The sequence below is a fragment of the Ranitomeya imitator genome, chromosome 8, assembly GCF_032444005.1.
Source record: "Ranitomeya imitator isolate aRanImi1 chromosome 8, aRanImi1.pri, whole genome shotgun sequence".
NCBI lineage: Eukaryota > Metazoa > Chordata > Amphibia > Anura > Dendrobatidae > Ranitomeya > Ranitomeya imitator.
The window spans coordinates 178,842,674-178,962,517 of record NC_091289.1 but is presented as its reverse complement, the minus strand read 5'-3'; the positions used below and the strand labels follow the sequence as shown (position 1 = coordinate 178,962,517).

The following is a 119,844-nucleotide window of genomic DNA, read 5'->3' as shown; positions in this document are numbered from 1 at the left end:
TATAGCAGTGTATAGTGCCTGCACCAGCCTTATAGCAGTGTATAGTGCCTGCACCAGCCTTATACCAGTGTATAGTGCCTGCACCCGCCTTATAGCAGTGTATAGTGCCTGTACCAGCCTTATAGCAGTGTATAGTGCCTGTACCAGCCTTATAGCAGTGTATAGTGCCTGTACCAGCCTTATAGCAGTGTATAGTGCCTGCACCAGCCTTATAGCAGTGTATAGTGCCTGCACCAGCCTTATACCAGTGTATAGTGCCTGCACCGGCCTTATACCAGTGTATAGTGCCTGCACCGGCCTTATAGCAGTGTATAGTGCCTGCACCAGCCTTATAGCAGTGTATAGTACCTGTACCAGCCTTATAGCAGTGTATAGTGCCTGCACCAGCCTTATAGCAGTGTATAGTGCCTGTACCAGCCTTATACCAGTGTATAGTGCCTGCACCGGCCTTATAGCAGTGTATAGTGCCTGTACCAGCCTTATAGCAGTGTATAGTGCCTGCACCCGCCTTATAGCAGTGTATAGTGCCTGTACCAGCCTTATAGCAGTGTATAGTGCCTGTACCAGCCTTATAGCAGTGTATAGTGCCTGCACCAGCCTTATAGCAGTGTATAGTGCCTGCACCAGCCTTATACCAGTGTATAGTGCCTGCACCCGCCTTATAGCAGTGTATAGTGCCTGTACCAGCCTTATAGCAGTGTATAGTGCCTGTACCAGCCTTATACCAGTGTATAGTGCCTGCACCCGCCTTATAGCAGTGTAGAGTGCCTGCACCCGCCTTATAGCAGTGTATAGTGCCTGTACCAGCCTTATAGCAGTGTATAGTGCCTGCACCCGCCTTATAGCAGTGTATAGTGCCTGTACCAGCCTTATAGCAGTGTATAGTGCCTGTACCAGCCTTATAGCAGTGTATAGTGCCTGCACCAGCCTTATAGCAGTGTATAGTGCCTGCACCAGCCTTATAGCAGTATATAGTGCCTGCACCAGCCTTATAGCAGTGTATAGTGCCTGCACCAGCCTTATAGCAGTGTATAGTACCTGTACCAGCCTTATAGCAGTGTATAGTGCCTGCACCAGCCTTATAGCAGTGTATAGTGCCTGCACCAGCCTTATAGCAGTGTATAGTGCCTGCACCAGCCTTATAGCAGTGTATAGTGCCTGCACCAGCCTTATAGCAGTGTATAGTGCCTGCACCAGCCTTATAGCAGTGTATAGTGCCTGCACCAGCCTTATAGCAGTATATAGAGCCTGCACCAGCCTTATAGCAGTATATACAGCCTGCACCAGCCTTATAGCAGTGTATACTGTGCCTGCACCAGCCTTATAGCAGTGTATAGTGCCTGCACCAGCCTTATAGCAGTGTATAGTGCCTGCACCAGCCTTATAGCAGTGTATACTGTGCCTGCACCAGCCTTATAGCAGTGTATAGTGCCTGTACCAGCCTTATAGCAGTGTATAGTGCCTGCACCAGCCTTATAGCAGTGTATAGTGCCTGCACCAGCCTTATAGCAGTGTATAGTGCCTGCACCAGCCTTATAGCAGTGTATACTGTGCCTGCACCAGCCTTATAGCAGTGTATAGTGCCTGTACCAGCCTTATAGCACTGTATAGTGCCTGCACCAGCCTTATAGCAGTGTATAGTGCCTGCACCAGCCTTATAGCAGTGTATACTGTGCCTGCACCAGCCTTATAGCAGTGTATAGTGCCTGTACCAGCCTTATAGCACTGTATAGTGCCTGCACCAGCCTTATAGCAGTATATAGTGCCTGCACCAGCCTTATAGCAGTGTATAGTGCCTGCACCAGCCTTATAGCAGTGTATAGTGCCTGCACCAGCCTTATAGCAGTATATAGAGCCTGCACCAGCCTTATAGCAGTATATACAGCCTGCACCAGCCTTATAGCAGTGTATACTGTGCCTGCACCAGCCTTATAGCAGTGTATAGTGCCTGCACCAGCCTTATAGCAGTGTATAGTGCCTGCACCAGCCTTATAGCAGTGTATACTGTGCCTGCACCAGCCTTATAGCAGTGTATAGTGCCTGTACCAGCCTTATAGCAGTGTATAGTGCCTGCACCAGCCTTATAGCAGTGTATAGTGCCTGCACCAGCCTTATAGCAGTGTATAGTGCCTGCACCAGCCTTATAGCAGTGTATACTGTGCCTGCACCAGCCTTATAGCAGTGTATAGTGCCTGTACCAGCCTTATAGCACTGTATAGTGCCTGCACCAGCCTTATAGCAGTGTATAGTGCCTGCACCAGCCTTATAGCAGTGTATACTGTGCCTGCACCAGCCTTATAGCAGTGTATAGTGCCTGTACCAGCCTTATAGCACTGTATAGTGCCTGCACCAGCCTTATAGCAGTATATAGTGCCTGCACCAGCCTTATAGCAGTGTATAGTGCCTGCACCAGCCTTATAGCAGTGTATAGTGCCTGCACCAGCCTTATAGCAGTGTATACTGTGCCTGCACCAGCCTTATAGCAGTGTATAGTGCCTGTACCAGCCTTATAGCAGTGTATAGTGCCTGCACCAGCCTTATAGCAGTGTATAGTGCCTGCACCAGCCTTATAGCAGTGTATAGTGCCTGCACCAGCCTTATAGCAGTGTATACTGTGCCTGCACCAGCCTTATAGCAGTGTATAGTGCCTGTACCAGCCTTATAGCACTGTATAGTGCCTGCACCAGCCTTATAGCAGTATATAGTGCCTGCACCAGCCTTATAGCAGTGTATACTGTGCCTGCACCAGCCTTATAGCAGTGTATAGTGCCTGCACCAGCCTTATAGCAGTGTATACTGTGCCTGCACCAGCCTTATAGCAGTGTATACTGTGCCTGCACCAGCCTTATAGCAGTGTATACTGTGCCTGCACCCGCCTTATAGCAGTGTATAGTGCCTGCACCAGCCTTATAGCAGTGTATACTGTGCCTGCACCAGCCTTATAGCAGTGTATAGTGCCTGCACCAGCCTTATAGCAGTGTATACTGTGCCTGCATCAGCCTTACAGCAGTGTATAGTGCCTGCACCAGCCTTATAGCAGTGTATACTGTGCCTGCACCAGCCTTATAGCAGTGTATAGTGCCTGCACCAGCCTTATAGCAGTGTATAGTGCCTGCACCGGCCTTATAGCAGTGTATAGTGCCTGCACCAGCCTTATAGCAGTGTATAGTGCCTGCACCAGCCTTATAGCAGTGTATAGTGCCTGCATCAGCCTTATAGCAGTGTATAGTGCCTGCACCAGCCTTATAGCAGTGTATAGTGCCTGCATCAGCCTTATAGCAGTGTATAGTGCCTGCACCAGCCTTATAGCAGTGTATACTGTGCCTGCACCAGCCTTATAGCAGTGTATAGTGCCTGCACCAGCCTTATAGCAGTGTATACTGTGCCTGCATCAGCCTTATAGCAGTGTATAGTGCCTGCACCAGCCTTATAGCAGTGTATACTGTGCCTGCACCAGCCTTATAGCAGTGTATAGTGCCTGCACCAGCCTTATAGCAGTGTATACTGTGCCTGCACCAGCCTTATAGCAGTGTATAGTGCCTGCACCAGCCTTATAGCAGTGTATAGTGCCTGCACCAGCCTTATAGCAGTGTATAGTGCCTGCACTAGCCTTATAGCAGTGTATAGTGCCTGTACCAGCCTTATAGCAGTGTATAGTGCCTGCACCAGCCTTATAGCAGTGTATAGTGCCTGCACCAGCCTTATACCAGTGTATAGTGCCTGCACCCGCCTTATAGCAGTGTATAGTGCCTGTACCAGCCTTATAGCAGTGTATAGTGCCTGTACCAGCCTTATACCAGTGTATAGTGCCTGCACCCGCCTTATAGCAGTGTATAGTGCCTGCACCCGCCTTATAGCAGTGTATAGTGCCTGTACCAGCCTTATAGCAGTGTATAGTGCCTGCACCCGCCTTATAGCAGTGTATAGTGCCTGTACCAGCCTTATAGCAGTGTATAGTGCCTGTACCAGCCTTATAGCAGTGTATTGTGCCTGCACCAGCCTTATAGCAGTGTATACTGTGCCTGCACCAGCCTTATAGCAGTGTATAGTGCCTGCACCAGCCTTATAGCAGTGTATAGTGCCTGCACCGGCCTTATAGCAGTGTATAGTGCCTGCACCAGCCTTATAGCAGTGTATAGTGCCTGCACCAGCCTTATAGCAGTGTATAGTGCCTGCATCAGCCTTATAGCAGTGTATAGTGCCTGCACCAGCCTTATAGCAGTGTATAGTGCCTGCATCAGCCTTATAGCAGTGTATAGTGCCTGCACCAGCCTTATAGCAGTGTATACTGTGCCTGCACCAGCCTTATAGCAGTGTATAGTGCCTGCACCAGCCTTATAGCAGTGTATACTGTGCCTGCATCAGCCTTATAGCAGTGTATAGTGCCTGCACCAGCCTTATAGCAGTGTATACTGTGCCTGCATCAGCCTTATAGCAGTGTATAGTGCCTGCACCAGCCTTATAGCAGTGTATACTGTGCCTGCACCAGCCTTATAGCAGTGTATAGTGCCTGCACCAGCCTTATAGCAGTGTATACTGTGCCTGCACCAGCCTTATAGCAGTGTATAGTGCCTGCACCAGCCTTATAGCAGTGTATAGTGCCTGCACCAGCCTTATAGCAGTGTATAGTGCCTGCACTAGCCTTATAGCAGTGTATAGTGCCTGCACCAGCCTTATAGCAGTGTATAGTGCCTGCACTAGCCTTATAGCAGTGTATAGTGCCTGCACCAGCCTTATAGCAGTGTATACTGTGCCTGCATCAGCCTTATAGCAGTGTATAGTGCCTGCACCAGCCTTATAGCAGTGTATAGTGCCTGCACCCGCCTTATAGCAGTGTATAGTGCCTGCACCAGCCTTATAGCAGTGTATAGTGCCTGCACCAGCCTTATAGCAGTGTATAGTGCCTGCACCAGCCTTATAGCAGTGTATAGTGCCTGCACTAGCCTTATAGCAGTGTATAGTGCCTGCACCAGCCTTATAGCAGTGTATAGTGCCTGCACTAGCCTTATAGCAGTGTATAGTGCCTGCACCAGCCTTATAGCAGTGTATACTGTGCCTGCATCAGCCTTATAGCAGTGTATAGTGCCTGCACCAGCCTTATAGCAGTGTATACTGTGCCTGCACCAGCCTTATAGCAGTGTATAGTGCCTGCACCAGCCTTATAGCAGTGTATACTGTGCCTGCACCAGCCTTATAGCAGTGTATAGTGCCTGCACCAGCCTTATAGCAGTGTATAGTGCCTGCACCAGCCTTATAGCAGTGTATAGTGCCTGCACTAGCCTTATAGCAGTGTATAGTGCCTGCACCAGCCTTATAGCAGTGTATAGTGCCTGCACTAGCCTTATAGCAGTGTATAGTGCCTGCACCAGCCTTATAGCAGTGTATACTGTGCCTGCATCAGCCTTATAGCAGTGTATAGTGCCTGCACCAGCCTTATAGCAGTGTATAGTGCCTGCACCCGCCTTATAGCAGTGTATAGTGCCTGCACCAGCCTTATAGCAGTGTATAGTGCCTGCACCAGCCTTATAGCAGTGTATAGTGCCTGCACCAGCCTTATAGCAGTGTATAGTGCCTGCACCAGCCTTATAGCAGTGTATACTGTGCCTGCACCAGCCTTATAGCAGTGTATAGTGCCTGCACCAGCCTTATAGCAGTGTATAGTGCCTGCACCAGCCTTATAGCAGTGTATAGTGCCTGCACCAGCCTTATAGCAGTGTATAGTGCCTGCACCAGCCTTATAGCAGTGTATAGTGCCTGCACCAGCCTTATAGCAGTGTATACTGTGCCTGCACCAGCCTTATAGCAGTGTATACTGTGCCTGCATCAGCCTTATAGCAGTGTATAGTGCCTGCACCAGCCTTATAGCAGTGTATAGTGCCTGCACCGGCCTTAGGCTACTTTCACACTTGCGTCGGTACGGGGCCGTCGCAAACCGTCAGCCCGACGGACAGTGTGTTAAATGTAGCACAACTTGGGCAGCGGATGCAGTTTTACAGCGCATCCGCTGCCCATTATGAGTTCTGGGGAGGAGTGGGTGGAGTTTCGGCCGCGCATGCGCGGTCGAAAGTGGCGGACTCGACGCACAAAAAAAGTTACATTGAACTTTTTTTGTGCGTCGCGGCCGCCAAAACACGACGCATCCGTAGCACGATGGATGAGACGTGTGGCCATACGTGGCAATGCGTCGCTAATGCAAGTCTATGGAGAAAAAAACGCATCCTGCGGGAAACGTTTTTTCTCCAAGACGACACATTACGACGGAGCCCAAACGACGCAAGGGTGAAAGTAGCCTTAATGTCCGGATGACATTTCTTGCGGTGGTGTGAAGCAGTTGACATGTCGAATCACGAAGAGGCGCACTCCTTACTCCAGCACACATTTAAAGGGTTGGCAATTACTTTTTTATTTATAGGCCATCAGTATCAGATAAGTGGGAGTGCGACACCCGGCGCCCCTGCCGATCAGCTGGATCCAGCACTGGCAGTGGTCGGAAGTTCTCAGATGCTCCCCTGACCACAGCAGCTCCATCATTTCTATTGTGGCCGCGGCCGGTTAACACAGATTCACCCCCTGCTCAAATGAATAGGGGTGAATCTGCAGTAACGGGCCACAGCCAATATAGTTTTGATTGCGCTGTTGTGTTTCGGGAGTATTATTATTATTATACATTTTTATAGCACCATTTATTCCATGGCGCTTTACATGTGAACGGGGCAAATATAGACAAGTACAATAAACATGAGTAATACAAGGCACACACAAGTACAGAAGGAGGGAGGACCCTGCCCATGAAGGCTCACAGTCTGCAGGGGATGGGTGATGAAACACTAGGAGAGGGTAGAGCTCATCATGCGGCGGTTTGGTCGATCGGTGGTTACTGCAGGTTGTAGGCTTCTCGGAAGAGGTAGGTCTTCAGGTTCCTTTTGAAGGTTTCCGTGATAGGCGAGAGTCTGATGTGTTGGGGTAGAGAGTTCCAGAGTATGGGGGAAGCACGGGAGAAGTCTTGGATGTGGTTGTGGGAAGAGGAGATGAGAGAGGAGTAGAGTAGGAGATCATGAGATGATCGGAGGTTGCATGTAGGTAAGTACCGGGAGACGAGGTCACAGATGTATGGAGGAGACAGGTTGTGGATGGCTTTGTATGTCATTGTTAGTGTTTTGAACTGGAGTCTCTGGGCAATAGGAAGCCAGTAAAGGGCCTGGCAGAGAGGACAGGCTGGGAAATAGCGGGGGGACAGGTGGATTAGTCGGGCAGCAGAGTGTAGGATGGATTGGAGTGGTGCCAGAGTGCTGGAGGGGAGGCCAGAGAGTAGGAGGTTGCAGTAGTCGAGGTGGGAGATGATAAGGGCGTGCACTAGCGTTTTTGTGGTTTCATGGTCAAGGAATGAGCGGATCCGGGAAATGTTTTTGAGTTGGAATCGGCAAGAGGAAGCAAGGGCTTGGATATGTGGCTTGAAAGAGAGGGTAGAGTAGAAGATCACCCCGAGGCACCGGGTGTGTGGGACTGGGGAAAGTGAGCAGCCATTGACATTGATGGATAGGTCTGGTGGAGGGGTAGAGTAAGATGGGGGAAAAGATGATGAATTATGTTTTGTCCATGTTCAGTTTTAGAAAACGAGCAGAAAACAAGGCTGAGATAGCAGACAGACATTGTGGGATTTTGGTCAGTAAGGAAGTGAGGTCGGGTCCAGATAGGTAGATCTGTGTGTCATCAGCGTAGAGATGGTATTGTAAACCGTCCTGAAAACTTTCGGCCACCACTGGTAACAGCTAATTAGTGGGGGTACCGGGTGTTGCACTCCCACCGATCAGACATTGATGGCCTATCCTAGAAGTGGCAAATACCTTTAATTAGGACTGGTATAGAAAACACTAATCTTCATCAACAAATTTTTGTCAAATGGATCAAAATGGCACGTGATTCCTTCGTTTTACTCAAAGTTAAAAATTGCCTTTTTTCTTTCTTTAACTTTTTTTTTCGTGACCTTTTCACACAAAAAGGTTCATTTTTCATCCAAAAAATGAGCAAAAATTTCTGTAATGTATGAAATCACTCCAAGGGGAGCTAGAGAATATTTGCAAGTACTTTCTGATGAATTTGGTGAAAATATCTGGACTACCCACAGTGGCAAACTTAAAAAAAAACAAAAAACAAGGCACAGATGTCGTTCAATATGCAATAATTATTTGTTGACGTTGCATGCTGCAACTAATCTTCGATAGATCAGTAGGAACGGGTGAAAAAGAGAAATGCATGACGCAGAATTGGGTTACACAAGGAGGTTTATGGGGGGGGGAGGAGTCTAAAACTATGGACTAAAATAAGTCTGCATTGAAGATGTAATCCCCAAACGCTAGGTAATACACAAAACTGAAAGGGGGGTCCATAAAGGTCATTTGTTAGGGCTCATTCACGTCAGTGTTTTTGCACGCGAGTGTTGTCCGTGTTTTTCACAGGTAGCACTCGGACCCATGATAGTGAATAGGGTTAATCGATGTCCATGATTTGTGGGGAACCAAGCGTTCTGCGCAAAATCACAGAGACATGTCCGATATTGATCCAAGAATCTGCAATGCAAGTCTATAGATCCGTGGGTCCGACTCCGGTCCAATATTTAAGGACTGTTAGATAGGGGAAGGTGGAGAAACTTTTTTTTTTACTTACAAGAAAAAAAAAAGTGATGAAACTTTGACCAAACTTTGATAAAACTCTGACCAAAATCACTGATGAAACTCGGTCAGTTTTTCTTTTACGTGAGAAAAATCTAATGGGGAATGAATCCTGAGGTTGTTTCATTCTCATTCTTGTATTAATAAGAAAACTTGGTTGCAAAAATCTGCACTCCCTTAAAGGGTATGTAACAAGATTGCAAGTTATCACTTACCTATAAAGGAGGTGATAACTTCCAGGTCCTTGGGGCTCGAGCCCACCAATCTTGAGAAAGGGGACTCTGAATGGAGTGGAGGTCGAGCATGCACATATCCGCAACATTCATCTGAGCGTAGAGCTGTGCCCATCCCGGGGCCGAGAAAGGCATGCTAGGCATGGTTCAGGCCACTGGTGGCCCCTTTTGCAGTCCAAAAACTCATCATAATGCACAATTCCACATATTTTGGAGGTGGAATTGAGCCCCCTTACCTCCTGGGCCCTTGTGCAGTGCGCGTATTCACTCTGTTGGCACCATTATAGTCTATGGTCCAGTCAGCACATACACCCGAATCCCATTTTGTGGGGAGTTTGGACATAAGCCCTGACAAGCCCAACTTATGGGTTGTCTAAACGCAGTATGAAAGCACCCTAAGGTGTATATCTTCTGCATTGGGGCATTTATGGGTCAATATTGTCCGCCTGTGCTGCCGCATTAACCCTTCTGGGGTAATCAATCTGTCAGAGACCTTAGAAAATAGCAGAAGAATGTGACCAGTAAATCACTACAGATCCCATAACGTCATTCTGCAAACATCCTGTGAAATCTCGATGGACTCCAGTCCTTACTGTATCTCCGTCAGCCTCGCCCGCCCTCCACTGCTGAGATATCAGGACTTTGCTCTTGGGTGATAGATCTTTTTCTCAACAGGAAAGTGTACAAAGCTGCGGGTGAAAGTCCCACCATTATAATAATTGTCTGGGGAGACGTCTAAATTAATCATTATGACTGCGACTACCCCTCTAAACATTTTTCAAATTTTTATGGTGAATTATTAAAAAATTTAAAATATGTTATTTTCCAAAATTAATTCCTTAATCAGGAAGAAAAATAACAAATAAGATAATGGAGGTATCTGCAATACTTAGTATGGCCACTAGGTGGAGTGTAAATTTATGTAATGTAATTTGTAGACTATTCTGGGCGGTAATAGTATATACCATTCTGTGTGATAAGTGTCTGATACATATTTTAGGAGTATGATGTAGTATTGTACACTACCAATTGGTGGAGGACTGGGTAAAACCATATACCAGTATATTGCACTTTTATTTGGTTGGCTGTGTTACCCTCTCTTCTTGTGTTCCCATTGGGTTTCAGTGGAAATACAAGTACCGGTATATTTAAAAGCAGTGACATTTCGGATGAGTAGGTGAGGGTTGATGGTGGACATTGGGGGCATTGCCCCTACAACGGTGACATTAGGATAATGAAGTTCTATGAACTTCACCTTGTGACCGTCTCTTGCCGGCCGCAGATTTATCGGAATCACAGACCAATGGTCACAGATCTGGTTCCTAAACCTGTTATTTCAGTACAAGACTTTTTTTTTCTTAACTTTTTATGCATAAACGTTTTGTTTTGTTTTTCTTTGAAGATCACGTTTTTCTTTTTTTGTTAAAAGCCCGAGGGGTCGATTTATCTATTTCCAGTAGACAACAGTCTTAAGACACGTAAAAAAAAAATTGCGACTTTGTTTTTAGCAAATTTTTTGTGATTTTTGGCATTTTGAAGGCATCACCAAAGAAAAGGATTCTAGCAAGATGCATGGAGGTGCACACCACTAAGAAGATGCGCCAAATTAATTAAATGGTGTGCGCAGAGTCTGATTTAGGTTATGTGAACACGCGGATTTCCTTCGGATCCGCAGCGTTTTTTTCCGTGCAGAAACGCTGCAGAAGCGCAAGTGATTTACAGTACAATGTAAGTCAATGGAAAAATAAAAATGCTGTGCTGATGGTGCGGAAAATTCCACACGGAATCCGCAGCGGATAAAAAAAAAAGGACCATGTCAATTCTTTTTGCGGATCTGCAGCGTTTCTGCACCTATTCTATTATAGGAAAACGCAGGGGTAAACGCCTGAAATCCACACAGAATCCACAGTAAAAATGCACAAAATCCGCATAAAAAATGCGCAGATTTTGACCTGCGTTTTCTGCCAAGAGATGCAGAATCCACACAGAAAATTCCACAGTCAAATCCGCAAAGTGTGCACATAGCCTTATTCTAGCCTTCATCTGACTGCCATAGATGTATGACCAGGAGTGGAGAACAGCCGAGGAGTCAGGAGTTTACTCCAGGCAAATAATGAGGCCTGATAAACGGTATACAAGACATTTGGGGCTCTTTAAATTATTTGCTCCCGAGGGCAGACACAATGGGAGAATGATAGTTAGAGCGCGGTCAGACGGCCATATAACACGGACAACTATCGCATCGCTCGGACTGGCCGGCGGTTCTGTGTAGCTGTCACATTTGGGTCAGAAGAGCCCGAGTATTACGAGTCTGCAATGTGATCATCGTCTGTGTTATGCGGCCCTTCAGCTGCTCGTTCTGTCCCCATAGAGCGTGCATATTGTCGGCAGCATTCCCCTTGGCAATGTGCTGCCGACAATGTTTTTTACATCGGTATAAACGATCCAATCGACTTACAAACGAGCTGATTGGCGCCATGTTTTACACAAGCCTGATCCATCCGCTCACTGATCTGATCATCGACTCATTACTTCTCCCTGCTGGACACTAGTAGACTAGTCTGTGAATCATTTGCTGATCCATTGATTACAAGGATCTGTAGGCTTCCATACAAATTAGATAAACGTTATGCGCATGGGAACCTCCAAAATTCTTCATATGGCTTTTGGTGAATTTTTGCTGTTGCAGATATTCTGCGCCCATGAAGTAAAATGGGTTACTTGCATTTATTAAAAAATTTGCAGCTTAAAAAAATCACCAAAAACTCACTGTGGGAACGTAGCATAAAACATGAGATCCTTTACGCTTTCAGGGAGGAATTTGCACTGCAAACTTATCTCATAAGATTTTCCAATAAGTCACATTGGCAACAGCATGATTTCTGCAGAGATCCCAGACAAGGAATTTGCTTCAATATCCAGTTACTTAATCTCCTGCTCCCCTATTACTACATAACAAGGATTCAGCATTCGGAACTTAAAGGGTTACCATTCCCCGCTTCATTGACGGATTTTGTCAGATAGAGCTTCTGAAAACAAGCACTTTTGCAATTTACTGCTTATTAAAATTTGCAGCTGTTCTTGAGATATTACCATTTTTTTTTAAATTTCGTTTACAGCTCGTTACCTAGGAGACCGACCACCACTGCTGTCTAGCTTGTAAGAAATTATCTGAAGTTGGCCGAAATTAGGGGGTAATCGTGTGCTCAAGTGATCCTGGTCAATTGGTCATTTTCAAAACAGTGCTTACAAGCTCAATAGAAAACGGCTTGTAAGCACTGCGCATGTTTTGCAGCGGTGATCGGTCTCCCAGGCAACAAGTTTAATAAGCAGTAAATTGCAAAATTACTTTTATTTACAAGCACTATCTGACAATACCCATTAATGAAGATGGGCATAAACTGTTGGGTCACAATCCTTGAGGAAACATCACAGCTACAATGCTGGAATGTAGGTGGTCGCCAAACTTTCCCAGAGCTAGAAAATGTGTCTGAATTCAGTCCTATTTGTAGTATCATTGTAGTTGTTACAATGTAATCAGTTTCAGATAAATTTCCATTTTTTTTTATGACATTTGGAAATATTGAGTCGGGAGATTTCAGCCAGCGGAGCTCGAGTCTGTTATGTCTGAAACAATAGGAAAGGAAGTGAAAGAGAGAAATGAGACTAGTGACAGATTACACGACAATCTGTACCGGGATTTTGGAAGTTTTCTTTAAACAAGGCTGGATTTCCAATGTGGGCGATAAAAAGGACATCTTAGGTCATATACAGCTGGAGCAACAGAAGTTATATACAGTGCTCAAAAAAAATAAAGGGAACACTAAAATCCCACATCCTAGATATCTCTGAATGAAATATTCCAGTTGCAAATTTTTATTCATTGCATAGTGGAATGTGTTCAGAACAATAAAACATAATAATTATCAATGTATGGCTGCCGTCACACTAGCAGTATTTGGTCAGTATTTTACATCAGTATTTGTAAGCCAAATCCAGGAGTGGAACAAATAGAGGAAAAGTGTAATAGAAACATATGCACCTCTTCTGGATTTATCACCCACTCCTGGTTTTGGCTTACAAATACTGATGTAAAATACTGACCAAATCCTGATAGTGTGACGGCAGCCTAAATCAAAATGAATATCCCATGGAGGTCTGGATTTGGAATGATACTCAAAATCAAAGTGGAAAAACAAATTACAGGCTGATCCAACTTCAGTGGAAATGCCTCAAGACAAGGAAAAGATGATCAGTATTGTGTGTGGCCTCCACGTGCCTGTATGACCTCCCTAATGTACAACGCCTGGGAATGCTCCTGATGAGGCGGCGGATGGTCTCCTGAGGGATCTCCTACCAGACATGGCCTAAACCGCACCAGCATATGGTCTCACAAGGGGTCTGAGGATCTCCTCTCGGTAGCTAATGGCAGTCAGGCTACCTCTGGCGAGCACATGGAGGGCTGTGCGGCCCTCCAAAGAAATTCCACCCCACACCATTACTGACCCACTGCCAAACCGGTCATGCTGAAGGATGTTGCAGGCAGCAGATCACTCTCCACGGCGTCTCCAACCTCTGTCACGTCTGTCACATGTGCTCAGTGTGAACCTGCTTTCATCTGTGAAGAGCACAGGGCGCCAGTGGTGAATATGCCAATCCTGGTGTTCTGTGGCAAATGCCAAGCATCCTGCACGGTGTTGGGCTGTGAGCACAACCCCCATCTGTGGACGTCAGGCCCTCAGACCATCCTCATGGAGTCGGTCTCTAACCATTTGTGCAGACACATGCACATTTGTGGCCTGCTGGAGGTAATTTTGCAGGGCTCTGGCAGTGCTCCTCCTGTTCCTCCTTGCACAAAGGCGGAGGTAGCGGTCCTGCTGCTGGGTTGTTACCCTCCTACGGCCCCCTCCACGTCTCTTGGTGTACTGACCTGTCTCCTGGTAGTGTCTCCAGCCTCTGGACACTACGCTGACAGACACAGCAAACCTTCTTGCCACAGCTCGCATTGATGTGCCATCCTGGATGAGCTGCTCTACCTGAGCCACTTGTGTGGGTTGTAGAGTCCGTCTCATGCTACCATGAGTGTGAAAGCACAACCAACATTTAAAAGTGACCAAAACATCAGCCAGAAAGCATTGATACTGAGATGTGGTCTGTGGTCCCCACCTGCAGAACCACTCCTTTATTCAGTGTGTCTTGATAATTGCCAATAATTTCCATCTGTTGTCTATTCCATTTGCACAACAGGATGTGAAATTGATTGTCAATCAGTGTTGCTTCCTAAGTGGACAGTTTGATTTAACAGCAGTTCGATTTACTTGGAGTTACATTCTGTTGTTTTAAGTGTTCCCTTTATTTTTTGAGCAGTGTATAAAGCACCGCAGCAGATGCTACATATACATAGTTACATAGTTATTATTAAGGTTGAAGGAAGACTATATGTCCATCTACTTCAACCCACAGCCTAACCTAACATGCCCTAACATGTTGATCCAGAGGAAGGCAAAAAAAACCCATGTGGCAAAGAGTAAACTCCACCTTGGGGAAAAAAATTCCTTCCCGACTCCACATACGGCAATCAGACTAGTTCCCTGGATCAACGCCCTATCAAGGAATCTAGTGTATATACCCTGTAACATTATACTTTTCCAGAAATGTATCCAGTCCCCTCTTAAATTTAAGTAATGAATCACTCATTACAACATTATACGGCAGAGAGTTCCATAGTCTCACTGCTCTTAAGGTACCTTCACACATAACGATATCGTTAAGGATATTGTTGCTACGTCACGCTTTTTGTGACGTAGCAACGATCCCGCTAACGATCTCGTTATGTGTGACAGCGACCAACAATCAGGCCCCTGCTGGGAGATCGTTGGTCGCTGGGGAATGATCAGGACCTTTTTTTGGTCGCTGATCACCCGCTGTCATCGCTGGATCGGCGTGTGTGACGCCGATCCAGCGATGTGTTCACTTGTAACCAGGGTAAGTATCGGGTTACTAAGCACAGGGCCGCGCTTAGTAACCCGATATTTACCCTGGTTACCATTGTAAAAGTAAAAAAAAACAAAAACAGTACATACTCACATTCCGATGTCTGTCACGTCCCCTGGCGTCCACAGGGTTAAAACTGCTTTCGGCAGGTGCGCTGCTAATGCACGCGCTCCGGCCGACAGCTTCCTTGCACTGACTGTGTCAGCGCCGGCAGTAACAGCGGTGACGTCACCGCTGTGCTCTGCTTTACGGCCGGCACTGACACAGTCAGTGTAGGGAAGCTGTCGGCCGGAGCGTGTGCATTAGCAGCGCTCCCGCCGAAAGCAGTTTTAACCCTGTGGACGCCGGGGGACGTGACAGACATCAGAATGTGAGTATGTAGTGTTTTTTTTTTTTTACTTTTACAATGGTAACCAGTAGGGTTGAGCGAAACGGATCGTTTATTTTCAAAAGTCGCCGACTTTTGGCAAAGTCGGGTTTCATGAAACCCGACCCGATCCCTGTGTGGGGTCGGCCATGCGGTACGCGACTTTCGCACCAAAGTCGCGTTTCGTATGACGCGCTTGGGGCCATTTTTTCAGCCAATGAAGGAGCGTGGGCAGAGTGATGACATAGGTCTTAGGGGCCATAATCGGCCGATTTCACTCGACTCGACTTTAGAGATAGTCGGGTTTCGCGAAACCTGACTCGACCCTAAAAAAGTAAAAGTCGCTCAACCCTAGTAACCAGGGTAAATATCGGGTTACTAAGCGCGGCCCTGCACTTAGTAACCCGATGTTTACTCTGGTTACCCGAAGACAGTTTCAACGATGCCGAAGTCTTTCCCCTGATCGTTGGTCGCTGGAGAGCTGTCTGTGTGACAGCTCCCCAGCGACCACACAACAACTTACCAACGATCACGGCCAGGTCGTATCGCTGGTCGTGATAGTTGGTAAATCGTTTAGTGTAACGGTACTTTTACAGTAAAGAATCCGCGTCTGTTATTACGCTTAAACCTTTTTTCCTCCAAATGTAGAGGATGCCCCCTTGTCCCTGTTTCAGGTCTATGATTAAAAAGATCATCAGAAAGGTCTATAAAGCACCGCAGCAGCAGATGTTACATATAAAGCACTGCGGCAGAAGATCTTACGTATAAAGCACCGCAGCAGAAGATCTTACATATAGAGCAGTGCAGCAGCAGATCTTAGACTATGTGGACAGGATGCGGATTTGTTGCGGATCCGCAATGGATTTTTCCGCACTGTGATTTACAGTACCATGTAAATCAATGGGTAAAAAAAAAATTGTGCAGATGGTGCGGGAAAATCAGTGCGGAATTGTTGCGGATTTCAAAGAAGTGTGTCACTTCTTTTGTGCAGATCTGCAGCGTTTCTGCACCCCTCCATGATAGAAATCTGCAGTGGCAAAATCTGCATAAAATTCGCACAAAATCCACATCAATTGTGCAGCAAATCCGCACAAAATCCGCACAAAAATCGCGGCAAATCCGCAGCTGCGGATTCTGCCAGGAGATGGGGATTTTGTGCAGAAAATTCTGCACCACCTTTCCTACGTGTGCACATAGCCTTAAGCCCTGCAGCAGCAGATCTTAAATATAAAGCGCTACAGCTGCAGATCTTAAATATAAGGCACTTAAACAGCAGGTATTACATGTAAAGTTCAGCAGTGGATGTTACATATAAAGCACTGCAGCAGCGGATGTTACATATAAAGCACCGCAGCAGCAGATCTTAAATATAAAGCACTGTAGCAGCAGATCTTACATATAAGGCACTTAAACAGCCGGTATTACATGTAAAGTTCAGCAGCGGATGTTACATATAAAGGACTGCAGCAGCAGATGTTACATATAAAGCACCGCAGCAGCAGATGTTACATATAAAGCATTGCAGCAGCAGATGTTACATATAAAGCACTGCAGCAGCAGATGTTACATATAAAGCACTGCAGTAGCAGATGTTACATATAAAGCACCGCAGCAGCAGATGTTACATATAAAGAACCGCAGCAGCAGATGTTACATATAAAGCATTGCAGCAGCAGATGTTACATATAAAGCACTGCAGCAGCAGATGTTACATATAAAGCACCGCAGCAGCAGATGTTACATATAAAGCACCGCAGCAGCAGATGTTACATATAAAGCATTGCAGCAGCAGATGTTACATATAAAGCACCGCAGCAGCAGATGTTACATATAAAGTTCAGCAGCAGATCTTAGATATAAACCACTGCAGTAGCAGATGTTACATATAAAGTTCAGCAGTGGATGTTACATATAAACCACTGCAGTAGCAGATGTTACATATAAAGCTCAGCAGCAGAAGATGTTATGTCCACTTGGAGTCAATGCTATATGTAAAATAATAGAGCTGATACTATAACTTGTCACACACCGTTCTCTTGTTGTGAACTTCCCATTCACGTCGGTGGTCACCCAGCTTTCCTATGAACAGATAGGATTTATATAAATTGCTGTCAGTCACTTTATGTGAACAACCTGAGAAGTGCTATAGATGAGAGTATCTGTCAGTGTTTACCCCCATTGTTGGGATCAGTCAGGACATTGAGCCTCATATCAGGAAGGGTTGGATACAAAGTGTTCAGGTGGATTATCTAATCCTCATTATCAGGTGTGAGGGCAGGGGGCATTATAGGTGACCTGTCAGTGTTTATTACAGGCCCAGTGAAGGTGTAGGGCCTGTAAATGAGGGCGACACAAAGACTGATCCTGGTCTCCCAGCAGGGATGGGGTAGAAGAGGCACAATCTTGTTTGCTCTAGTGAGTGAAAGTCACACAGTGATTGCACCAACAATGGACGCATTGTTTCTATGTAATGGACCCCCGGGATGAGGCAGGGAGCCTGGGGCCCCTGGAGTCTGTAGATGGGGTTTATAACTGCCCATATACAGATAACAATAGATAATATTGCACCGAACTTTATATAAAATGTAGCTGCTTTATATAAAAAAAAAAAAAAATCTAAAAAACAGCTGTGGAATTGCGCTTTTTGGGGAATTTTTTCCCGTTTTTGAGTACACAACATGGTAAAACCGATGGTGTCATTCAAAAGTACAACTCGTCCTGCAAAAAGCAAGCCCTTCCATATTGCCATATTGATGGAAAAATAAAAAGGTCATGGCTCTGGGAAGAAGGTGAGCGAAAAACAGAAACGCAAAAACGAAAAAAGGCTGCGGCGTGAAAGAGTTTTTTTTGCACAGAAAAAACTACATTTTACAGTAGCAGCAAAATAAATGAGATTTCTAAAATCCCATTCACTCGGTGCGTTTTTTTTTTCCTTCCGTTTTTTGAGCTGGTGCTTTTTTAAAACCGCAATATGTCAATTCTTTCATCGTTGTTGCTGCATTTTTTTTTTTTACCCATTTAGTTGAATACATAAAAAAAAACTAATCAAAAACGCATAAAAAAGCAAAAGAAGCGTACGTAATGTATTTGGGTTTTTCCTGCCAAGACTCTGTGGTTTTTAATGATGAAAAAAAATGTTTACTGTGTGAAGTTAAGTAAAGAATCCTCCACAAACACTCCCCCCCAAAAATGAATGTTTTACACTTGAAAAACCCTTTGTTCTTGAATGTTTAAAAAACTCTGTGTGAACATGGCCTAAGAAATTTGCATGATTCCATTTTGGGTAATGTTTTAGCAGCCATATCGCTTTTCCCCGAGTCCGGATCTACAAATTCTGCAGTGATGGAGGATACTCCACGACTATATTGGTGCATAATAATTAGGTTGAGTCATCTTTCATGATTTTGTGTTTTCAGTGGCGGCCATTTTGTTTGTGCTGGAATGTGATTTATACCAATGTGACAGACGTGACTGTGATACCTGTGGGATTTTGGCAGGATAGGTCTAATGTGCCACCTGTGATGAGTCCACACAAATCAATCACATGGTAATCGGTGCAGCGTTATAACATCCTGTGTGTTCAGGGATCTGACAGGTCATGGAGACCCTGTGAAAATGGCCTTTCATCCGCATGACAATAACGGCCATTCATCCGTATGACATCACATCCACATTTAGGAAAGGTGGACCCTCCGGCCTCATGTCCCTAATTATTTCCTCATTACCTCATTCTGTCGCAGACGTAAACATGGTCACCTAGCAACAACCCATCCATCATATGCATAATGTAAATTATTTCTGTTTTTGCCCTAAACTGCACCCATATTTTTTGTTAAAGGGGATGTGTGACATATTTGCAAAAAAAACCTTTAATTCTCACTTTTGAAATATGAAAAATTATGAGAAAACGGAGTGTGGTCTCCGATCACAGAAGATACCAGGGGGTCCTACTATAACGTTAACCCTATTTTGTTTTCTCGCTGCTTATCAACCGTATCCTAAGCCACAAGTTATACTAGAAGCGTGACGTGAAACATTAAGATATTTAGGAGATGCCGGGATAATTTCACAGGATGCGCTTTGGCCCGGCAAGCCCCTCATGACTCGTTGTGGGGGAAAGCACAGCAGGGGGGCTTTATTGGCGTTCCTTGTCGCTTGAACTGCTTAATTCAGGGGCTTTATTTTTGTCATTTATATCAGCTGCAGTTTCACACTGTAGGGTCAGAGAATCGTTTATGTCCCCCAAGAAGCCCCCCAGGAGCATTGCTGCAGCTAAGTCCATTATATGCGTGTCACTGTAATGATTAGAGATTTTCATGCGGCCTAGGCTGTAATCCTTACTGACAACGCTTATCCGCTGTACTAATGAATTTGTCAGCTGCACAGAGGTTTCTATATGTCATGTTCAGCCATAGGCCTAATGGCGATATATTATGGCAGCCATGTTGTAGAGACGTTGTCCGTAGCAACTGAAATTCTGGTAGACCAATCAGATTCTGAGTTTAATTTCGTCACCGTAGATTAGAGCAGTGATCTCATTGAATGTAGACTGGTTGCTATAGGCAACGCTGCTCACTGAATCTCACTTTGCAGAGCTAAGTAGCCAATTAAAATGGCTGACCCTGCGGCCCATCTCCTCTGCATATATATATATATATAGATCCATGCAAAGGTCTTTTTCAAGTGTATCCCACACTCAAACACTCCAGGTGTCTAGAGGGGATCGGGTAGGATGATTCACACTGCCATAACTAAGTGCATTATGGATCACAGCGGCTCCTGCATATTTGGAAACACGGGGACTAGTCCAAGAGGCCGGTCCCCGTAGACCTCTCCCTGCCCGCTCAACTAGACTGACAGGTGTCTTACTATACACACACATAAGGAAAGGCCTATTAATCTGAGCCGGCAGGGAGAATCCTGTGGAAACCTAAGGGTATGTGCACACGTATCCTGGAGGACTGCGGATTTTTCCACAGCAGATTTTGAAAAACCACAGTTCAAAACCACTGCGTTTTTTACTGCGGATTTATCGCGGTTTCTACTGCGGGTTTACACCTGCAGTTTTCTATTGGAGCAGATGTAAACCCGCAGCGGAATCCGCACAAAGTATTGACATCCTGCGGAATGAAAACCGCTGCGTTTCCACGTGTTTTTCCCCGCAGCATGTGCACTGCGGTTTTCATTTCCCATAGGTTTACATTGTACTGTAAACTCATGGGAAACCGCTGCAGACCCGCAGCTGTGGAAATGCTGCGGATCCGCAGCAAAATCCGCATCGTGTGCACATAGACTAAATCTAAGACAAGTCGCCTCCTCCCGAGCCGCACTTCCAACTGTGTTTTTCCTCTGAAAAGCCATAGAGCCTGATTCCTTACTGTATTTTTCACCTTTTCTTTGCTAGTTTTTGGGGTATTTTTGCCTATTTTTAATTTGCACCTAATTCTTCTATTAATTTGTGTTTTTTTTAAAAGTGTATTTCATGTGTTCGCTGTGTTTTTTTTGTTGCTTTTACTTTTATCAGTGGAGTTTTGGGTTTCTGGATGATTCCTCATTTTGAACTTCCCTAAAAGTTTCAGGAAAGATACATATCTTTGTACCGTGTTAGCCAGTAGATAGATAATTATTGAGACGTGAGAGTCCTCAGTGATTGATACCTTTTAATGGCTAAAGGTACCGTCACACATAACGATATCGTTTACGATATCGTTGCTTTTTGTGACGTAGCAACGATATCGTTAATGAAATCGTTATGCGTGACAGCGGTCACCTTTATACTGCAGTTTTGTAGAAATATGTTGATCTCAAATATGAATAGGGTTTTTTAAGGATAAGTTCATATGAGTGTATGGAGAATTGGCTGTTTTTCATCTATAAAAATATATTTTTAATTCCAGATATCTGGGTTTAACATCCATTTCTTACATCCACAATGAAATAAAGAAATTAATAAAATAAAAGGCCTAATAATCTTTTTAATAGATTCATTTAAAATAGGTGCCATATGGACAGTTGAAATTGGCCTCTATGGAGACGTCTCATCTATCTCATGCTGCACTTTTCTCCACACAGACTGTGTGAACTTGCAGTGTGTGTGAACTTTGCCTTAGTATTACAGTTTTTATGTATTGCTATCTCAGTATTAGGGTTCATACTCATAACCGCTGAACTCCGGTCATCTTACTTATGTCACCGCTTGTCACTGCAGGCACGTTCTCACGCTACTGTGTGTTCTGGCTGGCATGATGAGTGGTCGCATCATGTCACCGCTCAAGACACCACCCGAATGTAGCAGAGCTAGGGTTCATCGTGAGACATCATCTTTATTGATTATCTGCGGACAGGTAAGGATTACTTTGTTTTTTTATATTTATTTAGATTTTAATGAATGCTTAAAAACTTACAAGGTTGGTAATGGGGGGTGTCTTATAGACCCCTCTCCATTACTAACATCTGGGCTGGATGTCAGCGGACCTAAAACTGCTGACATCAAACCCAAAACTCCACTTGAAAATGTATGAGTGCAAATGGGAAGAGCTGTGGCGAAAGGCTCATACTCATCTGCGAGAAACTAGGACGAGTCTCGCACGTCAATACCCGGCACTCAGGAGCGGAGTGTGCGGCTGCATGTATTCCTATGTGGCCGCACGATCTGATCTGAGTGCCGGGTATTGACGTGCGAGACTCATCTGAGTTTCTCGCAGGAGAGTATGAGCCCTAAGCGCCAGAATGGCACGTATAAAGGATGTGCCATTTCTAGGGTAACTGGGGGCCTTCCCAGCCTATTAATATCAGCGAGCAGCTGTCTGCTTAACCTTTGCTGGTTATTAAAAATTTTGGACCCTACGTGAACACTTTATCCAGCAGTGTCATGCTTTACTATTGAAAATAGGGAAGACCTCATGTCATTTTTTGGGAGGGTCCCCCTTTTTCATAACCAGTAAAAGCTACACAGACAGCTGAGAACCGTTATTAATAATTTGGGAAGATAAATAGATAATGGCCCCTTCGCAAAATAATAACACCAGCCCACAGCTGTCTGGTTTCCCTCAGCTAGGTAATACAAATAAGGGGGATCCTACGCCATTTTTTGTAAAAAAAAAAAATATATTTTAAAAGGTTAAACATCCTTTAGTGCCGCATGAAAGGCAATAACTAGCACCCTTTATTATATGTAGGGTTTGTCACATTAAATATCTACAGGACATCTATCTTCTTCTATCTATTTCTATATATAAGATTGCTTTATCAGTTGGAAAACTAGCTTTAAATGACAGAGAATGACAGTATGTCAAATCTAATGTTAAAAATGCATTGTCTATGGATGTCATACGGATGCTATTTGATAGTACAATCCGATTTTTTTTTTCTGACCCGAAACTCGTCCTACTTTTCAGGAACAACATCGGTGCGATTCATTTTTACGCTGATGAGTGCGAGCCGTTAAGAGTAGCTTCAGACAACGAGTGTATAAAAAATGGTTCAGAGTTTCATCCAGAAAAGTGGGACGACTTTTTTCTCACTGGTCATTAATGTACAACCTTTTTACAGCATCAGCCATTAATCATTTAGTTTCCTATATTACAGAATTGCAATGCAGCTCTAAATATTGGACGCTATCCTGCAGCTCCATATGGCATCCGATTTCTTTTTCACAACCATAGACTTATACGGGCGAGTCTCATCCACTTTACGAAGGGAACTAGTGCATGCTGCAATGTTTTTTTTTTTTCACAAGCAGATTCCATTGTGTTGATGTGGCTTGCATGTAAATAAAAAAATAGTCCGTGTATTTTTCTTTCTGGATGAAAAGTAGACGATTTTGCATACGCTTGTCTAAACTGCGTCTGTTATCGGTGTACAGCCATAGTTTGAGACAAAAGATTCATGTACCAAAAAGCCACGTGGATGTGGTTCCACCGAAAGCCTCCAGAGTCCTGAAGGTCACGGGGTTTCCATATGGATTGTTAAAAATGACATGGAAAATACTTGCTGATTCTTAATGTTAAAACCACAAGCCATTTGTAAAACCGCGTTGACTTATAGGAGCATGAAGATTTTTGGCTGCTTTGTAGGACCTCACTCTAAATTTGTGGGAAGCGAACGCCCCCTAGTGGTGACTACAGGATGGTGGAATTAACATGCTCAGTACACAATTCACTGGTGATGAAGGCACGGCTCATACATAGTTTGGTCTCATCCAGGCACGGACTGGGGCTGAAATTCAGCCCTGGCATTTGAAATCACACAGACCCATGGTGTCCCCGCCCCAGAGCACCAGATGGAGATATACAGGTCCTTCTCAAAAAATTAGCATATAGTGTTAAATTTCATTATTTACCATAATGTAATGATTACAATTAAACTTTCATATATTATAGATTCATTATCCACCAACTGAAATTTGTCACGTCTTTTATTGTTTTAATACTGATGATTTTGGCATACAACTCCTGATAACCCAAAAAACCTGTCTCAATAAATTACCATATTTCACCCATCCAATCAAATAAAAGTGTTTTTTAATAACAAACAAAAAAACCATCAAATAATAATGTTCAGTTATGCACTCAATACTTGGTCGGGAATCCTTTGGCAGAAATGACTGCTTCAATGCGGCGTGGCATGGAGGCAATCAGCCTGTGACACTGCTGAGATGTTATGGAGGCCCAGGATGCTTCAATAGCGGCCTTAAGCTCATCCAGAGTGTTGGGTCTTGCGTCTCTCAACTTTCTCTTCACAATATCCCACAGATTCTCTATGGGGTTCAGGTCAGGAGAGTTGGCAGGCCAATTGAGCACAGTAATACCATGGTCAGTAAACCATTTACCAGTGGTTTTGGCACTGTGAGCAGGTGCCAGGTCGTGCTGAAAAATGAAATCTTCATCTCCATAAAGCATTTCAGCCGATGGAAGCATGAAGTGCTCCAAAATCTCCTGATAGCTAGCTGCATTGACCCTGCCCTTGATGAAACACAGTGGACCAACACCAGCAGCTGACATGGCACCCCACACCATCACTGACTGTGGGTACTTGACACTGGACTTCAGGCATTTTGGCATTTCCTTCTCCCCAGTCTTCCTCCAGACTCTGGCACCTTGATTTCCGAATGACATGCAAAATTTGCTTTCATCAGAAAAAAGTACTTGGGACCACTTAGCAACAGTCCAGTGCTGCTTCTCTGTAGCCCAGGTCAGGCGCCTCTGCCGCTGTTTATGGTTCAAAAGTGGCTTTACCTGGGGAATGCGGCACCTGTAGCCCATTTCCTGCACACGCCTGTGCACGGTGGCTCTGGATGTTTCCACACCAGACTCAGTCCACTGCTTCCTCAGGTTCCCCAAGGTCTGGAATCGGTCCTTCTCCACAATCTTCCTCAGGGTCCGGTCTCCTCTTCTCGTTGTACAGCGTTTTCTGCCACATTGTTTCCTTCCAACAGACTTACCATTGAGGTGCCTTGATACAGCACTCTGGGAACAGCCTATTTGTTGAGAAATTTCTTTCTGGGTCTTACCCTCTTGCTTGAGGGTGTCAATGATGGCCTTCTTGACATCTGTCAGGTCGCTAGTCTTACCCATGATGGGGGTTTTGAGTAATGAACCAGGCAGGGAGTTTATAAAAGCCTCAGGTATCTTTTGCATGTGTTTAGAGTTAATTAGTTGATTCAGAAGATTAGGGTAATAGGTCGTTTAGAGAACCTTTTCTTGATATGATAATTTATTGAGACAGGTTTTTTGGGTTATCAGGAGTTGTATGCCAAAATCATCAGTATTAAAACAATAAAAGACCTGACAAATTTCAGTTGGTGGATAATGAATCTATAATATATGAAAGTTTAATTGTAATCATTACATTATGGTAAATAATGAAATTTAACACTATATGCTAATTTTTTGAGAAGGACCTGTATTACTAATATTACCCTGGATGGAGGAAAGCAAGACTTACTACAAGACCAATATTTCACATGATACCCGTGGCCTGCTGGGGTAAGTGACGGAGTCAGCAACTTTGTGCTTCTTCACAACTCTTAACAGTATGGGTGTCTTGAGAACACCGATTCTGGTATCAAAGTAACAGACAAGGCAGCCCATGAGCAGACAGGCCCTTCTGGCATTTGCCAGAATTGCCAGATGGACAGTCCGGCCCTGGTCTCATCGGTGGTAACATATGGATGCAAAACCTGGACGATAAAAAAATGACACAAAAAGAATCGACGCCTTCAAAATGTGGTGCTGGAGAAGGATGTCATCAATACTATGGATGGCAAGAAGAACAAACAGATCAAGCTAGACATGTCCCCCAAAGCAAAGATCACCAAGCTATGACTTGCCTACTTTGGACACATCATATGAAGAGTGCAATCACTGTAGAAGGACATCAAGGCGAAGAGAACTGCGGAGAAGACCCTGGTGGACCTATCTGGCCTTGCACAAGATCGATCTTCCGACAGATCGTTCATCTATCAAGTGGCCATGATTCGAGGTTGAGCCGAAGGCCGTTAAATATAAACCACACAAATGTCAGATATCGAACCTACACAATGTGTGTGAAAATAACATTAGCAATTGCTTACATTGCCCCATATTAGGCCTAATTCAGACGTCCAAGAAATTGGACTGATTATTCTGATCAGAGTGTGGTTCGATTGTTATCCGATTTTCTTGCATGTGGAGAAAATGTCTCCATTCTGACAGTATGTGAAAAATCAGACAGCCCTTGGATGTCATGCGAATGTGGTCCGATTCTTTTCGTGGACCCATTGACTTGCCAATTTTGATTCAGCCTTCCGATCAAAATTGGAATGGTCCCATAGAATGTCCCTCATACGCAAAAATCAGACATCTGAATGAGGCCTTAGATGTAGAAAAAAGAAATGGATATTGGCAAATAAAGCAATATAAATTTTCAAATCAATTTTCTCATTTTGCAGTCGTTAACTTTTTTGGCTGTGTGAAGGAAAGCAAGGGATTTAGGCCTGGAGTCATTACTCAAATTTTTTTAAGTCACTTTTTCTATTTTTTTTTTTAATTTGTGCTGTAGAATATTTAATTTTTTGGTAAATTCATCAAAACAGACTAAACTAGTGCATGCTTTGGAAATCATGGGTCAGTGACGCCCATGGACAGCATATGGACCAATTAGACACTCGTCGTCTGAACGAGCCCTGATTTTGATTTGGGGGACCAGGGGCAAGTCTGGAAATCAGGGACAGGTAGATGGGACAGTGCTGTCGAGCTGATATCAAGGGGGGCCCCTCTGTCGGCAGCCATGTCAGCTGTTTTGCAAGGGAGGTTGGGGGTGTTGCTATTCCTAAAGCATCATACGGCACCCACAAACATCTGTCTACCATAGAGCGATATACTCGTCCTTAAATGCCTTAAAGGGGGCTATCCACTAAAAACTTTTGAGGTCTTGATAAGTTTGGTTGGCTAACAGCAGTCAGCACTAAGTAGTAGGGTGCCCCTTACTTTTTTTTGGTATGTGAGCCTCATTTTAAGTCTAGGAAAAAAAAAGTCCATTTGTAATCAGAGGCTCGGTCCGGTAATGCTGACGAGGGTGTGGGTTTTCCAGTTTTGAAAACCCACTTTCTTACACCCAATTTGTGAATTCTTAACTAACAGTGAGGGGTCCTTAGTTTCTGATTCTCATCTTTGGCCATAGTGTAGCATCTCTTGTTCTGGAGGACTGGTCCTGTCCTGGCAACCTATAAATATGAACTGGTTTCATGTAACGCCCAATTTCCCCTGTGGGGGTGCTGCATGGAAATTGAACAGTTCCACACACAACAGTAAATCACTGGTTAGTCCTAGTATCGGAAGAGAAGGGAGCTCTTCATGATCTTTTTTACTGTCAAGGGAAAGCGGAGAACCCCTGTAACTAAACCTTAGGGAATGTCTGTAATTTCAGACTACCTATTGCCAATATTTTGCAGTTTGGTTCTAATTAAGTAACATAGTAACATAGTTAGTAAGGCCGAAAAAAGACATTTGTCCATCCAGTTCAGCCTATATTCCATCATAATAAATCCCCAGATCTACGTCCTTCTACAGAACCTAATTGTATGATACAATATTGTTCTGCTCCAGGAAGACATCCAGGCCTCTCTTGAACCCCTCGACTGAGTTCGCCATCACCACCTCCTCAGGCAAGCAATTCCAGATTCTCACTGCCCTAACAGTAAAGAATCCTCTTCTATGTTGGTGGAAAAACCTTCTCTCCTCCAGACGCAAAGAATGCCCCCTTGTGCCCGTCACCTTCCTTGGTATAAACAGATCCTCAGCGAGATATTTGTATTGTCCCCTTATATACTTATACATGGTTATTAGATCGCCCCTCAGTCGTCTGTTTTCTAGACTAAATAATCCTAATTTCGCTAATCTATCTGGGTATTGTAGTTCTCTCATCCCCTTTATTAATTTAGTTGCCCTCCTTTGTACTCTCTCTAGTTCCATTATATCCTTCCTGAGCACCGGTGCCCAAAACTGGACACAGTACTCCATGTGCGGTCTAACTAGGGATTTGTACAGAGGCAGTATAATGCTCTCATCATGTGTATCCAGACCCCTTTTAATGCACCCCATAATCCTGTTTGCCTTGGCAGCTGCTGCCTGGCACTGGCGGCTCCAGGTAAGTTTATCATTAACTAGGATCCCCAAGTCCTTCTCCCTGTCAGATTTACCCAGTGGTTTCCCGTTCAGTGTGTAATGGTGACATTGATTCCTTCTTCCCATGTGTATAACCTTACATTTATCATTGTTAAACCTCATCTGCCACCTTTCAGCCCAAGTTTCCAACTTATCCAGATCCATCTGTAGCAGAATACTATCTTCTCCTGTATTAACTGCTTTACATAGTTTTGTATCATCTGCAAATATCGATATTTTACTGTGTAAACCTTCTACCAGATCATTAATGAATATGTTGAAGAGAACAGGTCCCAATACTGACCCCTGCGGTACCCCACTGGTCACAGCGACCCAGTTAGAGACTATACCATTTATAACCACCCTCTGCTTTCTATCACTAAGCCAGTTACTAACCCATTTACACACATTTTCCCCCAGACCAAGCATTCTCATTTTGTGTACCAACCTCTTGTGCGGCACGGTATCAAACGCTTTGGAAAAATGAGTGAATGGGTCTAGGCTGTAATAAAATGATACAACCTGTGAACCGGCGTGCGGCTGTTTTTGGGAAAGAGCAGCCACTTTTTTTTATTTTTTTTAGGGAATTTTTTTCTTCTGTTTTTCCTTCAACTCACGGAGGTTGATTCATCGCGGCTATGGAGAAGAACGCTCCAAAAATTCACTAAGAGGTATGCGCTTTTTTAAAATGAATTTGGCGCATCTTTCAGCTACCTTGCACCAATGTAAAAAAAAAAAGTACTATAGCCACAGATTATTGTACATGTCTATCATAAGACCGCGATCCTCCTGGATCTGCCATGCACAGTCTTGTGCGCAGAGTACGTATCACTCATGTGGCTACAACCTATACGCGGGATACCTAAACACTTTTACTAAGCAGAAAGCATGTAAAAAAAACTCCAAAAAACCAAAAACTTAAAAGTCATGCGCCAAATTTAATATGTGCTTTTTGACGTGTTACACCGACCTCAACGGTTTTGAAAACTTTCAAGAGAAACTTGTATAATTACAGGATACACCATACTTCTTACGGAAATTATCGGCATAGACAGATGTACATGAGGCGGTATAAGTGCGTCTAACATGACCGATGAGTTGCATCATTGAGATAAATTTGGTGCCATTTGTGCCACGTTTGTCCACCTTGACTTGGCATCACTACTAATAAAGATCCCCATTATTCTGAATTTCTCAATAAGAGACACAGGCAGAAAATGGAGGATCGTGTGACAGGTATTGCCGAGGACTCCACCTTAGAAGAGTTTATGCCGCCATACTGTACACACGCCACACAATCCCATTTGATCCTCGGACAGGAAACAGCGCATACACAACAGATAGCAACAATGCCCATTGGAAACGGTGCGCTGAGACCAGGGACACCAAACTTAAGAGTCTATTTGTTGTGCAGTTGAATACAAGCTATCATTCTCTGGTATCAGCCATTTCAGGTTTCTCAGAGACTGACTGTAGCATCCTTCAATGGGACAATGATGGATAAGGAAATCTGGAAAAATCCCTGGAAGTCCCCTGCCTCCACTTTATGTCCCAAATCTTCTGTTCTGAGAAAGTTGTAGCAGCTCCTCTCATTAGGACGCACTTCGGGGTTAAAAGTTCCCTTTAATAGATTTTTCAGAGCTTGTATCTAGAGATATCCTACAGATGGAGGTGGAAAAAAATCTTCATCTTCGGAATTATTACTACCTGCACAGATAAAGCAAAAAGAAAAAAAAGATAGACAGGTGTTATATTAAGGGTTTGTCTGGGAATCAGAATCAAAGAGATCTACTTTATTTTCAGGCAAAGCGCCAATCCTTCCTATACCAAATATGTATATATTTATATTATTTAAAAAAAAGGGAGAAATGGGGATGCTTCAAACTTTTTTTGATTTTTTATCTTAATATTTGTTAATTGATTTCTATAGATTGTAGCTCCTTTCAGGGACTTGAACTTGTGTTGTCTGCTTGCTTTGTATGAGAGATATATATATATATATATATAAATAAATAATTGTATAAGGTCCACTTCCTTCTGTTTGTCTGTCTGTCACGGAAATCCCGCGTCGCTGATTGGGCGCGCCCAGCCGGCCGCGACCAATCAGCGACAGGCACAGTCCGGCCGCGAATTGGCCCCTCCCTACTCCCCTCCAGTCAGCGCCCACATAGCGTTTTAGCAGTCCGTTAAACAGACTGCGTTACACTGCGGCATAACGCAATCCTTTAACGCTGCCATTAACCCTATAAGTGTGACCAACATTTTACTATTGATGCTGCCTATGCAGCATCAATAGTAAAAACATATAATGTTAAAAATAATAATAATAATAATAATAAAAAATCATTATATTCTCACCTTCCGGCGTCCACGGCAGCCTTTCCCGCTCCTCTTTTACTCCTTAAGGGCGTAAGGGTAGCACCCCCAGGTGTGATAATTAATCTGTACTAGTGGTGCCCGCTTTCTTGTCTATCTAAGGCTGTGCTATACGCTGCGTGGGCCGTGCTATACGCTGCGTGGGCCGTGCTATACGCTGCGTGGGCCGTGCTATACGCTGCGTGGGCCGTGCTATACGCTGCGTGGGCCGTGCTATACGCTGCGTGGGCCGTGCTATACGCTGCGTGGGCCGTGCTATACGCTGCGTGGGCCGTGCTATACGCTGCGTGGGCCGTGCTATACGCTGCGTGGGCCGTGCTATACGCTGCGTGGGCCGTGCTATACGCTGCGTGGGCCGTGCTATACGCTGCGTGGGCCGTGCTATACGCTGCGTGGGCCGTGCTATACGCTGCGTGAGCCGTGCTATACGCTGCGTGGGCCGTGCTATACGCTGCGTGGGCCGTGTTATATACTACGTGGCTGCTATACTACGTGGCTGTCTGTTACGTGGCCCGTTCTATATACTGTGTGGGCCGTGCTATATACTGTGTGGGCCGTGCTATATACTACGTGGCCCGTGTTATATACTACGTGGCCCGTGTTATATACTACGTGGCTGCTATATACTACGTGGCTGTCATACTACGTGGCTGTCTGTTACGTGGGCTGTGCTATACACTGCGTGGGCTGTGCTATACACTGCGTGGGCTGTGCTATACACTGCGTGGGCTGTGCTATACACTGCGTGGGCAGTCTTATATACTGTGTGGGCAGTGTTATATACTACGTGGCCCGTGTTATATACTACGTGGCTGCTATACTACGTGGCTATCTGTTACGTGGGCTGTGCTATATACTGCGTAGGCTGTGCTATATATTACGTGGGCTGTGCTATATACTACGTGGCTGTGCTATATGCTACGTGGGCTGTGTTATATACTGCGTGGGCTGTGTTATATACTACGTGGCTGTGCTAAGCGCGACGTACATACATACATACTCTAGAATGCCCGATGCGTTAGAATCATATATATATATAATCTATATCGATGTTCTCTTATGAAGCTCGGAGAGAGAAGGCAGGATGACAGCCATGGAAGCCTACAGTAGTTCCCATGGGGTGGCCATTATTTTCCAACCGCAAATAATTACTGTGGCATTTACACGGTTAAGCAGCAAACAGGGTCTGTTCCAGTTATTGCTGTAACGGGCAGATGACGGCTGTATAACCCAGCCAGTATCCGCCAGGTATGCTGCAGGCTCAGCTCACCCCCCCTTGCAATAAATCTAATGGACCCTCACCGTTCACAGCAACACAGCAGCGACGCAGACATGTCCTCCACTTCTCTGTAACGTCCGGAAGTTGGTAAATCCTTACATTCCGACACAAAAGCGTGAAGCTCTGACTGCGGAAAGCCATCTTTTTGGTAATTCTAAGGAACATCAAAATGAAAATCTCATTATGTAATGGATTTTATGTGAAAAGATGAAAGTTCCAAATAGATAGACACAAATTTTACAGATCTACACTGTACATTTGGTTGTGGATCCCTATAGATCTGTCATGGAAATAATCATTTTAGGATATGTTCATATTATGGTTCTTTTCTGGCAGTCAAAAGTGACTTTTTTTTTTTTTTTTTTAAATAAGCAGAAAGTGCTTCATTGAACACCGCCACTCTATCTTTTATGTATCCTTAACAAAAACAATTAACTTTTTTTTAGCACTTTCTGGGCAATTTTTTGGTGGAAAAAAAAAAAAAAAAAGCTTACAAAGCACCCTAAAGAACGCCCGGGCATCTTTCATGTGTTTTTTTTTGTAGCCTTTCCATTGTAAAGCTATAGCAGCTTTGCCTGGAGAATGGTTTGGTTATTTATTTTAACCGTTTTGGGGGGAAAATCTGAAGTGGTTTAAATTTAATTAAAATTAAATATATACACACACATACATACTGTACATACATACATACATACACACACGACAATGTATGAACAACGAGTCGTTTTATATAGAAATGAATAAAACGAACCTTTACAGAACTTTTTAAAGTAGTTTATGGAGGAGGTCTGCTTCAAAAACTCAGCCTGAACATACCCCAAGGATGATGATTGGTTTATTTCCTTGGGCGTATTTAAATGGAAAACTGAGCGACTGTCAATAGTTTCCTACAGATCGCCTGTGTGTAGCAGAAATGCTCACTTGCAGTGAGCGGCGCTGACTGCTCTGCAGACCCCGGCTTGTCATGCCAACCCATTGCCGACCCGCGGTCATGTGACACGGGTGCCGATGGGCGGAATTAGTGACACTTCCGGCGCGATCACATTAAATGCCGCAGTCAGAGATTGACAGCGGCATTTAATGGGTTAACAGCTGCGGGTGGATCCCGATTCCACCAGTGGCTGTTAGGTGCACATGTCAGCTGTTCAAAACAGCTGACATGTGCCGGGAAAGATGCGGGCTCAGTGCCGGAGCCCACATCTAAAGGGAGGGACACGACATGCGCAGTACATGTACAGCACATGTTATGAAGGGGTTAAAAAACTTTTACTCTTGGAGAATATATATATATATATATATATATATATATATATATATATATATATATATATATATATATATATATATATATATATATATATATATATATATATATATATATATATATATATATTACCAGCTATGCATTAAGGTCCTATCAGCATGAACTACAAGCTATGGATTCTGATGTTACACCCTATTGGCTGCACATTTTCTAGAAGGAAAGGTCTTTAGCTAACGTCTTCATTTTATGACTTACGGAGTTGGAGTGTGATCCGAATAACAAAGTATTCAGTTTAGAAAAGCTATTGTCATAACCATATCCTCTATTCAGGATCCTCATCTGTTCTGAAAATCTATCTGACCTGCTTTGCTAATATATCCATTTTATCTTAAAATCAGAAAATGGCAATAAATGGTAACTAGAACAATAAAAGGAGAATGATGGAGCAAATGAAAAAGGTCAGGTAATGCTTTTATACTTTTATACAATGGGCAGTGAGCAGGGGTCGGCATAGTGCCCATTGCGGTCCCTAATATCGTTCAGTCACCAAAGCAACCCCTTCTAAGCCTGTCAGAGTGGTTGGTTGTGACTGGCTTTTTCTTATAGAGATCAGCTATGTCTGGGATCTTATTGGTAAAGCTCTACAGGAAAAAAGTATTCAAATTATCTCAAGAGACCATTCTAACAAGTGGGAATTGCCTAAAGGTCATTATATAAATTGAACACCGAATGCCACCCACCTTAATGGTTTCGTAGGTGTCAGTAATGAGGGCAATAAACAGACTGAGGACCATGTAGATGAAAAGACTGATGAAGGAGTAAAGATAAACCCGGCTGAATAACCAGACCAAGTAACTTTTCTGCTGCATGATGGAAAAAGTGGTGAACATGTCATCTCCATTAATGAGGGAGAACAGACACTCGGAGACCATGTTCAGGGACCTAAACTGAAGGAGAAGCATACAGGTCACCGACATGCAGTGTAAAGGATGGACGAGGGCTGACTTGCAGGAAAATTACCTTAGTGTGATACGGCCCCAGTACAATCCAACCACAGAAGCAGTAACCCAGATAGATCATGGCTGCGCAGCAACAGAACCGGATCACATTGGGAAGAGCCGCCCCCAGCGTCAGGATCAAGATCTGTACAAAATGGAGGAAATCTACGGCTTTATGAATATATAATCTGACAGCCAAATACTAGAATGGAGAGGTTTTACGAAGAGCCTAAATTCTGGTTTTGAAAAATAAAAAATTACATATACATATATGTTACAGCTTATCAATCACCAGATTTCACAATACAAGCTACATATTTTATTAAATAGACCTCAGAGATCTGATGAGGCTGCTTTGCTTACATTATATATTTATGTTAGAATGGTTGTTTAATCCATTGCAAAAGTTTTTCTTCCTAAAATAAAAATTAGCATTTTATGAATCCTTTAACTGGACTAAAATTAGCACTTTTATTTCAGTATTATGAACCCATTCTGACGTGAATTTTCAAAGTAAGTGCACCAGCCCCATCAGATGTCTGGACTTCGGTGACTTCTCACCAGAATTCACAATACAAACTGCATACCTTATGAAATATACAGTGGGGCAAAAAAGTATTTAGTCAGTCAGCAATAGTGCAAGTTCCACCACTTAAAAAGATGAGAGGCGTCTGTAATTTACATCATAGGTAGACCTCAACTATGGGAGACAAACTGAGAAAAAAAATCCAGAAAATCACATTGTCTGTTTTTTTAACATTTTATTTGCATATTATGGTGGAAAATAAGTATTTGGTCAGAAACAAAATTTCATCTCAATACTTTGTAATATATCCTTTGTTGGCAATGACAGAGGTAAAAACGTTTTCTGTAAGTCTTCACAAGGTTGCCACACACTGTTGTTGGTATGTTGGCCCATTCCTCCATGCAGATCTCCTCTAGAGCAGTGATGTTTTTGGCTTTTCGCTTGGCAACACGGACTTTCAACTCCCTGCAAAGGTTTTCTATAGGGTTGAGATCTGGAGACTGGCTAGGCCACTCCAGGACCTTGAAATGTTTCTTACGAAGCCACTCCTTCGTTGCCCTGGCGGTGTGCTTTGGATCATTGTCATGTTGAAAGACCCAGCCACGTTTCATCTTCAATGCCCTTGCTGATTGGAGAAGGTTTGCACTCAAAATCTCACGATACATGGCCCCATTCATTCTTTCATGTACCCGGATCAGTCGTCCTGGCCCCTTTGCAGAGAAACAGCCCCAAAGCATGATGTTTCCACCACCATGCTTTACAGTAGGTATGGTGTTTGATGGATGCAACTCCGTGTTCTTTTTCCTCCAAACACGACAAGTTGTGTTTCTACCAAACAGTTCCAGTTTGGTTTCATCAGACCATAGGACATTCTCCCAAAACTCCTCTGGATCATCCAAATGCTCTCTAGCAAACTTCAGACGGGCCCGGACATGTACTGGCTTAAGCAGTGGGATACGTCTGGCACTGCAGGATCTGAGTCCATGGTGGCGTAGTGTGTTACTTATGGTAGGCCTTGTTACATTGGTCCCAGCTCTCTGCAGTTCACTCATTAGGTCCCCCCGCGTGGTTCTGGGATTTTTGCTCACCGTTCTTGTGATCATTCTGACCCCACGGGGTGGGATTTTGCGTGGAGCCCCAGATCGAGGGAGATTATCAGTGGTCTTGTATGTCTTCCATTTTCTAATTATTGCTCCCACTGTTGATTTCTTCACTCCAAGCTGGTTGGCTATTGCAGATTCAGTCTTCCCAGCCTGGTGCAGGGCTACAATTTTGTTTCTGGTGTCCTTTGACAGCTCTTTGGTCTTCACCATAGAGGAGTTTGGAGTCAGACTGTTTGAGGGTGTGCACAGGTGTCTTTTTATACTGATAACAAGTTTAAACAGGTGCCATTACTACAGGTAATGAGTGGAGGAAAGAGGAGACTCTTAAAGAAGAAGTTACAGGTCTGTGAGAGCCAGAAATCTTGATTGTTTGTTTCTGACCAAATACTTATTTTCCACCATAATATGCAAATAAATTGTTAAAAAAACAGACAATGTGATTTTCTGGATTTTTTTTTCTCAGTTTGTCTCCCATAGTTGAGGTCTACCTATGATGTAAATTACAGACGCCTCTCATCTTTTTAAGTGGTGGAACTTGCACTATTGCTGACTGACTAAATACTTTTTTGCCCCACTGTATCTGGTAGACCTGATGAGGCTGTTGCATTTACTATGAAAAAAATGCAATTTCAAAATAGCTGTACAATTAGTGCTTTATGAGAAATGTTCTCACTTGAAATTACCATTTTGAAATGTCCAGCTAGAGCTCATCATGATTATTCAGCTGATCTGACGAGGATTTTCAAGCCAAGTGCACCAGCCTCATCAGGTCTATAATGTATTTAATAATATAGGCAGTTTGTATTGTGAAGTATGCAAATAAAAAGGATCTTGGCGATTCATTTTAGAAATATTGCTGTTTGCATAGATTTTTTATTTTTTTTGGGAGGGCGAAGTCCCCTTCACCATGTTTTGTATTGGACAGAAAATGAAAGCTGTCCAATCTAAGTTTGTTGCAGTCATCAGACTTCGGTAAGGGGCTGCCAGCCCCCATAGATAGGAGATTGTTAAATTTGCAAAATTTGTCAAAACCGCACAAAAATGTAAATCTGGTAGAACAGTCGTCTTACATTGTATTTCTGGAAAAACCCTAAATAGCGAATAACGCCGAGCCAGACCAGCATGGTCGATGTTCCCAGAAGAATACTGCACACGTCATAACTTGTCAGACTCTGTTGGAGAGAAATATACTCATTATTAAGGTACAGACTATATACCTTGACAAGCAATATGAATATTGATCATTTTAATATATGCGGTAGATGGTGTGTAGGTTAGCAGAGTAAAGAAGCAGAGGGAGTGCAGTGTTGCTCTGCCTCGTGTCTTCGGAGATATGGGAACACATGAACAGATGGTCATTAATAAACAGCGCTGCTAGAAACTGAAATGACAAAATGTCTAAAAAAAAACAAACATAAAATTGGGTCAGGGAACAACAGAGGGAAATGAATCTAATGGTGAGACAGGATGAGCTTATAGAGCAGGTGGCAGGAGGAGGCGATTCTGGTAATGGGCACTATGGACAGATATTAGAGTCGCTGATGCAGGGAGATGGGTAGAATAATGGATAACAACATCTAATAGAACAAGTCATGCAGCGAGTGGTGGTGGTAATGTCAGTGATTAACAGTCTCATCGTACAACGTGTACAAAATCCGCTGCTTTCCTGATACGGCGAGATCATGGTTTTACAGATAAAAAGGAAAAAAGACGTTCTTCAATTTTAAATGGGACATTTCTGTGAAAATACTTTTTTTGTGTTTGTGGAATAAGTGCAGAACAACTGGACTAAATGCATAATGGCGGAAATTCATTGCTGTAAACTTTTCCCAAACCTGAACAGAAATCTGGCCACAGGAGGCCGGGCATTATCGTGCACCAGAAGGAACCCAGTGCCCAATGCACCAGGAGGAACCCAGTGCCCATTGCACCAGGAGGCCGGGCATTATCCTGCACCAGGAGGAACCCAGTGCCCACTGCACCAGGAGGCTGGGCATTATCCTGCACCAGAAGGAACCCAGTGCCCACTGCACCAGGAGGCTGGGCATTATCCTGCACCAGGAGGAACCCAGTGTCCACTGAACCAGAGGCTGGGCATTATCCTGCACCAGAAGGAACCCAGTGCCCACTGCACCAGGAGGCTGGGCATTATCCTGCACCAGGAGGAACCTGGTGCACCAGGAGGAACCTGGTGCCCACTGCACCTGGAGGCCGGGTATTATCCTGCACCAGAAGGAACCCGGTGCCCACTGCACCAGGATGCTGGGCATTAACCTGCATCAGGAGGAACCCGATACCCACTGTACCAGGAGGGCGGGCATTATCCTGCACCAGAAGGAACCCGGTGTCCACTGCACCAGGATGCTGGGCATTAACCTGCATCAGGAGGAACCCGATACCCACTGTACCAGGAGGCCGGGTATTATCCTGCACCAGAAGGAACCCGGTGCCCACTGCACCAGGATGCTGGGCATTAACCTGCATCAGGAGGAACCCGATACCCACTGTACCAGGAGGCCGGGCATTATCCTGCACCAGGAGGAACCCAGTGTCCACTGAACCAGAGGCTGGGCATTATCCTGCACCAGAAGGAACCCAGTGCCCACTGCACCAGGAGGCTGGGCATTATCCTGCACCAGGAGGAACCTGGTGCACCAGGAGGAACCTGGTGCCCACTGCACCTGGAGGCTGGGTATTATCCTGCACCAGAAGGAACCCGGTGCCCACTGCACCAGGATGCTGGGCATTAACCTGCATCAGGAGGAACCCGATACCCACTGTACCAGGAGGGCGGGCATTATCCTGCACCAGAAGGAACCCGGTGTCCACTGCTCTGTTCCTCTTCAGTGCTCCTACATGGACAGTGAGATCTCTGTTCATATTAGATGATCTTATATGGCAGAATTATGTAAGCGGTATATGATGGGATGTTATGGGCAGTATGCCGTTATACGGCAGTAGTATCTATATGGCATAAGGCAGTATTACCTTGAACTAAAAATGGCAGTATTATGTGTGCAGCACATGGTAGTATTATCTAATATGGCAGCATTATGTAAACAGTATAAGGCATTTTTATCTAGGCACTATATGTTGGGATATTATGGGCAGTATGCTGTTATACAGCAGTAGAATCTATACGGTATAAGGCAGTATTACATTGAACTAAATGGCAGTAGGTGTCCAGTGCATGGTAATATTATCTAATATGGCAGCATTATGGAAACAGTGTAAGGCATTATTATCTTGGCACTATGCAGCAGTATTATGAAGTCTGAATTTGAACGTTTTTCCTATAATTTTAAGCCTAAAAAATGGTTAAATGCCTGCAGAATTGTTGCGGGTTGCAGCAGAAGGGTCCAAACCAATCAGAATTTATAAAAATTAGTATTTGGGAACTATTTAAGTCATAAAAAAATTAAAGCCATTCTTCCATAGTAGATCCTTCACCCCGCACACATCTCTCTCTATGTACAGTGTGCGCTGACACTCACCTTTGCCTGGATTTCCATCTTGAGAATGGAGCCCACGATGGACAGGATATCGCTCACAATGATTAGGATGTACCAGCCATTGACAAACTCCATCTGGTCTGATAAGGGCACCGACTTGGAGAAACGTTGATGGACAAAGCCTACATATTCCTTAGGGTGATAAAGAAGGATATAAACAGGTTTTGCTACACACTGGATGGGATGTGTAATGATGCATCATAAAAAAATTAAAAAAAAAAAAAATCAAATCATGTTTCCCATCTACATGCTGATAAAAAAAAGTGATATACTGATAAGTTCTGGCATCTTCTTACATAGCGTAGCACCAACTAGTGTTCATAGTGCATAGCAATGAGCACGTCCGCCTAATGACCCGAGCGCCGGGGGACACACATGCTCAGTCGCTCTCCCCACACCCTGTTCCCTGCAGAGTAGCCAATAAAAATAGCTTTCTGCTTTGCTTCTCATTTCTATTGGCTCATCTGAAATTATCCCACAGTCTCAGATAAGGGATCTAGATGGCGATTTCTCACAAAGGACAGGGACTCGTAACTAAGTGCTACAGAAAATAAAGTTATTTATATACCCAAAATGAAATAAACAAACACTTTGGGATCTTTGGCAAAATTTAGCAGAAAAAGATTTAATTTTCTGGAGGTACATAACCTTTACGAACATGTAATTTTTTTCACATTTACAATTTTTTTTTTTTTTTTTTTTTAATTCAAAGATTGAAATCTTGCTATTTTTAGGTTTTTTAAAAATACATTTAACATAAAAATCGGATTTTAAGCAGCAAGTCTTACGGAATTCCCTTTAAGCTACTTGCAGTTCCACTCTTAACCACATCCATGGAGAGTTTTTTTCCCCATAGAGAACAATGCAACAGCGCCACCACTACTGTATCTATCAAACTAAACAAGGCAACCTTTGTATTTTAATGCAGGGTGACCATTGTTTTATTCAATAGGATATAACCTGAAATGGAAAATGATTGACATTATCATAAAGACCTACCCTCTGAAGGTGAATACCTCGAACCACTGATCGTATGCAGAGACTTATGGAAGATACACAAGTTACGATTATGACTGCATCAAAAATCATCATGTAGTGAGTATTCTTCTGTACTAAAAAGGGCCAACAAAACACAAAATTATTATTTGCATGGAGAGAAAAAAAAAAATACACTGGAATGTGACTGAATCATAGAAATTGTGTTTAGGGAAATGGCTAGATTACAGAAGTATGTTCAATGCCGACAATGTCTGCGCACTGACACTGGATGATCACGGCGTCACGCTCGTAGCGTCAGTGCAGGCGTGCTCGGACATCTGGCTCCTACCTGCCTGTGGCCGCCGCTCGCTACATCTGGAAGTTTGTACACCCACAACCGTTGTGTGTGTGCGCCAACACCGACACTATGAGCGCGCCAACACCGGAACTGAGCGTGCCGACACAATCATCCAGTGTCAGTGCGCACAGGAGAGGCAGCAGTCGCTCTGGGCCTTGGAGAGGAGTCAACCAATGTGAGGTTCCAGCTTTATTTTATTACATGGGGTTGAGCTTTGGGATGTCTAAGGGATATTATATGTCTTATAAAATAGACGTGTACTTACTGGACCCGGACACGTGCCAGTCTCTGCATTCCTGGATGCCAACGTCATTATCTAGGCGTATTTTAATACGGCCACTGTGTGCTTTATTGTCGAAGGTGATCTGCATAGAACAAAGCAAAGCAGGGGCCTGATTACACCTTCTTATATATGTACGTATAGGGATATAGGGATACACGTACCCTGGAGGAAAAGAACAATCTTGGATTTTTCAGTCCTGGGGAACTGAGTTTTATAATAGCTAATAGATCCGATAAGAGTTGTCTGTACCCTAAAGCGCTGGCATACCCATAAGATATACCTGCATTGTGTGATAGGTGTTAGTCCAACAGGGGATATAAATCCCTTTGTCTGCAATGTAAGTGACTATGAGAACAGCATCAGAATTTTCTGTAAAAAAACAAAACAACAACAGCGCTACTTCTGGCTGTGACTGGTATTGCAGCTCAATCCCATTCACGTAAATACAGAAGAGCTACAATACCAAACAACCATGCGCAAGAGCGACAGTTTTTGGAATATAGCAGACGTGTCTTTCTTACAATATACAAGAACTTAAAAGTTATGCACACTGTCGCAAATTTTTGTACTGATCATTTGCTTTCCAAGAGCCAAAATTAAGCAAAGGCTCATCGCTGAAAAATTTCTATCATTCTGCTACTGCTCTTGGTGGCTCTCTGCACCAACCTCCCTTCTCTCAGTATTAGGCCAATCAGTATTCAGTATAGAGAAAAAAAAAAAAAAAAAAACGGTACCGGCGTCACCAGCGTTTCGGATCGGTGTGTGTCATTAGCGTTTTTCCAGTATAGCAAAAGAAATAGAAATGACAAAGCTTCTCCTATACTTTGCAACGTTAAACAAGTACAGCACACCGATGGCACGTGGATGCGCTTTAAGTGTTTTATGCGGACCCACCAATTTGTATCGGCCCTTGTCATCTGCGCTGCTGGACATGCGCATAGCAAATTAGGTTATAATAAGTACGTGTGGCTTCTGTGACGAAAACGGATGCCACAAGTGCTGAAAACATGGACATGTGAAGGGAGCCTTAGAGATAGCAGAAAGAAAGGAGTTGAACACAGGTCTCCACAGAATGCAAAAGGGAAACAGAATCTCATGGAGAGGCAGAGAAAATAGGATATAGAGGAGGAAAGAAAACAGAGGAAATAAGTGCAGGATAGAAGCTGTGCTAATAATCCAATGATCTGAGCACAGCAGCACCCTGGTTAGACTCAGACATCACATCCAGCCTATAGTACTGAGAGAGACACTCCCAGAAGAGAAACTTGTAATCAGACTGCAAATGGCATATCAAGGAATGAATATTGCAGACTGAAATTTTTATTAACTAAAAGAAACCACTAACAATGTAAAAAACATATTTTTCCTAGTCAAAGGTGTCCATAGCCTCAGAGTGGATTCACACACACAAAGTCCCTCTGCAGCTTCTGCAAAAAGCTTTAGCTGGGAGTCAATTGAGAAAGATGAAACGCAATATTATATATATATATATATATATATATATATATATATATATATATATATATATATATATATATATATATATATATATATATATATATATAAGAAAAAAAAAAGTATAGCTTTTTTTCTTTTGTTACCAGCTGCTTGCTCGTCAAAATATGTATAGCATTCTTGACACCACAAATCATGTGATGCTACAGAGGAAGAAATGGAATCACACGAGCTGTGAATCATGACTTGTAATGTTAAAAAAAAAAAAGATTGAAAAATACAGGTCTAAAAAGAGTTTGGGGCAAATTAAACATTAATTGTCTAAAAGAAAAAAAACTGTTCTTGTTGCCCATAGCAACTACAGTGAAGATTCCATTCTACAAGAGCAGTTTGAAAACATTAAAGCTGGGCTGAGAGTGGTTGCTACGGGCAACAAAAACAGTTATTCCTATGAGACAGTAATTAAAAAAAATAATAATAGTAACCATATAACCAGCTGAAACAAATATCAGAAAACCTTGGCATAACACAAATGCAAGAAAAACGTTGTGTATGAATGTGACCCAAGTGATCGCCTTCCCAGGATACAAGCACGGCCTGCCGGTGTACAGACGCAGCGTAAATGTGGGTTTCCAGGTGACTAGAGGGCGGCACATCACACGTACTCACTGTGACGGTGAAGTCGTAGCAGTCAGGGAGCTCATGGTGACGGATGGTCTGTAGATTGATCGCCTTCAGTTTGAACATGATCTCCACCGAGATGAGCCTGGAGGAGTAAATTATTCACATTAGCAGCTACGTGAACTGGGGAAACTGGGACGCTACCTGTGAAACCGGGACTCACCGATAGAAGTCCAGTGTCATGTTCCAGAACTTGTCGTCCAGGGAGAGATCACTTATCGGGGTCATTGGTTCCACAGTGAAGCATTCTGGAAGGAGAAAGGCTCTCACCAGATGTACAGAACTTTCCGTCTCTCATGACCCCCTAATCTTCCCATTATATCAGGTTATTCCGTCCTCCCCACGTGTTTATAGGAGAATTTACAGCAACGATCACTCTATATAGATACTACTACTATATAGGAGACCCCAATGTCCCACAAGGGTCCCGGGAAGATGACAGAGGGCGAGCTGTTTGGGAAGTTTTCCAGTGACGGATTTAGGGAGCAAAGCAGACACCAAAATGAGGAGCCATAAAGGGGTCTCTGTTAATAGTAGAGGTGGGAAGCATAGGAACAGGTCGGAATATAAGCATAATGGTCAGTATATTAATAGGAGAGACGGGCGTATAGTACCGTAATTAGTGTCCATGTGTTTAGGGACGAGAGAGGAGCATTTTCAGCAGAAAAAAAAAACCAACAGGATGGTTTTGGGGAGTCATTAATGTTATGTATGGTAAGGCAATTTGATCCATCATGCAGAAGTCATGACTGTTGCGGGAAGCCATGCGTTAATTTATTGCCCCATTAAACAGCATTGATCTACGTGCAGGTCGGTGGTTGTGCAAACTACAAATCTGGTCTCTTTAAAGTCAGCAGCAGATTTTTCACTTTCAGGTTACATTACCTGTCTCAATTTTAGGATCAATATCAAAGGTTTCATTTCCAGGAAAGATGCTCCCCTGTTTATAGAAGTACTTGCAGACAGTCATCCCGTGCTGCCCCCCTGCCATCCTCTCATAGGCGTGGTTCCCGACTGATATATTTCTGAGCGCCAGGTACTGTGAAAAACAAGAATAAAAAGTCAGCACAACCTTAAAAGAGTTGTACCAAATTAATAAAGGGATCACTTAATGATCACTGGGGATCAGACCGCTGGGACCCGGTCTGAATGGAGATCCGACTGAAGAGCCAATGTGAATGCAGCGGAGGTCAAAAATGTGACTGCAGGGGATGGCGAAGCACGGTACTCTAATCTCCAGTCTGGCACCTTTATCACAAGCCATAAAGAAAAATATTTGGTCATCGAAAGATCTTGTCCTAATCTGAGGCATAAAATCATCCTAAATCATAACGAGGCACCGTCATCATCCACAACAGGCAACATGATGAAACCCCCCCAAAATTTAAAAATTGCCAGATCTTGCAGTGTGAACATAAAAATGGATATTTTGAGTCCATATTGAAATATACAGAATGCATTCAGACCATGACAGAGCAGCATTGCTGGTCATACATTTAGGCTGTGTGCACACGTTCCGGATTTTTTGCGTTTTTTTTCGCTATAAAAACGCGATAAAACTGTGCAAAAAAACGCATCCATTAAGCATCCTATTAATAGAATGCAATCTGCAATTTCTGCGCACATGTTGCACAAATGCATCGCGTTAAAAAACGCAGTATGTTCATTAATTTTGCGGATTTTTCGCTGATTTTAGCTATTTGAGGAAGCTCCGGGAGAAAAAAACGTGGAAAAATCCGCACAAAAACGCGAGAAAAACACATGCGGATTTCCTGCGGAAAAAGTCCGGTTTTGCTCAAGAAATTTCTGCAAAGAATCCTGACATGTGCACATAGCCTAACAGACAGAATGTTCATAGTGACACAATCCTGAGAACAGTTTACTTATTGTCTGAAAGTTTTTACCTCACAAATAGTTCTATGTTTGTTATTGTAAAACATGGAGGTTTATTTAACCTCTGTCTGTAGTGGACTTATTTAATCCTTGGGAGCTTTTATATTCTATGGGTTTATTGCCCCATTGTCTGATGTTTGCCTGGTATCTCTGATTCATCTTATCCCAAAAGCTGGTCAGTAGAGGACGAGGCTGAAGCAGAGTTACACAGTGTAAATCACTATGTAAAGGTACCTTCACACATAACGATTTCGTTAACGATATCGTTGCAACGTCACGCTTTTTGTGACGTAGCAACGATGCCGCTAACGATCTCGTTATGTGTGACAGCGACCAACGATCAGGCCCCTGCTGGGAGATCGTTGGTCGCTGGGGAATGATCAGGACCTTTTTTTGGTCGCTGATCACCCGCTGTATCGGTGTGTGTGACGCCGATCCAGCGATGTGTTCACTTGTAACCAGGGTAAATATCGGGTTACTAAGCACAGGGCCGCACTTAGTAACCCGATATTTACCATGGTTACCATTGTAAAAGTAAAAAAAAAAACAACAACAAAAAACAAAAAAAACAGTACATACTCACATTCCGATGTCTGTCACGTCCCCCCGCTGTCAGCTTCCCTGCACTGACTGTCAGCACCGGCGGTAAAGCAGAGCACAGCGGTGACGTCACCGCTGTGCTCTGCTTTACGGCCGGCGCTGACACAGTCAGTGCAGGGAAGCTGACAGCAGGGGACGTGACAGACATCGGAATGTGAGTATGTACTGTTTTTTTTGTTTTTTTTTTTTTTTTTTTTACTTTTACAATGGTAACCATGGTAAATATCGGGTTACAAAGTGCGGCCCTGTGCTTAGTAACCCGATATTTACCCTGGTTACCAGGGGGCTTCGGCATCGTTGAAGACAGTTTCAACGATGTCGAAGTTGTTCTCCTGATCGTTGGTCGCTGGAGAGCTGTCCGTGTGACAGCTCTCCAGCGACCACACAACGACTTACCAACGATCACGGCCAGGTCGTATCGCTGGTCGTTTAGTGTAACGGTACCTTAAGGCTAAAGAAACATGGCTAAGCCAGAAGCAGAAAGTTGTACACCTGTACGTATATGTGTACAGTGTTGCGATACCTGCATAAGTTTGGACGCCTATGCAGTGTTGTAAATTTTCCAGAAGGTTCTCTGTCTTTGTGTTGCTTCTCTGATATTCCAGACGGATGATGTTTAAGGCTATGTGCACACATTGCGGATTAGGCTTAGGAATTTCTGGTGCGGATTCTGCCTCTCCTGGCAGAAAACGCACCTGCGGATTTGTCATGTTTTTTGTGTGGTTCCGCAGTGTTTTTCGTGCGTTCTGCTGCAGTTTTCTTGCGGATTTGCTGCGTTTTTTACCCCTGCGGATTTCTATAATGGAATGGGTACAAAAACGCTGCAGATCTGCAAAAAAGAAGGGACATGCTACTTCTTTTAAACCGCAGCGTTTCCGTTTCCGCAGTGGATTTTGTGCAAAGTGTGCACAGCTTTTTTTTTTCTCATTGATTTACATTGTACTTTAAATCAATTGCGGATCTGCAGCGTTTCTGCACCGCAAAAAACGCTGCGAATCTGCAGAGAATCCGCAATGTGTGCATATACCCTAAAAGCTCCTTGGTGATGATGTGAGTATATACGGTACTTTATATGTGTATTTAATCTTTATATCTCCTTAACGTTTGTATGTTAAAATACACAAAAGCGTACACAATCATACTATTCCTTTAATTTTGTACTTTGAAATAAAATTGCATAATTTGCAAGTAGTAGCCTTCTATAGCTGTATCCGAACCTTAGTGTTACAAACTTGGCAATACAGATCTTTAATACGTTCAAGGGGGTTTTGTCATGAAAGAGAAATTCTAGCTGCCGAAACTCAAAAGCTGTGAAATGACCATATGAACTCACCCGCTGGATTGTAAAAGCGATGTGATCGTAGACGTCCTCCTGCCGATAGACGGCGTACGTATCATCTCTTGCATCCTTGTAGTCCTTTAGAAACAAGTGCTTGAAGGCCACCGTGTTCTCCTCCTTGAAACTGACGACCAACTCATTGCTGAGCCCAAATAACACCAGCTACGGGAGAGACGACGGGCACACAATGCCGCCATTCACCAGGACAGCAGCTCATTACAATTACGGCTTTGTTATACAGAGGTGAAATAAACATTACTTAATTCCCTGAATGTGCACTTTTGTTCGGTAATGCTCAGGACATACGGTACCTGCCTTTCTAAATGCCCCGCTGAAGCGGAGATTTACTTAAAGTAGATTTTGGGGATTGTCTGAAACATTAAGAAATGTTCCGTAATTATCTGCTGCTAATAAATCCACTGCAGCACCGATATCTGGTGGTCCCTGGTGGGCTTTGTTTAATTTTCTGGAGCATTGACGTGCTATAGCAGCATGCAACCGCTGCAGCCAATGAGTGACCCCGGTGGATATGCTATCAGGTACGTGACATCGAAAATAACCAATACAGTCCGGGACCACCAAAGCATCGGCGCAGAAGTCGAGCATTTATTAGGTGAATAAGTTATCTTTTTCATAGTTTTCATACAACTAGTTTTAGTTCTTAAACTATCGGGCAGCTACTTTAAAGCACCCTTATATTTCTCCGACAAAACTCTTGCCTATAGGTATCCGGGATTGCAGCTCATCCCCACTCACGTGAACTGTACATTGAGCTGCAATATCAAACACCTCCCAAGGACAAGAGAGGCGCTATTTCAGGAAAAGTCAATTTTTCCTATTGGGCAACCCATTTAGCCACATGTTGTATTTAAAGGGTTGTTTGTTCCGGCACTGCTTACTTCTGCATCGGGAGGCGAGTGGCACTGATGATGTCCTGTTGGACAGGTGCCAGCCAGTAGGTACACATGGCCGGCAGGTATTGTGCATCCTATTGGTGCAGCCTCCCAAGAGTTAAGGGGGCCAATTTGCACCTTTAAAATCAGCACACAGCCTGTCCCAGACACAAAGAGGGGCCCATATACTGTTCTTGCACAGGGGCCCTCTTGTCTGTGTTCACCACTGTCCTATTCTAATGGATAGGACAGGTGCACAATACCTGGCAGCCAAGCACACGTCCTGGCAGGTGTCGGTCAAAAAGGACATGGTCAGTGCCACTCTCCTGATGAAGAAGCAACCCTTTAAGTCCTGCTTTTTGGATTTATTTCAAAGCTGTGCAGAAAAACTGAAATTAGACTGCACGGTTTGATTAAAGGGGTTGTGTCATTATTGACCTTCAGCAGCGCACCACTGCACTCCCATGGGGAAGTGTTCTCCTGATTGACAGTTCAGCCAGCAGCACGAGTGCACAGGTGGCAAGAACTCTGCGCTCTCTGATGATGCATGATCTCATCTGCATCACCAAAGGAGCACAGTGATACTGAAAGAGTGGATTAATCGATATGGCCAACTTCAGAGCAGCGCTCACAACCTTTATAGCAAATAGCTTGGAAGACCTGAGCTTCGTGCCTAGTAGTTGGACCACTGCTTATAAACTGCAGAGGTGGCCGGTACCCTAGGCAACAAACAGTAAATTATAAATAAACTGGAAAGTTGCCTGACTTTACACGCACTTTGCAACTTTATCCACTAAAGAACTTTGGAAAAGCCCTTAAAGGTCCAACATCCTGCACAAAAAAAAACACAGGCCCTTCCCCATCTCATTTGTGAGCTCACCTGGATTGTCACCAACGCGATCTTTAAGATCTGGATGCAAAGTTTCCACGGCTTGCGACCACGAGCTCGAAATTTTTCACAGGGATTCATAAAATAAAATTTTAGTTTCCTCTTCAGCATGTCTTCTAGGAGGAGCTCCTCTGTGATGGAGCAGGTCTTACTGAGGTAAGGACTTTCACGTTCATCCAGGGAAGGGGACGGCTTCACCGCTATATCTGGGGTCTCCATTACTTTAATAGAACAGATCGCAGTGTTACAATGCGTGACAAATATGTAGCCCATTTTATTAACAGAAGGTTTGATGGGAATCTCATTTTTAACAAGAAAATATAACAGAACGGGAGATTTCTAACTACATCTGAAGGTCCCATTGGTGGTTAGCCCACTGCTCAGGGGCGGAGTCCAAATGCTCAGGGGCGGGGCTTAAATATTAGGAGGTATGCAGTAGGACCTTCAAACGTATAAATTGCACCTCATTAGTTACTAAAATTGAAATATCGAGAACCGTCACTACTTATTCACACTTATGAAATCAACATTTATATACTGTTCTAGAAGATCAATTTCCCAATGGTTGTAGTACCAGGCATAGAATAATAGTAAGAAAAATAATCTTTATTTATATAGCACCAACATATTCCGCAGCCCTTAAGAATTCAGAGGTTCACATACAACAGTCATATGTATGAAGAGAAGAGGCTCGCCCCACCAGACCAGGATTCTCTCTAAAACTTTTTTTTTTTAACGTAGGTGGGGATGCAAAAAATTTGCAATCACCCCAAAAGTTGTTTTTTTTTCCTAGAAACAACTTTAATCAACTTCTATTACTTTAAATATGTGAGGTGCTAAATGAAAAAAAGGAAAAAAAGACAAAAACCTTTTTTTTTTAAATTTATGCTTACCATAATATTAAATATATATGTGATGGTGCAATAGGGTGTGTGGGGTATCAATTTGTCTATGTTCATATTTTTACTGATTTTAGGAGTGTTGTCTTGATGCTCTGTATATTATCTATCTTCTCTAGAGTCTTAATTATCGTATAATACGGCCAATAATTGAATTAGCTTAGTTACCATCTGGAGCCTGAATGTGCCCATGCCTCTTGATGAACCCATGGGGACGTTTCCCCGACTGTTCATTCATGACCCCTCTGCTCCCAAATACCACAATCACCCCCTGTAGTGCCTTGATCGCACACCTTCCATGTCTGGGGGCCAGAAAACCATCCAACCTATCTGCCTACCCCTGAATATAAGGAGGGGGCTTGAGGAGGATATGTGGACCAGTAGGGTAGATCCTTCATTTTATACTGATGCTATGGCCAGCACCCCAATAACCTGGAAACTACTGCTGGAGAAGGATCTGGAGCCGCACTGCCTTATCGATCTCTAAGCAGAGGACTGTGACATCTCCCGGGGAATTTATCCCGCTACTGGACCGCATCCGTGTTCCTGGAAACGCATCCGTGTTCCTGGAACCGCATCCCTGTTCCTGGAACCGCATCCGTGTTCCTGGAACCGCATCCGTGTTCCTGGAACCGCATCCGTGTTCCTGGACTATTTCATCCTCCGTGTGGTGGATTATTTTATGGACCTTTTCAGTTTGCATGTAATAAAGGTTCTTGGGACCATTCACTCATTTCTTGCTCTGTTGATTGTATGATACGGGGGTAGGACCCCGTCCCGTGACCATACATATATTTTTCATTGAAAAAAAAAAAAGTTTTAAAACGTAATTTTTTTTTTTTAATAAATCACTTAAACTAAAAATGGGTTGTCTCATGTTCATTAATGGTTCATATTGCAAAGTGCTGGTAAAAACAAGCACCTTGGCAGTTTATTACTCAGTAAAGATCCCCTCCATTCTGAAGATTTTTAATTCTATAGAGTTTGCTATAGTTCGATGCCAAGGTTACGGTCTACCTCAGAGGTGGCTGGTTTCCTAGGCAAGGAGCACACGCTCTTCAGAATGGTGGGGGCCCAACTTTTGAACCCTCAGCAATCGGATAATTATCCTTTACCCTATGGATAAGGATAATGTCTGACCTGCCGTTCCAGATAAAAGTTCCCCATGCTAATGGGTACAGGTCCTAGCGGTCGGACTCCACTGATCAGGAAGTCATCACCTGTCCACAGAATAAGTACAACTCCTTTAAGGAACATCTGAACAAATCACAGAAGTAACATCCTTATGATATATATATATATATATATCATAAGGATGTTACTTCTGTAACAGAAAGTATATATATATATATAGTAGTCTTGACGGCACAGCCCCTTAAAGGGTTAACATTTTCCCCACTGTCCATCCATCTTCAGTCATTGGGCTGAGAAAACGATCATTTTCTTTTAATGAAGCCGGCAGACGAGGACAATGAAGCTCTTGTACTTATGTCTAAGAAACGTCCAGTCTCCTGCTGGTGACTCCAGTGTCCTAATGATAATATATCTCTCGGTTATGGGAAGATATCACATGAAACTTTGACAACTTTGTGTAACTTTTTGCTATTTTAAAATCGGTAACGATCACAGAAACTTTATCACTAAAAATTAAAGGGTGGGTTCTGATCGTGACCTGAACTTGTATATCTCTGACCTCCATAAGGGGCATCTCCTTAGTATATTCGTATCCCTGGAATGGTGCCCCCTATAGGGCGAGCAGTATGATGATAGAGAAGAGTCACAATTAGTGTTGAGCATTCCGATACCGCAAGTATCGGGTATCGGCCGATACTTGCGGTATCAGAATTCCGATACCGAGATCCGATACTTTTGTGGTATCAGGTATCGGATCAATAGGGATGTGTAAAATAAAGAATTAAAATAAAAAATATTGATATGCTCACCTCTCCGGCGGCCCCTGGACATCACGCTGGTAACCGGCCGGCTTCTTTGTTTAAAATGAGCGCCTTCAGGACCTGCGAATGACGTCGCGGCTTCTGATTGGTCGCGTGCCGCCCATGTGACCGGCACGCGACCAATCAGAAGCCGCGACGTCATTCTCATTCACAAAACTCCTAATTCTAGGAATTAAGGACCTGCGAATGACGTCGCGGCTTCTGATTGGTCGCGTGCCGGTCACATGGGCAGCACGCGACCAATCAGAAGCCGCGACGTCATTCGCAGGTCCTGAAGGCGCTCATTTTAAACAAAGAAGCCGGCCGGTTACCAGCGTGATGTCCAGGGGCCGCCGGAGAGGTGAGCATATCAATATTTTTTATTTTAATTCTTTATTTTACACATCCCTATGGATCCCAGGGCCTGAAGGAGAGTTTCCTCTCCTTCAGACCCTGGGAACCATGAGAATACCTTCCGATACTTGATGTCCCATTGACTTGTATTGGTATCGGATATCGGTATCGGCGATATCCGATATTTTTCGGGTATCGGCCGATACTATCCGATACCGATACTTTCAAGTATCGGACTGTATCGCTCAACACTAGTCACAATCCAATGCTGGGTTTCTGCCACCATGTACCTATGCTGGCTGGTTACAGTGTATTCCTGGCATAAAGCTGCATTATGCCATTCTATTAACTATGCGATACCGACATTTCTTAAAGGGAATGTATCTGCAGGGTTTTACTATGGATTCTGAGAGCAGCACAATGTAGAGGCAGAGACCCTGATTCCAGCAATGTGTCACTTACTTGGCTGCTTGGTGCAGTTTTGATAAAATCCCGGATTCCTCCACTGTAGATATCGCAGAGCTCGGAATGCTGTGCTGTGTATAGCCCCGCCCACACCTCTGATTGGCAGCTTCCTGTAAAGCTGCCAATCAGTGGTGGGGGGCGGAGTTACACAGAGGGGACTACCTGTCACATGACAACTAGTCCGACAGTGGTACTCTGCTGAAAAAAAAACTGATTGTATTGAAACTACAGCACACAGTCTAATAAGTGACACATCTCTGGAAGATCTGAGCAAAGTGCCAGAATTGGAGCATCTTATGTATTGTACCACTTCTAGGGTGGCTGCAGGCTGGTATTTTTAGGCTGGGAAGGACCAAATAATCTATGGACCTTCCCAGCCTGATATCAGCTCGCAGCTGTCGGCTTTACCTTGGCTGGTTATCATAAATAGAAGGGACCCCTCATTGTTTATTAGATTACGGTAAATATGGCGAAACACCCTTTAGTGCCACATGAAAGGCACTAAAGGGTGCCTGTGTATTATATGTAGGGGGCTTTTGACAATATATACAGGCTATTCTATCTAAATCTTTATATAAGACGGCATTATTACATTTGACTTTAGAAATACCCTGGTTTAGGGAAAGGGGGAAAAAAGAGACAAGTGCGGCGCTTCCTCTGAGCGTAATACGTTTTTACCGATAAGTTAAAAACATTTCTTTTATTTGTAGTTATGCTCACCTTCTATCGGTAAGAAATGCACGTTGAGATTCTCAAGAAATCCATTCTTTAGGCAACTCTTCTCCGTATATTATATAATGCAATAAAGTGTGCAGCTCACTTTGGAGAACTAGGTGTTGATCCTGCTTCCGATCCACATAGGTGGCGATTTCAAAGGAAAAAAAAAACAAACAAAAACTCCAAGTAAATGTGGCGCTAAACACCTACGGATTTTTTTGAATGCATCCACTTCAAGCAAAAAATGTTAATAAAAATTCATTTATTTTCTCAAAATGAAAAAATAAAATATATTTGTAAAATATTTTAAAAAACAGCACAACGCGTTTCGGCTGCTATTTTTACAGTGCAGCCTTCATCAGGTGGCAAAAAAAAAACAAAAAACAAAAAGAACAAATATACAATAAGCACTATAAAAAAAATATTTATAGTGCTTAGTGTAGGTTTGTTCTTTTTGTTTTTTGTTTTTTTTTTGCTACCTGATGAAGGCTGCACTGTAAAAAATAGCAGCCGAAACGCGTTGTACTGTTTTTTAAAATATTTTACAAATATATTCTATTTTGAGAAAATAAATGAGTTTTTATTAACATTTTTTCACTTGAAGTGGATGCATTCAAAAAAATCCGTAGGTGTTTGGCGCCACATTTACTTGGGAGTTTTTTTTTTCCTTTGAAATTATTACATTTGTACACTAGCTTTAAATTGCATAGAGAATTACAGTACGTAAAAGCCGATGTTAAAAACGCTTTACATAAGGATGGTAAGAGAAGAAAAAAATAAAGAAAAATTACACACTCGCATAACGTAAGAATAAGAATCGGGAAGAAGTTCCTGCAAACATTTGTGGTCCACGTAAAAAACGGTAATTGCACGGATACAGAGATTATCCAGGATGGTCGTACAGCCGCCTCGGTCAACTATCATTACATTCGTAAGAATATATATATATATATATATATATATATATATATATATATATATATATATATATATATATATATATATATATATATATATAATCCATATATGTATATACATAATCCATATATATATACGCTCTTGATGCATGAGTTGCAAATTTGCACCAGTCTCCAAAGCAATAAAAAAAAATTATAGAAAAAAGCAAACATAAAAAAATTGTAATAAAAAATAAATAATAAGACAAAAAAAATAGAACATTGTATATATAAAATTAAAATAAAAAAATGGAATAAAATTAAAGTAAAAAAAATATAAAATATACTAAAAATAGCGAAACAAATATAAATAAAAATAAACATTAAAAGACGCAATAGTGAATAACATGTGACGGCCGCTCACCTGGAATCCCAGGCGCCTTTGTTCCCGGCTCTTCCTAGTCTAGCCTCTCTCCAGCCTCATCGTTGCGGCAGGTGGCAGCCTCCGTGTGGCCGGTCCGTACCCTGCGGGCGGGCAGTGCGCTCTCCCCGGTCGCCGCTCGCCGGCTTCACCCTCTATCAGTCTCCCCCTCTCTCGCTCTCTGCGCATCTCCCGTCAAATTCTCCATCACGTGACCCGCACTGCTGCAGTCAGAGGGCGTGTCCAGTAAAAGAAGTAAAAAAAAAGCCGCCGGGTAAAAGTCATTGGTTCCTACCGCTGTCAATCAAGCAGGAGTGAACGCTATTGGTCGGGGAGGGTTATCGTCTTCCTCACGTGGCTTAGTAACAATTACTAGGGACGCGGGAGGAGGACACGACCGGACCCAGTTTCTGTCCGAGGACCCCCTGAAGCCCCCACAATAAGACGGAGGTATTTATGTTCAGTTGTTATTCCCGGCAGGTCTGGGAGTTGTGAGGGATAAATAGAGAAAAGGAGAGAATTGTCCCTCAAAATTAAAAGCGTAGATTTAAACATAAGTTATGAGGGAGGGTCTCCTATTTAAAGGGATTGTTCACTACTCGACATCCTTTCGTGCCTGAAACAATAAGAAAAATCATATTTTTACCCCTCCTCCCTGAACCAGCGGCTGTGATTTCCAGTGACTGTTATATCACATGACCGCTGCAGCCAATCTGTCGAAGCCTTCATTGTTCCTTAAGAGCCGCTGATTGGCTGCAGCAGTCGCATGACATTGATGAATCACAGCACCCACATAGCCGGAGCGGTGCCGGAAGGTAAGTATATGGTTTTTATACTTTATGTACTGGTTTTTATACTTTATGTGAGGCAGTCAAGAAGGTGGACCATCCCTTTAAGAGCACACTCACATGGCGGAGACGTCCCGGGCTCTTTATCCAGATTCGAATAGAACAGCGGCGTATTATGACCGTGCGGAGGGTTCATGCACCTCCTGAAAAATCCGGCCCAAACTGTGTGAACCCGCTGCAGATTAAAGGATGAAATCTGCAGAAAAAATTAACATGTTGCAGATCTGGAATGAACATGCGTATGTATCTGGCCACGCCCACTTGTCCATTTATTTGTACTAAAGTTGAGCGGAAAGATTTGCAGAGGAACAACGAGTTCTAATAAAAGAAGTTCCTGATCTGTTTTATTATGGGAAAATCAAGTATTTACTAAAACAGACATGTCAGCAGTGGCTTAACTAGAGTCCAATGGGCCTTGGCACAAAATTTGGATCTGGGCGCTCACATGCATGTTGGCCAGATGTATGGGCCCTTGTAGTGTTTTAGATCCTATAAAGACATGTGTTCGCCCACCATGTAATAATGTGCCCTATCCTGACCCCTTTCTGTTATAATGTCCCTGATTCTGGCCCCTTCCTTTAATAATGTACTTTTCCCGTAATAATGTCCTTTCCTGTTATAATGTCCCCAAACTGGTATGATATCTGCTATCCTGGGTCCCTCCCTGCTATAATGTCCCCCATTCTGTGCGCTTTCCTAGTATAATATCCTCATCATGGTATAATGTCTCCCATTCTACACCCTTTCCTGGTTTAGTGTCCCCCATCCTGGGCCCCTTCCTGATAAAATATCCTCATACTGGTCCCCTTCCTATTGTAATGTCCTCCATCCTGAGCCCCTTCATGGTTTAATGTCCCCCATCCTGAACCCCTTCCTGATATAATGCCCCCATCCTAGTATCCTGCGCCAATTCCAGGTATAATGTCCCCATCCTGACCCTCCTCGTGGTATAATGCCCCCATTCTAGAATAATATCTCACATCCTGCATCATTCCTGGTATATGTCCCCCATTCTGTGAACCTTCCTAATATAATGTCCACATCCTGGGCCCCTTCCTGGTGTAATGTCCCCCATCCTGGGCCTCTCCCTATTATAATGCCCCATGTCCTGGGCCCCTTCCTATTATAATGTCCTCCATCCTGGGCCCCTTCCTGGTATAATGTCCTCCATCCTGGGCCCCTTCCTGGTGTAATGTCCTCCATCCTGGGCCCTTCCCTATTATAATGCCCCCTGTCCTGGGCCCCTTCCTATTATAGCGTCCTCCATCCTGGGCCCCTTCCTGGTATAATGTCTCCCATTCTGCACCCTATCCTAGCTTAATGCCCCCATTCTGGGCCCCTTCCTATTATAATGTCCCCCATCCTGGGCCCCTTCCTATTATAATGTCCTCCATCCTGGGCCCCTTCCTGTTATAATATCCCCCATTCTCCCGTTCTTCTCCAGCACATTTAAAAAAAAAAAAGAAAGAAATAATTCTTACCTTCCTACTCTCCGACTGCGTGCGGCATCCTCTTCCTTAGCCTCCACAGGGGCCAGCAGCTGACTTCAGCGTGCCTGTCATGGGCAATGCATTATGTCAGCTGGGGCCTCTGATTGGTCTGCGTCGTGTATTACACTGGAGGGACCCAGTAGATCTCTGGGCCACAATATATTTCAATTGGATGTGCTGTGGTAGACACATGAACTGAATATGTCCTCCATACTGTGTTTCCAGCAGGTCCCCAGTAAGGGGCATCACATGACCGCTGCAGCCAATAAGCAGATACTGATCAGCTGCAGCGGTCAAGTGATGTCAGGGGACCAGTATAGGACGCAGTGCAGAGAAGAGTTTTTCATTCTCCACCACCCTGGGCTCATTGATATTAACTTTTATATTAGTAGAGCATCCGTATATTCGTAGGGTTCCCGTTTATGGCGCCCTTGTAGCCCTGCTCTTACACAACCCTGATTTATTATTCAGTGACATTTCTTCTTGTATCAAACATTGCATAATTTCTGATTCAATAAACAAACCGTCCATACAAAAGTCACGGATCTGCAGCGCCCGCCGCCCCGGCCAGTGTGTGCCAGTGTGTGTCTTGGCTAAAGATAAATGGTGGCCTCTCATATGACCTGGAGGATACAAGAGAAAGGGAAATTTCCAGGAAAAAAACCCTATAACACAGCACTGAACCGCGTTATAGCCTTAGGTCTGTAATTATGGCCAGGAACAGAGGCATGGTGTTCCAAGGGAAGTCATCACATGATGGTCAGACTTCTGATCTATTCTCATAATATAACATGTAATTTATGAAAAGTATGTCCTAATAATGCACACAGTCACAGCTTAAAGTACAACTACAAACAGCTGATTAGTGAGAGCACCGAGAGTCGGACCCCCACTGATCTAATATGTGCAGGTTAACGCGTTATAAAAGTGACACATATATACACTGCTCAAAACAATAAAGGGAACACTTAGAATCTAACTCCAAGTAAATCAAACCTCTGTGAAATCAAACTGTCCACTTAGGAAGCAACACTGACTGACAATCAATTTCACATGCTGTTCTGCAAATGGAATAGACAACAGATGGAAATTATTGGCAATTATCAAGACACCCTCAATCAAGGAGTGGTTCTGCAGGTGGGGACCACAGACCACATCTCAGTAACAATGCTTTCTGGCTGATATTTTGGTCACTTTTGAATGTTGGTTGTGCTTTCACACTCGTGGTAGTATGAGACAGACTCTACAACTCACACAAGTGGCTCAGGTAGTGAAGCTCATCCAGGATGGCACATCAATGCGAGCTGTGGCAAGAAGGTTTGCTGTGTCTGTCAACATAGTGTCGAGAGGCTGGAGGCGCTACCAGGAGACAGGACAGTACACCAGGAGATGTGGAGGGGGCCGTAGGAGGGCACCATCCCAGGAGCAGGACCGCTACCTCCACCTTTGTGCAAGGAGGAACAGGAGGAGCACTGCCAGAGCCCTGCAAAATGACCTCCAGCAGGTCACAAATGTGCATGTGTCTGCACAAATGGTTAGAAACCGACTCCATGAGGATGGTCTGAGGGCCCAACGTCCACAGATGGGGGTTGTGCTCACAGCCCAACACCGTGCAGGACGCTTGGCATTTGCCACAGAACATCAGGACTGGCAAATTCGCCACTGGCTCCCTGTGCTCTTCACAGATGAAAGCAAGTTCACACTGAGCACATGTGACAGACGTGGAGAGCGATCTTCTGCCTGCAACATCCTTCAGCATGACCGGTTTGGCAGTGGGTCAGTAATGGTGTGGGGTGGCATTTCTTTGGAGGACGGCACAGCCCTCCATGTGCTTGCCAGAGGTAGCCTGACTGCCATTAGGTAACGAGAGGAGATCCTCAGACCCCTTGTGAGACCATATGCAGGTGCGGTTGGCCCTGGGTTCCTCCTAATGCAGGACAATGCCAGACCTCGTGGGTGCAGTGTGTCAGCAGTTCCTGCATGATGAAGGCATTGAAGCTATGGACTGGCCCGCCCGTTCCCCAGACCCGAATCTGATTGAACACATCTGGGACATCATGTCTCGCTCCATCCACCAACGTAACATTGCACCACAGACTGTCCAGGAGTTGGCAGATGCTTTAGTCCAGGTCTGGGAGGAGATCCCTCAGGAGACCATCTGCCACGTCATCCGAAGCATGCCCAGGCATTGTAGGGAGGTCATACAGGCACGTGGAGGCCACACAATACTGAGCATCTTTTCCTTGTCTTGAGGCATTTCCACTGAAGTTGGATCATCCTGTAATTTGATTTTCCACTTTGATTTTGAGTATCATTCCAAATCCAGGCCTCCATGGGATATTCATTTTGATGTGCATTGATAATTGTTAGGTTTTATTGTTCTGAACACATTCCACTATGCAATGAATAAAAACTTGCAACTGGAATATTTCACTCAGAGATATCTAGGATGTGGGATTTTTGTGTTCTCTTTATTTTTTTTGAGGTGTGTATATATATTTGTATATATATATTTATAGGACTCATCACTGGAGCCAATAAAGTTGGCCAAGGAGAACGTTTTTGCAACCTAGACTCAAGAACATAGTTGGGGAAAGTTTAGTTGATCCCACCAAGGTTCTCCTGCCACCACACATCTAGCTTGGACTGATGAAGCAGTGTGCGAAAGCTCTACCGAAAGGAGAGAGTTTTAAGTACCCGTGTACAACGTTTCAGGGACTGTCCTAACCAAAACTGAAGGAAGGCATTTTTGTGGGTCCGGATATTCGGAAACTCATAAAGGACGAGGTGTTCAAAAAAAAAAAATAAAGCTGTTGAGAAAAGGGCTTGGGATTCTTTTAAAGAAGTCAAAATTTCTAGGTAACAGAAAAGATCCAAAGTCCATCATGATGAACGTGCTGAAGCGTTTCAAAGCCTTGGGTTGTCTGATGAATTTGACTTAACATTTTTTACAAATAAGAAAGATTTCTTCCAGCTCCTTAGATAAAAATGCATACTCCTTTATTTAGAAAATCATTAAAATTTCCATGTGAAAATCCATTTTTTACATTCTCATTTGGACTACTTTCCTTAAAACCTTGGTGCTGCTAGCGAAGAGCAAGGAGAAAGATTTCATCAGGATATCAAAGAGATGGAACAATGATACCAAGGTAGATGGAACGTGAACATGATGGCGGACTACTGCTGGATGCTTCACAAAGAAGATCTGCCGGCCTTCTATAAGAAAAAAGGTATCAAGAGAAGCTTAAGAGTAAATGAAAAGACTCAAGAATGAATTTCCAATAAAGTTGTAGAATGAATGTTCAGTAATTTTTTATATATAATATTGTGTACATTTTTGCTACAATAAAGGTTTTTTTTTGTTCTCTCACTTGTATGTAATTTCACACTCGTTTTGTGCAAAATCCATACTTGATTGTTAAAAATAAAAGTGTTTTTTATTTAGGGCAAAAAAAAATAAGAATTAGTCATTTGATTTGAAAAAAAGTTTCATAAACCCAAATTTTTCATTCTTGTGTATTTACCCAAAATTACACTAATGGTATTACATCTCCCGTCATGAGTGAGATGGACGCTCAAAGCCTCGGGTCTGGATGACACAGCCATGTATCAGAGGTGACTCGGCAATGAGGACCCACTGTGGAAGTGGCAAGCCAGCCTCTGAGTTTAATTCAGCAGAGCTGGCACAGTGATGTAGCAGAGTTGACTCAGCTATGAGAAACCAATGTGGCAGAGTTGTCAACAACTCTGTTCAATTTATCATAACAGCATGTAACATGGTACAGAGTAACAGCTTAGGCACCTAGTACCTGAATACTCAGGTGGCGTCCCACCACCTGAGCCGAGCTATAAAGTTGGGTGCCCATAATCCGGACCTAGCAGAGCTTTGGACGCAGCATATGTTCTCTGCATCCAAAGCGATGTCTTCTATTGAATGCAGGTAAATCTGTATGTGATAACTGAACCGTGTGGCTTTACCGCATCCAATACATTCTATTGATGTAGTTTTTTTATGGAGACTAGTGTGTCCGCAAGAGAAAGTGACATGCTGCGGTCTGGAAAGACGCGCATTATGTCAGTCTCTGCGGGTGATCTGCGAGCAAAAATGCCCAATGGGCCATGACTTGAAAAACAAGATGTGCCCGTTGCAAAAAATGCCCAGGAGAGTTGGGCTTTAAGTTGTGCAAGCCTTTCGCAATAAGCGGCACTACATATATATATGGTTGCCAATTATCACCTTTTTTAGGTTACACACTTGGGTGAGCCAAACTTGCAAATTAATTGACAAGTTGTAATAAATTTGTTTCTTGGTGTAATTCGAACCTTGTAGCCTCAATGCAGATCCCTGATGTGATGGTGTGATATGCTATGTGCGTATCATTTTTTTGTATATTTCTATTTTACTTATTTTCATGGTGTTCTCTTGTAGAAGGAGTTATTTGCTAATTGATGAATGGTTTTTGCTGCCATCTGATATCAGCCCCCACAGTTCTGTATTGTTTGCTAATATGCTAATGACATGTTGACCTAGCTTGTTGAAACAATGAACCCCTGAGACCTTCCCCCTCCTGACCTGTGAATGAGGAGGGAGACTTAAAATATCAGGGAGGTGAGACACAGATCAGTCCTGTGTGGAATGATGATGTGTTCACAGCATCTTAGAGAGAAAGAAGAGTATATGGACTATGTGATCCTCTGTCTGCTGGATTGTTGGACTTTTATCCTGTTACTGAACTGCATTCGTGTTCTGGACTATTTTATCCTTTGTGTGGTGGATCGTATATGGACCTTTTGTACTTTTGCCCAAATAAAAGTCTTGGGATTGTTCACTCTTCGCTGGCTCTGTTGATAGTGTGTACCGGAGAAGGACCCCGTAACAACTGGTGGCAAGCAGTGGGATCAACAGAGTGTAACCAAATGGAGAACCACCCACAGAGTGAGTACAGAGATTGGACTGTATCCAGTTTACAGGAGAGAGTCAGAGACCTGGGCCTGAACTACCAGGGACTGACTAAAGAGGCCTTAATTGACCTACTGGTGGGTGCCAGCCCGGCCACCTCCTCCCATATGTCTGAAGGACGAGCACTGGAGACGAGGACCCCCACCCCAAAAAAACAGTTGGTGGTGTGGTACGAAGAAGAGATGGCGGTTCTGGGCCCAGGCGTCTCTCAGGAGTACAAGGAGGAGGCTGCCCGCCGGGCACAGCGGAGACAAGAATCAATGGAGCTGGAAAGAGGGAGTAATGTGATGTGGAATGTAAACCCAACGATCCGAGAGCCTGTACAGATCACCAGGACAGAGTTTAAGCCATTTGATGAGGCTTCCGGAGATGTGGACGGGTTCTTCAAGGACTTTGAGCAGGAGTGTGCTGTGATGGAGGTGCCCCACTCTGGCTGGATGCGTTTGTTAGTGGGACTCCTGAACGGTAGCCTGGTGGAGGCTTACCGAACCATTGACGCACAGCAGAATCGGGATTATAACATTGTAAAGCAGACTATCCTGGATTACCATGCTATCACCCCAGACTCATATAGGGCCAAGTTCCGAGACCTCCCATGCATTACGGAGGGATCGTTTAGGATGTATGCACATAAGATGTCCCAGGCATGTCGGAGATGGCTGGAAGCAGAAAGCGCCTTTACTGTGGAAGATGTTATACAGGCTTTCCTTATAGAACAATTTCTTGCCAAGTGCCCCGCAGAGGTACGGGAATGGGTCCGGGAGCGCACGCTGTCTACCGTGGATAGAGCTGCAGCCCTGGCCGATGAAGCCCCCTTTGTGTATGGACCTTTCATATTTTTGCCTAAATAAAGGTCTTGGAGTTGCTCACTATTCTCTTGCTCTGTTGATTGTGTGATACCGGAAAAGGACCCCCGTGACACCCTACTATGACGGGTCTTTAATAGTATTGTTATTCTCTTATGGATCATCGGACCTTTTGGGCCCCGCCAGGCTCCAGTTCCCCGGTGCAGCTGGAACATTTGCACCCACTGTAGTTATGTCCATGAGTGCTGGGTCAGTAGATGATGATTCATAGACATTAGCTGTGCAGTGACCCATTGATCCTCAGTAGCAGCACACGGGCACATTTTGGCTTTCTGTCCCTGGACTTCATATTTCACAATTGCTTTTTCATCCCTGCGCCAACAAACATTGCTTCTCCCTTTGCTTCCACCGCAGCTTGTCAGACACATGAAGCAACCATGTTAATAAATAATCAAATCAATTCTTGAATCCCGGGCATCCAGTGAACACTTTGTAATGCCGATAAACTAGAGGATTGGAGTTCATAGTGATGATGCAAAAGCATCGCGCTACTTATATAACGCAGTAATGCCTCACTAAAATGTCCATTTTTGTAAATAAATTATCCATTAATAGACAGCACTCAGATGACACGTGGATGGTGTCCATTAATTTTTTTTTTGCTAACCCAGTGATTTGAATGGAAGAGTTTGATATTTATTTTGGCCGAAGATAAGACTTGTCTCCATTTTTTGGTGCCGACAATAAAATATTCTGAATCTGTGAACAGCTACGAAGACTATAGTGGGTACATGAAAAATTAACGTCTTAGGCTGGTTTCACATTTGCGGTTGTGTCCGCAGCGTTTCTGATGCATACATCTGCATGTGTCTTGATTTCCTATCTTTAACATTGTAGACGCAGGTGCATGCGTTCACCCGCGCTTGCTTACGCATGCGTTTTTTCAGTGTGCTGCGGGGCGCTGCCAACGCACCATGTTGCAATTTTTGAGGCGGCAAATTTCCGTCAAGTATGCGCAGGCATGCGCATGCAGATGAGTGCGTTAAAAAAAAAATCGCATTGCTATCTATGGAAACACATGCATACACATGCCTTTGCGTACGCATGTGTTTGATGCGCTTGCGCACTTCGGACTGCGCATGTCCAGGAACTGATTTAGATACGCCCATTGAGATACGCCCTCCTGGAAATATCAAATGCATGCGCATAAAAAGTGCAAACGCATGCAAAAACGCATGCAAACGCATTCAAACGCTGCGTTTTTATTGCCGTCATGCGTAAGATGATGCAGATAGAAAATGCTGCGTTATTATGCGTTTGCAGGCGTTTTTGCATGCGTTTGTGGACGATACGCTGCAGATTCAACTGCAAATATGAAACCAGCCTTAAAGAGACAGAAAAATTACAAGTGCTTCTAATTAGAATATCATACAAAAGTTAATTTATTTCAGTTCTTCAATATAAAAAGTGAATCTCATATATTATATAGAGTCATTACACACAGATTGATCTATTTCATGTGTTTATTTCTGTTAACGTTGATGATTATGGCTTACAGCCAATGAAAACCCAAAAGTCAGTATCTCAGTAAATTAGTATAATTAACAAAAACACCTGCAAAGGCTTACTAAGCATTTAAAAAGGTCCCTTAGTCTGTTTCAGTAGCTCCACAATCATGGGGAAGACTGCTGACCTGACAGATGTCCAGAAGGCAGTCATTGACACACTCCACAAGGAGGGGAAGCCACTAAAGGTTATTGCTAAAGAAGCTGGCTGTTCACAGAGGGATGTATCCACGCATATTAATGGAAAGTTGAGTGGAAGGAAAAAGTGTGGTAGAAAAAGGTGCACAAGCAACCGGGATAACCGCAGCCGTGAAAGGATTGTCAAGAAAAGGCCATTCAAAAATTTGTGGGAGATTCACAAGGAGTGGACTGCTGCTGGAGTCATTGCATCAAGAGCCACCACACAAAGATGTCTCCAGGACATGGGCTACAAGTGTCACATTCCTTGTGTCAGCCACTCATGGCCAATAGACACCGCTAGAAGCATCTTACCTGGGCCAAGGAGAAAAAGAACTGGACTGTTGTCAGTGGTCCAAAGTGTTGCTTAACGAGGAAAGTAAATTCTGCATTTCATTTGGAAATCAAGGTCCCAGAGTCTGGAGGAAGAGTGGAGGCCACAATCCAAGCTGCTGGAGGTCTGGTGTGAAGTCTCCACAATCAGTGATGGTTTGTGGAGCCATGTCATCTGCTGTCCACACTGCCAAAAGTACCAATACCTGGTTTACAAACAACAGTATCACTGAACTTGATTGGCAGCAAACTCGCCTGACCTTAACCCCATAGAGAATATGTGGAGTATTGCCAAGAGGAAGATGAGAGACACCAGACCAAACAACGCAGATGAGCTGAAGGCTTCTATCAAAGTAACCTGGGCTTCCATAACCCCTCAGCAGTACCACAGGCTGATCGCCTCCATGCCATGCCGCATTGATGCAGTAATTGATGCCAAAGGAGCCACGACCAAGTATTGAGTGCATTTACTGAACATACATTTCAGTAGGACAACATTTTCGGATTTTAAAATCATTTTTCAAGCTGGTGTTATAAAGCATTCTAATTTACTGAGATAATTACTTTTGGGTTTTCATTGACTTTTTGATGATATTCTAATTTAGTGAGAAGCTCTTGTATCTGAGCTCCTGTAAGACTGCATACTCTTTCGTCATTTTACATTAAAAAAATGCTGGTGATAGCAAGGGTATAGGATATTAATCAAATCTGTCAGCAGGTCGTTGCTAATTAATATTAGCATTATATAGGGTAACAGAGTCTGATTCCAGAAATGCGTCACTTATTAGTAGTCTCAATACAATTAATGTTTTATCAGCAGGAGATTATCATTAAAGGACTATGTGTCCAGTGCCAGACAGTCCGGCTAATCTTTATAATCCTGCCCCTACCCCTGATTGGCAGCTTTCTAACAATGTGCCGTGTACACAAGAAGCAGCCAATCAGTGTTGTGGGCAGGGTTATACAGAGCTCAGCATTCTGAGCACTGCTACACCTGTAGCAGAGAAAACAGCAATTCTGTGAAAACTGTACCTAGAAGCCCTGTATGGAAACAAGATTTTTGCCCCTAAATCATGCTGCATGCAGATTACAAAGCTAAAACCTGCTGACAGATTCCCTGCAAGTGAAACTTTTACATACACAACATTTTTTTTTTCTGGCATCTATGGCATCTTTTTCTGTATTTTTTTTTCCATAGGCTTTGTCATAGTTCTTTTAACATGGCAGAAACATACAGTACATGTTACAAATCTCAGAAAAAAAATTATCTCCCACCAAAAAGCTTTTTTAAAAAAAAAAAAAAAAAAAAAAGTAAATAAGCTGAAAAAGTTGTGTGAAGAAGGCCGCGTGCTTCTGTTTTTGCAGCAAAAAAAACACATCAATTTTCCAGGATTTTCCAATATCGTAGCACAAATGCTGCAGAGAAAAAAAAACCCCAATGTAGTTGCATTGTGTGAACGCAGCCTCATTTACACTGGCAGATTGTAAGGAAGTGTGCGTCCCCAGTCGCAGCGATCGTGAGCGTCCCAGTGTAAACCGGGCGCCAATCACAGCACGAGCAAGCAGAATGCTCGTTTGTCGGGTGAAATGATTTCCAAGTTCGGCCAAAAACCATCGTTCTAGGTAGCGCTGCTGAGAACAATGATATCCTAAGCGCACAGATCAATCATATTAACGATCAACCATATTAACGATCTGTCTGTTAGCACAGAAGTGCAGTCGTGATGCCTTAACGAGCTACTATCCGTCCGCCCATCTGATTCTATGTAGCCGATCAATGGCTGCGGAGCGGACCAGTGTAATGCACAATGATTTAATTCTAATTGCAGAGTATTCTAGTAGTGTTCAGTATTGGAGATCCACTTATCAACCGGCCTTAGATGTGTTTATACCTTGTAGCTGAATCCTTTGGATCTGGTCCCATATTCATAGTGACCGCGCGGAGCAGCCGGAGCAGACGCCAGCGTATACACCAGTGTATGCTCCTGATCTCAGTTCTGTTGCACAATGTCACCCGGATCAGGACATGCTGAGCACAGGGTTATCTGGTTTGGTTAATTATTAGTAACTAACAGTATGATCTGCTCTTGAGCCCTACATTTTGCACTGTTTTGCCCTCCGTCAGGCTGGTAGACTTTTTTTTTCTAGTGTATATGAAATTGCAACTTTTCAACATATTCCACTTTATTTACTGGCATACGATGCCCATGGACCATACCCAAATGTATATTGGTTGGTAAACAGCATTTTGTGGTGTATTTTACTATAATGGCAGAAGATCGGAAATGTGTGCCAGTGTCAGACTATATGTATCGGCGGTATAATAATCTGGGAAATCTGCGTCAAGTATTCATCCGAGGAGTCACATGTTGGAAAATATCACTTAGGGTCTGTTCACACAGAGATTGTCACGAGAGTTGAGCAAATAAAATTTGGTTCCTATTATGATCGGCGGCGAATATCGTTTTTGCAATATTCGCCAATCGCAGCCGAATGTCATTGGAGTCAATGGGAATAGAAATGACCGAATATGTTCGGAAATGATCATCAACCATAAATTTGGCACGAATAGGGTAATAATATGGCAAATTCAGATTCCGAATCTATTCTCAACTCTAACGGTCACATTGGTCGCTGGATTTAAAATCGCTTGAATAAATAACTTATTAAAACCATTTCTGAGTGACCAGGGGGTGAATCAAGCTGAAAATCTGCACAGAACTTTGGCCAAACGCACTCACCATGGAACATCAGATCCAGAGACCCAAGAGTCACATTGTGGTGTATTCCTGAATGATGTACTAAGACCATCGATAATATTCGTGTCGGTCAGAATGGGTCCAGTTATCCAACATTTCTTCCATGCGAATGGGGAAGCCTAATCTGGGGGGTATTTAGGGATGGCTCGTCTAGTTGCTACCAAGAACTTTTGGAAAACACCGTTCTTCATACATGAGATTGAGGGTGTATCAAATGGATGTGTTAAAAGAGACCACGTAAAAAGTCTTTTGACGAGGATTCTTCTTGTCAGGATAATCTGCCACTGAAACCGCTTTTTGATGCTGTTTTTGTGTATGGGGCTTTTTTTTCTGTTTCGAAGTGTCCGTTGATGTAGAGTTTTCGCACCAATTTTGGCACAGAAAAGGCTCAATACAAACTGAGCCATCAATCCGGATTTTGATGCTTTGGCCTCGAGCACATGGATTCCTGCAAGTCCTAACTAGATAAATGGGAAAGTTGTAGACGTTCGTGCATCAAATCTGCTTCTTGTGAATTCGCCCTTAGGCCAGGATCTTCTGTCATTCATGGTCTGAGCATGGACTGCCATGTTGGGAAGTGGCCGCAGGTCTTTTATCCTGAACTCTACAGCCTAATATTTGCCCAGGAGTCAGAAGATCATCGTTGTCCTTACTCGGACCGTGATTGTCGGATGTGTGAAGCTGACCTTAGTGCTTTCTAGTTGGAGCCAAGGAACCCTAAGTCCTGACCCTACTTCACGTGCCGTCCACCACTGAGACCAGCAATCACCTCCCGTCCACCACTGGCCAAAGACTTGTCTACACTTTTCAATGCCAAGGGGGGGGGGGGAATAACACATATTCTTCACAACCGAAGTCAATAACAGCCATATATAATTGTACCGCCATATGGTTCACTAGGTAGCGGGGCAGATTACCATTAATATTTTATTACTCTACAATTGGCTTTGACGATCCACATTCGCCCTGTGTTTGTCCCATAGATAAGCTGTAAGAATCTATTTCCTCTCTCCCCATTTTCTGGGCAGCTGTGAAGCCGACACGTATTTTCCATCTTCTGTCTGCAGCTTCCCAATATACAGATGTGAGTCACCGCTAAGTCACAGTCTGGTGAACACTACGCGTCCGCTATATTCACCGTATGTTCTACTTCTGCTTACAGACAACCGACTAACACACATCACGCTCCATACAGGAGATGAAATTATTTTTCTCCAAATCCTTTACATAGTTTTTTACTTACGTACAGTACAAATTATTCTATATCGTGTCCTCGGAGGAAAGAATATATTGGAAACTGCCTGTCTACAGCACTTAAAGGGGATTTTAACTCTGACCAATAGGACTTTTTTTATACTCATTCTTCAGGTTTATTTCAGGAAAAAGCACATGTACATTAGCTGCAATGGTTCTATCCTGATCTTATTTTTTCTATTGAAGCATCTAATGAGCGTGTGCAAAAGATCATCGTGAAGAGAGGTTTACCGCAACAGTGGTGTTCATTCTGATGAAGGTCCAAGATTTTGGACCAAAATGTTAATATTTTGTACAATTGAATTTCCTAATCATTTTTTGTCGCTATTCTACAGCTCAATCCCGAGTTCTTCCTCTGTTGATGTCTATACTCGGGGGGGGGGGGGGGGAGGAGGGGCATTTCTGTCTTGTACATTTTTGGTGCATACAGCGGTCACCCTAGTCATTAGGTGCTTGATAAATAAGCCGGACCCAGTGATTACTGAGTGACGAGCACAACCAGGTGCATTTCTGCTTCAATGGCTCAAAAATAAGGGTTTACTTGCAGATAAAGTGACCACTGTTCTTAGTGTTCGGACAGAGCTTTGTGTCTGTGCGGCTCTGCTGTGCTATAGGGGCAATATATAGTATATAGTACGTATATGATGGCGGGAGGTACCATATTACATCTAATGGGCTGACATCATGTGGACCCCCAGTCCCCAGAGAGGCTGTTGTAACAGGCATCATCTGTCACCTCTCCTGACATGGCTTCTTTAGTAAATACGTGTATTCCCCAAATAATAATAATAATTCCAGATCATCTTTGGTATTTAGAAAACACTGCGCTCAAGCAGGTCGGGATAAAGAGGTCACAGATCCAGCGATCCTGGTCAGCTACAAAACTGACCCGTAGAAGCGCGGCAGCGCGAAACGGCCATCGTCTCCTGACACCTTTCGTTCTCCTGTAAGACCTTGCTATGTTTTATTGCCACAATAAAGACTGAAGTTTTCTCTGGATGGTGAGTGCTCTCTTTTGCTTCTTGCATATTATATGCTACAAAACTGTGCTTACAAGCTTAATTGAAAGAGCTTGTAAGCGCTGCACCTGATCTGCTGTCTAGCAGCGACGGCCGGTCTACAAGGCAACGAGCTGAAAAAAAGTAAACGAAAAAAAAAGGTGTTAATATCTCAAGAACAGTCGAAAATTGTGATAAGCAGTGAATGGCAACATTGTTTGTATTTACAAGCACTATCCAATAATGTATCGCTGAGGATTTTATTTCCCTAAATCCCAACGGAAAATCTGCAACAAATTTGCAACATGTGAACAAGCCAATATAGTAAATATTGGTAAGTATTTTCACGTTTCTCCCAGACAGATGGGCGGACTACTAAGAACAATAAGAAGGTCACCATCTTTTTTTTTTTTTTTGGAAAGTCCAAAGACATTAGATTTTTCTCAATTTCATGCCGGCAACCGAAGAGCTGTTGGTCTAAATTTTGTGTGAGTCCACTCAATTCAGAGATGTCGGATTTTAAGCATCTGATCCTTGGGGCTAAGCAGTGTCAGAGGTGCCGTACTGCTGCTTATCCCCCTATTAATAAATACAGGGGCTTCTCACAAAATTAAAATATCATCAAAAAGTTAATTTATTTCAGTTCTTCAATATAAAAATTGAAACTCATATATTATATAGAATCATTACAAACAGAGTGATCTATTTCAAGTATTTATTTATTTCTGTAAATGTTGGTGATTATGGCTTACAGCCAATGAGAACCCAAAAAGTCATTATCTCAGTAAATTAGACTATTTTATAACACCAGCTTGAAAAATGATTTTAAAATCCGAAATGTTGGCCTACTGAAATGTATGTTCAGTAAATGCACCCAATACTTGGTCAGGGCTCCTTTGGCATCAATTACTGCATCAATGCGGCGTGGCATGGAGGTGATCAGCCTGTGACACTGCTGAGTGGTTATGGAAGCCCAGGTTGCTTTGATAGAGTGTGGCGGGAAACTGGAGAACCGGAGTAAACCCACGAGGATACAGGGAGAACATGCAGACTCCTTGCAGATGCTTTTCTTTGGTGGGATTTGAGCCCAGGACCCCAGCGCTGCATGGCTGGCCATAGAGATATGCGCTGTATGGATCCATAATATTATGCCTCCAAGCTAATGTCGTATGTTTGCATCTCACAAATTGCTTCTTGTTTCGCAGACATGTCCGACAGAGATTCATCCCGATCTCCATCTGGAGGTTCCAGGTCATCCTCTCGTAAAACCAAGAAGAAGGGAAGCGCAGAGCGGAAAGCGAAACGTTCAGGTGACTCTTCTCATACAGTCTCATTATTGAAGTCATGCATCTACGCGGTAGATTGTACCGAAGTCACAGAAAGGTTTCTGCTCATCTGTGCTCTTTGAGTAACAAGAAAGTTCCATGTTGTACACAGTGTGACCACACGGCGGAGATGTCATGTGAATTAGACATAACGTGAGACTACGCTGAGTGTGAACATAGCCTTACACATAATGTGAGACTGCGCTGCGTGTGAACATAGCCTTACACATATGTTATGTTTGCTAATGACAGGTGTTATGAAGGCAATCCAGAAACACAGTGTGCTTAGCGATCAGAGCGCACACAGTGATCTGACAAATACCCAAAAATACAAGAACGAGCTCTGAGACGTGGAAACTCTGTAGACTGCACACCTGATCCTATCCTAAACACAACTAAAAGCGGCTGTGGATTGCGCCTAACAACTACCTAGGCAACTCGGCACAGCCTAAGAAACTAGCTAGCCTGAAGATAGAAAAATAGGCCTGACTTGCCCCAGAGAAATTCCCCAAAGGAAAAGGCAGCCCCCCACATATAATGACTGTGAGTAAGATGAAAAGACAAAACGTAGGGATGAAATAGATTCAGCAAAGTGGGGCCCGATATTCTAGGACAGAGCGAGGACAGTAAAGCGAACTTTGCAGTCTACAAAAAACCCTAAAGCAAAACCACGCAAAGGGGGCAAAAAAAAAACCCACCGTGCCGAACTAACGGCACGGCGGTACACCCTTTGCGTCTCAGAGCTTCCAGCAAAACAAAAGACAAGCTGGACAGAAAAAAAGCAACAAAAAAGCAAAAAGCACTTAGCTATACAGAGCAGCAGGTCACAGGAACAATCAGGAGAAGCTCAGATCCAACACTGAAACATTGACAAGGAGCAAGGATAGCAGCATCAGGCGGAGTTAAGTAATGAAGCAGTTAACGAGCTCACCAGAACACCTGAGGGAGGAAGCTCAGAAGCTGCAGTACACCTTGTGACCACAGGAGTGAATTCAGCCACAGAATTCACAACAGTACCCCCCCCTTGAGGAGGGGTCACCGAACCCTCACCAGAGCCCCCAGGCCGACCAGGATGAGCCGCATGAAAGGCACGAACAAGATCGGAAGCATGAACATCAGAGGCAAAAACCCAGGAATTATCTTCCTGAGCATAACCCTTCCATTTAACCAGATACTGGAGTTTCCGTCTAGAAACACGAGAATCCAAAATCTTCTCCACAATATACTCCAATTCCCCCTCCACCAAAACCGGGGCAGGAGGCTCAACAGATGGAACCATAGGTGCCACGTATCTCCGCAACAACGACCTATGGAGTACATTATGTATGGAAAAGGAGTCTGGGAGGGTCAAACGAAAAGACACAGGATTGAGAACCTCAGAAATCCTATACGGACCAATAAAACGAGGTTTAAATTTAGGAGAGGAAACCTTCATAGGAATATGACGAGAAGATAACCAAACCAGATCCCCAACACGAAGTCGGGGACCCACACGGCGTCTGCGATTAGCGAAAAGTTGAGCTTTCTCCTGGGACAAGATCAAATTGTCCACTACCTGAGTCCAGATCTGCTGCAACCTATCCACCACAGAATCCACACCAGGACAGTCCGAAGACTCAACCTGTCCTGAAGAGAAACGAGGATGGAACCCAGAATTGCAAAAAAATGGAGAAACCAAGGTAGCCGAGCTGGCCCGATTATTAAGGGCGAACTCAGCCAACGGCAAAAAGGACACCCAATCATCCTGGTCTGCAGAAACAAAACATCTCAGATATGTTTCCAAGGTCTGATTGGTTCGTTCGGTCTGGCCATTAGTCTGAGGATGGAAAGCCGAGGAAAAGGATAGGTCAATGCCCATCCTACCACAAAAGGCTCGCCAAAACCTTGAAACAAACTGGGAACCTCTGTCAGAAACAATATTCTCAGGAATGCCATGCAACCGAACCACATGCTGAAAGAACAAAGGTACCAAATCAGAGGAGGAAGGCAATTTAGCCAAGGGCACCAGATGGACCATTTTAGAAAAGCGATCACAGACCACCCAAATGACTGACATCTTTTGAGAAACGGGAAGGTCAGAAATGAAATCCATCGAAATATGTGTCCAAGGCCTCTTTGGGACCGGCAAGGGCAAAAGCAACCCACTGGCACGAGAACAGCAGGGCTTAGCCCTAGCACAAATCCCACAGGACTGCACAAAAGTACGTACATCCCGTGACAGAGATGGCCACCAGAAGGATCTAGCCACTAACTCTCTGGTACCAAAGATTCCAGGATGACCAGCCAACACCGAACAATGAAGTTCAGAGATAAGTTTATTAGTCCACCTATCAGGGACGAACAGTTTCTCTGCTGGACAACGATCAGGTTTATTCGCCTGAAATTTTTGCAGCACCCGCCGCAAATCAGGGGAGATGGCAGACACAATGACTCCTTCCTTGAGGATACCCGCTGGCTCAGATAAACCCGGAGAGTCGGGCACAAAACTCCTAGACAGAGCATCCGCCTTCACATTTTTAGAGCCCGGAAGGTACGAAATCACAAAGTCGAAGCGGGCAAAAAATAACGACCAACGGGCCTGTCTAGGATTCAAGCGCTTGGCAGACTCGAGATAAGTCAAGTTCTTATGATCAGTCAATACCACCACGCGATGCTTAGCTCCTTCAAGCCAATGACGCCACTCCTCGAATGCCCACTTCATGGCCAGCAACTCTCGATTGCCCACATCATAATTACGCTCAGCGGGCGAAAACTTCCTGGAAAAGAAAGCGCATGGTTTCATCACTGAGCAATCAGAACCTCTCTGCGACAAAACAGCCCCTGCTCCAATCTCAGAAGCATCAACCTCGACCTGGAACGGAAGAGAAACATCTGGCTGACACAACACAGGGGCAGAAGAAAAACGACGCTTCAACTCCTGAAAAGCTTCCACAGCAGCAGAAGACCAATTAACCAAATCAGCACCCTTCTTGGTCAAATCGGTCAATGGTTTGGCAATGCTAGAAAAATTACAGATGAAGCGACGATAAAAATTAGCAAAACCCAGGAACTTTTGCAGACTTTTCAGAGATGTCGGCTGAATCCAATCCTGGATGGCTTGGACCTTAACTGGATCCATCTCGATAGTAGAAGGGGTAAAGATGAACCCCAAAAATGAAACTTTCTGCACACCGAAGAGACACTTTGATCCCTTCACAAACAAAGAGTTAGCACGCAGGACCTGAAAAACCATTCTGACCTGCTTCACATGAGACTCCCAATCATCTGAGAAGATCAAAATGTCATCCAAGTAAACAATCAGGAATTTATCCAGATACTCACGGAAGATGTCATGCATAAAAGACTGAAACACAGATGGAGCATTGGCAAGTCCGAACGGCATCACTAGATACTCAAAATGACCCTCGGGCGTATTAAATGCAGTTTTCCATTCATCTCCTTGCCTGATTCTCACCAGATTATACGCACCACGAAGATCTATCTTAGTGAACCAACTAGCCCCCTTAATCCGAGCAAACAAGTCAGATAACAATGGCAAGGGATACTGAAATTTAACAGTGATCTTATTAAGAAGGCGGTAATCAATACACGATCTCAGCGAACCATCCTTCTTGGCTACAAAGAAGAACCCGGCTCCCAGTGGTGATGACGATGGGCGAATATGTCCCTTCTCCAGGGATTCCTTCACATAACTGCGCATAGCGGCGTGTTCGGGCACGGATAAATTAAATAATCGACCTTTAGGGAATTTACTACCAGGAATCAAATTGATAGCACAATCACAATCCCTATGCGGAGGTAGAGCATCGGACTTGGGCTCTTCAAATACATCCTGATAATCAGACAAGAACTCTGGGACCTCAGAAGGGGTGGATGACGAAATCGACAAAAATGGAACATCACCATGTACCCCCTGACAACCCCAGCTGGATACCGACATGGAATTCCAATCCAATACTGGATTATGGGTTTGTAGCCATGGCAACCCCAACACGACCACATCATGCAGATTATGCAACACCAGAAAGCGAATAACTTCCTGATGTGCAGGAGGCATGCACATGGTCAGCTGGGCCCAGTATTGAGGTTTATTCTTGGCCAAAGGTGTAGCATCAATTCCTCTCAATGGAATAGGACACCGCAAAGGCTCCAAGAAAAACCCACAACGTTTAGCATAATCCAAATCCATCAGATTCAGGGCAGCGCCCGAATCCACAAACGCCATGACAGAAAACGACGACAAAGAGCATATCAAGGTAATGGACAGAAGGAATTTGGACTGTACAGTACCAATGACGGCAGACCTAGTGGACCGCCTAGTGCGCTTAGGACAATCAGAAATAGCATGAGTGGAATCACCACAGTAGAAACACAGACCATTCAGACGTCTGTATTCCTGCCGTTCAACTCTAGTCATAGTCCTATCGCACTGCATAGGCTCAGGTTTAACCTCAGGCAGTACCGCCAAATGGTGCACAGATTTACGCTCGCGCAAGCGTCGACCGATCTGAATGGCCAAAGACAAAGACTCATTCAAACCAGCAGGCATAGGAAATCCCACCATGACATCCTTAAGAGCCTCAGAGAGACCCTTTCTGAACAAAGCTGCCAGCGCAGATTCATTCCACTGAGTGAGTACTGACCATTTCCTAAATTTCTGACAATATACTTCTATATCATCCTGACCCTGGCACAAAGCCAGCAAATTTTTCTCAGCCTGATCCACTGAATTAGGCTCATCGTACAGCAATCCGAGCGCCAGGAAAAACGCATCGACACTACTCAATGCAGGGTCTCCTGGCGCAAGAGAAAATGCCCAGTCTTGAGGGTCGCCGCGCAAAAAAAGAAATAATAATCAAAACCTGTTGAATAGGATTACCAGAAGAATGAGGTTTCAAGGCCAGAAAAAGCTTACAATTATTTTTGAAACTTAGAAACTTAGTTCTATCTCCAAAAAACAAATCAGGAATAGGAATTCTTGGTTCTAACATAGATTTCTGATCAATAGTAACTTGAATTTTTTGTACATTTATAACGAGATTATCCATTGAAGAGCACAGACCCTGAATATCCATGTCCACACCTGTGTCCAGAATAACCCAAATGTCTAGGGGGAAAAAAAAAAGTGAACACAGAGCAGAAAAAAAAAAAAAAAATGATGTCAGAACTTTTTCTTTCCCTCTATTGAGAATCATTAATTAGGCTCCTTGTACTGTTATGTTTGCTAATGACAGGTGTTATGAAGGCAATCCAAAAACACAGTGTGCATAGCGATCAGAGCGCACACAGTGATCTGACAAATACCCAAAAATACAAGAACGAGCTCTGAGACGTGGAAACTCTGTAGACTGCACACCTGATCCTATCCTAAACACAACTAAAAGCGGCTGTGGATTGCGCCTAACAACTACCTAGGCAACTCGGCACAGCCTAAGAAACTAGCTAGCCTGAAGATAGAAAAATAGGCCTGACTTGCCCCAGAGAAATTCCCCAAAGGAAAAGGCAGCCCCCCACATATAATGACTGTGAGTAAGATGAAAAGACAAAACGTAGGGATGAAATAGATTCAGCAAAGTGGGGCCCGATATTCTAGGACAGAGCGAGGACAGTAAAGCGAACTTTGCAGTCTACAAAAAACCCTAAAGCAAAACCACGCAAAGGGGGCAAAAAAAACCCCACCGTGCCGAACTAACGGCACGGCGGTACACCCTTTGCGTCTCAGAGCTTCCAGCAAAACAAAAGACAAGCTGGACAGAAAAAAAGCAACAAAAAAGCAAAAAGCACTTAGCTATACAGAGCAGCAGGTCACAGGAACAATCAGGAGAAGCTCAGATCCAACACTGAAACATTGACAAGGAGCAAGGATAGCAGCATCAGGCGGAGTTAAGTAATGAAGCAGTTAACGAGCTCACCAGAACACCTGAGGGAGGAAGCTCAGAAGCTGCAGTACCACTTGTGACCACAGGAGTGAATTCAGCCACAGAATTCACAACACACATAATGTGAGACTGCGCTGTGTGTGAACATAGCCTTACACATAACGTGAGACTGCACTGCGTGTGAACATAGCCTTACACATAACGTGAGACTGCGCTGCGTGTGAACATAGCCTTACACATAACGTGAGACTGCGCTGCGTGTGAACATAGCCTTACACATAACGTGAGATTGCACTGCGTGTGAACTTAGCCTTACACATAACGTGAGACTGCGCTGCGTGTGAACATAGCCTTACACATAACGTGAGACTGCGCTGCTTGTGAACTTAGCCTTACACATAACGTGAGACTGTGCTGCGTGTGTACATAGCCTTACACATAATGTGAGACTGCGCTGAGTGTGAACATAGCCTTACACATAACGTGAGACTGCGCTGCGTGTGAACATAGCCTTACACATAACGTGAGACTGCGCTGCATGTGAACTTAGCCTTACACATAACATGAGACTGTGCTGTGTGTGAACATAGCCTTACACATAACGTGAGACTGCGCTTTATTTTGATAAATTCGAATATGGCTAAGAATATTCTATGCAGATTTTGTTGCAGATTTCACCTTATGCATTGCAAAGGGTGAAATCCAGGTGAAAATTTGAATTGACAAAAAGCTCATAACGAAGGTCGGATTCTGTGCTGAAATCATCCGCAACGCGAGGAAGAGATGTTCGAAATCTCAATCACTTTGCTGCTAACGTAATCTCGTTGCACGGGAGCTGCCAGCAGAGGATCTTGATGATTGCCTTTTGCATTCAGAGCCATTAATACCCTCTCTGAATGCAGCCAAGGTTGTAAGTGCGGGGATTTTCTCATACTGCAGACTGAATACATCGAGATGATGTTTGACCATTTTCATCATTTGCAGATCAGTAGCACGTCTCCATCCTGTGATTTCCGTAGTTCTGCGCCTTCTTCTCGGTGTTGCAGTTTTCACGTTTTGGATTGTATTTTTGCATTTCATGGACCTCGCCACTTGCTTCTCGATTCGCAGATATGTCCATCAGAGATTCATCCCGATCTCCGTCTGGAGGTTCCAGGTCGTCGTCTCGTAAAGGCAAGAGGAAGGAAAGGAAAACTAAACTCTCAGGTGACGCTTCTCGCAAGATTCCGTGTCCGATATATCAGCGTTACACATCTATGTGGCAGATTGTACAGAAATTACAACTCCCGTGAAGTTTTCTAACTGCTCATCTCGGCCTCTGATAGACGTCAGTGGTTTTTCTCGTAGGCGAAAAAAAAGGACTTTTTTCATTAGTGTTTTGGATCAGATTTTCATCTGTATTTGGTCGTTGTCCGTTTTTACCATCAGTTTCATTCGTTTTTCTCAAAAAAATAACGGATTAATGGCAGTTTCTCAATCTTCTCCTATGAAACAGGGAAAAACGGACAGGACACGGATGAATTCTAATTTTGTATCCAATTTTTTCACAGTCCCAGATTCATCAAAGTGTTTACGCCATAAATCTTAAAATATGGAAATATCGAACAACTTAAGGTTGTAGAAAAATTTTGCGACTTTTTATGAACAGTTTTTACCAGTTATGCCAAAAATGGCCAAAGTTGGGACAGGGCGTGGAAACACCGGCTTGTAAAATCCATGACTACACCGCGAATCTTACTCCAGTCATTGGACCGGAGTAAGATTTATGGTGAAACGCACACTATTTTTAAAGATGCTCTTGATTTATTAAGAAGCACGCGTGACTTAATGAATCAGGAGCGTCTGACCCCCCCAGCACATGCCCTCATGAAGACCGGGCGTGAGGAATCGGGGCCATAGACTTGCGTTTGGCGAGTTTGATCAAGATCAGACACTTCTCCATGTTTTTGATGACGACCGTACAATCCACAAATATACACGGACATGAGAACAGCGCCGTAGATTGTAATAGCTACTAGTTCGATTTGGACAAAAAGAAACAGAGATAGGACTGGTGTATGAAAAACTGACTGTGTGAATGAGACCTAGCAGGAGTGATTCCATGTTGTACCTTGTCTGACCACCTGGTGGCGATGTGTAGCCGGACTACAGGTATTATGAGCCTGCACTGTATGTAGGGTGTGAATGTGAATCTATGGATATGGGCGCAAATTACATATTACCACAGATTCTTAATATTTCGTGTTGTACCATGTTGTGCCTGCGATTATATGGCTGCGTGTGTGTTTCTTCATTGGGGACTACTACTCCCATCATGTACTGGTGTGATCATTAACCACTTGACTCCCTCAGGTCTCGGTTTCATATTTTGGATCATCTGATTCTTGCTTTTCATTATTACCTTTAGCTAAAAAGCGTGAGGATTCGGCATCTTCCACCCGGTCAGGTAAGTCGCCTCTGAGAAACGGCTGGGATATTAGGAGAAGGATAGCCCAGCTTATTGACACCTACTCAAGTCATTGACCAAAGCCGAAGAGGAGCTGCCTGCTTTCCTAATTATGTATTTTACTAACTAAATGCATTCCCCATAAATAAAAAAACTTGTACAGAATTAGAGAAATGCTTTCTTCCAGGAACAGCGCCCCACCTGTTTATGGGTTGTGACCGGTATTGCAGCTCAGGTGGAGAGAAGGAGGCCGATCAGCAATACCACCCACAACCTGTGGTCATGAGTGGCGCTATTTTTGAAAGAAAGAGGCTACGTTTTTCTTATATTTTCCAACCTCACTTTAAATGAGACATGAAAAAACACATTTAATGGGCAGTAAAATTGTGAAAACTATCAGTCTTCTATGACGGAACTACAGCCCCAAAGCCCGAGGCTGCACTGCTGAGAGAGGCTGCCTCCCTAGAATTTTGGTCAGGTTCATATTGTTACATAGATCTAATTTGACCTCAAAAAGCCCTTAAAAAACCAATATCTGCATCATTCCTGGATTACATGGTGACAATTAAAGCCGATCTGTCACAATGCAAACTGTAGACAATAATAAATAGATCTTGTTGACCTGGTGAGGCTGGTGTACTTACTATGAAAGATCAGGGTTCACAACACAGCTGTGCAAGGGTCGGGTCACACTGTATCGGAGACATCCACCTGGAGGATTTTCCAATGTATCCTTTGAGAAGAACTGAGCGTGTCGCTATAAGGCTGTGTTCACACCTAGCCTTTTTTTGGTGATAAGTCATTTTGATCTCAAGAGGAAAAAAAAAAGACTGCAGTAAAAACGCTGAAAAAAAAATGGAAGGAAAAAAAAATGCACCGTGTGAACTCGATTTTTTAAAATTTTACTCATTTTGCTGTTACTCTAAAATGATGAATTTGGTCCACACAAACGAACTAATGGAAAAAAAGGTAAGTGTTAATGAGCCCTAAGGGAGAGCGACCCTGCTCGTGTCTTTGTAGTCCACAGTCTCTCTGTCCGACGTGTCCGTGTGTACATTCAGATCTCATTTCTTAGAAGTCATTCTCAGGGTAAAATCCCACATCAGACAGAATTCCCATATAGAAAACAATAGGGATTTTTGTGCGGTGCTCAGACGCCGGCAGCGAGATGAACCTTCTCATTGTTCCACATTGCCCCGAGCCGGCGGCATCAAACGAGAAAGCAACGTAACATTGTATCACACATATCATGTGCGGGGACCAGAGGGGTCTGCAGAAATGACTTCATTCATCCGTGACCCCACACCGGCCGCCGACACATGGCAGATGAGCCGTCGGCCGCTCTCTGTGTACAGACACAGGGGTGCCCGGATCACTGTCCACGTCGCCTGCTGCATTCCCCTCCGGATCCGTGATTGCATTCAGTTTGATGTTATCAGTGCAGGAAATGTTACCGCCACGAGAGGTGGGAAAATCACAGCACAAACATAAATGCACAATTTCTGTACTAATTAATAGTTTAAAAAAATACAGGAAAAAGCATTTATGTCTATGTAATGGATAACTGATTGGCAATAATGCCCCCTGAGAACCCTCTAAAATGTACTAAGACAGTAATGCCCCCTGAGGACCCACTAGACTATACTAAGGCAATATTGCCCCCGAGAACCCTCTGGACTATGCTAAGGCAATAATGCCCCCTGGGGACCCTCTAGACTGAGCTAAAGCAATAATGCCCCCTGAGAACCGTATAGAGTGTACTAAGGCAATGATGCCCCCCCAGAGGACCCACTAGACTGTGCTAAGGCAATAATGCCCCCGAGGACCCTTTAGACTGTGCTAAGGCAATAATGCTCCCCGAGGACCCTCTAGACTGTGCTAAGGCAATAATGCTCCTCGAGGACCCTCTAGACTGTACTAAGGCAATAATGCCCCCCGAGGACCCACTAGACTGTGCTAAGGCAATAATGCCCCCGAGGACCCTTTAGACTGTGCTAAGGCAATAATGCCCCCCGAGGACCCTCTAGACTGTACTAAGGCAATAATGCTCCTCGAGGACCCTCTAGACTGTACTAAGGCAATAATGCTCCCCGAGGACCCTATAGACTGTGCTAAGGCAATAATGCCCCCCGAGGACCCTCTAGACTGTGCTAAGGCAATAATGCCCCCGAGGACCCTCTAGACTGTGGTAATGCAATAATGCCCCCCGAGGACCCTCTAGACTGTGCTAAGGCAATAATGCCCCCCGAGGACCCTCTAGACTGTGCTAAGGCAATAATGCCCCCGAGGACCCTCTAGACTGTGGTAATGCCCCCTTTTGTAAGTTATAATGCCCTCTAAGTGCTCTTCTGAATGTCTTGATGCACCCCCCCAGTATCCCCTTTAAAAAAAAAATTACCACTTGAGTACCCCCATGTAAAGTAATAATGCTGTTTACCCTTTTGCTGTACACAGTTCCTCCAGCAGGTGTCGCTGTTCCCTTCCCTACATTCCTGTGTCCTCTATTCGCCGCTGCCGCGCTGGGGTCACCTACATCCCGGCTGTAATCACAGACCCCAGGATACAGCTGATATTTTGGTGACCACCGACTCTTATTGCAACCTCCACAAAACTTCCTTTCACCGTTTCTTATGCAATTTAACCCTCCTGGTCCCGATTTGTAAGGAGCGGACCTGACATTTGTACTTTCCATCACTTTTATTCATAGTATCAGTTGTATAGGAGAAAAAAAATAAATCCAAGAGATATTTTGCAATAAGTTGTCAGATGTTAAGAAGCTACTCCAAGAAAAGACCATTCATAGTAATGGATGCTGCCGCCATTAGGTCGATGGAGACGGGGCTCTTGTCGTGCAGGGGACATAGGGACCACCAGTCTTGTGATCAGTTGTGATTCCAGGGGCTGGACCCCCTGCAATCAGACACTTGTTACCTATCCTAAAAGAAGGATGGGACCACCGTTTCTGAAATGGGGGTGGTTTGATGAAGTGAACAAGATGGCACCTAACGGGGTAACTTTCTATCCGCACAGGTCACCCCGAATATATCGTTCCTCTGGTTCTAACCTCCAAGACTCAGGAGATCTTCAGCTGTCGAATCGATGAGGACGTCACCCAAGAAAACCCATTCAAACTGTTAAAGAAAGACGACATTGTCAGCGATCTGAAGAGCAGAGCTGCGGTTTCTGACTTCAGCCCCTTTAAGTCCATAATTACGGTACAATCGATGGTCATCGTCTTCTTCCAGCCTCCTGGTGACTGTTCTACGATTTGATCATTTCCCATTTTCTCTCTGAATATATAGGAGTACCCTGGAGAGGAGCTGCTGCTGGTGTTTGATAGAGATTTCACCTACGGCCAGAACTTCTATCTCATAGTAACGGAGGAAGCCAAAGAGTCCCTGCTGAGGGTAAGCTAAGGACGCGTCCGCCAGGTGGTGGTTCACGTGCCCATGGCAGTACCACAAGCGGCGAGCCATCTCATCTCAGGCCGGTCCCCGTTTGGCTTTTTTCTGGAGGGCACATGGATGGCCTATGAAACTTAATAACCAACTTCATCACTTTTAGATAAAGTTGAACAGAGCGGACAAGCGATGAATTGGATCTTCGCTTTCCTCGCCCCGCCGCCGCTGCTTCATTCTTGCAATCCCCATCTTTGTGACATGTCAAAAAAATATTCGGTCCTGAAAAAAAACTCTTGTTTAGCTGAGTCCCTCGGTGAAAATATTTTTGGGGATCTCACCACAAATCCACTATGACGTGCTGCAGATTGTGCTGCTGATTTACTGCAGATTTCACCCTGTGCACTATATGGGTAAAATCTGCTGAATATCCGTAACACAATGGTCTTTTTTTCCAATAGCTGCCATGTAAAGCGATGAGTTTTCTACCCTGCGTACTTTAGAAAAAATGCAAGTAACCTATTTTACTTAAGGGTGCAGAAAATCTCTAACATCTAAAACTCACCAAATGCTCATTGTGGGAACATGGCCTAATGCTGCATTGTGACTTTCGCAGATGAAGACTGATTCTTGAGGGTTGGAGAAGCCTCGTCCATAGTGTTAAGGTGCATGCTTTAGTTTTTGCAGAACCATCATACACATGCACACTCTTCTTGGCGTGCATGCTATTTAAGTGAGTAGAGCAGAGTAAATCGCTACCGGACAATAATGGCAGCTGCTCATATACTTAGGAAAGAAAAGGATCAGGCGTATTAAATTTATCTATGGCCCCCATACACATTAGATGGCGGCACGGTCCTGCCAAGTCAGCAGATTGGGTCGACTTTAATGTGCACCGGAGGTTTTCCTGCTTGGTCCTGTCCGGTGTCGCAGAGGATATCACTTCCTTCTATATGGCCGAGGAGCCGCCAGTGATGTGGCTACCCAACGGCTAGAGAATATATGGTCAATAGAAGCCGTGTATTGCTGAGGTCATTGATTTATCATTGATTTGTAGCCACCGGAAACCATAACTGATGAAGAAGACAAAGATGTCGACTCTGAAGATTTCACGTACAGCTCTCCAGTGCCCAGACCTTGGATCTCTTTAGGCAGCGATCTGGAGGTCGAGGAAGAAATGGTGAAGGAATCTCAGACCAAGGTCAGATGATTTACATGAGGTGGTATACGGTATGAGACGTTCCTTTATATAAATGTAATTATAGCTGTAAGATCAGGAATCAGATGTATTATTGAGCCATTATTTATCTACGGTGTCCTCACCAGATCCTTCCAGTAAGGGCTCATTCCGACGTCTGATATTATCAAATACGACAAAAACTTTTTTTTTCCAAGACAAGTAACCAATAATTTTTATTTGGCGTTAAAAGGTTATTCTCAAAAAATCAAAAAGATATCCCTAGTCTCTGTGGCTGTGAATACTGGAGCTACCGAGAGCGACGCTCTGCAGCCCCTTTCTGAGGGGTGCGGAGGGGCAAATGCTCAGCCTGCGCTCCATTCATTGTCTGTGGGACTGTAGGCTATGTCCGTCAGTCCCATAAATGATAAAAGGAGTGCAGGCCGAGCATGTGGACCTCCTCTCTGAGCAGGAAGGGTCTGCAGAGATTCCAAACCACTGTTCTCTGGATCGCTGTGGTCCCTGCAGAAGACCACCCATCGATTAGCAAATTATTCCCTATAGAATGGCAGTGCAAAGCATTTTCAGCCATGCGTAAAAAGGCGCTGCTCTAACGTGACAATATTAAAATTTGAAAAACATGAAAAATTGAGAAAGTTTAGCCCATAAATTGGCCAATTCATGTGTACATGGAAGCCACGATAAGGCATTTCTCGTTTCCAGGGCCTAAACAATGCCTTTCCTCTCTGAGAATAAAGTCTTCTAGCCACATGTGTTTTTAATTCCAGCAGTGCCACTACCCCTCCGCGGAGAGAGAGAGATATTTTAGTCTAAGAGAGGACACACATTAGGTTCCCTTTCAGATGAAGACTTTATTCTCAGAAAGGAAAGGCATTGCTAGGTCCTGGAAACGAGAAATGCCTTATCGTGGCTTCCAGGTACACATGAATTGGCCAATTTATGCGCTAAACTTTCTCAATTTTTCATATTTGATTTTTCAAATTTTTCATATTTCTAATGCAGTAATGCAATTCAGTTTTCATATTTACATGCTATGGTGCTATAGTGTGCTGCCTTTTTTTTTGAGAGTATATGAGTTGGTGACTCTAGGTTCAGCACCTGTTCACATTTAGTCTGTGTTTGGATGTGATGGTCAGTTTTTTGAAGTGTCTACTATATAGTAAGACTTCACCATTCCAATTATTTCACAGATCAAATTCATGATTTCGCGGCTGCACAGAGAGTTCGGCTCGCGGGTCGCTTTCAGCGATTGCAATGCGTCAGATGTAAAGGACGGGTACATGGAGTGCGCCTCTTACCAGGACAAACGGTTCAGCGTTAAACCCAAAGAGCGGGACAGCGGCATCCAAGCGGTGCCGTCATTACAGGAGCAGAGCACCCAGACCAAGTGGTAAGACATCAGAATGGGAAACAGGAATATAGCAGCTCTGGGGACGATTAGTTCACAGAATTCATGGGGGTCCCAGAGGTTGGATCCTATCGATATGCCATCACTTACTGAGATGAGATTGACCCTCTATATCATTATAGTGGACGATGGATGTCACCGGGACCCTCAGACTACTTCGTCGCTCTACTGACAATATTCAGAGTGGTTGTTTAAGGCTGTAATTAACCATCTAATTGCATGTAGCTTGTGATGTCATTCACAACATACGCCCGCCCATTCATCGAGAGGGCATAACGAGAACCCTCCGAGACTTCGTACCGACACCCCCTAATTCTGTATTTATTTGATTTAGGACTTACCCTCGAAATGCCTGCACCCAGTACACACCCAGAGAGTTCACCGAAGAGCAGAAGCAAGAATATCTCTCATCTAAGAGCCTGAAGGACTTCGTCAACTCCGTGTCATTAAGGTAAAACCGCCAAATTAAAGGGATTACATGGGGTTTGTAAAATGAAGGCCCTCTCCAACAGATAGACCATGGATACTAGATTGGTGGGGTCCGATATTTTGCCAGGCAGCTGTTTGGAAGACAATGACACCCCCTATTTGTATACCCCTTTATTAGCGGCAGTGCCTGGTTTTGCAGCCCATCTATGTAATACCCGGCACGGTCACGAAACACTCTAGTGCCCCTTCACCCAGCTGATGGGCACAGTTGCCGATAGTCGGACCCCTCTGGTTTAATGTGAGTCTCAGGTGTCTGCTATCTACCTGTTGTGGAACTACAACTCCCATCATTCAGCCGCCATGTTGCAGTCGAGTCACACATACACAGTGCATCCTTTTGTGATTCCTCATCCGCATCCTTCCGTTTCTTTGCCACAGACTGGAATTGGCTTTACAGCAAAATGAACTCGTGAACGCCTTTGTGGATGACTGGAGAGCGCTGTGCGAGCAGGAGAGCACGTTCGGGGGCAAATCGGACTCTCACCTTAAAGAATATCAGTCTTTTACAGAACACCAGTCAGGCAAAGATAAAACCATCAGCAGCATTAGCTGGCACCCGACGCTGCAGGGTGAGAGCTCAGCCCGCTGTCTTGTCTGATATTGTTTTCTCCCATGGTTTCTCATGATTTAAAGGGATCGTACCGAGTTTTTAATGTGTTCAAACTAAGGTGTGTCTGGGGGTCCCATTGGGTAAGACCCCATAGATCAGTAAATTATCTATTATAAACATGGGACAAAAACCCTTTAAAGTTATATTTAGTGATGAGCGAACGTGCTCGGATAAGGTGTTATCTGAGCATGCTCGGGTGCTAACTGAGTGTCTTCCGCGTACTCGAAAAATATATTTGAGACCCTGCGGCTGCATGTATCATGGCTGTTAGACATCCGCAACACATGCATGGATTGCCTAACAAACAGACGATTCCTGCATGTGTTGCGACTGTCGAATAGCTGCGTGACCTGCAGGTGAGGGACTCGAACATATTATTCGAGCACCCTCTACACTGTGTTAGCACCGGAGCATGCTCAGATAACACCTTATCCCAGCATATTCCCTCATCACTAGTTATATTATGTTTTAAATCTCCTACCGTTTTGCGCTCACAGGTTCGCTGCAGAGCTATATGTCTCCATGGTTGCAGTGTACAAATAAACATTATGATTAGTCTGATTTTTCCATCACGTCTCTCCTCGTTCCCTCTACCAGGTTTTCTTGTTCAGCTGGAGACGGCAGATGAGGAGGAACACATGACTGCAGGGTCAGACTACACACAAGGATATTTTGTAGTCTGTAACCATGGAGACACATAAGTTTGTTTAGGGGCTGTATACACAAAACAATAGGACTATTTGCAAATGTTCCTGTTTTTTTTTTTTTTCATTTTAGATGCATCAGGTGAATAGTAATTATTATAATAAATATAATAATAATATACGTTCACGACTGTAATGATATGGCGGTAAACAGTGATGCATTGCGACGTCACATCTAATGATTTCCTATCCGCTCCCTGCAGGCCCATCACACATGATCGGAGGTGATGGGCGGATGATGGTCACAACCAGCATCAGCAAGTTCAAGCAGTCAGATGGCCGTATCAATCGGACCAAGATAGGAACACAATGCCCGGACTGGCCGGCGGCTCTCCCGACCCGAGCGTGACAGCTTTATATCGTACGTCTATGCAGCTGTAATGCCCAGGACAGGAGAGCCGCCGGCCAGTCCGGGCATTGTGTTCCGATTTATCTGACTGCGCCCTTCTTGGCGGGTGCTGGTCGTATCACACAGCCGGCACCGCCTGGCTCAGCTCCTGACATGTGGCTGCCCACTCTGCGATAATCCATTGTACGTTATATGTCCGGCACTTCTTATTCCTTCGCCAGGTTTAGTTGCGGTCTCGCTCACAGAACGGCTGTCGCTGGAGGATCGAGTGAACACTTCTTCTAAACTCATCTTGACGCCATCGCTGATTCTCCTTTGGAGCCTGAGTGATCCCATCCACCCGCAGGTCGGACATCACTTCTGGGGCTCCCGAATTCTGATGCCATCCCGTCTCCTCTTGACTTTTTATCTTTTTCTCTCTAGCTGATGCTCGAATGCCCAGATGACATTTATTGCTTCCAGTTCTGCCCGAGTGACCCCAATATCATCGCTGGAGGATGTATGAACGGTCAGGTACTGAGAACAGCAACAAAACAACTGGCGCATTATTAAAGGGAAGGGTCAGCTCTCCACGAGACAAAACCAACGGATCATTGGCATCGCAGCAGCAAATGATCAACGATCGTGCCATAAACACAGTTAATGTAGCCAACAACGGCCTAACACATCCAGCCTCACGGGTCACATTTTTGGCAAATGGAAGTTTCCCGTCGACAGCCATGAATGATTGTTTCCATGTAATTGTTGGCTGTTCCATGATCTTGACGTTGTGTTTTCCCTCTAAGGTTGTGCTGTGGGATATCTCCGCTCACTATGAGCTGCTGTCCTCAAAAACTGCTGTGACCAAGAACACGGCCTCAAAGGTGAGAAACGGAGGACCTGCTATTTAGTACTTTCAGAATTATCCTTTCTTTGGCCAGTAGGGGGCGCTACTGCCATACATTGTTTGCAGCACTTTGTGAGATTGCAGGCTCAGATTATAGGATGGCATTGTGCGCTCGGCATAATGTGATGAGATAGAATATGGCGCAGAGTTATTAATTCAATGAAATATCCATCACATTTTGGAACATTTTTTGCATTATTTAATGTTACATTATGGTTTACCTTTATGTGCTTTAGACACTTTTTTTTGCCTCAGAGAATAAGATGCAAATCCTAGTTCAAAGGGGCCTGGCATAACACGTGATATCGTGGCCAAAGTTGCACAATGTTTAGTTAGGAAAGTGTGACACAAAGTAAGGGCTCATCCAGACGGCAGTTTTTCTTATCCGAGTGATATCTGTGTTTTTCACGGACAGCACTCCCACCCATGATAGTCCATGGGGTCGTTCACACATTAGATTTTTTTTTTCCTTGGACTGAGTGGTCGACACAAAAGAGTGGGGACTTGTCTGATATTGATCCAATTCTCGGATCAAAAATGCCGATGCAACAATATGGGACGGTGAAAAAAATCAGACTGCACTTGGATGCCATCTGAGTTTCATCCAAGCAAACTCTGATGGTAAAAATTGTTACTGACCAAACTCTGATGACTCTGATCAAAGACTCTGATGAAACTCTGATATTTTTTCTAATACAAAGCCTTACAAAATATATAAAAATTGTGTATTACTGTTATTATTACCACCTCATATATTACTGTAATTATTGCCGCCTGGTGTATTATTGTTATTATTACTGCCTGGTGCATTAGTGTTATTATTACCGCCTGGTGCATTAGTGTTATTATTACTACCTGGTGCATTGCTGTTATTATTACCGTCTGGTGCATTACTGTTATTATTACTACCTGGTGCATTACTGTTATTATTACCGCCTGGTATATTACTGTTATTATTACTGTCTGGTGAATTACTGTTATTATTACCGCCTGGTGTATTACTGTTATTATTACCGCCTGGTATATTACTGTTATTATTACTACCTGGTGTATTACTGTTATTATTACCGCCTGGTATATTACTGTTATTATTACCGCCTGGTATATTACTGTTATTATTACCGCCTGGTATATTACTGTTATTATTACCGCCTGGTATATTACTGTTATTATTACCGTCTGGTGAATTACTGTTATTATTACCGTCTGGTGCATTACTGTTATTATTACTACCTGGTGTATTACTGTTATTATTACCGCCTGGTATATTACTGTTATTATTACTACCTGGTGTATTACTGTTATTATTACCGCCTGGTATATTACTGTTATTATTACCGCCTGGTATATTACTGTTATTATTACCGCCTGGTATATTACTGTTATTATTACCGCCTGGTATATTACTGTTATTATTACCGCCTGGTGTATTACTGTTATTATTACCGCCTGGTATATTACTGTTATTATTACTGTCTGGTGAATTACTGTTATTATTACCGCCTGGTATATTACTGTTATTATTACCGTCTAGTGAATTACTGTAATTATTACCGTCTGGTGCTTTACTGTTATTATTACCGCCTGGTGCATTACTGTTATTATTACCGCCTGGTGCATTACTGTTATTATTACCGCCTGGTATATTACTGTTATTATTACCGCCTGGTGAATTACTGTTATTATTACCGCCTGGTGTATTACTGTTATTATTACCGTCTGGTGAATTACTGTAATTATTACCATCTGGTGCTTTACTGTTATTATTACCGCCTGGTGCATTACTGTTATTATTACCGCCTGGTGCATTACTGTTATTATTACCGCCTGGTGCATTACTGTTATTATTACCGCCTGGTATATTACTGTTATTATTACCGCCTGGTGTATTACTGTTATTATTACCGCCTGGTGCATTACTGTTATTATTACCGCCTGGTGTATTACTGTTGTTATTACCGCCTGGTGCATTACTGTTATTATTACCGCCTGGTGCATTACTGTTATTATTACCGTCTGGTGCATTACTGTTATTATTACCGCCTGGTGTATTACTGCTATTATTACCGCCTGGTGTATTACTGTTATTATTACCGCCTGGTGAATTACTGTTATTATTACCGCCTGGTGCATTACTGTTATTATTACCGCCTGGTGTATTACTGCTATTATTACCGCCTGGTGTATTACTGTTATTATTACCGCCTGGTGTATTACTGTTATTATTACCGCCTGGTGCATTACTGTTATTATTACCGCCTGGTGTATTACTGCTATTATTACCGCCTGGTGCATTACTGTTATTATTACCGCCTGGTGAATTACTGTTATTATTACCGCCTGGTGCATTACTGTTATTATTACCGCCTGGTGCATTACTGCTATTACCGTCTGGTGTATTACTGTTATTATTACCGCCTGGTGTATTACTGTTATTATTACCGCCTGGTATATTACTGTTATTATTACCGTCTGGTGCGTTACTGTTATTATTACCACCTGGTGAATTACTGTTATTATTACCGCCTGGTGAATTACTGTTATTATTACCGCCTGGTATATTACTGTTATTATTACCGCCTGGTGCATTACTGTTATTATTACCGCCTGGTGTATTACTGCTATTATTGCCGCCTGGTGTATTACTGTTATTATTACCGCCTGTTGCATTACTGTTATTATTACCGCCTGGTGCATTACTGTTATTATTACCGCCTGGTGTATTACTGTTATTATTTACCGCCTGGTATATTACTGTTATTATTACTGTCTGGTGCATTACTGTTATTATTACCGCCTGGTGCATTACTGTTATTATTACCGCCTGGTGTATTACTGCTATTATTACCGCCTGGTGTATTACTGTTATTATTACCGCCTGGTGCATTACTGTTATTATTACCGCCTGGTGTATTACTGCTATTATTACCGCCTGGTGCATTACTGTTATTATTACCGCCTGGTGCATTACTGTTATTATTACCGCCTGGTGTATTACTGTTATTATTACCGCCTGGTGTATTACTGCTATTATTGCCGCCTGGTGTATTACTGTTATTATTACCGCCTGTTGCATTACTGTTATTATTACCGCCTGGTGCATTACTGTTATTATTACCGCCTGGTGTATTACTGTTATTATTTACCGCCTGGTATATTACTGTTATTATTACTGTCTGGTGCATTACTGTTATTATTACCGCCTGGTGCATTACTGTTATTATTACCGCCTGGTGTATTACTGCTATTATTACCGCCTGGTGTATTACTGTTATTATTACCGCCTGGTGCATTACTGTTATTATTACCGCCTGGTGTATTACTGCTATTATTACCGCCTGGTGCATTACTGTTATTATTACCGCCTGGTGCATTACTGTTATTATTACCGCCTGGTGTATTACTGTTATTATTTACCGCCTGGTGAATTACTGTTATTATTACCGCCTGGTGCATTACTGTTATTATTACCGCCTGGTGTATTACTGCTATTATTACCGCCTGGTGTATTACTGTTATTATTACCGCCTGGTGTATTACTGTTATTATTACCGCCTGGTGAATTACTGTTATTATTACCGCCTGGTGTATTACTGTTATTATTACCGCCTGGTGTATTACTGTTATTAATACCGCCTGGTGTATTACTGTTATTATTACCGCCTGGTGAATTACTATTGTTATTACCGCCTGGTGTATTACTGTTATTATTACCGCCTGGTGAATTACTGTTATTATTACCGCCTGGTGCATTACTGCTATTACCGCCTGGTGCATTACTGTTATTATTACCGCCTGGTGCATTACTGCTATTACCGCCTGGTGCATTACTGTTATTATTACCGCCTGGTGTAGTACTGTTATTATTACCGCCTGGTGCATTACTGTTATTATTACCGCCTGGTGCATTACTGTTATTATTACCGCCTGGTGAATTACTGTTATTATTACCGCCTGGTGCATTACTGCTATTATTACCGCCTGGTGCATTACTGTTATTATTACCGCCTGGTGTATTACTGCTATTATTACCGCCTGGTGCATTACTGTTATTATTACCGCCTGGTGAATTACTGTTATTATTACCGCCTGGTGCATTACTGTTATTATTACCGCCTGGTGCATTACTGCTATTACCGTCTGGTGTATTACTGTTATTATTACCGCCTGGTGTATTACTGTTATTATTACCGCCTGGTATATTACTGTTATTATTACCGTCTGGTGCGTTACTGTTATTATTACCACCTGGTGAATTACTGTTATTATTACCACCTGGTGAATTACTGTTATTATTACCGCCTGGTATATTACTGTTATTATTACCGCCTGGTGCATTACTGTTATTATTACCGCCTGGTGTATTACTGCTATTATTGCCGCCTGGTGTATTACTGTTATTATTACCGCCTGTTGCATTACTGTTATTATTACCGCCTGGTGCATTACTGTTATTATTACCGCCTGGTGTATTACTGTTATTATTTACCGCCTGGTATATTACTGTTATTATTACTGTCTGGTGCATTACTGTTATTATTACCGCCTGGTGCATTACTGTTATTATTACCGCCTGGTGTATTACTGCTATTATTACCGCCTGGTGTATTACTGTTATTATTACCGCCTGGTGCATTACTGTTATTATTACCGCCTGGTGTATTACTGTTATTATTACCGCCTGGTGTATTACTGCTATTATTGCCGCCTGGTGTATTACTGTTATTATTACCGCCTGTTGCATTACTGTTATTATTACCGCCTGGTGCATTACTGTTATTATTACCGCCTGGTGTATTACTGTTATTATTTACCGCCTGGTATATTACTGTTATTATTACTGTCTGGTGCATTACTGTTATTATTACCGCCTGGTGCATTACTGTTATTATTACCGCCTGGTGTATTACTGCTATTATTACCGCCTGGTGTATTACTGTTATTATTACCGCCTGGTGCATTACTGTTATTATTACCGCCTGGTGTATTACTGCTATTATTACCGCCTGGTGCATTACTGTTATTATTACCGCCTGGTGCATTACTGTTATTATTACCGCCTGGTGTATTACTGTTATTATTTACCGCCTGGTGAATTACTGTTATTATTACCGCCTGGTGCATTACTGTTATTATTACCGCCTGGTGTATTACTGCTATTATTACCGCCTGGTGTATTACTGTTATTATTACCGCCTGGTGTATTACTGTTATTATTACCGCCTGGTGAATTACTGTTATTATTACCGCCTGGTGTATTACTGTTATTATTACCGCCTGGTGTATTACTGTTATTAATACCGCCTGGTGTATTACTGTTATTATTACCGCCTGGTGAATTACTATTGTTATTACCGCCTGGTGTATTACTGTTATTATTACCGCCTGGTGAATTACTGTTATTATTACCGCCTGGTGCATTACTGCTATTACCGCCTGGTGCATTACTGTTATTATTACCGCCTGGTGCATTACTGCTATTACCGCCTGGTGCATTACTGTTATTATTACCGCCTGGTGTAGTACTGTTATTATTACCGCCTGGTGCATTACTGTTATTATTACCGCCTGGTGCATTACTGTTATTATTACCGCCTGGTGAATTACTGTTATTATTACCGCCTGGTGCATTACTGCTATTACCGTCTGGTGTATTACTGTTATTATTACCGCCTGGTATATTACTGTTATTATTACCGTCTGGTGCGTTACTGTTATTATTACCGCCTGGTGTATTACTGTTATTATTACCGCCTGGTGAATTACTGTTATTATTACCGCCTGGTGCATTACTGTTATTATTACCGCCTGGTGCATTACTGTTATTATTACCGCCTGGTGAATTACTGTTACTATTACCGCCTGGTGTATTACTGCTATTATTACCGCCTGGTGAATTACTGTTATTATTACCGCCTGGTGCATTACTGTTATTATTACCGCCTGGTGCATTACTGTTATTATTACCGCCTGGTGCATTACTGCTATTACCGTCTGGTGTATTACTGTTATTATTACCGCCTGGTATATTACTGTTATTATTACCGCCTGGTGAATTACTGTTATTATTACCGCCTGGTGTATTACTGCTATTATTACCGCCTGGTGAATTACTGTTATTATTACCGCCTGGTGCATTACTGTTATTATTACCGCCTGGGGCATTACTGCTATTACCGTCTGGTGTATTACTGTTATTATTACCGCCTGGTGTATTACTGTTATTATTACCGCCTGGTATATTACTGTTATTATTACCGTCTGGTGTATTACTGTTATTATTACCGCCTGGTATATTACTGTTATTATTACCGCCTGGTGCATTACTGTTATTATTACCGCCTGGTGCATTACTGTTATTATTACCGCCTGGTGAATTACTGCTATTATTACCGCCTGGTGTATTACTGTTATTATTACCGCCTGGTGCATTACTGTGATTATTACCGCCTGGTGTATTACTGTTATTATTTACCGCCTGGTGAATTACTGTTATTATTACCGCCTGGTGAATTACTGTTATTATTACCGCCTGGTGCATTACTGTTATTATTACCGCCTGGTGTATTACTGCTATTATTACCGCCTGGTGTATTACTGTTATTATTACCGCCTGGTGTATTACTGTTATTATTACCGCCTGGTGAATTACTGTTATTATTACCGCCTGGTGTATTACTGTTATTATTACCGCCTGGTGTATTACTGTTATTATTACCGCCTGGTGTATTACTGTTATTATTACCGCCTGGTGAATTACTATTGTTATTACCGTCTGGTGTATTACTGTTATTATTACCGCCTGGTGTATTACTGTTATTATTACCGCCTGGTGTATTACTGTTATTATTACCGCCTGGTGTATTACTGTTATTATTACCGCCTGGTGTATTACTGTTATTATTACCGTCTGGTGAATTACTGTAATTATTACCATCTGGTGCTTTACTGTTATTATTACCGCCTGGTGCATTACTGTTATTATTACCGCCTGGTGCATTACTGTTATTATTACCGCCTGGTGTATTACTGTTATTATTACCGCCTGGTGTATTACTGCTATTATTACCGCCTGGTGTATTACTGTTATTATTACCGCCTGGTGCATTACTGTTATTATTACCGCCTGGTGTATTACTGCTATTATTACCGCCTGGTGCATTACTGTTATTATTACCGCCTGGTGAATTACTGTTATTATTACCGCCTGGTGCATTACTGTTATTATTACCGCCTGGTGCATTACTGCTATTATTACCACCTGGTGTATTACTGTTATTATTACCGCCTGGTGCATTACTGTTATTATTACCGCCTGGTGCATTACTGCTATTACCGTCTGGTGTATTACTGTTATTATTACCGCCTGGTGTATTACTGTTATTATTACCGCCTGGTATATTACTGTTATTATTACCGTCTGGTGCGTTACTGTTATTATTACCACCTGGTGAATTACTGTTATTATTACCGCCTGGTGAATTACTGTTATTATTACCGCCTGGTATATTACTGTTATTATTACTGTCTGGTGCATTACTGTTATTATTACCGCCTGGTGCATTACTGTTATTATTACCGCCTGGTGTATTACTGCTATTATTACCGCCTGGTGTATTACTGTTATTATTACCGCCTGTTGCATTACTGTTATTATTACCGCCTGGTGCATTACTGTTATTATTTACCGCCTGGTATATTACTGTTATTATTACTGTCTGGTGCATTACTGTTATTATTACCGCCTGGTGCATTACTGTTATTATTACCGCCTGGTGTATTACTGCTATTATTACCGCCTGGTGTATTACTGTTATTATTACCGCCTGGTGCATTACTGTTATTATTACCGCCTGGTGTATTACTGTTATTATTTACCGCCTGGTGAATTACTGTTATTATTACCGCCTGGTGCATTACTGTTATTATTACCGCCTGGTGTATTACTGCTATTATTACCGCCTGGTGTATTACTGTTATTATTACCGCCTGGTGTATTACTGTTATTATTACCGCCTGGTGAATTACTGTTATTATTACCGCCTGGTGTATTACTGTTATTATTACCGCCTGGTGTATTACTGTTATTAATACCGCCTGGTGTATTACTGTTATTATTACCGCCTGGTGAATTACTATTGTTATTACCGCCTGGTGTATTACTGTTATTATTACCGCCTGGTGAATTACTGTTATTATTACCGCCTGGTGTATTACTGTTATTATTACCGCCTGGTGCATTACTGTTATTATTACCGCCTGGTGCATTACTGCTATTACCGCCTGGTGCATTACTGTTATTATTACCGCCTGGTGCATTACTGCTATTACCGCCTGGTGCATTACTGTTATTATTACCGCCTGGTGTATTACTGTTATTATTACCGCCTGGTGCATTACTGTTATTATTACCGCCTGGTGCATTACTGTTATTATTACCGCCTGGTGAATTACTGTTATTATTACCGCCTGGTGCATTACTGCTATTACCGTCTGGTGTATTACTGTTATTATTACCGCCTGGTGTATTACTGTTATTATTACCGCCTGGTATATTACTGTTATTATTACCGTCTGGTGCGTTACTGTTATTATTACCGCCTGGTGTATTACTGTTATTATTACCGCCTGGTGAATTACTGTTATTATTACCGCCTGGTGCATTACTGTTATTATTACCGCCTGGTGCATTACTGTTATTATTACCGCCTGGTGAATTACTGTTACTATTACCGCCTGGTGTATTACTGCTATTATTACCGCCTGGTGAATTACTGTTATTATTACCGCCTGGTGCATTACTGTTATTATTACCGCCTGGTGCATTACTGCTATTACCGTCTGGTGTATTACTGTTATTATTACCGCCTGGTATATTACTGTTATTATTACCGCCTGGTGAATTACTGTTATTATTACCGCCTGGTGCATTACTGTTATTATTACCGCCTGGTGCATTACTGCTATTACCGTCTGGTGTATTACTGTTATTATTACCGCCTGGTATATTACTGTTATTATTACCGCCTGGTGTATTACTGCTATTATTACCGCCTGGTGAATTACTGTTATTATTACCGCCTGGTGCATTACTGTTATTATTACCGCCTGGGGCATTACTGCTATTACCGTCTGGTGTATTACTGTTATTATTACCGCCTGGTGTATTACTGTTATTATTACCGCCTGGTGAATTACTGTTATTATTACCGTCTGGTGTATTACTGTTATTATTACCGCCTGGTATATTACTGTTATTATTACCGCCTGGTGCATTACTGTTATTATTACCGCCTGGTGCATTACTGTTATTATTACCGCCTGGTGTATTACTGCTATTATTACCGCCTGGTGTATTACTATTATTATTACCGCCTGGTGCATTACTGTGATTATTACCGCCTGGTGCATTACTGTTGTTATTACCGCCTGGTGAATTACTGTTATTATTACCGCCTGGTATATTACTGTTATTATTACCGCCTGGTGCATTACTGTTATTATTACCGCCTGGTGAATTACTGTTATTATTTACCGCCTGGTGAATTACTGTTATTATTACCGCCTGGTGAATTACTGTTATTATTACCGCCTGGTGCATTACTGTTATTATTACCGCCTGGTGTATTACTGCTATTATTACCGCCTGGTGTATTACTGTTATTATTACCGCCTGGTGTATTACTGTTATTATTACCGCCTGGTGCATTACTGTTATTATTACCGCCTGGTGTATTACTGTTATTATTACCGCCTGGTGTATTACTGTTATTATTACCGCCTGGTGTATTACTGTTATTATTACCGCCTGGTGAATTACTATTGTTATTACCGCCTGGTGTATTACTGTTATTATTACCGCCTGGTGAATTACTGTTATTATTACCGCCTGGTGTATTACTGTTATTATTACCGCCTGGTGCATTACTGTTATTATTACCGCCTGGTGCATTACTGCTATTACCGCCTGGTGCATTACTGTTATTATTACCGCCTGGTGTATTACTGTTATTATTACCGCCTGGTGCATTACTGTCATTATTACCGCCTGGTGCATTACTGTTATTATTATCGCCTGGTATATCACTGTTATTATTACCGCCTGGTGCATTACTGTTATTATTACCGTCTGGTGCATTACTGTTAATATTACCGCCTGGTGCATTACTGCTATTACCGCCTGGTGCATTACTGTTATTATTACCGTCTGGTGCATTACTGTTATTATTACCGCCTGGTGCATTACTGTTATTATTATCGCCTGGTGCATTACTGTTATTATTACCACCTGGTATATTACTGTTATTATTACTGCCTGGTGTATTACTGTTATTATTACCGCCTGGTGCATTACTGTTATTATTACCGCCTGGTGCGGTACTGTTATTATTACCGCCTGGTGCATTACTGTTATTATTACCACCTGGTGTATTACTGTTATTATTACCGCCTGGTGCATTACTGTTATTATTACCACCTGGTGTATTACTGTTATTATTACCGCCTGGTGCATTACTGTTATTATTACCACCTGGTGTATTACTGTTATTATTACCGCCTGGTGTATTACTGTTATTATTACCGCCTGGTGCATTACTGTTATTATTACCGCCTGGTGCATTACTGTTATTATTACCGCCTGGTGTATTGCTGTTATTATTACCGCCTGGTGAATTACTGTTATTATTACTGCCTGGTATATTACTGTTATTATTACTGCCTGGTGTATTACTGTTATTATTACCGCCTGGTGCATTACTGTTATTATTACCGCCTGGTGCATTACTGTTATTATTACCGCCTGGTGAATTACTGTTATTACCGCCTGGTGAATTACTGTTATTATTACCGCCTGGTGTATTACTGTTATTATTACCGCCTGGTGCATTACTGTTATTATTACCACCTGGTGTATTACTGTTATTATTACCGCCTGGTGCATTACTGTTATTATTACCGCCTGGTGAATTACTGTTATTATTACCGCCTGGTGTATTGCTGTTATTATTACCGCCTGGTGAATTACTGTTATTATTACCGCCTGGTGAATTACTGTTATTATTACCGCCTGGTGTATTACTGTTGTTATTACCGCCTGGTGCATTACTGTTATTATTACCGCCTGGTGTATTACTGTTATTATTACCGCCTGGTGCATTACTGTTATTATTACCACCTGGTGTATTACTGTTATTATTACCGCCTGGTGCATTACTGTTATTATTACCGCCTGGTGAATTACTGTTATTATTACCGCCTGGTGTATTGCTGTTATTATTACCGCCTGGTGAATTACTGTTATTATTACCGCCTGGTGAATTACTGTTATTATTACCGCCTGGTGAATTACTGTTATTATTACCGCCTGGTGTATTACTGTTGTTATTACCGCCTGGTGCATTACTGTTATTATTACCGCCTGGTGAATTACTGTTATTATTACCGCCTGGTGTATTGCTGTTATTATTACCGCCTGGTGAATTACTGTTATTATTACTGCCTGGTGTATTACTGTTATTATTACCGCCTGGTATATTACTGTTATTATTACCGCCTGGTGTATTACTGTTGTTATTACCGCCTGGTGCATTACTGTTGTTATTACCGCCTGGTGCGTTACTGTTGTTATTACCGCCTGGTGAATTACTGTTATTATTACCGCCTGGTGTATTGCTGTTATTATTACCGCCTGGTGAATTACTGTTATTATTACCGCCTGGTATATTACTGTTATTATTACCGCCTGGTGTATTACTGTTATTATTACCGCCTGGTATATTACTGTTGTTATTACCGCCTGGTGCGTTACTGTTGTTATTACCGCCTGGTGCATTACTGTTGTTATTACCGCCTGGTGCATTACTGTTGTTATTACCGCCTGGTGCGTTACTGTTGTTATTACCGCCTGGTGCGTTACTGTTGTTATTACCGCCCAGTGCGTTGCTTCTTTTCCTTCTGCAGGCAGCTCTGGAGCTGAAGCCGTCCAGTGATTGTCAGCTGGTGAGATACTGCGCAGTGTCCTCTATAGAGCACGGCCACCGGGCGCTGATCACGGACATACACTGGCTCCCGGACGACTTTGAGGTAAGTTTTGGCCACAGACAATTATTTAATTTATGGGAGGTTTTGTTTTTAAAAACTGCTGTGACGAACTCCGGAACCATCAGGAGGAAGAGTCCAGGATCAGCGGAGCTGTAATGTGTCAGGGTCCACGTGCGTCAGAAATAAGGGAGAGACAGCGCGTCCAACAAGAACAGCGAGTCCAATCACTTTCTGCAATTTTATGTCAATATTTATATCTCAAAGATTCATTTATCTTCAAAAATCTACAAAATGCGACAATTAAATGACAGACACAAATAAATATTATATAGATACAGTGACTGCACCAGCAGAATAGTGAGTGCAGCTCTGGGGTATAATACAGGAGGTAAATCAGGATCAGTAATGTAATGTATGTACACAGTGACTGCACCAGCAGAATAGTGAGTGCAGCTCTGGGGTATAATACAGAATGTAACTCAAGATCAGTAATGTAATGTATGTACACAGTGACTGCACCAGCAGGATAGTGAGTGCAGCTCTGGAGTATAATACAGGATGTAACTCAGGATCAGTAATGTAATGTATGTACACAGTGACTGCACCAGCAGAATAGTGAGTGCAGCTCTGGAGTATAATACAGGATGTAACTCAGGATCAGTAATGTAATGTATGTACACAGTGACTGCACCAGCAGAATAGTGAGTGCAGCTCTGGAGTATAATACAGGATGTAACTCAGGATCAGTAATGTAATGTATGTACACCGTGACTGCACCAGCAGAATAGTGAGTGCAGCTCTGGAGTATAATACAGGATGGAACTCAGGATCAGTAATGTAATGTATGTACACAGTGACTGCACCAGCAGAATAGTGAGTGCAGCTCTGGGGTATAATACAGGATGTAACTCAGGATCAGTAATGTAATGTATGTACACAGTGACTGCACCAGCAGAATAGTGAGTGCAGCTCTGGGGTATAATACAGGATGTAACTCAGGATCAGTAATGTAATGTATGTACACAGTGACTGCACCAGCAGGATAGTGAGTGCAGCTCTGGAGTATAATACAGGATGTAACTCAGGATCAGTAATGTAATGTATGTACACAGTGACTGCACCAGCAGAATAGTGAGTGCAGCTCTGGAGTATAATACAGGATGTAACTCAGGATCAGTAATGTAATGTATGTACACAGTGACTGCACCAGCAGAATAGTGAGTGCAGCTCTGGAGTATAATACAGGATGTAACTCAGGATCAGTAATGTAATGTATGTACACCGTGACTGCACCAGCAGAATAGTGAGTGCAGCTCTGGAGTATAATACAGGATGGAACTCAGGATCAGTAATGTAATGTATGTACACAGTGACGGCACCAGCAGAATAGTGAGTGCAGCTCTGGAGTATAATACAGGATGTAACTCAGGATTAGTAATGTAATGTACGTACACAGTGACTGCAGCAGCAGAATAGTGAGTGCAGCTCTGGAGTATAATACAGGATGTAACTCAGGATCAGTAATGTATGTACACAGTGACTGCACCAGCAGAATAGTGAGTGCAGCTCTGGAGTATAATACAGGATGTAACTCAAGATCAGTAATGTATGTACACAGTGACTGCACCAGCAGAATAGTGAGTGCAGCTCTGGAGTATAATACAGGATGTAACTCAAGATCAGTAATGTGTGTACACAGTGACTGCACCAGCAGAATAGTGAGTGCAGCTCTGGAGTATAATACACGATGTAACTCAGGATCAGTAATGTATGTACACAGTGACTGCACCAGCAGAATAGTGAGTGCAGCTCTGGAGTATAATACAGGATGTAACTCAAGATCAGTAATGTAATGTATGTACACAGTGACTGCACCAGCAGAATAGTGAGTGCAGCTCTGGAGTATAATACAGGATGTAACTCATGATCAGTAATGTAATGTATGTACACAGTGACTGCACCAGCAGAATAGTGAGTGCAGCTCTGGAGTATAATACAGGAGGTAACTCAGGATCAGTAATGTATGTACACAGTGACTGCTCCAGCAGAATAGTGAGTGCAGCTCTGGAGTATAATACAGGATGTAACTCAGGATCGGTAATGTAATGTATGTACACAGTGACTGCACCAGCAGAATAGTGAGTGCAGCTCTGGAGTATAATACAGGATGTAACTCAGGATCGGTAATGTATGTACACAGTGACTGCACCAGCAGAATAGTGAGTGCAGCTCTGGAGTATAATACAGGATGTAACTCATGATCAGTAATGTAATTTATGTACACAGTGACTGCACCAGCAGAATAGTGAGTGCAGCTCTGGAGTATAATACAGGAGGTAACTCAGGATCAGTAATGTATGTACACAGTGACTGCACCAGCAGAATAGTGAGTGCAGCTCTGGAGTATAATACAGGATGTAACTCAGGATCTGTAATGTAATGTATGTACACAGTGACTGCACCAGCAGAATAGTGAGTGCAGCTCTGGAGTATAATACAGGATGTAACTCAGGATCAGTAATGTATGTACACAGTGACTGCTCCAGCAGAATAGTGAGTGCAGCTCTGGAGTATAATACACGATGTAACTCAGGATCAGTAATGTAATGTATGTACACAGTGACTGCTCCAGCAGAATAGTGAGTGCAGCTCTGGAGTATAATACAGGATGTAACTCAGGATCAGTAATGTATTGTATGTACACAGTGACTGCACCAGCAGAATCGTGAGTGCAGCTCTGGAGTATAATACAGGATGGATCTCAGGATCAGTAATGTAATGTATGTACACAGTGACTGCACCAGCAGAATAGTGAGTGCAGCTCTGGAGTATAATACAGGATGTAACTCAAGATCAGTAATGTAATGTATGTACACAGTGACTGCACCAGCAGAATAGTGAGTGCAGCTCTGGAGTATAATACAGGAGGTAACTCAGGATCAGTAATGTATGTACACAGTGACTGCTCCAGCAGAATAGTGAGTGCAGCTCTGGAGTATAATACAGGATGTAACTCAGGATCAGTAATGTAATGTATGTACACAGTGACTGCACCAGCAGAATAGTGAGTGCAGCTCTGGAGTATAATACAGGATGTAACTCAGGATCAGTAATGTATTGTATGTACACAGTGACTGCACCAGCAGAATCGTGAGTGCAGCTCTGGAGTATAATACAGGATGGAACTCAGGATCAGTAATGTAATGTATGTACACAGTGACTGCACCAGCAGAATAGTGAGTGCAGCTCTGGAGTATAATACAGGATGTAACTCAGGATCAGTAATGTAATGTATGTACACAGTGACTGCACCAGCAGAATAGTGAGTGCAGCTCTGGAGTATAATACAGGAGGTAACTCAGGATCAGTAATGTATGTACACAGTGACTGCACCAGCAGAATAGTGAGTGCAGCTCTGGAGTATAATACAGGAGGTAACTCAGGATCAGTAATGTATGTACACAGTGACTGCTCCAGCAGAATAGTGAGTGCAGCTCTGGAGTATAATACAGGATGTAACTCAGGATCAGTAATGTAATGTATGTACACAGTGACTGCACCAGCAGAATAGTGAGTGCAGCTCTGGAGTATAATACAGGATGTAACTGCAGTTCAGTACCAGTAATGTATTTAGAGAATTGCCTCCACCCATTCCAGGTTTTAGAGTTAATGCCATGTAACCCTATGTTCATAGAAGCAATATTTTTTTTATAAATCCAGGTTTGTTTGTGTGATTTTTCCTTGTCAGATAACTCGGACTGGATATCCCTATGAGAATAGAAGCGGTTTCTGCGTCCAGCTCGCCACGTGTTCTCCTGACTGGTATGTGCAGTGTCTTTTGTTTTTCAGGTATGATCAGACCATGTCCCTGCACGGTCAGACACGGCCATTACACAGCAGGGACACATTTATAAGATTATCTCAGCACAGGAACATTTTATTTAAACACATCCAATTGTGGAAATTATTATTCCAAGATCTATTGATTAACATTAACTTTACAATTAACTTTGTTCGTGGGAAAGCCCCTTTTAGTATTTCATCTTTCATGAGCAGACAGCTCAAAGGCCGAAGCTGGGAGTCTGCTTTCCAGAACTGAGGTTGTCTAGTTTGGGTCAGGGGGCCTGCGGCCGGTCCGTGCATAGTGGTCCGTACTTGGAGCATGAAATATGGACGTCTGCATTCGGCCTTATAGTGATACGTCCGATTATCGGAAGCGTGATATATAATCCATTCCGTTTTCAAAGACTCCTTGGTTTGGCCAACATTCATCTCATGTGTATGGTCTTTCCGGGACAGATTGCAGAATTTTAGAAACAAATCATCATGACATCTGCATTCTGGAGATGTCTGCGCTGTATCTCATATCAATAGCTGGTTGGATTTCCTTTGATACAGTCTCATTTATTCGTTTTATAATTATTTATTTATTGATTATTTATAATAGCAACAACAGAAACAAATGTATAACAAAAATAACAGCAAGAATAATACGGATCAATGAGAATTAAGGGGGAAAAAACTAAATTTAGATGAACAGATAATTCACCCGAAAAGTGAGTAAATGTTCAGATCCAAATAAAGAAAATAAACAAAATGAGTCCATCACGTAACCAAGGATTGGATAATGGGGGATCAATGTAAGTCAGTGTCACAGGATAAGGAATATAGCCAAGGAGTCGAGATTTTACTGTAGTGAAGAATGGCCGACAAGGGAAGTTTTAAATGGAACAATGGGTTAAGACAATTTAGCGTCAGACCCAAAGTTGCTGCTCCGAGGAGTCCAGGTCTTTAGGAATAATGTTTGCAAATTGTCTCTTCAGAGAGGAAGAGGACTAGAACTCTAGTGCCACCTATTGGAAGTAGCAATCCTAACAGTCAATGTCGACCCTTTAGCGAGCCTTGTCACATGACTTAGGATAATAGCCAAACCAGAATCTCAATTTGCAGACACTGTGTTTCGGGGTACTGCCCCTCGTCAGTGCAAAGTGGAGATCTGGTTTGGCTGGCTGATTGGTCGACATTGACTGTTAGGATTGCTACTTACAATAGGTGGCACTAGAGTTCTAGTCCTCTTCCTCTCCGAAGAGACAATTTGCATATTTCCCAGAGGAGCATTGCGGCTTTAAGTCTCCTCACCTTGACATGCTTATCATGTCACTCTCCGCAAGGAGAAACGATACTTCTTGGAATAATGTCTGCGTGTGTTTCTCTGCTTGATAATTCTTCCAGTCTATAGATCAGTCCTGACACAATCTCATTTCTACCTCCAGCTCTGTGATGTTCTGGGACATCCGCTCACACAAGTCTCATCTACAGACGCCGACGAGCAGAAAACAAGAGGAGAACCAGCACGCGGCTCCTCTCGGGGTGCCGGACACCTTCAAACACCTCGATCTAGTCTGGAGGCCATTACTCAAGGTGCGGATCCATTAGCATACAAGATCGGAGCTGATTATCAGCTTGTATTCACGTTAAGGCCCTCCATACATGTTAGAGAATGCCATCCGAACCTGTATGGAGACCCCCGACTCTCCCCCCTGGGGTCTGGAAGGAATAGCAGTCGGCAGATCTGCAGATACCTGGACCCTAGTGATGAGCGAACATGCTTGGGTAAAGTGTTATCTGAGCGTGCTACCCAAGTGTCTTCGGTGTGCTCGAAAAATATGTTCGAGCCCCCGCGGCCGCATGTCTCAAGGTTGTTCGACAGCCGCAACACATGCTGGGATTGGCTGTTCGTTAGGCAATCCGTGTATGTGTTGCAGATGTCTAACAGCCACGAGACTTGCAGCCGCAGGGACTCGAACATATTATTCCAGCAGGCTGAAGTCACTCGGTTAGCACAGGAGCATGCTCAGATAACACCTTATCCGAGCACGTTCAATCATCACTTATCAGCACCGTTATAGCTGTAGTAACTGCATCCTAATCCCTTAGTCGTTCTCTGCCTCTCGCTAGCAGACACTTGCCTTCCTGTCCCGGCCACCACCATTTCACTGTGGCTTCTGGATGTTCCGTAAGTGCTGTGCAGTACACTGCCTCTCTGTGCGACACAGACTTGCTTTACGCCTCTTTTACAAAACAGCAGTAAGCCCGAGAAGATTGTATGAGAAATCGCAGGTCGTATGCCAAGCACAAGGGGAAAAGTAGCCAGAAACAAGGACCATTTTAAAGGGATTTTTCCAGCTCACCGGGCCCAGCACTGAGTCTACTGCCGCTCGCAGTGTCTTTTATTGTCTGCAGCGCCAACTTCATACCGCCAGCACTGCAGCCAATCACTGAGCTCAGCGGCTCTTCACGAGTTGATGGCATAAGCCTCTAGGGTGATTACCCGCAGCGCTGACGACATGACATCAGTGCTGCACAAAATAAAAGACACCGGGAGCAGCTGCCGGCAGAGACTCAACGCTGGACCTGGGGATGGTGATAAAAGGACACGTCCGGTCTGGGTGGCGCTTTTGGTGCCTGGGAAGCAGGGGGACACACTGACATAATTTTTGTGCTTCTGTAACTACAGTGGTGGTTCCCTTCACATATATACACTTGTATCCCCACATACCCAGGTATATACTGTACACGCAGCCTCTAAATAACAATATCCCATGTGACAGCTCTATGTGGAACGTATATTACATAATGAAGAAAAGCAGATCCAGAAATGACCGGGGGAAGGATCTGCGGATAATCCCCGACCAGGATTATTGTCATATTACAGCGGCTCCTGCGAGTTCTCCATTATGTCTGGTCACTGTCACTTCTGCTGGATGCACAAAAAAATAGCATTTCCCCCTTCATTTCCTTTCCCGGCTTTTTTTCCAGCCAAATAACTGATTGCAATCTGGAGTTCGGACGTTCAGGCATTGCTGACATTTTGGTTCAGTGTGCGGAGTGTCAGCGCTTGGCTGGGATTTCTGGAATCTCATGCATTCGCGGCTTATTCTCTCCTTGCAGATTTGAATCATCATCGCTTTTTTTTTTCATTTCTGCAGCGTGTTAATTCTTTCCGCATTTTTGCAGCGTTTTTGACCTATTTAAGTGAATAGGAAAGAAAATGCAAGTAAAAACTCATCAAAATCATGTGTATTTTATGCAGAAAAATCTGCTACAAATATTCATTGTGTGCACAAGACCTTATTCTCCAGAGCTGCATTCATAATTCTGTTGGTTGATAATGAAAACAGTCGACAAGCTGAGCTGCTGTGATGCAGTAATAGTTATTTTTACATTAGATTGCTATACAGCACGTGCTGTCAATATGCATTGCTACAAATGGAAATTACTATTCTGCAGCATGCTGGGAGATTTCAGCTCTAAAAGCTGCAGAATTGTGAATTCAGCACTATAACTTCGCATTAGTACAAGATGCTTACAAAGTAATTCAGCTTTTTCGTTATATGTATTGAAGGGAATATCTGCCTTTTAACACCATTTCATTTGAAGGTTTAATATTTCTAATTTGTTTATAAACTTTATATGAATCGGTACCACATTTTATGTTTATAGCTCCTAATGCCCTGCAGTTATATGACAGCGTTGTGATTATCTGCTACCCCCACTAGGGGGCGCTTATGAGCTCACTGTGTACTCACTTTTTGTTGAGTTCAATATATACGGTATGCTCTGAACTCTTGAGCTCCCTCCAGTGGTGGCTTTAGGTAGACAGATTTGATAACTACAGCCGTGCATGGTTTGGATCTTCATCTTATATAAGGAAATCATTAGAATTTTGCAGTTTTCTACCTCTTGTGATCATTTGCTGTTACTTCTTTCTGTTTTAAGACTTCAATTCCTAAGATTGAGACAGGAGGAGAATTCAGCCCCATTAAAATCAGCCTAAGAGACGAGCATCATCACTGCAGGATGGCAGGTAAGACCAGCTCTGTGCCCTCTCAGGTGGAACCCACCTCGATTGGTGGCCGGACACATAATGTGATTCAAGTACGCCATGATTTACGAGTGACGCAGTCTCTGAGCAGAATAGTAGCGACATGTCATATAGTCCAGGGCGGGATCTGTGGAGACTACTGCCATTTTTTGTAAGGAGAGAAATAGCCAGTAATACAGTCACAATACAATGCAAATAATAGTGCCACACTGTGCAAAATATAATACCACCATGCTGTGCCACATATAAAAATACTGCCATACAGTGCCACATATAATAATACCACCAGGGTCAAATGTAATAATGCCACTATACAATGCCAAATATATTAATATCGCCATGCTGCGCCGAATGTAAAAATACTACCATACAGTGCCAAATATAATACTACCATACTGTTCCAAATGTAATAATACCACCATACAATGCCAAATATAATAATACTGCCATACGGTTCCAAATGTAATACCACCACACAGTGCCAAATATAATACTACCATGCTGTTCCAAATGTAATAATAACACCATACAGTGCCAAATATAATACTACCATACTGTTCCAAATGTAATAATACCACCATAAAGTGCCAAATATAATACCACCACCATACTGTGCTAAACAGTAGAAACCATTGTTTGATGGGTGACTCAGCATGGGGAGCAGTTTGCTGTGTTTTCTGGATGCCATGTAGGCATATGAGAAATCAGCACAATTACATTTTGCATTGCAAAGTGGGTGGTAATAATACCCCTTTAAATTGCTGCACCCCAGGCCCGTTGCCCCTTTTGCCCATTCTATAGTCCAGCCCTGAGTTGACTTTTCTGCAGTCTGTGTCCCTGTTTTATCATAGTAACATAGTAACATAGTTAGTAAGGCCGAAAAAAGACATTTGTCCATCCAGTTCAGCCTATATTCCATCATAATAAATCCCCAGATCTACGTCCTTCTACAGAACCTAATAATTGTATGATACAATATTGTTCTGCTCCATGAAGACATCCAGGCCTCTCTTGAACCCCTCGACTGAGTTCGCCATCACCACCTCCTCAGGCAAGCAATTCCAGATTCTCACTGCCCTAACAGTAAAGAATCCTCTTCTATGTTGGTGGAAAAACCTTCTCTCCTCCAGACGCAAAGAATGCCCCCTTGTGCCCGTCACCTTCCTTGGTATAAACAGATCCTCAGCGAGATATTTGTATTGTCCCCTTATATACTTATACATGGTTATTAGATCGCCCCTCAGTCGTCTTTTTTCTAGACTAAATAATCCTAATTTCGCTAATCTATCTGGGTATTGTAGTTCTCCCATCCCCTTTATTAATTTTGTTGCCCTCCTTTGTACTCTCTCTAGTTCCATTATATCCTTCCTGAGCACCGGTGCCCAAAACTGGACACAGTACTCCATGTGCGGTCTAACTAGGGATTTGTACAGAGGCAGTATAATGCTCTCATCATGTGTATCCAGACCTCTTTTAATGCACCCCATGATCCTGTTTGCCTTAGCAGCTGCTGCCTGGCACTGGCTGCTCCAGGTAAGTTTATCATTAACTAGGATCCCCAAGTCCTTCTCCCTGTCAGATTTACCCAGTGGTTTCCCGTTCAGTGTGTAATGGTGATATTGATTCCTTCTTCCCATGTGTATAACCTTACATTTATCATTGTTAAACCTCATCTGCCACCTTTCAGCCCAAGTTTCCAACTTATCCAGATCCATCTGTAGCAGAATACTATCTTCTCTTGTATTAACTGCTTTACATAGTTTTGTATCATCTGCAAATATCGATATTTTACTGTGTAAACCTTCTACCAGATCATTAATGAATATGTTGAAGAGAACAGGTCCCAATACTGACCCCTGCGGTACCCCACTGGTCACAGCGACCCAGTTAGAGACTATACCATTTATAACCACCCTCTGCTTTCTATCACTAAGCCAGTTACTAACCCATTTACACACAATTTCCCCCAGACCAAGCATTCTCATTTTGTGTACCAACCTCTTGTGCGGCACGGTATCAAACGCTTTGGAAAAATCGAGATATACCACGTCCAATGACTCACCGTGGTCCAGCCTATAGCTTACCTCTTCATAAAAACTGATTAGATTGGTTTGACAGGAGCGATTTCTCATAAACCCATGCTGATATGGAGTTAAACAGTTATTCTCATTGAGATAATCCAGAATAACATCCCTCAGAAACCCTTCAAATATTTTACCAACAATAGAGGTTAGACTTACTGGCCTATAATTTCCAGGTTCACTTTTAGAGCCCTTTTTGAATATTGGCACCACATTTGCTATGCGCCAGTCCTGCGGAACAGACCCTGTCGCTATAGTCCCTAAAAATAAGAAATAATGGTTTATCTATTACATTACTTAGTTCTCTTAGTACTCGTGGGTGTATGCCATCCGGACCCGGAGATTTATCTATTTTAATCTTATTTAGCCGGTTTCGCACCTCTTCTTGGGTTAGATTGGTGACCCTTAATATAGGGTTTTCATTGTTTCTTGGGATTTCACCTAGCATTTCATTTTCCACCGTGAATACCGTGGAGAAGAAGGTGTTTAATATGTTAGCTTTTTCCTCGTCATCTACAACCATTCTTTCCTCACTATTTTTTAAGGGGCCTACATTTTCAGTTTTTATTCTTTTACTATTGATATAGTTGAAGAACAGTTTGGGATTAGTTTTACTCTCCTTAGCAATGTGCTTCTCTGTTTCCTAGTGCGTAGATGCTGGGAGGTTACATGTTGTGGCCCCATAAGTCCTACTGTTGGGGCCCACATACAGTGAAGCCTCTACTCTCACAGCCGGCTCCTGTTCCTGCACTTTTGCTCCTACTATATGAGGACAATGGGGTCTGCACTCTCCAGGGGGGACATGCTGCAGCCTCAGCCTTGTTTTACAGCCAGACTCGGGCATTCCAGAGCCGCGGCCAACGTCTCCCCTGGCACACGCCATTCTCCTCCTGAGTCTAATTCCGTCATGTTGTCATTCAGCCTAAACCTCAGGATATCACAGTACAGGAACTCACAGCTTCTTCAAGTGACACAGATCCAACCTGCCGCCTTTAATGGCCCGATGTTGGCCGTCCTCGTAGGAACCGGACTCCTTAGATTTGGGATAATACATCCCTGGAGTAAAAGATAAAGGACAAGGAAATGATCTGTTATGTGCCAGCAGTGGCCTCGTCATAAAACTACATTTAGGGTGTCCCTAAGCAGGATGTCAATGGGACTGATGGAAATAGCCGAGCGACGTGCTCTTCTTTCTCCAGCAGTCCTATAGGCAATGAATGGAGCGGAGGTTTAATATGTGCACCTCGCTGCATTTTGGATGGGGTCTGCACAGGATTCCTGATGTCGGGTATCTCCAAAGGATAGGGTGACCACCACTGATCAAACAATGATGGCCGATCCTAAAGACAGGTCGTTCATCGTCTCGGAGGATTCAGTGTGATATGTTCTTAAAAGGCTTAAGGTGAGGATGATCTATAGTCAGTGATGGTGATGACCCAGGAAGAAGCGGGCAAGACCATTGCGGCCATCACCCGGTAGCCCATACTCTGCTGGTGAGGTGGCCTCTTGGACATAATGATTTCCGGCTGTATGGGTCTCGCGGATCGCTCCGAGCTCACACAGCCATATATCTTCCTGGCACATCTGTAATATTAGTTATCCATCCTCTCCTTTCTCCCCATTGTGTGTAGATAAACTACAGACTGCGATCAAAGAGGAGAAATCCGAGGGAGCCATTCATTACAGCAGTTTAAGACCGACCTCCGCCAAGAACAGCAAAATTTTGGAAGACGTCAACACCAGTTATTTTGCCGGAACTGAAGTGAGTGCTTCCATTTCTGGAGGTACAGACGGTAGCGCTTGGTAAATGTCATCAAATCACACAAAACAAATACTCCACTGAAGGAGATAACGATCGTCGCCCAGTGACCACACAACAACATCCCAAAAATATTCTTGGTCAGTATCCCATCCCATCCCGTCATGGGAAGGACCCAGTGATCACCCCTGTGATTACTACCTTTACCACCAGCATTAGTAAAATCAATACATCGTAAACGTGGACAATTATATAGTAAGAAGGTATGTACGGATCATTCTGCTGCTGGTCTAAAAGATATCCCGTGAGATGATGGTGTGCAACAAAGAGAAGTTTTATTTATTAACGCATTTCAGAGTTGAACAAACTCCTTCATCAGGAAAAAAACGCAAAGAGAGCAATGACTGAAATGCATGAGGGTGTTTGAACTGTTTCCTAATGGCAGATGTTAGGGGAAAGTACAATGGATTCCAGCATGGGCGAACCTTTATTCTCATGAGAGATAAGCCTTTTTTTTGCTGAACCCAGTTGTGTATCGAGGGGCCAGAGGGTGCCAGCAATCTAACATGAATGGCCATCTAGTAACTGCCAGATGAGTCTCGGAGGGTGGGAAGGAGGCGGGCATGACCTGGACTAGGGAGCGAGTAACTGTGGTATAATTGGGAAGAAAGCAGGGGGGGGGGACAGGAGAAGGAAAGGGGGAATGACATGAGGGAAATGACATGGAAGAAGTGACCTAGGCAGAGAGAAAGGAGGAATAAAAAGGATGCGGGGAGGGGCCATAGCCCTTTTTGTTCCCAGGACATCCAGACGACAAGTCCCGCCCACCCACCCCGGAGGAGAAGAACGACTGGGTCGCAGTGGCCGCATTAACAATGTCAATAACGATGTTAATAATACAATATGCATGTGGAGTTATTTTGGCAGTTACCTTTAAGCCCAGGGGAAGGGCAAGCCGTCGCCATGGTTCCCTGGAGGTTTCCCCCACAGGGGTTTTTTCCTCTCCTGAATGGTGGCATATGGCTGTTCTGGCCGAAGGTTCTGTTATACTCAACGTAATGATAATTTGAGCGTTAGTGGGTCCTCGAAGCTGGCAAAAAAGTATGGAATGGGGGATTCTTGCATTGCGGGGATCCCCTTCACTGGATGGTTATGGGTTGTTGGTGGTCTGGTGAGACTTGGATGATACCCGACGAGGCAAGTCGGGGTCACATTATTATGGGACCCGGGGTGCCACCCCATGGTGGAGGTCGGGTGCGCGGTACCGATAGGTGGGTACCCGGCAATGGAAGTCGGGTACAGGTTAACGGTGTGGAAGCAACCTTTTCCCTCAATTCATGGTGCTTCCGAGCCTGGGAAAAAACGCGGCTGGAAGTAAGGCTGGGAGGGAAGGGGAAATGCAGACGGGACAATCACCAGACCAGGATCGCGGTAGCTTTGAGGGCCCCACCAAGTGTCTTTAATTATTAATAAAACTGGCTGCTGTGGCCATTATTATCCAAAAAGACTATTGGTTGTGGCTTGTTTTATTCAATGGGGGTGAAAGCCATGGGGAGTCGACCTTGCCCGGGTCATATCTGATGGTCATTGGATCTCTGCACTTTGGGAACCGTAAGAGTCGGGTAGAAATTAGTGCCATATAACGAGTTATTGTCCGTTCTTTCCATGTTATTACAGGACGGGGAGCTGCTGTACACAGACTGGAAGATGGAAAAGGACGGAGACACCGGAAGACTCATCAGTAAGTTGTGTGTACATACACTATATACATCCGTGGTCCATACACCCATCCTGGACGCTTCTCCTCGCCATGTGCACACGAAAGCAACATTTTACAAGCTGCACAAAGTCTAACTATTGGAAGGGCATGTCACGTCTCCCACGGCATTATCTTCACTGTAACCCATGACTGGGAGGACTGATTTTTGGCATTTGCAGGTGCTAAACCCTCACAGAGACACGGCATCCATGATGGACTGGTCCACACTGTGCAAAGATCTCCATTTCTAAAGGACTTTGCACTCAGCGTCGGGGGCTGGAACTTCGCTATTTGGAAGGAAGGAGTCACGGTGAGTATTAATCTTCTGGGCAGATGGACGTCGGGGCGCGCTCGCATCCCTACCACGTAATATAGGGGATCAGGGAAATATGTCCTCCCAGAACTTACCCCGGGATCCATAAATGGCTGCAGGTTCTGCCTCTATAACCCTCGGGTCCTATATGTCCCAGAGGTTTCTCCTTTTCTTCTGCTTCAGATGGCACAGGAATGTAATAACACAACGCTCTGATGGTGGACTGAGCTCTTCCTAACAAAATTATTATCCAAAACGTATCTGTTGCATGACTGATGGAAAGGCAATCAGAGGGGCCCCAATTATTATTAGGGGGTACGTCTGGGTTCTGTTATGTGTCAATTTAAAAAAAAAAAATTCATGCTGCGCTTTTATTTCTATTTTAAAAACTGACAAAAAACGAAACCAAGATGGACCCCGTAGGAGTTTATGTGGCCCCTTTGCTTCCATTTGCCTCATTTATGCAATTGATCGATTTTAGACTTATATTCCATTTATCTGTTCCTAAAAACAGCACAAAGAAAAGGAACATGTGGACGAGAGCCTGAGGGGGCATCTTGGGTTACATTTGAGTGTTTGATCATTTTTAATTTTTGGGAAGTGAGATGAACACAAAACAGCGAGCCTGACATTTTGTTTACAGCTGTGCCGACCATGCAGGATCATTATAGGCCATGACTAGTGACGTATCTGCCTGAAACAAGTAGGACGGCATGACGGGCTCTGGAATTGTAAAGAACATAAAATAAAATGGGCGTTTTATAAGGATTTATCTTTGCTGCTCTAATCTCATTTTTTCATACACCGTGAATGGTAATTTTATCAATCTTGTTGTTACGGATGCAGCAATGTTTTTTCTGTGTATGTATGTATATATATATATATATATATATATATATATACTGCTCAAAAAAAAATAAAGGGATCACTTAGACAGAATCTAACTCCAAGTGAATCAAACTTCTGTGAAATCAAACTGTCAACTTAGGAAGCAACACTGACTGACAATCAATTTCACATGCTGTTGTGCAAATGGAATAGACAACAGATGGAAATTATCGGCAATTATCAAGACACCCCCTATAAAGGAGTGGTTCTGCAGGTGGGGACCACAGACCTCATCTCAGTACCAATGCTTTCTGGCTGATGTTTTGGTCACCTTTGAATGTCGGTTGTGCTTTCACACTCGTGGTAGCATGAGACGGACTCTACAACCCACACAAGTGGCTCAGGTAGTGCAGCTCATCCAGGATGGCACATCAATGCGAGCTGTGGCAAGAAGGTTTGCTGTGTCTGTCATCGTAGTGTCCAGAGGCTGGAGGTGCTATCAGGAGACAGGACAGTACACCAGGAGACATGGAGGGGGCTGTAGGAGGGCAACAACCCAGCAGCAGGACCGCTACCTCAGTCTTTGTGCAAGGAGGAACAGGGGGAGCACTACCAGAGCTCTGCAAAATGACCTCCAGCAGGCCACAAATGTGCATGTGTCTGCACAAACGGTTAGAAACCGACTCCATGAGGATGGTCTGAGTGCCCAACGTCCACAGATGGGGGTTGTGCTCACAGCCCAACACCGTGCAGGACGCTTGGCATTTGCCACAGAACACCAGGATTGGCAAATTCACCACTGGTGCCCTGTGCTCTTCACAGATGAAAGCAGGTTCACATTGAGCACATGTGACAGAGTCTGGAGACGCCGTGGAGAGCGATCTGCTGCCTGCAACATCCTTCAGCATGATCGGTTTGGCAGTGGGTCAGTAATGGTGTGGGGTGGCATTTCTGTGGACGGCCGCACAGCCCTCCATGTGCTCACCAGAGGTAGCCTGACTGCCATTAGGTACCGAGATGAGCTCCTCAGACCCCTTGTGAGACCATATGCTGGTGTGGTTGGCCCTGGGTTCCTCCTAATGCAGGACAATGCCAGACCTCATGTGGCTGGAGTGTGTCAGCAGTTCCTGCAAGATGAAGGCATTGAAGCTATGGACTGCCCCGCCCGTTCTCCAGACCTGAATCCGATTGAGCACATCTGGGACATCATGTCTCGCACCATCCACCAACATCACGTTGCACCACAGACTGTACAGGAGTTGGCGGATGCTTTAGTCCAGGTCTGGAAGGAGATCCCTCAGGAGACCATCCGCCGCCTCATCAGGAGCATGCTCAAGCATTGTAGGGAGGTCATACAGGCATGTGGAGGCCACACACACTACTGAGCATCATTTCCTTGTCGTGAGGCATTTCCACTGAAGTTTGATCAGCCTGCAATTTCATTTTCCACTTTGATTTTGAGCATCATTCCAACTCCAGACCTCCATGGGATATTAGTTGTAATTTACAGTGATAATTTTTATGTTTTATTGTTCTTAAGGCTTTCTACTATGTAATGAATAAAGATTTACAACTGAAATATTTTATTCAGTGATATCTAGGATGTGGGATTTTAGTGTTCCCTATACTATACTATGCTGTATATATCCCTTTACTATATATATAGTAATTTTATTTCTTTATTTTTTTTACTGCATCTTTCTCTTCCAGAGCGGACCTATCCTCCAGTCGTGTTGCAGTCAGAAGAGGTTCACCGCAGCCCACTGGTCCCTATCCCGGCCTGGCGTCTTCTTCATCGGAAAGGAAGATGGAAATGTGGATATCTGGGACTTACTGGAGAAGACACATGAGCCGTCTCAAACGCAGAACATATCGGCAGCAGCCATTACCTGCATTAAACCCTGGATCATGTCAGGTAAGAGCCGAAATAATTCAAAATGATAATATGGCTATTTCATGTATGGGGTTGCAGTGCAGATCGATGTGTCTCTATGGTTACAGACTACAAACAAACTATGTGTAGTATCTATCCATCCATCTATCTATCTATCTATCTATCTATCTATCTATCTATCTATCTATCTATCTATCTATCTACTTTTCTTCCTCATTCACAAACAGAAGGGGGAAGACTTCAGAGAGTAATAAATGACCGGATCAGACTACACCAGTAAACCTGGAACAACTAACTGAACGGCTCTTTTCTTGAATCTGAGCGTTGGATGTGGGGGGCTGGGATAGGGAAGGATTGAGGGTGAAAGTTTTTTTTTTTTTAAATGTTCAATTATCTGATTTAAGAAAAATCCTACACTTGTGACTTCTTTGCGGTCGCAGGTCTGCCGGAGAGGTAGCTGCTTGTACAAATCAGCTCTTTTTTGGCCCGTAGACGAGGGGCTGTCCTCATTTTCTGACCCCCATCTACGATGTCCATATGCCATAACAGGTTGTTTTTGTGATACAACCTCTTCAAAGATTTCTCATAAATCTGGCGATCGCACAAGCACAAAGTTAAGGAATTAAGTTGTGAGACCAAAACGGATACAGACTCAAGATAATGAATTGCATCTTTATCATTGCAGCAAAGCAGCATTTCCTGGCCGTGGCCGACGACAGCGGGACCCTCCATGTGTTACAGATCCCATGGACCTTACACCACCCGTCCGCTAATGAGGTTGGTTCGGGGACAGATTCTTCAGTCGTTTATTAATGTGCCGTTTTATTGCTGCCGATGTTATTTGATCCGGCCTCCTATAGACTTCCACAATCTTTGCTTTTCTGCCTTTTTTCCAGTACATTTCACTCTTGTCTCTTTCTGTGGTGGTACAAGAATGTTGTGACTACCCTTTATTGGTGTCTGTACCAGCCCACGTGCCATATTAGATGGTTCTCGTGTATCGTGTACTGGCACACGCTGGCGTTAGTACTGTACGTTCTACTAGTGATACTTCATTTTGTCCTATGGTTTTGTCTATTACCACTGATAAATAGTGGTCCGAGTATGGGACTCCATATTATCAGGGTATTTTCATAGGATCCTTGTATGGTAAAGGGATTATTGAGGTTGACAATCCCTTTAAGGCCTTTTAGGTGCTTTACCATATACATATAATGACTATCAGACATATTGATCAGTCCCGATTCCTCCTGGTTCTTTCCTGGGAATATAAGAGGAATGGACAAGAAAAGGGGCACCATGTTGGGTCCTTGTCCACCCCAAGGAAAACCAAGAGCCCCATATACCATTGGTATAGCCTATAGAAATAAATGTCTATGTCTGTGGCCAGCTTCACAACTTGCTCTTTGGTCCTGGTTCCTAGGTTGAAACCATTTAGGTCCAGTTTGCAGTTGTGACTCAATGGCACCATGCCAGGGAAACATGGGCACTAGTAGAGTAAGTGAAGAAGTATTGACCCCAACAACTGGGAACAGTGGACGGGTCTAATATCTGGACTCCATGGTTTCTTGAGGTCCGCTGCTAAATCTGCTGGCTGCCGTTGAATTAGTGAATTCATTTTTTCTTGACCAGTGGCTTCTTCTACCACTATGAGGACATTTGCAATGGTGGCATTGGCAGCTGGCATTGCAAGATCCGTGATGGGACACTTCACCGTTGCTTTGAGTTGTCCCATCTGCAATTGTGGAAAATTGTCCGCAGCAATGTTCTCCATTCTCTTCCGCAGAGCACCGCCGTCCTGCATTACTTGGACAGGGAGGTCAGTCATCTGGAATATTATGAACAGAGAAAGACATTTCGGGCTGCAGAGAAGAGAACGCTGGAGCTGAAGGAGCACAGCAAGAAAAGCGTAAGTGTCTCACTCCACACTTCTCGGCCCCTGCGCTGAGGTCACTCTGTGCTGTCACTTCTACTTGCTTTTCTATCCATGAATGATCCCGTAGGATGGGAGGAAAAAGCCGCGGAGTGTAACTCTGTCCTGTTTATGTCTAGGAAATCTCTCCACCGGTGAAGTCAAAGGAGCAGCTCGAAGAGGAGATAAGCCGAGAGTACGGCACATACTTGGCGCTGGAGAGCTCAGTGCTGATCAGTCTGGGGATGAAGAAAGACAACGGGGAAGGAACTGTGAAAACCTAATTCTCATAAGGACAGGTGTTTGTATTCTGGAAAGCTACACAATGGTAAAAACCCAGTGTACACATTGTACCATGGTGCACTGCGCTCACCCCCAACCTGGGGCTCTCCAGATATCGCAAAGACTACAAATCCCAGCGTGCTGGGAGTCATAGGTTTTGCAACGCTTGGAAAGTCACAGGTTGAGAATCACCGTTGTGTCACACATCATTACATCCGTCACTGGTCTGATCATATAAAGTGTGTTCACGTGGACTGTATAAATAAAGCTGTTTTGGAAAGAATTAGTAGTGTACTGACACTATGTAAGGTGAACCTCTCACTTCCTCCCCAAGTCTCTACCACCCAGTGTGCTGGTGGAGTCTTCCCGTCATCCAAGTAGGGACATTTTGGTCTCAATTAATTTATTAAAATTAGGGTTGAACAAAAAAAAAAAAGACTGTGGTCCAGTTGCCACGTCAGTAGTCCGTGGTCGCTGGACCAGAGCCCTGTGAACCTCCTGCTATCTGCTGACATCCTCGGTGCCTCTGCTGATTTGTAGGCCCAGCTATGACGTCGAGGCACGAAGCAGAAGAGGCGCCGAGGATATCGGAAGGAAGAAACAAATTTTCAGGACTCTGGTAATCAAAAACTACCAGTAAGGCCTCTGGATTTTGTTGACTGTCCAATTTAGGTGGAATCTGATCCATCAGACGTGTATGGTGCACTCCATCCACTTCTATAGGATTAGTACTGCACGTGTGTGACCACGACTCCCATGGACAGTGAGTCGAGCCGTGGCATTACCCCACAATCAAGGGACTAGGAGACTCCCATTCTCGTGATCGCTGTGGGACCCCGCCATTCTGATCCCCCATTGATTATACATTGATGTTTATGGCACAACCACTTTAAGAGCATCCTAGTTCAGACAATGCTGGCGTGGATCGACATGCATTAGCATAATCCGTGCATGCAAGGAATTGCACAGTTATGACACACGTGGCAATATCACAATCATCTAGATGATTGATTTATTTCTTTAGTACGAGGGTCCAGAGCTTTCTGTAATATGTAACGGGTGCGTGGATGTTCATACACGTGTGTGTGTGGGTAGGTGGGCTTGTGTATATAGGGCACTGACATACCAATTATCCTCGCTATCTCGCGGTATCTGTCCCTCTGAACACTTTGCATAAAAATCCTTCT

The 119,844-nt window shown here is 43.5% G+C and overlaps 2 protein-coding genes across 4 annotated transcripts; one reads left to right on the top strand and one right to left on the bottom strand.

Moving 5' to 3' along the window:
- Positions 1–28,825: 28,825 nt before the first annotated feature.
- MCOLN3 (mucolipin TRP cation channel 3) lies at positions 28,826–66,208 on the bottom strand. 3 transcript variants are annotated; one of them, XM_069737989.1, is made up of 14 exons: positions 66,092–66,208; positions 48,326–48,555; positions 46,547–46,714; positions 43,606–43,759; positions 42,884–42,968; positions 42,709–42,805; positions 40,567–40,666; positions 39,965–40,077; positions 38,948–39,097; positions 36,524–36,625; positions 33,847–33,969; positions 33,567–33,773; positions 31,586–31,716; positions 28,826–29,614 (listed from the first exon to the last, which is right to left on the bottom strand). In XM_069737989.1, exons 2-14 carry the CDS (start codon positions 48,551–48,553, stop codon positions 29,611–29,613), a joined length of 1,662 nt encoding a protein of 553 aa, XP_069594090.1. In that variant the 5' UTR covers positions 48,554–48,555; positions 66,092–66,208; the 3' UTR covers positions 28,826–29,610. The 3 variants fall into 3 exon arrangements, with proteins under 3 accessions (XP_069594090.1, XP_069594089.1, XP_069594091.1); XM_069737988.1 differs by lacking the exon at positions 66,092–66,208 and adding an exon at positions 54,024–54,213; XM_069737990.1 differs by lacking the exons at positions 28,826–29,614; positions 66,092–66,208 and adding an exon at positions 54,024–54,213 and having other exon boundaries at positions 31,582–31,716.
- On the top strand, positions 54,388–118,940 carry DNAI3 (dynein axonemal intermediate chain 3). Its single transcript, XM_069737987.1, has 24 exons — positions 54,388–54,470; positions 70,416–70,520; positions 77,525–77,620; positions 78,822–78,860; positions 81,891–82,075; positions 82,163–82,267; positions 83,316–83,459; positions 84,647–84,846; positions 85,199–85,315; positions 85,732–85,922; positions 87,238–87,362; positions 87,440–87,529; positions 87,802–87,879; positions 99,864–99,986; positions 103,693–103,766; positions 105,218–105,365; positions 107,724–107,811; positions 111,542–111,672; positions 113,347–113,410; positions 113,608–113,738; positions 116,280–116,484; positions 117,149–117,240; positions 118,250–118,372; positions 118,516–118,940. Exons 2-24 carry the CDS (start codon positions 70,418–70,420, stop codon positions 118,657–118,659), a joined length of 2,796 nt encoding a protein of 931 aa, XP_069594088.1. The 5' UTR covers positions 54,388–54,470; positions 70,416–70,417; the 3' UTR covers positions 118,660–118,940.
- The last annotated feature ends 904 nt before the right edge of the window (positions 118,941–119,844 follow it).

What these genes read in the sequence shown, in the direction of transcription:
- DNAI3 (XM_069737987.1), top strand. Translation starts at nt 70,418, where the DNA reads ATGTCCGACAGAGATTCATCCCGATCTCCATCTGGAGGTTCCAGGTCA. An exon ending in AGACACCGGAAGACTCATCA is followed by an intron (nt 113,411 to 113,607) that starts GTAAGTTGTGTG and finishes TGGCATTTGCAG; the next exon opens with GTGCTAAACCCTCACAGAGA. An exon ending in TAAACCCTGGATCATGTCAG is followed by an intron (nt 116,485 to 117,148) that starts GTAAGAGCCGAA and finishes TTATCATTGCAG; the next exon opens with CAAAGCAGCATTTCCTGGCC.
- MCOLN3 (XM_069737989.1), bottom strand. Translation starts at nt 48,553, where the DNA reads ATGGAGACCCCAGATATAGCGGTGAAGCCGTCCCCTTCCCTGGATGAA. An exon ending in TCGCGTTGGTGACAATCCAG is followed by an intron (nt 46,715 to 48,325) that starts GTGAGCTCACAA and finishes TCTCTCCCGTAG; the next exon opens with CTGGTGTTATTTGGGCTCAG. An exon ending in GCTACGACTTCACCGTCACA is followed by an intron (nt 40,667 to 42,708) that starts GTGAGTACGTGT and finishes TGTTCTATGCAG; the next exon opens with ATCACCTTCGACAATAAAGC.